The sequence below is a fragment of the Bos indicus x Bos taurus genome, chromosome 5, assembly GCF_003369695.1.
Source record: "Bos indicus x Bos taurus breed Angus x Brahman F1 hybrid chromosome 5, Bos_hybrid_MaternalHap_v2.0, whole genome shotgun sequence".
Lineage (NCBI taxonomy): Eukaryota > Metazoa > Chordata > Mammalia > Artiodactyla > Bovidae > Bos > Bos indicus x Bos taurus.
The window spans coordinates 95,057,899-95,202,077 of NC_040080.1; the positions used below are offsets into that span (position 1 = coordinate 95,057,899).

General features: G+C 38.4%; 2 protein-coding genes and 2 pseudogenes across 3 annotated transcripts; 1 reads left to right on the forward strand and 3 right to left on the reverse strand.

Moving 5' to 3' along the window:
• The first annotated feature begins 46,888 nt into the window (after window positions 1-46,888).
• USP44 (ubiquitin specific peptidase 44) lies at window positions 46,889-73,827 on the forward strand. The gene is made up of 6 exons (XM_027543121.1): window positions 46,889-46,971; window positions 60,133-61,621; window positions 64,196-64,391; window positions 67,414-67,522; window positions 70,424-70,629; window positions 71,422-73,827. The coding sequence occupies exons 2-6, from the start codon at window positions 60,203-60,205 to the stop codon at window positions 71,619-71,621; spliced, it is 2,130 nt and encodes a 709-aa protein (XP_027398922.1). The 5' UTR covers window positions 46,889-46,971; window positions 60,133-60,202; the 3' UTR covers window positions 71,622-73,827.
• Window positions 53,697-54,511, reverse strand: LOC113893259 (annotated as a pseudogene). The gene has a single exon (XR_003511265.1). The product of XR_003511265.1 is annotated as a male-enhanced antigen 1 pseudogene (transcript).
• A 1,081-nt stretch (window positions 73,828-74,908) lies between the features above and the next one.
• METAP2 (methionyl aminopeptidase 2) lies at window positions 74,909-105,660 on the reverse strand. The gene is made up of 11 exons (XM_027543122.1): window positions 105,425-105,660; window positions 101,907-102,011; window positions 93,189-93,254; window positions 89,580-89,682; window positions 83,149-83,310; window positions 82,250-82,431; window positions 81,392-81,486; window positions 81,051-81,147; window positions 76,892-76,995; window positions 76,271-76,386; window positions 74,909-75,588 (listed from the first exon to the last, which is right to left on the reverse strand). The coding sequence occupies exons 1-11, from the start codon at window positions 105,573-105,575 to the stop codon at window positions 75,336-75,338; spliced, it is 1,434 nt and encodes a 477-aa protein (XP_027398923.1). The 5' UTR covers window positions 105,576-105,660; the 3' UTR covers window positions 74,909-75,335.
• Window positions 105,661-115,754: 10,094 nt separating this feature from the next.
• LOC113893790 lies at window positions 115,755-116,236 on the reverse strand (annotated as a pseudogene).
• Window positions 116,237-144,179: the final 27,943 nt, after the last annotated feature.

The window sequence follows — 144,179 nt, forward strand, 5'->3', positions numbered from 1 at the left end:
GAGAAGGGAATGGCAAACCACTTCAGCAATCTTGCCTTGAGAATCCCATGAACAGTATGAAAAGGCAAAAAGGTAGAACACTGAAAGATGAATTCCCCAGGCCAGTAGGTCCCCAATATGCTACCGGAGAAGAGCAGAGAAATAGCCCCAGAAGGAATGAAAAGGCTGAGTCAAAGCAGAAACAACGCCCAGTTGTGAATGTGTCTGGTGGTGAAAGTAAAGTCCAACACTGTAAAGAACAGTATTACATAGGAAACTGGAATGTTAGGCCGATGAATCAAGGTAAATTGGAAGTGGTCAAACAGGATATGGCAAGAGTAAACATTGACATTTTAGGAATCACTAAGTTAAAAGGAGGGGAAATGGACGAATTTAATTCAGATAACCATTATAGTTACTACTGTGGGCAAGAATCCCTCAGAAGAAATAGAGTAGCCATCATAGTCAACAAAAGAGTCCAAAATACAGTACTTGGGTGCAATCTCAAAAACGACAGAATGATCTCAGTTTGTTTCCAAGGCAAACCATTCAATATCACAGTAATCCAAGTCTATGCCCCAACCACTAATGCCAAAGAAGCTGAATGGTTCTATAAAGGCCTATAAAACCTTCTAGAACTAACACCAAAAAAAGGTGTCCAAATATCCTGGGTCCTAATTCCTTTGCTGCCCCCTGACTAGATGTTTGACCTTAATCAAACCTCAGTTTCATTATCTGTAAAAGAGATAATAACAGTATCTACCACAGAAGACTGATATATTATAGGAAATAATGCAGGTAAAATATCTAGAAGTGTACTCAGTAAGTGTTAGCTTCTTTTTTTCCCCCTGGTTAACAGATACTTTTCATCAGCACAGTAGTCAAATGTACAAAACCAAAAGTCAGTGGCATTAACCAATAGTCTCACATGACTCTTTTTTCCTAGAGCATAAGCCAACTTTTCATTTATTGCTGTGATTTATGATGGGATTACATAGGTGTAAGAAATGACTTTACAATCTGGGCCTAACTTTTTTCTTAATAAACCAGGAAAGAAAATTTCTTAGGAATCATTGAATGACACTGAATTACATCTTATAAAATCAAAAGGGAAGAATAGCACTCCCTTTGTCACATGAAAGGGATTAGCATTCATACCACAGGAAAACAACTTAAAATTTGAAACTTTTTCAGGATAAACTTAATATAAGGTATGCTCAACAGAAATGTTATAATTTTCCTTTCCACTTGTACCAGCTCTTCTCCATGCTTAAAAGCACAGCCTGGGAAACAACACTTTTTTTCCAAGACATCTGCCACCTAGATGAGAATAATAACAATGGTATTAATAATTATGATAATGAAAGCACTTAAGAAGCATCATAAGTATTTCACATGACTTATCTTATTGAATTACCATACTGATATGATTATGTAATACAATTACATACAAAAAAGACACATAAATGGTTTTGAGAAGTTGATCCCAAGAATAAGAAGAGGGCATTGTGCTGTGCCACCCAGATTCTTCTTCTTGATGAACTTGTTGCCCCAGCTAGGAGTACTGTTGGCAGACAGTCTTGCCCATGTTAATACCTTTCAGGAATTACCTCAGTCAGGCTTCTGCTGTCAGCCCATTCCAGGATTGCCTCAGAAGCAAAGAGCTTTGCCTAAAACCATTCCCCTTCCAGCGTGGCGCCTATACAATGGCTGGCTGATATAGGAGTATAAAGACTTAGCTATCAAGGGCCAACTTAGGACAACCCCAAATGGCCATGACTAGCTACTGAGCTCTTTGTGGGGTCAGCTAAGACTGTGGTTGGTGTACACAGCTGGATTTATCCCTCTGCTTCCTTCCCCATGTTTTGACAAGTTTTAATCCCAAGGGCACTGCTTAATAAACATCCTGCATGCTGAGCTGTGTCTCAGAGTCTGCTGCCTGGGAAGCCCAACTTGCAACACTGCAAGTACACTACCAAAAAATACCATTTTTACTCACACAAAATATCTCACATCTTTAATAATCTATCTTACTAAATGTAGTTACTGGGGGAAAAAAAGGAATCTCAAACAAGTTGCATTATTCTTAGTCTTATTCCACACACTTGTACAGCCAGCAGACTGGAGGGAGATGGTCATGGTGCAGCTGTGCTGTGACACACTTAGCACGAGTCCCAGCATATAGTCGTAGGTGATGCTGAGGAACAAGATCTGTCAGTCCGATAACTGGTCCTCTTAACTAAAATAAAATCTACAGAAAGAAAGTAGAATCTTCTTCTGGAATAAAATAAAAATGTAAGAAATATATTCTGATTGGGTAAATTTCAATTACAGAAATTTTATAAGACTGAAAAGGAATGATCCACCTCTTTCCTTACCTGAACACCTGTCCCATTCCCCAGAGGTAATTGCTGTTGGTTTGATATGCGTTATTTCCAGAACTTTTTTCCATGACCACTAATTTATAAGTGTTTGAATATGAATTTTTAATAAAAATGGAATTTACTCTATGTGCTGCTCAGCAACTCACATTATAGAAGATAATCTGCTCTATTCAAAATACTGATTTAAATGCTGCTGCTGCTAAGTCACTTCAGTTGTGTCCAACTCTGTGCAACCCCATAGACGGCAGCCCACCAGGCTCCCCCGTCCCTGGGATTCTCCAGGCAAGAACACTGGAGTGGGTTGCCATTTCCTTCTCCAATGCATGAAAGTGAAAAGTGAAAGTGAAGTCGCTCAGTCGTGTCCGACCCTCAGTGACCCCATGGATTGCAGCCTTCCAGGCTCCTCCATCCATGGGATTTTCCAGGCAAGAGTACTGGAGTGGGGTGCCTTCACAACAACATCTAAACTGACACTTAAATGAAACATCTGGGCACCACAGACTAGCTAAGTTGATACATAAAATGTATCATCACAAGTATACCCCTTGTCAATTTGGCACTCTTTAAACCATACTTTATACCTAAATAAAGATAATAACAAGTGTCTTAGTTCAGGCTATTATAGCAAAGTACCATAGACTGGGAGGCTCATAAACAACAGAAATGTATTTCCCACAGTTCTAAAGTTTGGAAGTCTGAGGTCTGGGCACCAGCATGGTCAAGTTCTGGTGAGACTGCTCTTTTAGCTATTCTTCCAGTTACTGACCACTGATTTCTTGTATCCTCACATGGCAGAAAGCAGAAATGGATAGAAGTTCTCTTGCAAATCAAAAGAACCATAATCCCATTCCTGAGAGCTTTATCATCCTGACCCCATCTAATCCTAATCCCAAGAATCCTACCTCTTAATATTATCACACTGATGGGTGAGGTTTCAATTTATTAATTTTGGAGGGACACAAACATTCTGTCCATAACACTAAGGTTATACTTCCACACAATATGGTACAAGTATCCTTTGTTCAACTGAAAAAGTACTAAATCTTTCTCCAAATCTTTCTCCAAAAGAAGATGCAAAGTTCTTGGGTGGTGTTCACTCTTCTTGATACCATGCAACTTAAATATTATAATGTAAAAAACAATACATCTTACGTTATATAAGAGGATAAAAGAGAGAAGAAAACAAAGATACTTGCTAAGAATACACACAAAGAGATATTCATAACAAAATAAGGAAGAAATACTCATGACAATTACAGTTGTTATTACTACTGTCCATGTGTCACAGCTGGTATTTAGAATACATTCTTTCACTCCCTATTCTGTATTTCCCCTTTTCCTCCGTAACCACCTCAACTGGTTGTGGTTCTTTACCATGTAGACAACTCAAACTCATTCATAAAAGGTCTGGGTCATTACTAGTCCTGTCTGAACTGGGTTGTTGTAACCATTGGGAAGCGTAGTGCAAAACAGCTGTAAAAGGAGAAAGTCCTTGGGAAAATGGTGAAGGGCCAGAAGTACTCGGCTTTGCACTGTGGACAGAAAAACATCTCCTGCCTTTAGTTATGCTTGGCGCCAAGAGTTAATAATGAATAGGGATGTTACATGTGAGAGCGGGTTGTGGGATAAGCCCATGAGTCATTTAGAGCGCGCTGTCCTTGAAATGTTTTTACTGATTATGTGTTAACTCCGCATGCGCTCTGCTGGCCATATACTTTAAGCTCTTTGTTCCTGCTTCTATAAAAAAGCTTGACTGCAGAAATAAACTTGTCAGTCCTTGCAAGAGACTGTCTGAGTGTCATTCTTTCAGGTTCGTCGTTTCCAAGTCCCAGGGAGAAAAACCCCAACAGTAACTTTCCATCGACTTTGAACACAGGGTGTGGTAATAATAAGAGACACCTTAAGAGATCTTCCGCATTCCAGACATACCCTTTCTTAACCGCACTGTGAAGCAGTAGCCCAGTTTCCCCTTGGTTATTAAGATCAATCACCCCAGCCAACATAGTAACTCTCTTCTTTGTCCATTTAGAGGTATGAGGAGCCCAAGGTAGCCAGGTAACAGTCTTAACTTACAGTCCATTTTGTGTCTCCTGGTAAAAGCATTCTTCCATTTAAAACTAAGATACAAATAAGTTCACATTTTTCACTCATTCAGAGAGATCTATCCATATATTTCTTTCCCAAATTTGTTACCAGTTTTCCAGTCATACTCCTTCCAAATCTCTGACCATCCAGCCAAACAATTGGCCACAGGCCATGAATTAGTTTATAATCACATATCTGGTCATTTTTCCTTCCAAGAAAAATGAGTGAATCCTCTTGCACTGTTGGTGGGAATGTAAATTGATACAGCCACTATGGAAGACAGTATGGAGATTCCTTAAAAAACTAGGAATAGAACCACCATATGACCCAGCAATCCCACTTCTAGGCATATACCCTGAGGAAACCAAAATTGAAAGAGACACATGTATCCCATTATTCATTGCAGCACTATTTAAATAGCTAGAACATGAAAGCAACCTAGATGTCCCGTGACAGATGAATGGATAAAGAAGTTGTGGTACATATACACAATGGAATATTACTCAGCCATAAAAAGGAATGCATTTGAGTCAGTTCTAATGAGGTGGATGAACGTAGAATCTATTATACAGAGTGAAGTGAGTCAGAAAGAGAAAGATAAATACCATATTCTAACCCATATATGTGGAATCCAGGAAAATGGTACTGAAGAATTTATTTACAGGGAGCAATGGAGAAACAGACATAGAGAATACACTTATGGACATGGGGAGAGGGGAGGAGAGGGTGAGTTGTATGGAAAGAGTAATATGGAAACTTACATTACCATAGGTAAAATAGATAGCCAATGGGAATTTTCTGTATGGCTCAGGAAACTCAAACGGGCTCTGTATCAACCTAGACAGGTGGGATGAGGAGGGAGATGGGAAGGAGGTTCAAAAGGGAGAGGATATATGTATACCTATGGCTGATTCATGCTGAGGTTTGATAGAAAACAACAAAATTCTGTAAAGCAATTATCCTTCAATTAAAAAAAAAAAAACTGAGCAAGCAGGTGTGCTGCTTGATATTCTGCCCACTGGGAGGATTTCCTTTTACCACCATCCTTCAGGGGATGTCCCAGAAAGGGTTTGTAGTACTATAGCTGTCCATTTTCAAGCAGTGCCTGCATGTTCCACAGAATCATCTATAAACCAGGCCTTAGATTTCTCTTCCCCTTCAACTGATTGTAGGCAACTCCTGATGAGGCCAGGCTGGAAGAAGGTAATGTCGCAGGAGCAGGAATCCTTTTACATTTACACTATAAATCTAGCTCTTTCATTTTATCATTGTATCCCATTTTATCACCGCACCATAATACAGCCATCCCACCATAATGAGCTTTTAGTTTGTCTTCAATTTTTTTCCCTTTAAAATGTTCCAGGGAATTTAATAGGAACTGCATTGAATCTATAGATTACCTTAAGTAGTACTGTCATTTTTACAATATTGATTCTTCCAATCCAAGAACATGGTGTATCCTTTCATCTGTTTGTGTCATCTTCAATTTCTTTTATCAGCATCTTATAGTTTTCAAAGTACAGGTTTTTGGCCTCCTTAGGTAGGTTTATTCCTAGGTGAAAGTGAAAGTGAAAGTGAAAGTGAAGTCGTGTCCGACTCTTAGCGACCCCATGGACTACAGCCCACCAGGCCCTCCGGCCATGGGATTTTCCAGGCAAGAGTACTGGAGTGGGGTGCCATTGCCTTCTCCGTATTCCTAGGCAGTTTATTCTTTTTTTTTTTGGCTGCACTAGGCCTTTGTTGCTATGCGCAGGCTTTCTCTAGTTTGGTGAGCAGGGGCTGCTCACTAGTTACGGGGCACAGGTTTCTCATCGCAGTGGCTTCTCCTGTTGCAGCGCATGGGTCTAGAGTGTGTGAGCTTCAGTAGTTGTAGCACTGGGGTTTGTTGCCATGTGGCGTGTGGAATCTTCCCAGACCAGAATCAAACCCATGCCCCTGCAGTGGCAGGTGGATTCTTAACCACTGGACTACCAAGGAAGTCAGGTATTTTACTCTTTTTTATGCAATGGTAAATGGAATTTCTTTCTGATCTTTCATTGTTAGTGTAAAGACATGCAAATACCATATGATATTATTTTTCTGTGGAATCTAAAAAAATGATACTAATGAACTTATTTACAAAACAGAAAGAGATTCACTGATATAGAAAACAAACTTATGGTTACCAAAGGGGAAAGGGTGGGGGAAGGATAAATTATGAGCTTGGGGTTAACAGATATTCTATGTATAAAATAATCAATAAGGACTTACTGTATAGCACGGGGAACTCTACTCAATATTCTGCAATAAGCTATATGGGAAAAGAATCTGAAAAAGAATAAATTTATGTATAACTGAATCACTTCATTGTACACCTGAAACTAACACAACATTGTAAATCAACTACACTCTAAGATAAAAATTAAATTAAAAAAAATGTTCTGGGGGAGAATATATATATCCTTGTGCACCTGTGAGATTTTCATAGAAAATAAAAGAAGTATAAAATAAATTATCAACCATGACAACTAGATTGGCTACTCTGAAACACACAAGGATGCATTAGGATACTTAACCACTTTGAAATCTATTACAGGTATCCCTGACCACTCAGAATGGAAACTAATGAAATTATCAAGAGACTGTGTGTGCGTTAGTGTGTGTAGATGCTTCAACATCACACTCTCCGAGCACTAGAAAAGCCACATATAAATTATAATAAGCCCTCAATATTCTGAGTTTCTCTGTATCCCTGGTTCAGCAACCCTGGCGTCAACTAATCTTCAGTCATGTAATATTATATTATTAACACTATTGAAAAAAATCCACAGATAAGTGGACCCGCGCAGTTCAAACCCATTGCTGTTCATGGGTCAACTGTACTTTACTGTTTATATTATTGAGTTAACATTTAAACCAATACAGGAGTATTTTTACCTACAATTTTGAGGTGGATTAGCAATTATTGCCACTCAACAAATTTGGGGTATTCAACAGTTAGAATATAGTCCAACTTATTTAAATTCTTCTGTTCATTGCAAGTACAGCTCCACAAATTACCTACTCAATCAGTTAGGTATTTAGCACTCTCCGATGATTGCTTCTATCTCATGAGATGATCAAGTCTTGGGGATAATTATTTAAAGAATGGGTTTTATATTCAATAGAAGTCTTATACTAATGCATAACAATGTATCTTTTATAACTTTGCCAAATTAGTGATCTTAATCATTTATACTTTATAAATCAAAAAGATTCATTCCACTGTAGCCAGGAGTATAATTTTTCAGTTTCTTTTATGAAGGATATATAAGTTTCATACTTTGGTGGCTGGTTATATTTCATTTCACTGAACTAAAACTAAAGCCATCTCATACATGAACAACCAAAATGCATTATCTCTATTTACAAATCATTGAGTTAGTAGAGATTTCACCTCTTATAGAGCAAAAACTTCAGGTAAAGTGCTTTAAATCTTTGCCAATTTCAAAAGAAACCAACTGCACAGGGCTCTCTTCTTTGGTGGGTCTTCTGCAAGCAGAGGCTGACTGTTACTCATAAAACCTTAAAAGTGAGTCCAGTTGTGAAAAATTGCTCCATATTTTTTTTTAAAGTTGCTTAAATTCCACTATCTGAGATTTTATTAGAAGTCTTTAAAACCTTTCAGTCTTCTAGGAAAAAAAATCTCTTATAATACAAATTCCTGGGAGAGTTAATCCCTTAAGTCAAGAGAGCAGTTATCATCTTCATTAAATAACTTAGAAATGAGATGAAAGGAGCTGGCCAAAGAGCCAAAGAAAATTTTTGGCCTATTCTACAATTTTACCAATAATCTACTCTCAAAAGATTTCAGGTAAAATAAGCCCATAGTAACTTAAGATAGGTTTGGATGTGAATTTATTTTCTAAGATATTTCAGAATTTTGATCTGATAACTCTAGATGATACCTTATTATAGATAGCTCTTCTCTTAGACACAATTTCTTTTCAATTCATAAACTTTCTATACCTTGTTCCTTCTAGAAATTATCTATACTTGCTAACTCTAGAGAATGGATCTTCTGTTACTCTCCCATCCCCCTAGAGTTAACCATTATCTTTATTTTTTATCATAGTCATGTCCTTTCTTCCTTTAGTTTCACCACCCATATATGTATCCTTTAACAATACAATTTACTTTGCTATTTTTGAATTTTATAGAAGTTGAATCATACTACATATATTCTCTTTTGCTCCACGTTGTTGCTTATAGCTCTATTTGTTCATTTTCATTTCTGCCTAATTTTCCATTTTAAAATATCCTTTTATTTCTCCATTGTACAGCTAATAGACATTTATGATGTTTCAATTTGGGGACTACTGGGGACAAAGCTGCTATGAAAATTGTTAAACATGAACTGTGATGAACGTAAGCACACAGTATATTTCTCAGACTGGAATTCTTATGTCATAGGACATGAGTATCCTTACCTGATGATGCACACCATTAATTTCCAAAGCAGTTGTGCCCATTTACACTGCTACTAGAAATCTATGAGAGCTCCAGCTACTTCTTATCCTGGCCAACCCCTGATATTGTCAGATGTACTAATTTTTGCAACTCTGCTGGGTGTGTAAAGGTATCCCACTAATCTACACAGCCCTGGTTAGAAAGAAGGTTGCTAACCTTTTTCATAAATTTCACCAGCCATCTGGATATCCTTTATTGTGAAATGATGAAATGTCCGTTACATGTTTTGGTCTTTTTCTATAGGCTTGTCTTTTTTTTTTTTTTAAAGGAGTTCTTTATTCTGGGTACTAATAAATACTTGACTGGTCCTACAGGTTGCAAAAATCTTCCATTCTGTGTGGTGTCTTTTCTGTCTTTTTAAGTTCTCTTTTGACAAAGTTTAATGTAGTCCATTTTTCCATTATGTTTAGTGACTTTTGCTGCTTGTTTAATGTCATTTGGGGGCTTCCCTGGTAGCTCAGCTAGTAAAGAACCCACCTGCAAAGCAGGAGGCCTGGGTTCGATCCCTGGTTGGGAAGATCCCCTGGAAAAGGGAACGGCTACCCACTCCAGTATTCTGGCCTGGAGAATTCAGGACTCATGCTGAAGCTGAAGTTCTAATACTTTGGCCACCTGATGCGAAGAACTGACTCACTGGAAAAGACCCTGATGCTGGGAAAATTGAAGGCAAGAGGAGAAAGGGACGACCGAGGATGAGATAGTTGGATGGCATCACTGACTCAATGGACCTGAGTTTGAGCAAGCTCCAGGAGCTCCATTGGTGATGGACAGGGAAGCCTGGCATCCTGCAGTCCATGGGGTCACTAACAGCTGGACGTGACTGAGCGACTTTCACTTCATTTAAAGCTTAAGGTATTCTCCTATATTTCTCCTAATACCTTTATAGTTTTGACTTTCATATTTCAGTCATAAATCTACTTGGTATTGATTTTTGTCTAGGTGTGAGGTAGAAGTCAATTTTTTTCCCATAGAGATACTCAATTGTTCCAACACTGACGTTCTAGAACAAGAAGTAAGTTGTTTTTCTTCTGAGTTGTTTTTCTTTTAATCCAAGTGTAGGAAACCTCTAGACCTTGACATCTGTTTCCATCTTACAGAGTAGGTAACAAGAAGGGGTTCAACTTATTACAATAGTTGTTAAAACTCAAAAGAGTTTTCTTTATATTGTTACTTGTAATCATTTAAGAGAGGCTAAATGTGGAAATAAGATTTCCTACCTAAAACTGAGATCTAGCATGCCTATTTTATAGTATAGAAAATAGGCTCAACTATATTTAGAATGAAAAAATGGATAAAATATTTATGGGCTTATAACATTTAACCTAATTCAACTCAACAAACACTTGAGAAGTAAATAAAATATTTTATAATATTTGTTTTGGGACTTTCCTGGTAGTCCAGTGGACTAAAACTCTGTGCTCCCAATGCAGGGGGCCCGGGTTTGATCCTGGTCAGGGAGCTAGATCCCAAATGCTGCAACTAAAAGATCCCACATGCCACAATGAAGAGTAGAAGATCCTGCATGCCACAAGTGGGACTCGCTGCAGCCAAATAAATACATAAAATGAATATTTTTTGAAAAATTGCATTGAGCTTAAAAAAACACATTTGTTTTATACCTAAAGATTATGCATGTTTAATTCTTGCTTACTCCAGTCAGAATGGCTAAGATCCAAAAGTCTACAAATAATAAATGTTGGAGAGGGTGTGGAGAAAAGGGAACCCTCTTACACTGTTGGTGGGAATGCAAACTAGTACAGCCACTATGGAGAACAGTGTGGAGATTCCTTAAAAAACTGGAAATAGAACTGCCTTATGATCCAGCAATCCCACTGCTGGGCATACACACTGAGGAAACCAGAAGGGAAAGAGACACGTGTACCCCAATGTTCATCGCAGCACTGTTTATAATAGCCAGGACATGGAAGCAACCTAGATGTCCATCAGCAGATTAATGGATAAGAAAGCTGTGGTACATATACACAATGGAGTATTACTCAGCCATTAAAAAGAATTCATTTGAATCAGTTCTAATGAGGTGGATGAAACTGGAGCCTATTATACAGAGTGAAGTAAGCCAGAAGGAAAAACACCAATACAGTATACTAACGCATATATATGGAATTTAGAAAGATGATAACAATAACCCTGTGTATGAGACAGCAAAAGAGACACTGATGTATGGAACAGTCTTATGGACTCTGTGGGAGAGGGAGAGGGTGCGAAGATTTGGGAGAATGGCATTGAAACATGTAAAATATCATGTATGAAACGAGATGCCAGTCCAGGTTCGATGCACGATACTGGATGCTTGGGGCTAGTGCACTGGGACAACCCAGAGGGATGGTATGGGGAGGGAGGAGGGAGGAGGGTTCAGGATGGGGAGCATATGTATACCTGTGATGGATTCATTTTGATATTTGGCAAAACTAATACAATTATGTAAAGTTTAAAAATAAAATAAAATTAAAAAAAAAAGAAAGACAAGGGAGTACAAACAGAAAAAAAAAATTCTTGCTTACTTATTTTCACAATCTTTGCAAATAATTGAGTTTTGAGGGTTTTTTCTGTCAAGATTCTGGCATAATTGAGGCTAAATCTCTATCTCATAAGCTTTATCCTATCAGTATGGCATCTTTATATTAAAATCTTCTCTACAACGTACTGCCCAATAGCCAACTATTTGAAGAGCTCACTACTAAACCAAAATATGATGTTTTTTTTTCATTCACTAAACAAAATTCAACTTGGAGGGTCCTTCCAGAAGAAGCCTGATCCTTCTTCACCCTCTTGACTCTTCTAGTCTTGCCTTCTTCAGATGAAACAACACTAAGATTCCTTCATTCTTCCTTGATGTCTTAATGTCATATTCCCTGAGCACCCTAGCTCTTCTGAAGGAAGGGGCTGATCATAAAACTGACTAGCAGCCTAAAACTCTCACCTTCTTTACTTCACATATAATACCTTCCTTAATACGTTTCCTTTTTTCAAGCCATTTTCCACTGCTGTTTGTAATGCCATGTATAACTAGCCATAATAATAAAATTAAATGCTTATTTCTTAACACTATCAAATAGCATTTTGTTCCTATTTAATAAGTGACTGGGACATCCCTGGAGGTCCAGTGGTTAAGACTCCGTGCTTCCACTGCAGAGGACACATATTCAATCCCTGGACAGAGAAGTAAGATCCCATATGCCACATGGTGGGGCTAAAATAAATAAATAAATAGACAAAAAATTTTAAAGTGACTGAGTCTACTATTTCTACATTTCTCTCATTCTTAAAAAATAACCTCAATTATGTTGCTTATACACTTATGTGTGTGTGCGCGCTAAGTCGCTTCAGTCATGTCTGACTCTTTGAGACCCCATGGACTATAGTCCTCCAGGTTCCTCTGTCTATGGGATTCTCCAGACAAGAATACTAGAGTGAACTGCCATTTCCTCCTCCAGGGTATCTGCCCAACCCAGGGATTGAACCTGCATCTCTTACGTCTCCTGCATTGGCAGGTGGGTTCTTTATCACCAGAGCCATCTGGGAAGCCACTTATGTACTTAGATGATCACAAATGGTTTAAAACACATACACACTTCTTGAGAAGAAACAGAACTCTTTCTAAGAGACTTTTATATTTCACTTTTTATGTAAAAGTAAAGATTTTTTGGTCACTTTATTTTCTTCACTATTCTTTTCTTTTTTTAAAAAATAGAACAAGGACAATTTTGTTTTTCTGCTTATTCATAGTTCTTAGCATGTGAATACCCCCTTAGAAAGTTTTTTTCTAGTACAGTCAACTATAATTTTGAAGTCTTTCCTTTATTCAATCATACAGGTTTTTTTCTTTTTGGAGAATTATGACTGATGATCAAAAAAACTCAATCATGCTTAGCAAAATTCCATCATCTAATTTTCCAAGGGCTACTAGTGAGCCCTGCCTCACCATCCAGAATACACAAGAACTCTGTTTTAAAGCAGCTCCACATGATTCCCCTGTTTCTCCCTTGTGTTCTCCATGGCTGGGAATTACCTCTTTGAAAAACACAATGCCATGCTGAATGTGCATTTTTCATTAAAATGTGGCCTGTTACCAAGCTGGTATCTGAGCTCCACATTCAAGTAACTAAACCTTTGGCCAAATCCACACCCACACATCTTGGACATTCTTTTGGTCTAAAGCTGCCCCCAGAGCATCTGTCCTGTGCAAAATGATTGATGGGGAAAAAAATGTGTGTGCAGGTCAGGAGTCAGTTTAGTGACTGCACATCCCCTTTTGATGCTTTACCAGTCCACAAAATGTGTGAGGAAACTATCAGCCATGTGGGGTCTATGGCTTATTTTAAAATCTTAAAACTTTAAAATTTCACATCTTAAACAGATGGCAAAGCAGCAAGAAAAAAACACGTAGAGAACATTTTCTCTCTTTGTTTTAGTTCTTTGACATTTGATAACCTCTTAGGGTTTCTCATACTAGACTCTTAAAGAAAGCCTTTTCCTTAGGATATTCTATTACAATCAAGAATCTAAAAAAAGTTAGGAGTTTTCCCCACAAGTGGAAAGAACAAGGAAAATACTATTTTAAATTTTAAGGAAGAAAAAAGTTTATATACATTTTCCTTTACCTAGAACTCTTTCTTTCCCTCATTTCTCTATATCACCTCTAGGGGAAAAAAAAAAGCATAAAGGTAACCAAATCTCAGAAGTGGAACCCAACATATATTTAAGAAAAATGTATTTTTAAAATATGGATGCTGATATGGATATATCTTTTTTTAAAAAATTAATTCCATGCTCAAAGAGGACACTAAAGACTGATGAATAGACATTATTCTAAAAATTCCCCAAGTTGGATTGGCATATATACATTACTATGTATAAAATAGATAACTAATGAGAACTGACTGCACAGCATAAGGAACTCTACTCAATGTTCCGTGGTGAACTAAATGGAAAAGAAATCCAAGGAAGAGGGAATATATGTATACATGTGGCTGATTCATTTGGCTGTACAGCAGAAACTATATATTGTAAAGTAACTATTCTCCAATTTAAAAAAAACCTCCCAAGGTATACTAGATAAACCCTCAGCCTCTATATACATTTCCCTATTCTATACAGAGATGACTAAAGAAGCCTTACCAAGTTACACCTGAGGAGATGGGTTTAGGGAATATATAGAGAGAATTACTCTTTTATAAGAAAAAGGTATAACATTTCTCTCTATCCCTCTGCTATATCCAGAGCTCTTTGCCACTCAGGCCATAAGGAGCCAGCACCTTCAGACATCCTGTGGTAGAACCTAGTGAGTTCTTTTGACCAAAACAATGAAGATTCTCTGTTCTGGCCATCAGATGTTGTAGCCATCTCCCTGAAAGTCCTGCTAGTGACCCTGACTAGTAAGCTGTCCTTCACAGCATTCTGTGCTTAGAATAGCTACTATGATTGCCTCTCATTTTCCCTTCCAGGCTATAAGAACAGAATCAAGTTTCCTCCTCACTGTGTCACCTCCCACACTCAGGAAGGCAAGAACAGACCCTCAGGACTGGTCAATAAATGTCGCAGAAGTTAACAGAAGAGGTTACAGAAACACTGACAGAACTTCAGAAGAAAGTAGTTTCGACTATACTGTGTCCCCACAGCATTGGCCAGAGACATAGTGAAAATAACACCACAAAAAAGAACCAAAAGAAAAGAGGAAACAGTTCTCAAGATAAGGCTTTAGTTCCCAAGCCAGTAGAATTTGAGTGCAATTTTGGCTTACTGTAATTGTTATTTCTTTAAAAAAGAAACAAGGGTACACACAAAATGACACTGGTTATCTTACAGAGTTTTTACTATCTTTTCATTGTTCTAATTTAAACTGACACCTTTCAAAGGTTAGTGAGTCTAGATCTCACTGATGCTTTCTCACAAACCTACACATTTATTTTTCTTCAGGTAACCAAGTAGAAAAGACGAGGCTTTGCTGAACAATATTATCCCAGAGCACCCCCTTATGGCTAACTGCACTAAGGAAAGGACTTCCACGGGAAAAGTCAAGTGCTTCAAATCTTCAGTATAAAGAGGTAGATACTGCTTTTCCACTCATGACTTTTTCCCCTTTTTCAATGGGAAATTAGAAATCACGTTGACACTCAAAAGAATAGTCTCAGTTTACTTTATAAGTAGATTCATATATAGTTTCAAAATTAATTTTTTTCATGCTAGAAGAACACAGAAGCCTATACTTTATAGATTCATTCAATCGTGGCAAACCTAAATGAACCATTTTCCTACTCCTGATGAGCTTAATTCCTAGATGGAGTCTTATACCACCAGCTAGACTTGAAGTATTCTGTGATATGTCAACTTTCATTAAACCATTCATACCCACTAATCTCTGAACTCCTCGTGGATGCCAACTTCAAAGCCCATTTATGTTATTAATACCCTCTGACCTGTCATTTACTGAAGAGGATCACTGATCCTTATTGTTAAGATCATGAATGACTACAGCTATAAACATGGTTCTCTGGAAGGTTCTTGCTGCAGCTGGAAAGACAAGAGATGAATTAATAAATTCTGAACCAAGCAGGCAAATGTTTGTAATAATTTAGCACGACATGTAACTTCTGTCTCCTGTTATTTTTTAACCCATTATTTAGACTTTTCAAATGTTCTGTATGTTAGGAATAAATCTCTATGGTTTTTATGTTAAACATTAGAAAAAGGCATTCGGATTTAAACATATGATAAAAGTTTGGTTTAATAGTATTTTTGAATGCTAATCAAGAGAATAGTAGATATTAAGTTTTTGTATTCCAGGTGGCTCAGTGGTAAAAAAAAAATCCACCTGCAATGCAGGAGATGCAGGTTCGATCCCTGGGTCAGGAAGATTCCATGAGGAGGAACTGGCAACCCACTCCGGTATTCTTGCCTGAAAAATCCCATGGACAGAGGAGCCTGAGAGGCTCCAATCCACGGGGTCGCAGAGTCAGACATGACTGAGCAACTGAGTGCACATGCACACCTACAATCATGTCATACTGGAGACACAACATATATCCCATTATACAGGGTTCCCAAAAGGTCAGACCTAACTAAAGAAGCCTGAGACCTGCAGAGTTAGATGAGATCTAGGTGTTAAACACGGGACCAAAGCCAGGAGTCTGTGACTTGAGAAACAGGCTCACAGGTTCAAGACTAAATACCAGGTTAGAAGCGGCAAAGGCAGGGGATTATTAATAGACAAAAGGCCCAAACCAAATGTCCAAACCAGCTGTTCCCACCATGAGTGGCTCAGCTGCTGCCAGGGTTTGGGTCCTTGTGAACAGAGTTGAGGCAGCATAACCTCCCCAGAGCAAGCAGAAGTGAGCATATCCTGAGAAGTCAATCCAGTAAACACTCTTAAGGAGTTTCAAAAAGCAAAGCAGATAACCAAGGTCAAGCAGGTCCAGTGGGCAGGAAACATGATCTAAAGCATGACCCTAAAGTGGCCAGAGTGGATCCTGGGCACTGACTGTGAACAGAGTGTGCCTTGTTCTGGTGGTTGAGTAAGGATGGATAAAAGGTACAGACTGAGGGTGAGAGAGACAGAGACTGGGAAATTGAGAAACTATTTAGCCCTGAGCTGGAACTTTTAAAATGTTTGTTTCCTTCTCTTCCTCCTACCAACATGTCCCACCACTCAAAATAGAACATAACATGTGGAATACTTACTTCCTCTGTTTGTCTACAAAGCCCATTATGACTTTAAATCCCTCTCCCTGTTTATTATTTCAAAGAGAAAGCTTTTTTTTTTTCTTCTAAAATCAATCCAGTGGGTTGGTCATAACCTAATCTTTGGTCCTTTAGAGAAATGTTTCTTCCAAGGGACTCAAGGTCTCTTGAAGTTCCTTTTAACCAGTGATGAAACTTGGTTCATTCAAATGTACCTCCCTCACCTGCCCCAGCCTCGGCCTTGAAGATGTCTGTATATCCAAGTGAACTTCAAGCACTACATAGCTCAATAGCTGCTCTAATTTCAGTGGTCTGTCCCTCCAGGAACAGTGATGGCTCCTTATTCCAGGATGTCCCAGAAACCACCATAGAAGTCTACTAGAGGTCACCTTACTGCCACATGCAAAGGATGGAGAAATTTCAGAGCTTCATTTCCCCCAAAAAGGTTATGAAACAGTGTTGGTACTGAAGTTGCTAAAAATATATAATAACAAATTGGAAATAAATTATCTCTCCCATGGTGGTTCAGATAGAGTAAAAAACCTGCCTGCAATGCAGGAGACCTGGGTTCGTTCCCTGGGTCTGGAAGACTTCCTGGAGAAGAGAATGGCTACCCTCTCCAGTATGCTTGCCTGGAAAATTCCATGGACAGAGGAGCCCGGCAGGCTATAGTACAGGGGGTCGCAAAGAGTCAAACAGGGCTGAGCGACTAAACACTACACTAAAAAATGCCAGAGTACACAGTGCTCCCAGAATTTCAAAAATGAAGTTAAAAATGCTCATGGAAATTATGGGAAAGTGAGAGGAAATCAGCTTACTGCTTCTCAAAAGCCACATTCACTACTTATTCCTTCATGTTAGATCAGAACATGTAAGACTCTAGAAGGACACCAGTGCAGACAGGGTTCCTAACTTGGAGGTGGTACATTCATGGGTATCAGGAAGTCTGTAAATTTCTATAACTGCATTTTTCTGAGGACGGAAAGATTCTCAAAGAGGTTTAAGAGATGAGAGAGAGAGATTCAAAACCACTGAAAAATTATGCTTTTCCCACTCTTTCCTGACACCAAAAAAATTCAAGGAGACATCTGGACTCAGAAACCCCCTCCAGCTCTAACTACTTTAGCCAGAGATAGATCACGGAATTGATGTTTGAGATCCTCTTCTTTAGAAAAAGCCTGAATGTCAGAACTGAAAGGCTAGCAAAGCCTCAGCATTCACCACCAAACTAAAAGGTACCGAATAAATGATAATTGTCGGTGGTTAAGGCAGAATGCAGGTCAAAAACAAAAAGAAGATAAATGAGAATGGCTCACCAGGACCTGTAACCCCAGACCCTGGGGACAAATGGTGATCACTGACATAGAAAAAGGGGTGGAAATCCCCAGTGTGATGCAGATTTGTTTGAAGCTGAGTGCCCAGCTCCTAGAGATGGGCGTCCTCACAGGCCAGCTCATCCCTCCCCCACAGACCTTGTGAGCTCACAATACCTAGCCTTCTGATGGCAGTTGCCTTAGGGATTTAAACTGATCAAAATGGAAAGCTTTGGATGAGTGGAACCGGAGTCAGCTATTAGTGTGAAGTCAGAATTCAGAAGGCTCTGAAGTGTGGACAGGTGAGGCTGATGGGAAAGAGAATTCAGGGAACTCTGATTTATTTCTGTTCCTTTAGGGATTGAAGTTTTGGGCCTTGATGTTTACTTAAACTGTATTTGTGGCATTTGGAGTTTAGGATGTATTAGAAAATAAAGGCCTTTGGTTTTTCTTGACCTTTTCTATCTATCAACTAAATTTGACTTATTAACAATATCTAGCAAAAGGTGGCCAGCATACACAAAAGAACTATACAAAAAATATCTTCATGACCCAGATAACCATGATGGTGTGATCACTTGCTGAGCGCCAGACACCCTGGAATGTGAAGTCAAGTGGGCCTTAGGAAGCATCACTACGGACAAAGATAGAGGAGGTGATGGAATGCCAGTTGAGCTATTTCAAATCCTGAAAGATGATGCTCTGAAAGTGCTGCACTCAATATACTTGCAAATTTGGAAAACTCAGTGATGGCCAGAGGACTGGAAAAGGTCAGTTTTCATTCCAATCCCAAAGAAGGGCAATGCCAAAGAATGTTCAAAGTACCGCACAATTGCACTCATCTCACATGCTAGCAAAGTAATGCTCAAAATTCTCCAAGCCAGGCTTCAACAGTATGTGAACTGTGAATTTCCAGATGTTCAAGCTGGATTCAGAAAAGGCAGAGGAACCAGAGTTCAAATTGCCAACATCCAGTGGATCATCAAAAAAGCAAGAGAGTTCCAGAAAAACATCTACTGTTGCTTTATTAAATACACCAAAGCCATTTAATGTCTATATTGCAACAAACTGTGGAAAATTCTTAAAGAGATGGGAATACCAGACCACCTGAACTGCCTCCTGAAAAATCTGTATGCAGGTCAAGAAGCAACAGTTAGAACTGGACATGGAACAACAGACTGGTTCCAAATCGGGAAAGGAGTACATCAAGGCTGTATATTGTCACCCTCCTTATTTAACTTAAATGCAGAGTTCAGTTCAGTTCAATTCAGTCGCTCAGTCATGTCTGACTCTTTGTGACCCTATGAACTGCAGCATCCCAGGCCTCCCTGTCCATCACCAGCTCCCAGAGTTTACCCTAACTTATGTCCATTGAGTCAGTGATGCCATCCAACCATCTCATCCTCTGTCGTCCCCTTCTCCTCCTGCCCTCAATCTTTCCCAGCATCAGGGTCTTTCCAAATGAGTCAGTTCTTCACATCAGGTGGCAAAAGTATTGGAGTTTCAGCTTCTACATCAGTCCTTCCAATGAACACTCAGGAGTGATCTCCTTTAGGATGGACTGGTTGGATCTCCTTGCAGTCCAAGGGACTCTAAGAGTCTTCTCCAACACCACAGTTCAAAAGCATCAATTCTTTGGTGCTCAACTTTCTTTATAGTACAACTCTCACATTCATACACAACTACTGGAAAAACCATAGCCTTGACTAGATGGACCTTTGTTGACAAAGTAATGTCTCTGTCTTTTTAATATGCGGTCATAACTTTCCTTCCAAGGAGTGTCTTTTAATTTCATGGCTGCAGTCACCATCTGCAGTGATTTTGGAGCCCAAAATAAAGTCGGCCACTGTTTCCCTATCTATTTGCCATGAAGTTATGGGATTGCATGCCATTACCTTAGTTTTCTGAATGTTGAACTTTATGCCAACTTTTTCACTCTTCTCTTTCACTTTCATCAAGAGGCTCTTCAGTTCCTCTTTACTTTCTGCCATAAGGGTGGTGTCATCTGCATATCTGAGGTTATTGTTATTTCTCCCGGCAATCCTGATTCCAGCTTGTGCTTCTTCCAGCCCAGCGTTTCTCATGATGTACTCTGCATATAAGTTCAATAAGCAGGGTGACAATATACAGCCTTGATGTACTCCTTGTGAAATGCCAGGCTGGATGAAGCATAAGCTGGAATCAAGACTGCCAGGAGAAATATCAATAACCTCAGATACACAGATGGCACCACCCTTATGGCAGAAAGTGAAGAGGAACTCAAAAGCCTCTTGATGAAAGTGAAAGAAGAGAGTGAAAAAGTTGGCTTAAAACTCAACATTCAGAAAACTAAGATCATGGCATCCAGTCCCACCACTTCATGGCAAATTGTGGGGAAACGATGGAGACAGTGGCAGACTTTATTTTCTTGGCCTCCAAGACCACTGCAGATGGTGACTGGAGCCATGAAATTAAAAGACGCTTGCTCCTTGGAAGAAAAGCTATGACCAACCTAGACAGTATATTAAAAAGCAGAGACATTACTTTGCCAACAAAGGTCCATCTAGTCAAGGCTATGGTTTTTCCAGTAGTCATGTATGGATGTGAGAGTTGGACTATAAAGAAAGCTGAGCACCAAAGAATTGATGCTTTTGAACTAAGGTGTTGGAGAAGACTCTTGAGAGTCTCTTGGACTGCAAGGAGATCCAACCAGTCAATCCTAAAGGAAATCAGTCCTGAATATTCATTGGAAGGACTGATGCTGAAGCTTAAACTCCAATACTTTGGCCACCTGATGCAAAGAACTGACTCATTGGAAAAGACCCTGATGCTGGGAAAGATTGAGAGCAGGAGGAGAAGGGGACAACAGAGGATGAGATAATTGGATGGCATTACCGACTCTATGGACATGAGTTTGAGTAAGCTCTAGGAGTTGGTGATGGACAGGGAAGCCTGGCGTGCAGCAGTCCATGGGTTCAAAAAGAGTTGGCCAGGACTGAGTGACTGAACTGAACTGAGCAAAAACCCTGTCTATTTGAAGACACGATTATGTATCCTTGAACCTAGCTAGCTACTCTCCCTAATCCTTTGGGGAAAAGACCATATTCTGTTGTTTTAGCACCAAGCTCCATTAGAACTGGCCAGGCAAAGGAAAGAACTGGGTTTTATACTATGTCTTAAAAGCAGGTAAACTAGGATCCCTAGAGTGGAATCATCTCCAACTAAGAGGCATAGTAGTATGGAGCAGTATTTCATCCATATACTCATAAAGATACCAACCAGTTCTTTTAAAATTAAAGGATCAAATGGGCATGACTGTCTGCAAGCCTTTTGAGGAAAATGAGTCAAATTTATACTTTCAAGCTAGTGACATCTGGTAGACTACAAAAAGCACCAGAAACAAGACCAAAAACTGCAAGACTGATTCCAGCTCCAAAACAAGTTCTGTAACTTTATCTACTCTTTACCACAGATAATCCATTTGACCTGACATTCAGCATACTACAGTGAAAAAGAGCAAAGATCTAAAGCCCAGACATTTATCCTTTGGAAACTGAGTCCTAAATGCCCATGCAGTCACATTTTAGTTGGATGATTTTGAAGTTATTTAACCTAACTTTTCTCGTCTGTAAAATGGGAATAATAAAGGTTTTGTGTGTGTGTGTGTGTGAGTATGTAAACTATCTCCCTCTCAGATAAGAGGGAAAGACAAAATACAATGTGTTACACAGAAAGCACTTTCAAAAAATGAAAGTACTACATAAAGTAGTACTCTCAATAATGTAAGGATTACTGAGGGCATACTTCTGCCATCACACACAACAGAAGTAGATTAAGACTTGTTTCTATCTATTCAAGTGGCTCTTTCAATCACTTGTAGGATAAACAAGAAGCCACCAGAAGACTAATTCTCATTCAACATCAGGGAAAGTTAACAACAGTGGTCCTAAAACAGCCTGCTTCTGGAGACTGTGAGTTCTTTGTTACTAGTAGCAGGACCTTAGGAAGGGGAATAAGATCAGAGGGAAATAAGCAAGGGACTCAAGGACATCCCCATCATCTACTGGGCTGTACTGTATGAGGTATTTTTCAAACCTAAAAACTCTTCGCTGGAGAAATTACAGAAGGAATTTCTACATGAAAGCTATGCTCTTGACATAGGCTTCCCTGGTAGCTCAGTTGGTAAACAATCTGCCTACAGTGCAGACCAGGGTTGTATCTCTGGGTCAGGAAGATCCCCTGGAAAAGGAAATGGCAACCCATTCTAGTACTCTCAACTGGAAAATCCTACAGAGGAGCCTGGTGGGCTACAGTCCATGGGGTCATAAGAGTCGGACATGACTTAGCGACTAAACCAACCACTTGCTTGATTCCCAATCAGTATCTTTCCTACACACTTTTGCACTAAAGAAAAAAAATGTCATTTCTTACTGCTTTCCAAGTATTCTAAAAACACTCAAGCATAGGGACTAAAAACCTAGCTCCATGAGACAGGGTTTAAAAAGCAAAAGCTACATTAGTGACATAACACAGGATTTTGCAATATTACTCACATTTGTCAAAAACAAATCTTTATGTGTATATCTGAATTCAATTCTCCAGTTTATCTTCTTAATAAAATAGTTGCCTTTTCATAAGAATTTTAAGAAAAACAACAACAACAAAAATTTCTTATAAGAGCATCTGAAAGCCTATTTACATTGTTTTTTTAAATAGTCTAGAAGCCACCAAACAGAACTTCTGTGTGATATACATAAAAGTAGACCCAAGGCAGAGCATCTCCTTTGTCTGAGTGTGTGTAGAGATCAGGACACTGTAACACAGTATAAATATGCATAGGAATCTCTGCTGTCAAACTTCCTAGATTCACTTTCTGGTATTGCCATCTGCTAGCTACATGACCTAAAATAAGTTATTTGATCTCTCTTATCCCAGTGATATCATCTTTTAAATTGGAATAACACTCTACTTCATGGACTTATTGAGAGAATTAAATGACAAAACATTGATAAAACTGCTTGCATAATCCACAGACATGTAAGTGAGTGCTTATAAAATAATAGCAACTATTAACACAGTGGCTCCATCTGGACGGATGAGTGAAAACAGACCTTCTGAAATATTTTAGAAATGAAAATTTTATTATAGAAATAACACGTTTAGTGTAAAATGTAGAAACGACTACAAAGAATTTTAAAAGAACAATAAAATCCCCCTGATTCTACCAATTAGAGAAAAGGTCATTTAACAGTTGGTGTATGTCTTCTGTTTTTCCTTGCAACTTTTTCCTAGTTGGTGATCATATGTACACAGTTTGACAGAATGAAGACTAGGGTTTGGAACCTGGACTGTGAAATTACGTTGCACTTCCAAATTTGATGCATGCAGCAGGGCACCTAAAGCCCCTGCCCTGGAACAACCCAGAGGGATAGGGTGAGGAGGGAGGTGGGAGGAGGGTTCAAAATGGGGGGACACATGTATACACATGGATGATTCAGGTTGATGTATGGCAAAAACCATCACAGAATTGTAATTATCCTCCAATTAAAATAAATTTAAAAAACCCAATTCACTGCCTATAAAACTGCCATTGTATAAAGCCAATACATGTTTGAAGTGAAGTGAACTGAAAGTCACTCAGCCGTGTCCAACTCTTTGCAACCCCATGGACTAAACAGTGAATGGAATTCTCCAGGCCAGACTACTGAAGTGGGTAGCCTTGACCTTCTCCAGGGGATCTTCCCAACCCAGGGATCGAACCCAGGTCTCCTGCATTGCCAGCAGATTCTTTACCAGCTGAGCCACAAGGCAAGCCCAAGAATACTGGAGTGGGTAGCCTATTCCTTCTCCAGGGGATCTTCCTAACCCAGGAATCAAACCAGGGTCTCCCACATTGCAGGCAGATTCTTTACCAACTGAGCTATCAGGAAGCCCAATAAATGTTTAGTTTTTTTAACACTAAAAAAAGAAAAAGGAAACTTTATTGCACTTCCTTCTTCAGTGTCAGAGGTAAGCTACTCCCAGAGACATCACCTTGAAAACCCTGTTTTTATTTTCCTATTCTTTTTCCCCAGGAATATGCTATCTACCTTACCTAGAAAGAATATGGGCTTCCCTTGTGGCTCAGCTGGTAAAGAATCTGCCCGCAATGCGGGAGACCTGGGTTCAATCCCTGGGTTGGGAAGATCCCCTGGAGAAGGGAAAGGCTACTCACTCCAGTATTCTGACCTGGAGAATTCCATGGACTGTATAATCCATGGGATCACAAAGAGTCGGACACGACTGAGCAACTTTGACTTCACTAGTAAGGACATAGCCCTGTGATCCTTGGCTTCTTAATGAAAAATTTCTCACTTTCAAATGTGTATCTCTTTCCTGAAGACTCTCTAGAGACCCTCTCCTTATATAATTTACAACTTCTCTTTCCCCTTTCTCTTCAACACCCAAACTCCAGACTCAGCGAAGCTCAAAGCCTGGCCCTGCAGAATTTCTCCCCGCTCCCCACCCCCATTGCTGTGGAGGATGATAGAGATAAAGCATCTTCCCACAACAATTTCCTTCAACATGCTTAAATATACAAATTACATAAAACTTCATAGATATAATTACCCCTTTATCTTTGTATTAGATGTATGACAAACATAGCTTTAATCTGGATAGTCAAGATAATTGATTGTTCCCCACTCTGTAATAAGGCACAGTGGTTGGCAGAGTCAGGGATCATCAGCTGCTACCATCTAATCCAGCATTTCAAACAAAAAAAGTTTTATTCATTTATTTATTTTTGGCTGTTGCTGCACAGAATTTTCTCTAGTTGCAGAGACCAGGGACTACTCTCCAGTTGCAGTGCACAGGCTTCTCATTTCAATGGATTTATCTTGTTGCCGAGCACAGGCTCTAGAGTACGTGGGCTTCAGTAGTTGTGGCTCCTGGGCTCTTGAGCACAGGCTCAGCAGTTGTGGCGCACCAGGCTTAGTTGCTCTGTGGCTTGTGGGTCTTCCTGGATCAGAGATCAAACCCATGCCTAATGCATTAACAGGCATATTCTTTACCACTGATCCACCAGGGAAGCCCCTAATTTAGCACTTTAAACTATAGTTCCCTCTGATTGTAGCTACTGCAATTTTCAGCAATAAAATATGTCACCATAATCACAAGGTACTATCCCTACCATCAGCAACAGCCTTCCATTCATCATAGGCCTGAATAGTATATCTATTACTTTTTACATATATTATCTCACTCAATACTCAAAACAATCTATGAGATCACATTTTGTAGGTGAAGAAAAATTCGAATCAAGGTCTGTTTTAAATCCAAATCCACTGAAATTTTATTCTAATTAATACCTTGAAAACCTTCTCTGAACCACTCATAATTCTGGAACTTGAGCTCAATGGTGTTTCATGATACTCTAAAAAAATCTTTTAGATTTATGCAGGAATATGAGAGCTGAGAGAGAAAGACATTAAAACACACACACACACACACACACACACACACACACACACCCCTACCTGTGTCTGGGAAGGCAGTCCTCTTTGAAAGAGCATGGTTTCTGGAGGAAAACACATGAAGTAGGGAGACCCAGAGAAGATGCCTGTCCAACCAGCCAAATTGACTAAATCAATCTCGGAGTCAGCTATCACCTCCAGCACAACCATGGCCTCACAAAAGTAGGCTGGTAATAACATATGCAGGTAACCAAATCCCCTGGAGAGAGGGCAAGACAGTTCAGTGTCATGTCATCAAGTACTTCTGCTCTTTGGCTGACAGAATAGAGGTTTTAAGGTTATATCTTTCTTCAGTTCAGTTCAGTTCAGTCGCTCAGCCGTGTCAGACTCTTTGCGACCCCATGAATCACAGCACGCCAGGCCTCCCTGTTCATCACCAACTCCCAGAGTTCACTCAGACTCAGGTCCATTGAGTCAGTCATGCCATCCAGCCATCTCATCCTCTGTCATCCCCTTCTCCTCCTGCCCCCAATCCCTCCCAGCATCAGAGTCTTTTCCAATGAGTCAACTCTTTGCATGAGGTGGCCAAAGTACTGGAGTTTCAGCTTTAGCATCAGTCCTTCCAAAGAAATCCCAGGGCTGATCTCCTTTAGGATGGACTGGTTGGGTCTCCTTGCAGTCCAAGGGACTCTCAAGAGTCTTCACCAACACCACAGTTCAAAAGCATCAATTCTTCGGCACTCAGCTTTCTTCACAGTCCAACTCTCACATCCATACATGACCACTGGAAAAACCATAGCCTTGACTAGATGGACCTTTGTTGGCAAAGTAATGTCTCTGCTTTTCAATATGCTATCTAGGTTGGTCATAACTTTCCTTCCAAGGAGGAAGCGTCTTTTAATTTCATGGCTGCAGTCACCATCTGTAGTGATTTTGGAGCCCAGAAAAATAAAGTCTGACACTGTTTCCACTGTTTCCCCATCTATTTCCCATGAAGTGATGGGACTGGATGCCATGATCTTCGTTTTCTGAATGTTGAGCTTTAAGCCAACTTTTTCACTCTCCACTTTCACTTTCATCAAGAGGCTTTTTAGTTCCTCGTCACTTTCTGCCATAAGGGTGGTGTCATCTGCATATCTGAGGTTATTGATATTTCTCCCGGCAATCTTGATTCCAGTTTGTGTTTCTTCCAGTCCAGCGTTTCTCATGATGTACTCTGTATATAAGTTAAATAAGCAGGGTGACAATATCCAGCCTTGACATACTCCTTTTCCTATTTGGAACCAGTCTGTTGTTCCATGTCCAGTTCTAACTGTTGCTTCCTGACCTGCATACAGATTTCTCAAGAGGCAGGTCAGGTGGTCTGGTATTCCCATCTTTTTCAGAATTTTCCACAGTTCATTGTGACCCATATGACAATTATTCTATCACTTGGTGAATTATTTTTCAGTCGAAACCCCATAACCTGTAGAAACAGCGTAATCTGTGTATTTTCTTCTGAGGACTAAAAATAAAAGTTCAATTTTCCAAAATGCTCTTGAAGAAGATGCCTTTTAATCCATTTCCCTGCCTCTCTGTGACAGGTCCTTTACCTGGCCAATGGCAGTGAGAGTAGCAAAGGACCCAGGTAGAACAGGCTGCCACTGTGCTTCAATTTTCAAGCCTCTCAAAATGAACAGAAAACAAGCTCAAAAATGTAATACCTGTCATCCTGCCTACAATATCCATTGCTGGCCCTGCCCTACATTCACCCTCATTAACTGGCTTGTCTGGAGCTTCCCGCTGGCCTTTGCTATAGTTGTTAAGTTATGTCTGACTTTCTGCGACCCCATGAACTGTAGCCCACCAGGCTCCCCTGTCCATAGAATTCTTCAGGCAACAATACTGGAGTGGGTTACTATCTCCTTTTCCAGGGGATCTTCTCAACCCAGGGATCAAACCTGTATCTGCTGCACTGCAGGTGGATTCTTTACTACTGAGCAACTTGGGAAACCCTCTGGCTGATTCCTCATAAAAGGAACTTCATCGTTACTGATCTGACTAATGATGGCTCACAGAGAGCCAGGTTGAAGAGCACATGTAGCATACATATGTACTTCATGCATGTGTACACACATGTACACAAAAGACGGCCAGCATCACACATACACAAAGGATATGCAGAAACAGCTGTACCACACAATTTAAGTAGCACTATGCTAGAGCATAAGCAAAGAGCTGCATTAAGAGTTGAAAGGAAACATAAATGAACATCCATAATCAAATGAACTTATGTAGGAAAATTTAATCTTGAGAGTTTAACTGAATGGAGGTATAAGACCAGTGCTTATTCAATGACACATATAGAAAAAGTTTAAAAAGGCTTCAAGGCATACTATTGATGTTAATATCTTGATTGTTGCTCCATGATTTACCAAGGGCTGTCAGCCATTCTTTCATTAGATCCTGACCATAGTTTAGGAAGGTAAAACCAAGACATTGTTTTTGTTTATATTCAATTCCTTCCTTCCTTTCTTCCATAAAACATAGAATGCCTAACATGTGCCAAATTGTTTCTGAGGTACTGAAAATTCAGCAGTGAACAAGACAGATAAAAGAGTTGCTGTTCTCATTATAATTTATGTTCTAGTAGGAGAGAGACAATGTACAATTTGCTCATATACATATATAATAAACAAATCATTTAGAATATAATATTAGAATGATGAAGTAATTTAAAAAGTATAAAATACTATGGAAAAATAAATACGGATATTGGGAAGTGCTAGGGGGAGGACTTCAATTTTAAACAGCAGTGTCAAGACAGGTGTTATATGAAAGAGTATATCTGGGAGGAGAATGGTCTAATCAGAGGGTCTAATCAGTCTGTATAAAAGTCCAGGGGCAGGAGCTTGCCTGAAAATGAAGTCACTCAGTCGTGTCCGACTCTTTGCGACCCCATGGACTGTAGCCTACCAGGCTCCTCAGTCCATGGAATTTTCCAGGCAAGAATACTGGAGTGGGCTGCCATTTCCTTCTCCAGAGGATCTGTTCTAAAGTGCAACAAAAAGACCACTGTGATAAGGAAAATGATAAGAGATGAAAACACAATGGAGAAGGGGCGGAACCAGATCCTTTAGGACCTTAAAGATCTTTAGCTTTTACTCTAAGAGCGTGAAGCCATTTGGTTGTTTTGATGAGAAAAGACTATAGGGTAACAAGAGTAGAAGCAGGGAGACTATCTAGAATGCTATTACAATAACCCAAGCAAGAGATGACTGTAGCTTGGTCCATGGTTATAGCAGTGGAGCTAGTGAGAAATGGATTCTGTATACAATTTGAAAGTAGAAGAAATCTCTTGATGAAGAATGTGGGTAGCAAAGATACATGGTGCCAAGGAAGCTGCTAACATTTTTGGTCTATGCCACTGAAAGGACAGAAATGCTGCTTATTGAAATGAGGAAAAATGGGGCAGATTTGATGATGCTGTTAAAGTGCATCACTCAATAAATCAGCAAATTTGGAAAACTTGCCAGTGGCCACAGGACTGAGTTAAGTTTTCATTTCAATCCTAAAGAAGGGCACTGACAAAGAATGTTTAAGCTACCATACAACTGAGCTCATTTCACATGCTAGCAAGGTTATGCTCAAAATCCTTCAAGCTAGGCTTCAGCAGTACATGAACCAAGAACTTCCAGATGTACAAGCTGGGTTTAGAAAAAAGCCAGAGGAACCAGAGACCAAATTACCAACATTTGTTGGATCACAGAGAAAGCAAGCGAATTCCAGAAAAACATCCATTTCCGCTTCATTGACTAGGCTAAAGCCTTTGACTGTGTGGATAACAATAAACTGTGGAAAATTCTTAAAGAGATGGAGATACCAGACCACCTTACCTGTCTTCTGAGAAACCTGTATGCAGGTCAAGAAGCAACAGTTAGAAGCAGACATGGAACAACTGAGGGTTCAAAATTGGGAAAAGAGTATAACAAGGCTGTATATTGTTACCTTGGTTATTTAACTTCTATACAGAGTACATCATATGAAATACCAGGCTGGATGAATCACAAATTGGAATCAAGACTGCCAGGAGAAATATTAACAACCTCAGATATGCAGATAATACCACTCTAATGGCAGAAAGTGAAGAAGAACTAAAGAGCCTCTTGATGAGGGTGAAAAGGAGAGTGAAAAGGCTGGCTTGAAACTCAACATTTAAAAAACTAAGATCATGGCATCTGGTCCCATCACTTCATGAAAAATAGATGGAGAAAAAGTGGAAACAGTGGCAGATTTTTATTTTCCTGGGCTCTAAAATCACTATGGGTGGTGACTGTAGCCATGAAATTAAAAGATGCTTGCTCCTTGGAAGAAAAGCTATGACAAACCTAGACAGCATATTAAAAAGCAAAGACATGACTTTGCTGACAAAGGTCTGTCTAGTCAAAGCTATGGTTTCTCCAGTAGTCCTGTCTGGATGTGAGAGTCGGACCATAAAGAAGGCTGAGCACTTAAGAATTAATTGATGCACTCAAATTGTGCTGCCAGAGAAGACTTTTGAGAGTCCCTTGGACTGCAAGAAGATCAACCAGTTAACCCTGAATATTCACTGCAGTCGAAGCTCTAATACTTTGGCCACCTGATGTGGGAAAGACCCTGATGCTAGGAAAGACTGAGGGCAGGAGGAGAAGAGGGAACAGAGGATAAGATGGTTGGATGGTATCACTGACTCAATGGACATGAATTTGAGCAAACTCTGGGAGATAGTGGAGGACAGAGAGGTCTGGTGTGCTGCAGTCCATTGGGTTGCAAAGACTCAGATACGACTTAGTGACTGAACAATAGCAGAGCAGATTTGAAGACTTTGAATTCAGTTTTGCAAATGTCAAGTTTTGTTATCTATTCAATCTTTCCACTAGGATGTTGAATTCAGATAGATATATAGGGTTAGAAGTTAACAGGAGAAGTCTGGGTTGGAAAATATGGGAATTGTCTTCATTTAGTTGACATTTCCCTGGAGAAGGGAAAGGCTACTAACTCCAGTATTATGGCCTGGAGAATTCCATGGACTATACAGAATTCCATGGGTCACAAAGAGTCAGACACGACTGAGCAACTTTCACTTTCATAGGTGACATTTAACACAAGCACAGATGGAATCACCAAGTGAGAAAGAGGTAAAGACCAACGAATGGTGCTCTCCAATGTAAAAGGTGGGGAAAGGAGAAGGATTCAGCACAGGAGCCTAAAAAGGAACAACTAGTGAGGGAGGAGAAAAACTAGGAGTGTGTGGAATTCTTGGGAGGCAAAAAGAAGATAGTATTTCTAGGAAGAAGAAGTGATCAATTGTACTGATGGCCCTAATGATGAAAATTAACTGACCACTGTATTTAACAGTGTGGAAGCTGCTGTTATCAGAAGCTCAACAAAGAGTTGCTTCTATGGAATGACGGAGATGAGAGCCTGATTGGGATGAGTTTAAAAGATAATGGGAAGAAAGGACCTTTGCTACTAAGAGAACAGAGGAATGGTTAGTGAAGAGATGGTATTTTTAAAATGGGAGAAATAATGGCATGTTTCTATGGTATTAGCAATAATCCATCAAAGAAGAAAATTGATCATGTAGAAGAAAGGGAAAGGATTACAGTGTACTTGAATAGAGTGGACATGCAATCTCATTCACAAACCAAGACACAGAAAAGTGATGTATTCATGATTATATAACCAATAAATGATAACAGCCTGGATATGAACCCAAGCCCCATAGTCAACATTCTCTAACACACCATGATGGAGGAGGCCTATGTCACCTACTATAGTATGCTTGGCAAATGGTCATCAACCTTTGCCTAATAACATTATTTCAGAGCATATGATTTCATAAGTAGTTAATTTCAACATATTGCATGTTTAACGTGTGTCAGTCACTAGGTTGATGGGGAATGAGGAAAGAATATAAAGGTGAATGACACACTTTCTCTAAGGAAATTTACAATCTGGTGAACCTTAAACAATAACCAAGACAAGACAAAATAAATTAGTGTATTGATGGACAGTTCTAATGATGACAGTATTCCCTTACACTGAGGCACATTCTACCTCTAGGCAATGTCTCCCAATTTGCTTCTAAGTCTGCCCTCTCCAGCAATGACAATATCTATTCTTTAGGGTATGTAGATGAATCACAAGTTCTGTCTCACTGGTAGAAAATTATTCCAACTGGATCTGGGGATAAACAATAGATCATAAGCCTAAAAGCATATACTTTAAGGTAAAAGTAATGAAACCACCAACGTGAACCTATTTTATATCTTTATTTCAACCCCATCTTTTGTAGAATGAAAGACAATTCACACTTAAGGTATTAAGCTCAACAGTGGAACTATTACAGGGCTTCACCATATGGAGATAGCTTATATTACAGAAAATACTCAAACTTCTTCAATTCTCTCAACATACACATTAAATATTTCAGAAGAATAATGCTTTCTGAGTATGAAAACATGAGTTCAATCCCTTAGCAAAATACCTTATATGTGTATGTGTGTGATTTCTTCAGGTTATTATAATAACCTTGTCGATTCTTTTTATTAAAACAGGTATAAACTCCTCATTTAGAAGTCCTATGGGCTTACAGAGAACAAAATTCTGTGGTCTTTAAGTATCTTTTTCTTTCTATCTAATAACTAAGAACATTTGCATGAAAAAAGGCATCATCTTCTATCTAGGGTATTCTTTTTTTTAGCCACAAGGCTTGTGGGATCATAGTTGACTGACTAGGGGTTGAACCTGTGCCTTCAGCAGTGAAACAATGGAGTCCTAACCACTGGACCTCCAAGGAATTCCTTACTTAGGGTGTTCTTTTATAAGAAACCAAATCATCAGTGTACTGCATATGCAACAACTGTGATGATAACTAGAGAAGAGTTAATATTTTGATGAAGAAAAACATTAGGAGCAGGCAGATATAAGAAACCAAGATCTATTCCCTTGGCCTGGAATTCCCATATGCACTCCTCCTAGCAAACACCTATTCAGTCTTTTAAGAGCCTCTACAAATGTCAACTTGTAAAATCTTCCCCTCCTCATCCTTATCCCCACTTTGTACTCTCTTTGCTGTACTCTCACAGAATTTTTGTAAACAACTCTATTGTGAAACTACATTGAATTTACTGTCTCCAATTTACTTCCTTTAATTTATGTGTATTCCAAGTCTGTGAGCTTCTTGAGGGAAGAGGGTTACTGTATCTTTTCTTTGTGTTCCCAGTGTACCACACAGTGTCTGGAACCTGGAAGGTATTCAATAAATGCTGATGGAGTGAAGCGATGATGAATGAGTCAGTGAATGAATGAAACAAATGGAAAAGCAAAAACAGAACTAAAGGTTAGGGGAAAATGAACAATGAGTTTTGATAACTAAGAGGTTCACTAATTTAGTCATACCCCCTTCATTTTACAGACCGGGAAACTTAAACTTGTATTAGTTAAATGACTTGTCTACACTAGTCACTGTCTATAGCAAGGCTACGGAGCAACAGGAGTTTGAACCTCAACAAAGCCCCTGACCTTTTTTCATTATTATAACACTGACCACATTGTATTGTCAGTCTTCCCTATCACATCTAGTTCCTTGAAGACAGTAATGATGTTTTATCTATCTCTAATCTATCCTTTGATTATAATGACGAAGCTAATATTGCTCATGGTGCCATAGAAATAACCTCAAAATTAGACATGTGGACTTGCAATCCCCTTTAAGATGACTTGTCTAATTTCCAGACATTCAAAGACATCTGAGTGTGCTTTAGTGAAATAGCTATTGATTCTGAGCTTCAGAATCAAATGCAGTTCAGTTCAGTTCAGTCATTCAGTCATGTCCGACTCTTTGTGACCCCATGGACTGCAGCACACCAGGCCTCCCTGTCCATCAGCAACTCCCAGAGATTACTCAAACCCATCTTCATTGAGGCAGTGATGCCATCCAACCTTCTTATCCCCTTCTCCTCCTGCTTTCAATCTTTCCCAGAATCAGGGTCTTTTCAAATGAGTCAGGTATTCACATCAGGTGGCCAAAGTATTGGAGTTTCAGCTTCAACAACAGTCCTTCCAATGAATATTCAGGAGTGATCTCCTTTAGGATGGACTGGTTGGATCTCCTTGCAGTCCAAGGGACTCTCAGGAGTCTTCTCCAACACCACAATTCAAAAGCATCAATTCTTTGGTGCTCAGCTTTCTTTATAGTCTAACTCTCACATCCATAGATGACCACTGGAAAAACCATAGCCTTGACTAGATGGACCTTTGTTGGCAAAGTAATGTCTCTGCTTTTTAATATGCTGTCTAGATTGATCTAGATTGATAACTTTCCAAGGAGTAAGCGTCTTTTAATTTCATGGCTGCAGTCACCATGTGCAGAGATTTTGGAGCCCCACAAAATAAAGTCAGCCACTGTTTCCCCATCTATTTGCCATGAAGTGATGGGACTGGATGCCATGATCTTAGTTTTCTGAACGCTGGGCTTTAAACCAACTTTTTCACTCTCCTCTTTCACTTTCATCAAGAGGCTCTTTAGTTCTTCTTCGCTTTCGGGCAGTGTCATCTGCATGTTTGAGGTTATTGATATTTCCCCCAGTAATTTTGATTCCAGCTTGTGCTTCCTCCAGCCCAGCATTTCTCATGATATACTGCTTATTTAACATATAAGTTAAATAAGCAGGGTGACAATATACAGCCTTGACGTACTCTTTTTCCTACTTGTAACCAGTCTGTTGTTCCATGTCCAGTTCTAACTGTTGCTTTCTGACCTGCATACAGATTTCTCAAAAGGCAGGTCAGGTGGTCTGGTATTGCCATCTCTTTCAGAATTTTCCACAGTTTGTTGTGATCCACATAGTCAAAGGCTCTGGCATGGTCAATAAAGCAGAATTAGATGTGTTTCTGGAACTCTCTTGCTTTTCGATGATCCAACAGATGTTGGCAATTCGATCTCTGGTTCCTCTGCTTTAGTGAAATAGTGTAACAACCCTGAACTTCAGAATCAAACACACCTAAGTTTAAATCCTAGACCAGGTGATGCAGTGGTAAAGAACCTGCCTGCCAGTGCAGAAGATGCAAGAGTCGTGGGTTTGATCCCTGGGTCAGGAAGATCCCCTGGAGGAGAAAATGGCAACACACTCTAGTATTCTTGCCTGGAAAATTCCATGGACAAAGGAGTCTGGTGGGCTACTGTCCATGGGGTCACAAAGAATCAGATGCAACTTAGCATGCACACATGCATTAGGGGTATTATTTAAAATTTCTGAACTAAGGTGCTTCATCTGCAACCCAGATCAGAAACAGGTGGGTTTGTATGGGGGGATTCAAAGATAATTCTAAGTTATTGAAAATAAATGGTTGATTAGATTATGATTCTAAAAAATAGGAAGTAAAAGAAAAAAAGAGGAGATTGGGGACTGGGAGGAAGGGAAGGACAAAAGATATTTAAGACGTTAAAGCCTTTGCAAGTAACCACAAGTGGGCGTTAAAAAGACAGGGGGAAAAATCTAAGATATTAAAAATTCTTGGTTGGATATATTTCAAAGCCACTTCTGACCCTAAACTGTACAAGACATAAAAGAGACTGGGGTGGGAGTAGAGGATATGGAGAAAACAGTTCATTCAGTGAGGCCCTAAAGGGCAGAAACAGGATCACAGAATAAATGTTATAAGTAAATTTTGATTTGCCCCAAGAAAGAATTTTATAATAGCAAGAGGACCTGGTTATGGAGTCACTAAGTCTGAGAGGCAATAGCTTTGCTTTGGAATCCCGGAAGCTTAAGTATCCCACTGTATGACTTTAGACCAGTCATTTTACCCCCAACTTAGCTGTCTCATCTGCAAAATTCAGACCAAAGGTTTTATCCTTTCTGTTTGGATGCTGGTGCTTATTAAGACACTTCCTACATCCCTGAATGTATCAGAAGAAACTGATTTGTGACCATCAATGCATTTCCCAACCAAATGTAGATAAGTAAATGAGGATATAACTCACATCAGGAAGAGGAGGTAAACTTTGTGTATGAATCATCTGATCCTCATACTCACCATTTTAATGAGTAACATAGAGAACACATGCATTTCTGTTTCTGCTTTGAGACCTCTTGTATCCGTTTTTCTGTTTACTCTTTCAAAGGTCATAAGTTTACCTCTGGGTGAATACATTATGGTAGAAGAGCTTTTATAAATTATAATATAATGACTTTTAAATTGATTTGGACACCTTGAAATGTATGTGAAATTAGCTTGGCAAGGCAGCCATCTAACAGAAGATAAGCTGCAGGTTAAATTCTCTAAACTGTGTTTTCTGATTGTATCTATACAAATTCTGTCTGGACATGGAAACTGTAAGTATCAATTCACTATGAAATAACAAATCTAAGAAAAGACACTAAATCTTAAACATAAGTTTCCCACAGTTTAGATAATATTTTTCTTAAGAGAGTAGGGCACACTGCTAAAATTCTATTCAGAAAATGTGAATAGATTAAAAATGAGTTTGATAAATACAGTAAAATACAAGAAAATAAGATGTCTTGTGGTCTGTATAACATTTGAGAATGTGTTCTGAAGAAAAATTGTTGTCCCTTTGATGTAACTTTGAAGAACTGAGCTAAGGGATGGGGGTATAACTTTGAAACTGAAAGAACCACTGTGCTAAATCAGAGGAAAATAAATCATAATTTAACATTTTTCAATTAAAAAAAATCTGTTCAGAGGTTCCAAAACACTATTCTGTTTGGTTTAGGCAATCAGATTTAAATTCATCTTTTTTTCACAAGTTGAGAGGGGAAAAAGTTTTAGTAACTATTACTCAAATCATCTCTATGGTATGTATAAGGTACACAATAAAGAGAAATGGCTGGTCATAAGAAGACTTGTTTTCTAATCTTAGGGCAAGTTGCTGTGTGGCTTCAGATAAGTCCCTTATTACCTTAATTTCTTCAGCTATATACTTCTTAGTATGAAGGAGAAGGTAAATGAAAATCCTTTGAGAGGTATAAATTGTTCTGCAGTGAAGATTATTAATGCATAATTCTTTTCCTCATTCTATTAATGTTGAAATGTCCTTAATATATCTTTCGGATAACTCATAATTCTTTCTTCCCTCCACCAGATTTGTTAATTAAATGATGGAAGGCATTTTGGTAAGATAGGTAAAAGATTTAGTGAAAAAACCTGCTAAAGAAATAAAGCCAAATGCCTCTGAAAAATGAAAGGGTACATTAAATGAAAAAAGCAAAGATCTACATTTAATGTGTTCATAAGACAGATACTGTGTCTTTGTTTTATTTTTCAAATTTGTCAGTTAAAAACAAAAGTAGTGGTGTAATATACTCAAGAGGTTTAATGTTACATTAATCAGAGCTGACAACCATGAAAACTATTTATTGTTGTATTTGAACCACTAATTTCAGATGAAATCTAAAACACTCAAGCTCCAATTGTTAGCACTGACATGCCAACAAAAACCTTAAGGAAATCTTTTGTAGCTAGATCACACTGTTGTTATGCACTCACTTGAGAAAACAAAATATGTATGTAACTAAATCCTACCGTATGTCTACAGTGGTTTCGATAAACAGACCCAGTCAAAAGTTGAGTAAATTATACTATAAAGGTTAATTTAAAATCTATGTTGTCATTCACTGACTTCTGATAACTATACTTTTCGATTTAGTGTATGTAGTTAGAGCACTGTCTAGCCTAAATGAATCTGAGGTTCCATTTCTATTTCTACAGGAGTCAGTTAACTCGAAAAAGAAGAAAAAAATGGACTAAGATAAATTGCGTATGGACAACTTGGGCAAAAAAACTACTTGAAAAGCCATCTTCGCAAATGAAGTACAGTAATGCTCCAAACTATAGATAAATAGGAAAAGAAATGAATAAGTTACTTAATCTAAATATAGAAACATAGGGCATGCAGTGATCCAGTTAGGAAAAGGCTTTCTTCTCTATTGCTAAACCTAATACTTCCCAGAGCAGATCTTGTTCTGTTGTGTGAATTTGAGCAAGTTGATTAAATTCTGAGCTTATTTCCTCAGCTGTAAAATGAGGATAATAACTGATCTCCATAGGAAAGTTATGAGAATTACAGTAAACAGGGACTATAAACTACATTTTTGGGAGTGAGCACACTGTGTAGGGCTTAGAGACTAGAAGCAGAAATATGTGGTACACATCAAACGCACATAATGTTATAAGCAAAATTCCCTCAGTAAAAAATAAATCTAAAATTTTAAAGGAGAGAAAAATAGTGAATATAAGCTAACTACTAAGTAAAAGCAGCAGTAGCAGGAATAGCAGCAGCAAACTGTTCTCACTCTGTCCTGATGCCTGCATAGGTCTTCAGAATAAAAACTAAGAGTGCATTACCAAGCAAAGGGTGATCGACTTTAGCCAGTGGTGAAGGAATATCATTGGCTTTTGAATTTGACAAAAAATACCCTGTTTTAAGGGAACATTTTCAAAGCAGAAAGGTGGGAAGCCTGATCATAAGTGGCTAACAAAAACAAATAAAAATGGAGATGGCAGGATTGAGAAAAATATGACTGAGACTGTCTTGCTCCATGGGTTCTAACTCACAAACACGAAAAATGTTCCATTAGTGCTTGACAATATATAAAGCTATTACGATTTCTACAGAGCTCTTTGGTGATGAATTAAAAATTGGTAAGTAAAGTGGGCATGGGAAGGTGAGCCATATCTCTAAGTAGATATGGAGAATGAATTTTTAGTGATTGTAATTAAATGTAGTCTCATGTGAACTAGATTATTTCTATGCCATTGAGATCTACTGATAAAAGCTTCTCATTGATGATGTAAAGGAGAAGAGAAACAAAGTGGCTGAGACAAGAAGCAATAGGACAGGCAATTTCTTTCAAGCTGTAAAAAACTGCACGTTTTAAGGCAGATGGTAAAGACCAAGGGAAAGGGAAGAGAACGCAAGATACAGAACAAGAAAAGCTTAGCAACAAAGTACCTCACATATTGGGGCTTCCCAGGTGGCTCAGTGGTGAAAAAAAAAATCCACCTGCCATTGCAGGAGAGTCAGGGTTCGATCCATGGGTCGAGAAGATCCCCTGGAATAGCAAATGGAAACCTGCAACCCACTCCAGTATTCTTGCCTGAAGTTTCCACTGACAGAGGAGCCTGGCAGGCTTCAGTCCATGTAACCGCAAAGAGCTAGACATGACTGAACACACACAAACATCCCCCTCACATATTAGGATAAGATTCAATAATATTAGCACCTAACATCTGTTGGGAACTATTATCATTTAAAAACTGTTATATTTATCATTTAAAAATTGTCATTTTTAAATTATCATTTAAAATGATATCTATTATTTAAAAATGATATCTATTACCATTTAAAAATTGTTATAAAACAATTTACATCTGATTTTTATTGACGTCAATATAAATTATAAATTAAGTAGAAACATTATTTATCCTCCTTTCAGACTTATAATCTACCTTGAATTCATGTAGATTCATAGCTTACAAAAGCTTTCACATAATCCTCCCAAAACAAAGTGAATGTGCCATCAGTTTTGTAATTCTTATTTTCAGGTAGAGAGATTGAAGGCATGAAGGTTAAATGACTTGCAAAGGAGGTTTTTTTAAAAATTTTTCTTAAGTATAAAGTTGATTATGAAGAGTTATTTTTCCTAGAGAATTTTTGGGGTTTGGGTAGGTTTTTAAGGGGTTGGACTTCATGACTAGCACTTAGTCTTCCACAAAAAGTTTTGCATGCGTTCAGATTCCCTCTTTCTGTTTCCCCAAGACCTGGGTCTTGATGCTGCTCCACTTTTGATCAGGCCTCCCAGAGGCCCTCCCAGAGTCAACATAATATCCATGCACAGTTCTCATTTTCCCTCCTTATTCCCCAAATTTAACAACTTATTTCTCATTATTTTCAGAGCAATCTTAACTTCTCTAATTCATTAAGTTACACTAATATATCAGAACTAGTAACAGTTTAACAAATTACTTCCTCCCAGATTTGCATTTTAACCTGGGGCCTCTTAAACTGTTTAATAATGTGGGCATTTCTGACTCTGAGAACCAAGTCAAAGAAGCTTGGTCTTTTCTGGCATCCCATCACACCAACACAGCAAAAGCATCCTTTATAGGCCTTTTTGTAGGAATAATCCTAACCTTTATTTCATGTGCGTGCATGCGTGCTTAGTCACTCAGTCATGTCTGACTCTTGCGACCCCACAGACTGCAGCCCGCCAGGCTCCTCTGTCCATGGAATTTTCTAGGCAAAAATACTGGAGTGGGTTGCAGTTTCCTACTCCATGATCTTCCCAACCCAGGGATCAAACCGGCATCTCCTATGTTTCCTGCATTAGCAGGCAGATTCTTTACCACAGAGCCATCCGGGAAGCCCTTTATTTCATGTAGGTTATATTAAACAAAATAATATGGGGAAAATATTCACAGTAAGACTAGTTAAAATTATAATTATTTTGTACAATTTAACTTTGTGATTGGCTAATAAATGACCCAGGGGTTGAACCTAGGTCTCCTGTATTGCAGGCAGATTCTTTACCATCTGAGCCACCAGGGAAGCCCCATAAGTGATAATATTAAAACCAGATTTCATCTTAATTCAATAAAATGTTATGGGCGTAAGCAAGTAAGTTATATGTGTAGGTCATCCTTTAATACTATGACTATCACTGATTTTTAAAAGGCTTCCCTGGTAGCCCAGCTGGTAAAGAATCTGCCTGCAATGCAGGAGACCCCGGTTCCATTCCTGGGGTGGGAAGATCCCTTGGAAAAGGCATAAGCTATCCACTCCAGTATTCTTGGGCTTCCATGGTGGCTTAGCTGGTAAAGAATCTGCCCACAATGCAGGAGACCTGGGTTCAATCCCTGGGTTGGGAAGATTCCCTGGAGAAGGGAACAGCTACCCGATCCAGTATTATGGCCTGAAGAATTCCATGGACTGTATAGTCCATGGGGTTGCAAAGAGTCAGGCACAACTGAGCGACTTCCACTTCACTTCACTTCTGATTTTTAAGAAGAGAAGAGATAATTTCATAATGGTGAATTTATACTAATTTCCTATGATCACTCCTGAGGTATTTTAGAGTTTTCATACAAATAGACAAAAAAAGAAAACTTTATATATATTAAAAAAAAAAACCAAAACCATTCATGTCACTTTTTTTTTTCTGATTGATTCATCTGTCATTATTTTTTCTAAAGATCAGGAGCCACATATTTAGTTTTGAAAATTAAGAAATCTGTTTCAAGTGTCATTCTGCTTAGTTCTGTAAGTACTAGTTCCAGGATCAAAGATAAAATGAAGTAGATGGGCTATCCACTTCACATACAATCTCCTTGTGCCTTAAATATACTATGGAAATGTGGTTTTCTAAGACTTCATTAAGCTCTGGTTTAATATAACCTACATGAAATAAGGGGCTTCCCAGATGGCTCTGTGGTAAAGAATCTGTCTGCCAATGCAGGAAACATAGGAGATGCCGGTTTGATCCCTGGGTTGGGAAGATCATGGAGTAGGAATTGGAAAGCTCTGGTTAGCTGAGGGAAGGGAAGCTTATAGACACTGCTTACAGATGGCTGAACCAGCGGTTATTACCAAGAGGAACTCTGACCTGAAAGGAAGCAATCTTAAGATGGCAGAGAAAAGCAGGGTGATCATCCTAGCTCTTGCAGGTGAAGAACTGTTTGTTTTTTTAACTGCATACATACATCCTGAATCTACAGTTCATGGTTTCCTTTATATGATGAAGTTACCCACTGCCTTGACTGCTGTTTTCTATTCAGCTTTCTTGTTTTTAACAACCCAGGAGCAACAATGAAGGATTTCAATTTCCAAATGATTTGGGAAGATATAAGTAATAACACAAACAGCTATGGTTAACCACCTATGCTTTCCTTATTCTACTTTTTTTTTTTAAAGATGTGAACCTAAAGGTATGTATAGGATATAAAGTAAAACTGAGGTACCTCAATAATCTTCCTTCAAGAACGATTACTAGTATCTTTTGGCACAGTTTACTAAAACTTTAAAAGGTAAAATGTCCACCCCTAACATTTTCCCTTTCATTTCTCTCTCACTCTCCTTTTCTAGACCCTCTTCACTTTCTGTAAGAAAGGGGGACTAAAACATTGTCTGCATGTTTCTCAGAATACTGTAATGATTTTGAAACCTCATAGTATTTATCCTCCGACTGTCACTTTAGTACAGAAGCAAAACTCAATTTAGAGGATTATAAATACGAACAAAACTCAGTTCTTGATCTCAAGGAACTTTCTAGGGTAGTAATAATCCTAAAAGAAATATTAATAAAATGATAAATACATTTACTTTTCTCTTTACACTTAAGGAAGGGTTACACATGCAAAACTTCATCTGATACTTTAAAATATCCTTGTAAGGAAGATGGGACAAATACTATTTTCCCAACATTACAGAGGAGATAGAGATAAAACATGCAACATATTTAAAGCCATAAAAATAACTAGATAAACTTATGTTGTGATTATAACTAAATAAACATGTTATAGTTATCTATGTGTTGACCTTTGAACAACACAAGTGTGAACCACACAGGTCCACTTACACACGGATTTTTATCAATAAATAAATAATATTGTACCATAGGAACTGCAGTTGGTTAAATCTGATGATGCAGAGGAACTACAGGATATGGAACACTGACTGTAAACATATACTTGGATTTCTGACTTGGAGGAGAGGTTGCCACTCCTAAACCCCATGTTTTTTCAAGGGTCAACTGTATACACACACACACACAGAGCTTATCACCCTGGAAATGTGTCTTGGCTTAAGAAAATATCTATCACACTAATCTGCTATAATGCTTAAAATTTCATTTTAGAAAGTCCATGTGTCTGCGTGTGTGCTCAGTCGCGTCCAACTCTTTGTGATCCCATGGACAGAAGCCCACTAGGCTTCTCTGTCTATGGAATTTCCCAGGCAAGAATACTGGAGTAGGTTACCATTTCCTCCTCCGGGAAATCTTCCCAGCCCCCCGCCATTTCCTCCTCCAGGAAGTCTTTCCAACCCAGGGGTCGAACCTGTGTCTCTTTCATCTCTTGCATTGGCAGGCAGATTCTTTACCTCTGCGCCACCTGGGAAGCCCTAGCAAGTCCATACTCTACGAGTATCTACAAGAAGTTCCATTAGAGCATAGGCCTAAATAGAGAGAAATGCAAAAAAGATTACTGGATGCTATTACAAGTGGGTCAGTTTAGTACATGGTAATTGGGTTCCTTAGAAAAATGGAAGGTTGGGAATACTTTTTGTCCTAGAACAAAATGGGAAAAGTTTGATGGGAGGAAAGACAAAAAGGTCTTGATAGGCGGAGGTAAAGCCCTGGGCACAAGCAGCCTGAGGATTTGTAAGAAACTGAATAGGGTAGAGGCAGTGAGGATGTTAAAAGAAGAACTTCTTGCTGCAAGTTACTCAAACTAGGTTTGAGTTCTTCAGTATTCTTGCCCACTTCCTCCATTTAATCCATGGTACCAGGCTCATAGGTACTCAAAAAATATTTGTCATAACTTTAATTAATAACTTTATATAACTTTAGATATGAAGATTCAGTATGTAAAACTCTGGAAATCCTTGGAAGTAGTTTCCTCAAAGTTAACAAGCTCATAAATTCATTCATGAAAGACTGGACTAGAAAATTCTACAAATCAAAGCATAAAAAGAAACTCTAATGTTTGCAAAATTTGCAGTCTATTTTGTATTCAATTCGTTCATATCCTCTTCTCAGGATATAGAAACGTTTGTGTTGCACCCATTTCAGAAGATGTATATGGCCTCAGAATTGAGTATTAGAGTCATTAAATTTTAATCTTGTTTAGGAAACTGTCTGCTTATCTTGGGAAAAAGGCAAGTTGCCATTTTTCCCCCATATGGAGACTGTGGAGACAAGGGAAACCCCTCCACATTTTTCCCACAATTTCATATTATGCTAGAGAATTTCTGATTTTGTTAATCCATTAAACTTTTTAAGAGTATTTTTGGTTAGCACTGTACTGAGTGAGGTATATGAATGGAGTCAAGTGCACAGTCCTTGCCCCTGAAGAAGTTACAATGCAGAGAGACAGAACCAGGCGTGGAACAAAAGCTGTGACTGCATAATAATATACTAGTGTGGGTTGGGGGATGGGGAATCTGGAAGTCCCGTTGTTACTAGGAAAGTGGTTTCCAAGAGGTGAGAGCTTTTAGGCAGGCTCCCAAAGAGGTTGATTTTAATGATTTGCAGGAGTGAAAGTTAAAGGGCTTTCTATTTGGGAGATAAACATCTGCCATGATTTAAATATGGGAAGAGCCTGAAGTGTGGGAGACTTAAGGAGATTGACTTCCTGGCAGTCAAAAGGCAGATTTGGGAAAGGATTTGAGAATACAACTGATAAGTTTGGGGAAGTCAGTTGATAAAGATGGGAAGGGACAGAGATTTTTGTTGTGGTTGTTATTAAAAGTTTAGATTTGATGTGGTAGGTAAACAATAAATAGAGAAATTACATGAGAAGAATGATTTTTATGATGTAACAATGAGATTGCAATAGAGAGGTCCTGATGCTCAGGAAACAAGCTAGATATACCATATTTTAGGACTAGGTTAGTAAGACCTGAAAGAAAATGGTAGCTGAAGAAATTTCAAAGTTGAATAGATAGTAATAATAAGGAAAAGGCTATGTTATAAACTATCCCATTACTATTCTTTAATTATTAACCCAATTAACAATGATTTCCAGATAATTTATCTCCAGTCCCCCTCTCCCTAGTTTACACCTTTGTATCAAAGAGATTTTATTCAGGACATCCTTTTCAGTACTCTCCACCTATGCCTTACTCAGCTTGCCTTTGCTTCATCTTCTTCCCATTTTACCTCCTGCTGTTCATTTAATCAAATCATCAAATTATTTTAGTCCTTACAAGACCTTAAAGGCATTTATGATCTCAGAAAATTCTGAAATTCTGGCTGCTAGGGACTTTAACCACATAACAACAACATAGGACTTATTTTCAAAATTAGAATTTTTGATTACTGATGGTACTCATTCTAAGTGTTTAAAAATGATCGTTGTAAAAACAAAAATTACTTGTAATCTCGCCACCACTATTGAAATGCTGATTTATTCCTTCCAAATGTTAAATGTGAATAATTTTCACATATTTTAAAATGCAGTATATATCTTTTAATTTATTTTTAATGGGAGGATAATTGCTTTAAACTGTTGTGTTGGTTTCTATCATACACAACATGAATCAGCCATAGGTATACATATGTCCCATTCCCTCTCAGTACATCTTTGCATCTCGCTTTTAGTTTTTACTTTCATATGGTTATTTTGGAGGCTCCTAGAATTCAAGCAGTTCTACTCAGAATTTTGCTAAGACCCCTGCTACTGCTACCTCCCTATAATTCAGTCTCTACTCCCTATATCCTCTGATTATTCATAACTTTAGCTCCTTTGTGGTTCTTGCTGCCTGGCATCTATCACTTGCCTACTCAATGCACCTTTAAACCATCATTCAATCCACCTCAGTCCCTCCTTCTCCTTGCACGGTGTTTGTGGAGAGCTTCACAAGCTTCCTACAGAACTACTGCCCTTGGGTCTAGTGTCCATCCCAATCCACAAACTGCTGCAAAGAGGGAGAAGAGATCATGTCGCACCAGAAGAGAATTTATGAAGGAACCTCTTAGAGGAATGGGAATGACAGACACAGCTGTCTTGATCTATATTCCTTCATTTCTTACTTTCTGAAAATAAGATTTTTGGTGACTATATAATATTCTGTCCTGTGAATATTCCAGATGTACCTAACTGTTCCAACAATGATCAACAGTTAACATGTCTTTGATCTTCACTATTCTAAATAACAGTGAGGTGAGAAGCCTTCTAAGTTGCCTGAATCTCAGGTAAAAACTTTTTGGATTTCTGAAAGTTGAATTACTACAAAGGTGGCAATCTTGATAGAGTCTGCCAAATGAACTTTCAGAAAGGGTTTTATGACTTTAAAATAGGAGCAAGGATTTTAACTTGTTATAGTTAGCTTACTAGGAACCACAGGGAAATCTATACCATATGCTAGAAATACTTATAGGAAATATATGCTTTTAAGAGATGCTCTCACATAATGAATTCAGTGCATTTTACAAATGAAGATAATAGGGAACATTACAAGACAGCAGTGTGTATTTTGAGTGGGAGGAATACACTAGGGGGACAGACTTGAATTGGAAAGATAATGCATTTAAGTATATAGAAAAAGGAATGAAAGGCATATTAAGCTATACAAATCCATTCCTTATCTTTAGCCTTTAGTGAATATTACATTTTATGCAGTTGAACCTTTATGTACATATTTGGTATCTTTCAACTATTAATTGATAAAGCTACTACCATTTTGTGATCTGCAGAATAATTCCCGAGGCCAGTATCCTAGATGTTAGACTTTTCCCTTTGGTTAGAATTTTTTTCCCTTCAAATCTTTGTTGTTGGGACAGTTTTGGATAATACCCTATGAATACCTTTGTGTGCTCATTTTAAAAAAGTCATACCATTGAAAGATATTTCCCAAAATGGAACTGTTGATTAAAAGATATGAACAACAGTATTGCTTGCTTATATACTGCAAGATACTGTACCCCACTAACATATTATTAAATTTGCACGTTTGTATCGCTGGTTATCGCGTCTTTCCATTTTCCATCCTCTCCACGAGGTAGCGAAGCACAAATGGCTGTGAGCCCAGCGCAAAGTATAATAAAAGCTCAATAAATACTACTGGATTAATCTTTCCGTACCTGTCGGCTTGATTTTTCTCCAGATTTTTCTCCCTCAGTCTCTCCGCTTCGATTTTTTCGGAAACTAATTCATTACCTTCAATCGGCAATTTCAGGTAAAGTCATTTTGGACAGAGGCAACATTTTACTTCCCATTCTGGAAACTTATTTGCCCAACTGCCGTCTGAGGAAGCCAAATTCAAAGCAGTCACTGCCAGCTGAGCTCACACCCGGCTGCCTCCTCGGGAAGGAAACGTTTTCTTGAAAACTTTCTAAGCCAGTCAACGTGGGCAGATTCCGAAACGAGATGGCCGCGCGTTTCTGTCAACCAATTCGACGCTGAGTAACAGAAATTCTATGAAGGAGTAAATGTCCCGGGAATATTTTGCATCTCAGTAGCTTGGGGTTGCATCTTGGAGTTGATGCCTTCTCCCAGGCCCCGACGGCTACGACAGGTGCGAAGCCCGCCCGGGAGGAGCTTCTGCCTTCCGAGCTGAGCCACAGGTCGCGCAGGGGAACGTCTATTCCGGGATGCCTAGTTGGCGCCTAGGCGCCGGGTTCCCGCACACCTCAGTCCGCCAACCCGCGGGCCCGCAGTCGCCGCGCCGAGGCCGGGAGGCGGCTGGGGGCGGGGTCGGCCGCGGCGTCACCACTGACGTAGCCGCCCCACCGGGCCGCCGCCGCCGCCGCCGCTGCACCGGGGAGCGGGGAGCTGGGAGCGGGGCGCGGGAGACGAGCGCTAAGATGGCCGCTCGGGCTGGGGCTGGTGAGTGTGCGTGAGGGGCGCGCGGCTGCGGCGGTTGGCGGGCTGAGGCTCCCTGTGGGAGCGGAGGTCCGACGGGAGCCCCCAGGGCCGGGAGGCACCTGGCGGTGTTTTCCCGCCGCGCCGGGCGCAGTGGAGTTCCTGAGGGAGGGAGACAGGGTTGCGGACAGACTCAGGGGGGCTGGCCGAGGGGCGCGTGGAGGAGGAGGTGGCTGCAGCAGCGGCGGCAGGTCCGGCGAATTTAGAATTGGCGCCTCTGGAAAGTTAAGGTGGGTCGAGCGATGCCCAGGCCGGTGCCGACCACCTCAGGAGTGCTCCGAGACGCTGCTAGCAGCGGCGTCCCCTGTGACCAGGGATGCCGCGTAGCCACTCTGTGCTTTGCTGGGGGCGGAGAGCGAGTTGGGAGAAAGGGCGAAACTGGGAGACGCAGACGGGGAGTTGTGCCCTGATCTGCGTTGCGGAGCGTGGAGAAGATGTAATCGCAAATGATCGCGTCTCTGATGTGGGCCGGGGCGCTCTGCGGAGCTGGCGCTGTCGAGATAAAGCCACATCTTGCTCCTGGCTCTGCCGCCAAGTGATGCCCGAAGCGCCTCTGGGATGCTTTGGAAGGGCGGTTCTAGTCTTCCTTTTATAAGAAATGTCTTGCCTTCCCTTCATTGATCGGGTCCGGGCACTGCCAGCACCTGCTGCCACTTAGACAGACTTTTGAATACCAGCTTCCTAAACCATTCCCGCTGGCTGCTAATAGGCTAACCTTCCTTGGGGCGCGTAAGAAAACAGGTCAGCATACATAAGCAGAAAAAAACGACTCAAGTTTAAGAGATGGGACTCGCCCTCTCCCTCCACCTCCGCAATAAAAAAAGAAAGTGAAACATTGTAATTGTTTAAACTGCAAATTTGAGCTGTTGTAAATGCTGGTAACTGGATAATTTTTTGCAGTTTTAATTTTGGAAGTTAAAAAAATAAACACGTCTTGAAAGAGCCTCTTCATCCTCTATCCCTGTTCCCCATTTTTAAGCCTTAATTGTCAAGCCCTGCGAATTAGGGGCTTGTAAAATTAGCATAGAAATACGACTTTCAGGCCGTGCACTTGAATTCCTTATTATCTCTTAAGTAGCTGCCTGTGGGGTAAAAGTAGAGAGGTGGTAACGTTGGGCCTAGAATTCCACTTGGAGTTGTCTTTAAAACCAGCTTTAGGTGTAAACAAGGAAAAAGAATTGACTGTTCCCTGTGTTCAAATTCTGAAAGCCAACCATAAGTTAAGCACCTATTTATAGAATATTTCATAATCACTGTGAGATTCAATACTCAATTGTCTTGAAAGAAATGAACAGTTTGTATTCTTGGAACCCTAATCTTTTTATCCTGAGTTTAGTGTCTCGGGACCTTTGAAAAAGACTTAATACATTTTGGTTCATTTAGCCTCTCTCCCCCACACTGCAGTCTTTCTAGCTTTTTTGTTATACTAGCTTATTATTTTTGCAATGGGTAGCAGATTTTTCAATCCAGCATTTATCATTGTAGACTATTCATGTTGAAATGTAAAGACAGTCTGATATTGAACAAGTAGTTCAATACATATATTGCAGAAAGTTAAAATGTCTGGGGGCTGATTTGGTTGTGCATGCCTTATTTTTCATTCAAAATATTGATTGTCCCAAGTTTTTTAGCTTAAAAACTTTTTAATGATTGGTGAATTTGCATTTAGCATCGAGGGAGGAAAGGAACAGGCCGAGCTGACTCCATCTTGAAAAAGAAGGAAACTCCGTCTTGCACTTTCAGTGAGCTTTGGACCATGTGCCTGGTAGCCATGGGGATAACATACCTATACTGAACTGGCCTCCTGGACTGATAAACACCAGATTCCATACCAAGATTTCCCCTGGCCAAAAAGAATGTGATAATCCCCTATGTAGTCAATCACCTTTGTAATCTTTATGGCACCCATTGGTGTAGGCTACAATGTATAACCAGCTGACCCTTCTCATTATGAATCATGGCTGTAACCTGATTGTATCTCCCTTTTACACTTTCCAGGCTAGGTTTAAGGAATTTGGGGATGTGGGCTTGAGCAGTACACTTAAGGTATTTAAGATTTTCACAAAAGTTGGTCGGGGTCCTTGGCTAAGAGGAGAGTCTGCCTTGGGTCTGCCTGTGTAATAAACTGCACTCCACTATCTGCATTGTCCTTCTGAGTGAGTTTGTTTCCCGAAAGGCATGGCTACAACAGTATAAGAACACAATAATAAAACATTTGGAATATTTAAAATGGAAAATCCGTTGATGATTTGGGTTAAAGGTTTGGTAGAAATGTGTTTGTTTATTTGAAATTTAAATTACACTGGTGATCCTGTATTTGATCTAGCCATCCTGCTGCTGCTGCTGCTGCAAAGTCGCTTCAGTCGTGTCCGACTCTGTGCAGCCCCATAGATGGCAGCCCACCAGGCTCCCGTGTCCCTGGGATTCTCCAGGCAAGAACACTGGAGTGGGTTGCCATTTCCTTCTCCAATGCATGAAAGTGAAAAGTGAAAGTGAAGTCGTTCAGTCGTGTCTGACTCTTAGCGACCCCATGGACTGTAGCCCACCAGGCTCCTCCATCCAGGGGATTTTCCAGGCAAGAGTACTGGAGTAGGGTGCCATTGCCTTCTCCATGGGTTAAAGGTTTGAAGTATATTATTCTTACCAAATTGTCTTTACTCCTCTTTTTCACAGATTTTTTTTTTTTTTAGTTATAAAAAGGAATAAGGTATTATGTATACCCTCTGCCAAACTTTACACCCTTGAATCTTACTGAGTATTATTGATAGCATTTGTGGTTCACAAGAGGATTTCCTGCTTGTTGGATTACTTGAGGGCAGTCTCTGATTATATTTTATTTGTATCCATAGCACCTGACTTAACTGCTTTAACATGAAGAAAAAACCTTTGTAAATGTTGCTGAATTGGGTTTTTGATTGATAGAAGTACAGTGAAAGGCAACATGTTGGCATTACCAAGAAAGCAGGGAAAAAAATGTGCTTTGAAGTTTTTCTCCTTTCTACAATGTTTGTGGGAAGACACATTGCCCTGTCCTAACAGAGTTTTCTGGTTGAGGGAGAAGAGAGGCTGGAGCACGGGCTTAGGAGTCTAATCAAGATAGGAAATGTATGTTCAGTCATTTTCTGGATTCAGTAATGGGGACAGTTTTGCCATTAGGCCCAACCCAGGCTCCTCTATCCATGAGATTCTCCAGGCAAGAATACTGGAGTGGGTTGCCATTTCCTTCTCCAGGGGATCTTCCCAACCCAGGAATTCAACCCAGGTCTCCTGCACTGCAGGCAGATTCTTTACCTACTGAACTATGACTAGGTTAAAATATAAAAGGATTCTACCAATACTGACTTCTGGCAAAGATTACTGTAAGAAGTATAATTGATTTTTCATAGCACTTTCAGACATCATAAAATTTTTGTTATAAAGAATTCATTTTACATGGAGTTGTATGTGCCATAGAAAATTAACTTATAGTTCAAGAATATACGTTGTTAGACTAGATCATAGATGTGCTAGAATAGTAGTCTGGCATTTTACACAAAGTATTTGAACTCAATTTATGACCCATAGTAGAATGCTCAAGTCTTTTTTATGAATGTTTCCCCTATTGTTACTAAGTTAGCTGCAGTAGGTTGGTATAATGATAAATATTTTGGAACAAAATTGCCTATGAAGGAAATACTTGTAAGTTGTGGTGGGTGAGGAAATCAAATAATCTGGCAGCAGAACTTGCTTTTCAGGAGTTTTTTCATATGTCATCAACTAGTTTCAGTCTCTGTGCCTCAGGAGAGGCGTGCTAGAGACTAGAAGGCCCAGGGAAAGAGTCTCCTTTATTGTTTAATAAGGAGTTTCAAGCGAGATCAGGGTAATTACAGATTCTAGATCTCTAAGGGAAGAAAGAATAACCAGAGTCTTTCTAAAGAAAAAGGAAAGGAAATAATGTCATGATTGACAAGGAGACATGCCAAAATACAAAACAGGCATAATAGCTTACCTAAGACAAGCAGGGAGAGTTTGAGAGCCCATTGTATTTATTTGTTCAATAATTAGTTCATTCAGAAATATTGAATCCCTTTCTATGTACCATTTTATAAACATCTCTTGAGAGGGTACTATGGCAGTGAAATAAATGGAAAGTTGAAAACTGCCTATAAGAAGTGGATACGCTTTACTCTAACATGGTGGATGTGCCTTGCTGTGATTAGTCACTCAGTCGTGTCTGACTCTGCAACCCCATGGACTGTAGCCTGCCGGGCTCCTCTGTGCATGGGGATTCTCCAATCGAGAATACTGGAATGGGTTGCCATGCCCTCCTCCAGGGGATCTTTCAAACCCAGGGATCAAACCCAGGTCTCCCACATTGCAGGCGGGAATTTAAGCCACCAGGGAAGCAATATTGTGGATCATTATTTTCATTCTTATCCAAATGCATGTAAAGATTGTGGTAGGTAGTAACTCCTAAGACTGACTTATTGAAATTCGCATTTCCTCATATCTTTTATTATGGAAAATAACAAATCTTCCTACTTTTAAGAGCTTTTAGAGGATCTGTTTAGCGTATTTGGTACTTTTAAAAGAAAAATCAGTCTTGTTACAAAAAGTATTGGCTCTTTAATATCCATCTCTCTTGGGAAGTCTCAGGAGAATTTTTTTAATGAGATAAAGATGATTACTGTGACAATTTTATTTAAATATTCTACTTTACTCCCAGTGATACATTTTTTTTCTTTAGTAAGAATAGAATTTATATAAAATGTATATACCCATTTCCTACAAAACAATAGTTTGTATCCCAGTTATGAAAGTTTAAAAAATTAAGCTTATTCACATGTGGTCATTTGTATATAAATATATTTTAACAAAAGATGTGTGTGAAATAGTTAATCATGGATCAGAGTAGAAAGGTACATATTGTGGCACAATTTGAAAACTCTTACAGGTCATGTTAAAGGAGCTTAGATTTATCATATGGGTATATCTTTGATTTTCTCTTTTTCCTTTTGTTTCTCTTCTTTTCCCAGCTATTTGTAAGGCCTCTTCAGACAACCATTTTGCCTTTTTTGCATTTCTTTTTCTTGGGGATGGTCTTGATCACTGCCTCCTGTAGAATGTCACAAAACCTCTGTCCGTAGTTCTGGGTGGTAGGTATAAGCAATTTTGTGCTGGTGAACTATAACAAGTTGAATATTTTACCTATAATCTGATGTGGACGTGAGTTAAACCCTTGACTAACAATACCATATCTAACAAAATTTTGTTTTATTTCTCTTCTAGTCATTTTAGCTTTCTATTTTATAATTGCTTTAATGGTATGCTGCTGCTGCTGCTGCTGCTAAGTCACTAGAGTCGTGTCCGACTCTGTGCGACCCCATAGATGGCAGCCCACCAGGCTCCCCCGTCCCTGGGATTCTCCAGGCTAATTCTAAAATAATTAGCTTTCAACAAGTCAAATTATTTTGTAAACTTCAAAGATTTGCTAAAGGAGATTTTAAAAATAAAGGTGCTTGTTCATTGATATGGTATGAAAAGTTTGAATAGCTTGGTTTTCTTTGAACAAATTAAAATTTTTGTTGTCTTTAAGCAGTGAAGAGTGACAGAGAAGCTTTCAGAATATTTATAAACCCATCTGTAGTTAAAATAAAGATAGCATATTTGGTTTAAAAAAAGCCTTTTCACAGCTGTTATTTGGAATTTCAAGTGTGAAACTTTTTAAAAAAATGTATGAGAAATGATATAGATAGTTTTAATCTTTACATACAGATTTCATTCAGAACATCTTGACTATTTGTATGTTGCTATTATATATAGGTACAGGTAATATTTTACCAGAATCTATATGGGGAATGCAAAAATGTTTTGTCAATTCTTTGTGAGATGAATATACTGCCAAAAATTACTTGTGCTATCTGCTGGAGCCAGTTAATACACAGCCTCTCAGCAGTGGATTAGCAAATGAAAAGAAGTGCTCTGAACCCAGGAGAAGATAAGCGTCAAGAAATACTCCCACCCCCCTTTCTTCTCTTCCAAGCTTTTAGATCTTTGTGTGATGAGGCTCCTCTGGGGATACCCTAGTAACTGTCTCTGAGCTGTGGCTCCCGGCAGCAGAGCAAACTGGAGATCCCTGGAGGCTGCAGCCTGGCTCTCTAGTTGCTGCTTTCTTCCCTGCCCTTGCCTTGGTTGTCCACCCCCTACTGGTTTCTTTCATAAATAGACTGGGTGAATGGGCCCCCTACTCTAAAATATTAATCTCGTGGTCTGTCATTCCACTATTCTGATTTCACTTCTTTGGATTTTTAAAAAGATTTTTTTCTGAAAGATCCCCTTTTAAAATGCAAATACCCCTGGGAGAGGTCAGACCTTAGTCCTCAGCTAACAAACATCTCAATTGTCAGTTAGCACCTAAATTCACCTTAGTACACATTTGCCTGAGAAGAACCCTGGCTAAAAGTGATAAAACTAGTGGGAAGCTAGCATTTATAATAATAGTAGTAGTAGTAATATTATTATTATTATTGGGAGGTAAGATGTACCTAAGAGCCAAATTGTTAGCAGCCAAGAATTGTTGGAAGTGCTTTACAAATATAAATTTCCCTATTTCCCTCATCAACCTGTTGCTATTATTACCACTGTTATTTTACAGATAAGAAAACAGGTATGTGGAACGTAAACGCTTGTGTTAAACTCAGGCATTTGGATTTCTTTTTTTTTTTGGCTGTGTACATAGGGTGCTTTATTCTCCACAAAGTGATACATGCTACGGTGGGTTGGGCTTGGGCCGATGTCCCCATATGTACAGAACTGAATAAAGTGGGTCTCTGAGAAGAAGTCTGATTTGCCTTGATGTGGCGGGGAGCTGGGGAGGATGGAGATGAATGTGACACCAGGATATGTTCAGTCCTGTGCTGGTTCTGGCCTGGAATGCAGGGAGTTAGGGCAGCTCTCAGGGTGGTCACTTCCAGGCAGGGGCGGCCTGCCGGGCTTGGAGGGCCTTCTGTACCACATCTTCCCACTGGGCATCTGATATCTCGCGAGCCCAGGCAGGAACCCCTGGTGCAGGCAGGCTTATACCAGCCATTGTCCTTTTCACCAGCTCTACATGTTCTGGGTCCATGGGAATAGAGCTGTGGTGGTTCAATGCTGTAGCTCCCTGCTCATCTTCGTCCTCACTTTCTAGTGGTGGGTCCGGCAAATGAAGCCCCAGGGCCTGGATCCGATCCTTGATATCAGCAACTACATCTTCTCCATCCCCCACTGGTGCCAGTTCCACCTCCTCTTGTTTAGGATCTTGGTTCAGGGGCTGGTAGGAGTAGCCAGCTGGTCCTGCCCCTGTTTCCTCTTGTTCTTCCTCTGGTTCCTCACTGCTCCAATCCCCAGTGCCTTCCGTGGGGCCCTGATGTGGCCCCAGTTCCTCAGTCTGATTGGGGAAGATACGTTCAGGACCCATGGTGTCACCCCCTAGAACTACTGTTGCCATAGGGCAGGGGCCGCTCAGAGCCCGCGACCCAACCCCGAGGCATTTGGATTTCTTAGGGCTCTCTGCTTTGCTGTGAGACCTTCCCTGCTATATAGCCTCTCAGAGAGGTGGCATCTGATCAACATTTCACCATTTTGACAATTTTGCATCAAATGCAATCATGCTGTTTGATTATTGGCAACTTCCTGTTGAAGGTCAGGGGCTTTGCCATCATCTAAATAGATTTTTTAGTAACAACTGTAATGAAATTGATAAATTCCTTGTTAACTAAGAGAATGTATTTGCAAGATATAGAGGAGAAGGAAGTAAAGAGACTAGTTTATAATTTAGCACTATCTTTCCTACTTAAAATGTATACAAGTAACACATTATTTTGAGGAATGTAAAATATGGATTAATAAAATAATTTACAGTAATTTATCTCAGGGTCCGAGACAACCCAAAAGTGAATGAATGAATATATGTGTGTATATATACATATATTTTCTTCTCTAGGCTTTTTTTTTTTTTTTGAGCCTTATTTTCTGAATGTTCTGCAAGATATCAACTCATACCACCTCTTTAAAATTTCAGAATGAGGGACTTCCCTGGTGGTCCACTGGTTAAGACTCCGCACTTCCAATTCAGGGGATGTGGGTTCAGTCCTTGGTCAGGGAGTTAAGATCCTATATGCCGCATGTGTGGCAAAATAAAAAATAAATATATAAAGTAATAGTTTAAGAATGAAGAAATTTTCTTTGAGTGTAAACAGCATTTCCCACTTCATCTCTGCAAGAAGTTGAACTGATAATTATTGTCTGTGACTTGCCAGAAATGTGTTTAACAAAATTTTCTCTGTGTTCTTTTTGTGATCCCTTTCAAATAAAAAATAACCCTAGGTTCTTCTCTTGACCTCCATATTGAGTCAGTTCTTTCAACCAATGTTTGATCTGCACTGATCTACCTCTGCTTCCATCTTGGCTTCAACAGTGCTACATCTTTAATATCCTTGTAATATCTGGAATAGAAGTCTCCTTTAATCGTACTCATCCTTCCTCTAGATCTGCCATTCAGATCCCTGTGTACCTACGTATCTGATGGTGTCATTGTTCTTTATAGAATTCTAGAGTGGCTTCTCACTGCCCCTTGTAGACCATGGAAGCAGGCTTTGGGAATGATTCAGGCAGAGAATTCTCCAGGTCCCAAGTAGCAGTTAAAAGGGAAGTTTGGAATGTATTCTTGTTCCAGATGGCCACATCCTCTTTACTCTGCTGACTGCACATAATGAGGAACAGTCAGGAGAGCCCCCTAAAGTGTCATGGGCCCCCATTGTTTGGGTCTAAAGATAAAGTGTGCTGCTGCTCTGTGCAGAGTATACTTTCAGTGGCAGCAAGTTTCAAAAATGGGAGACCACTAGGAGCCTAACTGCAGTAATCCACTTGACTTTGGCTTTGTCCAGAGTGGTAGTGGCGGTGGTGGTGTTCAGTCACTAGTTGTGACTAATTCTTTGAGACCCCATGGACTACAGCATGCCAGACTCTTCTGTCCTCCATTGTCTCCTGGAGTTTGCTCAGATTCCTGTCTGTTGAGTCAGTGATGCTATCTAACCATCTCGTCCTCTGCTGCCCCATTCTCCTTTGCCTCTCATCTTTCCCAGCATCAGAGTTTTCTCCAGGTGGAAAAGGTGAGTTGGCTCTTTGCACCAGATGGCCAAAGTATTGGAGCTTCAGCATCAGTTCTTCCAATGAATATTCAGGATTCATTTCCTTTCTGATTGACTGTTTGATCTCCTTGCAGTCCAGAGGACTCTAAAGAGTCTTTTCCAGCACAGCAGTTCAGAAGTATCACTTCTTCAGCACTCAGCCTTCTTTATGGTCCAACTCTCATATGCATACGTGACTACTGGAAAAACCATAGCTTTGACTATATGGACTTTTGTTGGCAAAGTGATGTCTCTGCTTTTTAATATACGGTCTAGGTTTGTCATAGCTTTCCTTCGAAGGAGCAAGCATCTTTTAATTTCATGGCTGCAGTCGCTGTCCATAGTGATTTCAGAGCCCAAAAAACTAAAATCTGTCACTGCTCCCACTTTGATTTCCCCTTTGATTTGCCTTGAAGTATTAGGACTGGATGCCATGATCCTAGTTTTTTGAATGTTGAGTTTTAAGCCAGCTTTTTCACTCTCCTCTTCATCAAGAAGCTCTTTAGTTCCTTTTCACTTTCTGTTGTTAGAGTCTGCATATCATCTGCATATCGGAAGTTGTTGATATTTCTCCCAGCCATCTTGATTCCGGCTTGTGATTCATCCAGACTGGCATTTTACATATTGTACTCTGCATGTAAGTTTAATAGGGTAACAATATACAGCCTTGTCATACTCCTTTCTCAATTTTGAACCAGTCACTTGTTCCATGTCTGGTTCTAACTGATGCTTTTTGACCCACATACAAGTTTCTCTGAAGACAGGTAAGGTGGTCTGGTATTCCCATCTCTTTAAGAATTTTCCACAGTTTGTTATGATCCACAGTCAGAAGCTTTAGCATAGTCAATGAAGCAGAAGTAGATGTTTTTCTGGAACTCTTGCTTTCTCCATGATCCCATGAATGTTGGCAGTTTGATCTCTGGTTCCTCTATCTCTTCAAAACCCAGCTTATACATCTGGAATTTCTCAGTTCATGTACTGCTGAAGCTTAGCTTGAAGGATTTTGAGCATACCTTGCCAGCATGTGAAATGAAAGCAATCATATGGTAATTTGAACATTGTTTGGCCTTGCCCTTCTTTGGGATTGAAATGAAAACTGACCTTTTTCAGTCCTGTGGCCACTGCTGAATTTTCCAAATTTCCTGACATACTGAGTGCAGCACTTTAATAGCATTATCTTTTAGGATTTTAAATAACTCAGATAGAATTACATCACTTCCACTAGCTTTGTTCATAGTAATACTCTCTAAGGCCCACTTGCTCACATTCCAGGATGTCTGGCTCTAGGTGAGTGACCACACCATTGTGGTTTTCCAGGTCATTAAGACCTGTTTCGTATAGTTCTTCTGTGTATTCTTGCCACCTCTTCTTAATCTCTTCTGCTTCTGTTAGGTCCTTGATGATTTCTGTCGTTTATCATGCCCATCCTTGCATGAAATGTTCCCTTGGTATCTCCAGTTTTTGTAAAGAAATCTCTAGTCTTTCCCATTCTGTTGTTTTCTTCTGTTTCTTCACATTTTTCATTTAAGAAGGGTTTCTTATCTCTCCTTGCTGTTCTCTGGAACTCTGCATTCATTTGAGTATATCTTTCCCTTTTTCCCTTGCCTTTCACTTTTCTTCTTTCCTCAGCCATTTGTATAGTCTCCTCAAGCAACTACTTTGCCTTCTTGCATATTTTTCTTAGGAATGGTTTTGATCACCACTACCTGTACAAGGTTATAAACCTCCATCCATAATTCTTCAGGCAGATTCTTCAGATCTGTCTACCAGATCTAATCCCTTGAATCTATTTGTCACCTCCACTGTATAATCGTAAGTGGTTTGATTTAGGTCATACCTGAACGGCCTAGTGGTTTTCCCTTTCTTCAATTTAAGCCTGAATTTTGCAGTAAGGAGCTGATGATCTGAACTATGGTCAGCTCCAGATCTTCTTTTTGCTGACTGTGTAAGGATTCAGGGTGAAACATAGAGATAATAAGTACTCAGATTCTAGATATATTTTGACAGTAGAACCAAATATTTTTACTTAAGGATTGGTGTGTGGGGAGAGAGAGAGATTGGAGACAAGTATGATCTCAGGATTATTAACCTCAGGACCTAGAAGGATTTAGGATGATGGAGCGTATTAATCACCGATGTCTTACTTTTGCCAATAGCAACTATTGTTGTTTGCTTACTCAAATAAAATACTATATTTGAACGGATTTTGGACCTCAGGAAATCTGGAGCGCACATGTGAGGTCTGGGGTTGGTCATTTTAAATCTATGCTTGACATACCCTGTATCTAAAAGTGAAGAAATTGTGGTAGGTAGGAGTATCTGATTGCTAAGACATTTTACAAGCAAAGAGGTGGAAAGAAACCAAAAGTCAGCTTTTCCTTTGCAATTTTCTTAGGACCTGGAGGTGGCATCTGCAAGTACTGTTGAAATTCATGCTGCTGTCCTAAAAAATCCAAAACATTGATCATGCTGCACACAATGTTCTGAGTATTCTATATCTAGATCCCCAACTGCAGCCCAAAGTTCGTGTTCAATTTATGTTTAAATCAGTGAAGAAAACATTTCATGATGTCCTACTTTTTAACTAGATTTTGTTTTATTGTTTTTAGGTACAGGTGGCAGATATGTTCCTTTAATTGATAAAGGAACAAGTTTGATCAAGATCAGATTTGTTTTATTATATTGGGGTTTTGGGATTGTGGGTTTGTTTTTTGGAGTAAGCCTCTAATTTCATATAATGTTTAGGCATGCAAGAATGTAAAAGATCGTTATATTGCCACTGATTTCTTATTTTTCCTTTTTTTCTTGTTATTTCCTTATACATCCTTGCACATTCCTCAGAGTCTAGTCAAACACAAAAGACAGAAGGGGAGAATACTTTTCTCTTTTCTTAAGTCTTTTTTCTCTTTTCTTAAGTCTATCAAATCAGAGTATGTTACAGAGCCATGAATTAAATAAAGGTCATTATGGGTATACTACTGGAAAGCCAAATTTTAAATAGTATTTAAAATTAGAATATTTAATATTATTTAAATAAACAGTGTAATATTGATTTATTCACTATAGATGTGTGTCAATATTAATTGTTTACTGAACATTTGCTATGTGCCAGATATTTGGTTATCTCAGTCCTTTAACAATTCAGTGAAGGTGGTATGATTTTCCCTGTTTCACAGATGAAGTTTAGAGAAGTTAAACTGTTTGCTCAAGTCAGATATAAAGCAGTATGTGACAGAGGTAACATTCAAACGTAAGTTTTTCTACTTCAGACCCCATGCTTATAACTATGATTATATTTTAGTAACTCCACTTAGGGCTCTTGAAATGTAGATATTAGTAAGATGTATTTAGGTCTTGCCAGTCCCAATTTTTAAGAAAAAGGAATGACAGTTGGTAAATGGAATGTGGAAAGTGGTCACTACCCATTCTTTACCAGTAGATGGTAGCATAAAATTGAAAACAATGTTTTTGAAAAGGAACCGTCAGAGCAAGTAATGTATGTGTTCTTTCAGAGCAAGGTGGATGAGAGATTAGTGAAGTCCAGTACTCTTGCCTGGAAAATCCCATGGGCAGAAGAGCCTGGTAGGCTGCAGTCCATGGGGTCGCTAAGAGTCGGACACGACTGAGCAACTTCACTTTCAGTTTTCACTTTCATGCATTGGAGAAGGAAATGGCAACCCACTCCAGTGTTCTTGCCTGGAGAATCCCAGGGACAGGGGAGCCTGGTGGGCTGCCGTCTATGGGGTCGCACAGAGTTGGACATGACTGAAGTGACTTAGCAGCAGCAGCAGCAGTGTAAATTAAAAGTGAGAATTGCCTTTGGTATTATGACAGGCAGCCCAGATATTAGGACCAGTGAGAGCAAATTAACAAAATTATTCCTGGAAAAATAAAATAATTCCTGGAAAAATACCTTGTAAAAAGAAAAATATTGGCTTTTTGTTTTTCTTTTATTAAAAATTGACATTGTTCTTAGTTTTCAGATGCTTCAAGTGTTGTCAACAGAGAGTTGTTTGGATTATGTATTCCTCAGCTAGACTAAATAAATGCTAACAATGGATAAGTGCCAACACATTGGGCAGTTGCGGCTTGCTCAGGACCATTCCATCCTCAACCCGCAGAAATGGCATTGTGTGGACTGCAATACAACTGAGTCGATTTGGGCTTGCCTTAGCTGTTCTCATGTTGCCTGTGGAAGATATATCGAAGAACATGCACTCGGGCACTTTCAAGAAAGCAGTCATCCTGTTGCATTGGAGGTGAATGAGATGTATGTTTTTTGTTACCTTTGTGATGATTATGTTCTTAATGATAATGCAACTGGAGACCTAAAGTTACTACGAAGTACATTAAGTGCAATCAAAAATCAAAATTATCACTGTACCACTCGTAGTGGAAGGGTTTTACGGTCTATGGGTACAAGTGATGATTCCTATTTCTTACATGATGGCACCCAATCTCTGCTTCAACATGAAGATCAAATGTATACTGCTCTTTGGCACAGGAGAAGGATACTCATGGGTAAAATCTTTCGAACTTGGTTTGAGCAGTCACCCATTGGAAGAAAAAGGCAAGAACAATTTCAGGAGAAATTAGCAAAAAGAGAGGAGAAGAAAAGACGACAAGAACTATTAGAACATCAAGCTAAAGCAGAATTGGAAAGTATGCCTCCCAGAAAGAGTTTACGTTTACAAGCTCTAGCTCAGTCCACCACAGTAGAAATAGTTCCTGTACAACTGCAAACCTCAGCACTGCCAGCAAAAGATAAAGTAGTATCTACCTCAGAAGATGTAAGATTGAAAAAAGCTAGTGACTCCTCTGTTAAACAAAGGCCAACAGTAACTCCTGGTGTAACAGGACTGAGAAATTTGGGAAATACTTGCTATATGAATTCTGTTCTCCAAGTATTGAGTCATTTACTTATTTTTCGCCAATGTTTTTTAAAACTTGATCTGAACCAATGGCTGGCTGTGACAGCTAGTGATAAAACAAGATCATCTTATAAGCATCCTCCAGTTACAGATACAGTGTATCAAATGAATGAATGTCAAGAAAAAGAGCCCTACTCTGTGTGCTTCAGACATCCAAGTTTATCATCAGGACTAAGTGGCGGAGCACCAACGAGTAGCAAGATGGAACTTATTCAGCCAAGGGAGCCAAGTTCACAATACATTTCTCTTTGTCATGAATTGCATACTTTGTTCCAAGTCATGTGGTCTGGAAAGTGGGCCTTGGTCTCACCGTTTGCTATGCTACACTCAGTATGGAGATTAATTCCTGCTTTTCGTGGTTATGGCCAACAAGATGCTCAGGAATTTCTTTGTGAGCTTTTGGATAAAATACAACATGAACTAGAGACAACTGGGACCAGGTCACCAGCTCTTATCCCTACTTCTCAAAGGAAACTTATCAAGCAGGTTCTGAATGTTGTGAATAACATTTTTCATGGACAGCTTCTTAGTCAGGTATGGATTTTTAAAAAGTCTTATTGTCATCTTGGGGAATTCATAAAGTGAAGCCTAAAAAATGCATATGCTCTGTATAGCTAATATGTTAGCGTTAGTACTGTTCTCAGGTCACATTAGATCACTTTTACAAGTATGTATGAAGACGTCAGTTCACTCCAACAGTTGTTTCACCTTCATGAGTCATTGGAAGTAGTATTAAAGCTTTATGATGGGGGTGGGGCGAGAATTAGGAAACAGAGCTTCTTAGGTTAATAATATTGCTTTCATTCTCTGAGGGTTGAGATGAGGAGTTTAATTACACAAGGAACAGATTTGGAGATACTTTTGTACCAGGAATGGTTTCAGTGCACACTTGAGTAGTTTCAGGAACCAAGAAAGTAGCCCTAGAAGATTTCCTATAAAACCAAAGGGAGCAAGGACTGAAAACTTGAACGGGTAGATAGGGAAGTTTTAAGGTAAATAGATGTTGTTTTATTTAGAAAGATCCTAAATGGTTTTCCTTTATTTTAATTACAGCTGTAAAAATTTCCCTTTGTGACAGTCACAGAACCAGAATCTTCCATCTAATGATTCTCTAGAATGAGTAGACTCTTGGGACATTACTAGACATCAGCTCTCTACTTTTCTAGAGCATAGAACTTTAAAAAATGTGTGTGTTGTTATTTTTTAACTGAGGCAGTTGAGTCACTATACACGTATTCAGTTGAATAGTTTATATATTTCTATGAAGTTTATTTCACTTCATGTTTCAGAATTGTCTAGATTCTACATTGTGTGACTTAGCAAATATGAGTTGTGGTTTTGGGGGTTGCATGCAATATTATTTTCCTATCATCTTTCTCTGTCATTTTTAACTTTTTATGCAAAAGTTTAAAATACACAATTATAAATATAGTGATATATACCATATGGAAAACCTATATAGTACAGTAAATCTGTGTAGAAGAAAAGAAGAAAATCATACATTAGTCCCAGAACTCCACACAACCCACACATAAAACTATGACTATTTTGGTATATTTCCTTCTGGTTTTTTCCTGAATATTTATATATATTTTTGCCCTAATTATATGGTCATGTTGAATTTACCTGCTTCTTTTTCCACTTTATTTAATAATTAAGGATTTTTCATAGTCATTAAAATATTTGGTCATTTTTTTCACATTTCAGTGTCCAGCAAATGTATATACCATAATTTTTTTAACCATTCCCCTATTGTTGACTTCTAAACTATTTCCAATTTTTCCATTATTATAATGTCACGATCAATTACTACAGTTTTTCTAATGATTTCCTTAAGACAGAGGAATTACTTTGTCAAAGGGTAGTACTTTTGATATGTGGTTGCAGATTCCTTTCCAGAAAGTTACCATTTCATGTTTTGAACAATGTGAGAGTGTATGTACTTGTTTTTTTCCTTTATGGATGAATTTTAAATTTAATAAAAGTTGTTATACCAGCACTTTGCTCTCTTCCTTTCTAATGTGTAATAAATACTTAGAAAATTGGTCATTTCAGAAGATTCAGAGGTTGGTTGCTGGAATGGCTTTTTTAACCTGCCATATTCAAGAAACTGTTCTCAAAAGGTCAAACCTTGGTCCTAGTGAGTCCCCAGACTATTAACACTAGGGGTATTCTTCTTTTCTTTGTGTCAGTGTATTTAATTTAAAATGTAAATTACAATTGGCTTTTTTATTTTGTTGTGTGTTCCAGGAATATAGCTTTTGTGAAAGAGTTTAGTAGTATTTCATATCATGTGGATTATTAGATCTTTAAAGTCTATCTTCAGTTATGGGCAGTGTTGGCATTAAATCCTGCTGAATGCTTTACCAAAGTTATTCTTTCCTTTTCCAGTTACTATATTTCCTATGTCAGAAAGGCCTCCTGTTCTTTGAAGTTCCTATATTTTGATTAGGATTTTAATGTAGTGCTGTTTGCTTTAAGTAGAAATATTTATATGTATTTTATATATACTATCTTTTGAAATTATTAGTTGGTAGGGCTTCAAAATCTGTATATGCTAATGTACTAATATAAAAGTATGCTGTATTTTTAAATTTGCATATAAAAATATACTAATAGCATTTTACTTGCATTATGGTTAAGAAGTTATGGGGATTTGGGAAGAGAAAACCCATCAGTGAAAGATGAGAAAGGAAAAGGGCAAAGAAACTCAAGTCTAATAATCTAAGCACATTAAATGTATATAAATATATATTATATGTATAGACACACACACACACATATATATACACACAGTGTGTATCTAATTAAGTGAGCCCATAGTTTGTTTGTTTGTTTTTTTTTTTTACTAAATTCAGACTTGACTGAACTTAGTTAAAAAAAGCCCTTAGAGCTTTTTGAATGCCTCATAGTTAAAGCCCATCAATGCATAGTGTATTTATGGAAGAAAAATATTATTCCCTGAAAATAATATAAAGCAGATCATTCAGAATTCTGATAGTACATTTTCAGAAGAAAAGCTTATTTACAGGTAATGACTTCTAGTGAAAGGAGTAAATATTTTGACAGAAGGATTGTAATCTGAGAAACTAATATTTTTATTTGCAGGTTACATGTCTTGCATGTGACAGCAAGTCAAATACCATAGAACCTTTCTGGGACTTGTCACTGGAATTCCCAGAAAGATACCAATGCAGTGGAAAAGATAGTGCTTCCCAGCCGTGTCTGGTTACTGAAATGTTGGCTAAGTTCACAGAAACCGAAGCTTTAGAAGGAAAAATCTACGTGTGTGACCAGTGTAATTGTAAGTAGAGGCTGTATATTCTCTTTGTTTTTCTAAGGTTAGCAAAGAGAAACACCAATGAGGGGAAACTGGAAGAAATTCCGTAAGTAGCAGGTATAGAAATAAACTGTTTATCAAAAGAAACTTGGGCTACATATTTCTTTTTAATTGATGTTTGTGAACTACATGTTTGTTTTGCCTTATTGATGACATTAAAATATTTTTGATCCTATAGTAAGTTGTAGAAAGGATTCATAAGATAAAATTTAATATGTGAGTAGAATAAAGCCAGAGAAGGCGATGGCACCCCACTCCAGTACTCTTGCCTGGAAAATCCCACGGACGGAGGAGCCTGGTAGGCTGCAGTCCATGGGGTCGTGAAGAGTTGGACACGACTGAAGCAACTTAGCAGCAGCAGCAGCAGAATAAAGTAGTGAAGGGGAATAGTAAAAGGTATTTAGTACTGAATGAAATGATTGCTTTATGAGTCTTTTTGGTGCACATCAAAACATTGATACATAGATAACATATGTATATGTGTGTGTATACATACTTATAAAATAGGAAATAATATACATTGCTGGACTGCTGTGATGGACATTGGTTTCATAAAAACAAAGATTTATTAAAAAACCATCCATTGACTGCCTCTTCTATAATTAGTCATTGTTCTAGTCATTGTGGAAAGAGGAAAGACACTTTCAAGATGCTCACATACCTAATGGAGAAAACAGATAGACAAGGTCTACTGTGATAAGCTCTCTAATGAAAGTGAGCATAGGAACCCAGCACTGGGGGATGAAACAGCCATTTCAATTAAACAGAAGCATCCTCCTCCAGAGAAATGGTAGATAAAACCACATCAGATCTGCTACATCTTCTTCCGGTTTCTTTATCAGTGTGTAGTACATGGCATTTTAAATGTTTATACTATATATTTGCAGATATTCTCCTTAATCTCCATGTCTGGAAAAAAAATGACTCTAGACTCTAGGGGGTTAGAGGGAGAAGGCAATGGCACCCCACTCCAGTACTCTTGCCTGGAATATCCCATGGACAGAGGAGCCTGGTGGGCTGCAGTCTATGGGGTCGCTAAGAGTCGGACGCGACTGAGCGACTTTACTTTCACTTTTCACTTTCATGCATTGGAGGAAGAAATGGCAACCCACTCCAGTGTTCTTGCCTGGAGAACCCCAGGGATGGCGGGGCCTGGTGGGCTGCCGTCTATGGGGTTGCACAGAGTCGGACACGACTGAAGCAACTTAGCAGCAGCAGGGGGTTAGATAATAAACTCCTAAGGTAACATAAAAGAAACAGTGGCTGTTCCAGCATTGAAAGAATGGCATATAAGTTGATGATGTTCCAAAACAACTTATACCAACATTGTCTTCTGAGTGCTGCCTATTATGAAATCTGTTGTAAAGAAGAGCCTAATATTTATAAGATTAGAAGAAAATAAACCTTTATTGATAAAGTGTGTATAGTGTTTATTTTCTTGAACATAAATGTGAACGGTCCTAGATGTTTTCTTCACCAAATCTGGGAGTAGAAAGATATGAAAATAAATGCAGAAAATTATAACATGTTTATATCTGCTGGGTCCACCAAATAAAGGCCTAAAAGAGCTGCTTGAATTTAATCTATAATGGCAAATGTTTAAAACTATAATTCAAGGAGTTAACATGCTTTGTCTAGCTATACTTGTACCATATATTCTGGGAGACAACCCAAAGTTAAGTCCCTAAGATCCTGCAACAGTCTGATACCTGGATCTCCAGAGCATAGACCTGGAGGAAAGACTTCTGGTGGAAAGAGGAGTTGGGTTAGAGGACAGCCTCATGGTGGACGGATTCCACTTCCTATAAGAAGCAGCTTCTCCTGTGGCTGGAGTTGTGGTTGATGTACAAGTTGAAGGATAGCTCCTGGACATCAGGAGCAAACTTTGGTAGGCAATGGCCTAGAGAGAAGCTGCAGCACAAGGTCCATAGGACGACCTCTAGAGATAGTAGAGGGTAAAAAGAATCCTCAGTTCCCCTTGTTTGAGATCTGGTACTAGAATAGCAAGACACTGAGGGAGATCTCAGCTAATCAAGGCTTGCTTTCTCAGGCGGTGCTGGGTTGGATCTCCAGGAAGCAGGGAGGGGTGCTCTGGGCAGGAAGGTTCCATGTTCATGGGATCCTGATTAGCCTCAAGAAGTAAACTGACCATGATTGATTAGACTTTGGTAAGAGTACATTAAAGTATGTGTTTAGGGAGTAATTTTCCTTTTAGTTGGCATAACCAAATCCATTTAAAAATATTATAGCACTATATCTTTCTGTTGCCTTATTTTAGGACCACATTAAATCGTGTACAGTGTATGTGGGGGATTGGTTCTAGGCACACCCGGTTATCCTAAAATCTGCCAATCTGCCAAACCATCCCTGAAGATTTCACATCTACAGATTGAACCAACCCAATCCATGATTCGTTGAATCTGTGTGTGCGAAACATACAGTCAACTGTGTCAACTGTGATTTAAAAAACTAAAAATCTGCATGTTAGTGGACCCATGTAGTCCAAGCCTTTGTTGTTCAAGGGTCAACTGTACTTGTTTACCTGTCTGCCTTGACTAGCTCATAAGTTTTGTGTGTGTGGTTTACATGATTGTGGGATTCCCCGGTGTTTCAGATGGTAAAGAATCTGCCTGCAGTGTGGGAGACCTGAGTTTGATTCCTGGGTCGGGATGATCCCCTGGAGAAGGAAATGGCAACCCACTCCAGTATTCTTGCCTGGAGAATCCCATGGACAAAGGACCTGTCCATGGGGGCTACAGTTCATGGGGTCACAAAGAGTTGGATATGACTGAGCGACTTCATTTTTGCTTTCTTTTACATGATTGTGAGTGTCTTGAGCAAGGCCATGCCTTTATATTTAGCCCTATATAATGCCTATAACTCAGTAGATGTTTAATGGATAATACAAGCTTGGATTATTTTGAGTTTACTCAAGCATTTCATTGTATCCTTAAATTTGCATCTCATTCTGTCTTTGATATCATAGCAAAACGTAGAAGGTTTTCCTCAAAACCAGTTCTACTCACAGAAGCACAAAAACAGCTTATGATTTGCCACCTACCTCAGGTTCTCAGACTCCATCTCAAACGATTCAGGTTAGTAGTAGAATAAAGTTTAATACTTGACTGGGAGACTTATCTACGTCTGCTTTTTTTTTTTTTTTTTAAGGAGAAAAAATTCTGTCATTATCTCTAGCCCTAATCATAGACAACATGTTCAGTAACTATTCTTCTGATACTGTTATCTTCCCTTGTAGAATACATTGCTGATAGCAGACTCCTTGCATTTTGGTTTGCACAGTAGATTATTCTCCTAGTCTCTGCTTATAGTGTTTAATATTCAGCATGTTTTAGGTACAAAATTTTAAAATTAAAATCTATAGCTTGAGAGTATTTGACCCAATTGCTTCATGCTTGGAAAATGCCTGATGTTGTTCCATATTTTGGGGGAATATAAGGTAGAATTTTTTCCTCAAGATTATAGTCAAGCATTCACAGAAATAATGATGAAGTAGAAATACTAAGTACCACAAACTACATAAAAATGAATTTATCAGAGCCCTAGAGGAAGGCATTAGCTGATATCTAAACATTCCCAAAGCTTCCCTAATGGCACAGGGGACTTCATGTAATTTAAATCTCAGTTCATATGTCATCTCAGGACTTTCCTGACCATCCTGTTTAAAAGTAGCACCACCAACTCTTAAGTGTCACATTACCTACCCTATTTTTGCTTCTTGGCAAAACTATCTGCAATAGTTGATTTATTAATACCTGTTTCTCTCCCCCTAAACAGAAGTTCAGTAATGACAGTGGTCATTTCATTCCTGTATTCCAAAATCCAGAACTGAGCTCAGTACATAGTACAAAATACTAAGTGAATGAATTGGGTGTATGCAGGAGGAGGAACACTTTAGCCTGAGAACAACATGAACAAAGGTATGAAGGAACAGGAAAGGGTACACAACAAAAGGTTCAGTGAAGAGTCTGGGTGAGACCTGCCAGGGTGTGTGAAATCAAGTGGAATGAAAACAAGAAAATTGTTATGTCCAGGGGCTTCCCAGGTGGTGCTAGTGGTAAAGAACCTGCCTGCAAGTGCAGGAGACATAAGAGACACAGGTTCGATCCCTGGGTCGGGAAGATCCCCTTGGAGGAGGGCATGGCAACCCACTCCAGTATTCTTGCCTGGAGAATCCCATGGACAGAGGAGCCTGGTGGGCTACATACAGTTCATAGGGTCGCAAGGAGTTGAACACAACTGAAGCGACTTAGCACGCACAGCATTGTCCAGGGCCAGGTAGCAAGGCCAGGGAGCATGGAGAGGTCAGACCATATATGAGATTCTATAGATAGAATTAAAAGGGTTTAAATTTCTGGTATTTAATTGGCTACTATAAATCATTGAAGAACTTTCTGTTTTTCATAATTGCCTCTTTAGTCTGCCATTTGAAGCTCACCTTAATTTAAACCTATTTGCCTCCCTTCCATCTTCTGCTGAAAATATTTGTGATGCTTCCATGCCATATTCTGATTCAGGGACCATTTTTATGCTGCTTTACCACCACATTTATCTTTTTCCTTTCTCTTCATCTATTAAAAATGTACTGTTATATTTGCCAGTATATAAAATATATAGGGCATATAAAAGGGAGAGTGGGATTGGGGAGGGGCACACAAGAGCTTTAGAAGAAACATAAGAAACAGAACATTTCTAATACCTTACAAGCTCCCCATGTATGCCTCCTAGTCCTATTCCCTCTCTCAGAAATAAAGCATGACTTTTGGTGTAGTGTTATCTTGTTCTTTTATCATTTTACTGTATTTTTATCAGCACACAAAAAGATCCTGCTTGTCAATGGAAATAAATTATTTTCTAATTAGACAACTGACAAGTATTTAGCATCATTCAGTAAATTAAGATTTGAATTTTATGGTATGATAAAAGAGATAAAGTGAGAATGATAGGAACTTAGGCTAAGCAAGTTCCATTATTTTACATGCTTCGTACTAAGATTAAAGGGGCACTGGATGCAGGACTCTATACACTTAGTAGGGAAAGACTGGGACATGACTTTGAGCGTGGCAGGTGACAGAATTTGCAAGTCTCACCTTTAGTTCCATACAATTTTACATCCTACTAATTAAGCATTTCATTTTTTTTTCTTCCTAAAACCTATTTGCCTTTCTCCTTACTTAACCTGCTACTGTCTTAACTGCATGTTTTAATACATTGATACTACATTTTCAGCTGTTTTTTGTCATTGTACCATAGCACTCGAAGCTGGACTATAATCTCTTGTAAGAACTACCATTGATTACATTATTTTTCCCCTGTAGCACCAATTCATGCTATTTGATGATAAAAGCATTGCTTTACATGCATAGATCCAGTACTGGGAAGCATGACCAACAGACTGAGAAATTGACAGTATAGGGACGATATCTGAGTTTTGTCACTATTGGGTATTATACTGACTTACACACAGGAAGGGTCAGTTTGTTTTTTTTTAAGTATGAAGAGCTCTTAAAGTGTTTTGAGCAATTAGAGATCCCTGTTTTGTTTGGGTTTGTTTTTTTCCCCATACCTGGCCAAGAAAAATCCAGATTATGTCTCCCAGGAACAAATTCTAGGTCCTGGGATATCCTCCTCAAAGTATTGACAAGACAGTAAAGAATTAAAAACCCTTTGGTGCCTTGAATTTCTCACTTCAAAGGGGGAATATGCCATAAGGCTGTATTTTTTCTGAAAGTTAATTTTCTTCCTATACTATCCTGTAACTACAGAAGCCAAATAATTTATTTTAGAACCTCACTGTACTTGTTTGGTAAATAAGCCTAAATTCCTCTATTATAGCCCACTTCAGTATTGAAAGGATTTACTATTTACTTTTTATATAGGATTGTACTCTATGCTGTCTGAGGTTTTCTATGAGTTTGGACCGGGTACGTGGTTATGGTCCCTTGACTTGGTTGATAATTTTACCGATTTGTTTGCAGATGGTCAGGACGTAATAACCGAGAGAAGATTGGTGTTCATGTTGGCTTTGAAGAAATCTTAAACATGGAGCCCTATTGCTGCAGGGAATCCCTGAAGTCCCTCAGACCAGAATGTTTTCTGTATGACTTATCTGCTGTGGTAATGCACCACGGGAAAGGATTTGGCTCAGGACACTACACTGCCTACTGTTACAATTCTGAAGGAGGTATAGATAAAAAAAAGTATTTTACCTTGGGGTAGGCTTTTGGAAGCCAGGGTTCAGTCTTCACAGATTTCTAAACTAGACACTAAGTTAATCTTAAGAAAAGCCACTTGATTTGTTTTCTTTCAAGAAGGAAAAAAAATGGGGGTTTTGTGCAGAAAATAGGGTATTCTATGATGCAGGACTGTGGTAGTTTTGTCTTGTAAGGGCTGAAGGGATAAAATAGTAAGGATGGTCTCATTAGTTACAAGTCAGAAAGTGCGAAAGGCACACTTCCAAGAGTAGGTCCTCTGTTTTCTGGTTGAATTCAGTTAGTTTTGTTAAAGAACAGAGCACCTAATGAACTGGGGAATCACAGATATTTGGAACAACTTTGATTTCAAGTTCTAACTTGAAACTTTTGCTTACTGCTTCCATGAACCTTAAAAAAAGAGGTATGGACAAAAAGTCCATATAACCCAGGAAGGCAATTAACATTACCATGAGTTGTACACAATTTGCTTTATAATTTAACTGGTAAGATTATACCAGGAATTAAAGGTAGTGTCGAGTGAACAAATCAGATTCTATAACTTCAAATTACTTCTAGGACAAAGGTAGGTGATTCGAGTAACATACTGCCCAAGCTGTATTTCTAATTTAAAGAACTAAATTGGCTAGACAATTATTTTTCCTTCAAAAAAAGAAAAACCCTCAACTCTCACTGAAACTCTTTAAATCCATGTTTTCACTTATACTAGAAATTTCTAAAGTTCCTTTGTAAACATTAAGATATATTTTTGTGCTTCACTCTAGGGTTCTGGGTACACTGCAATGATTCCAAGCTGAGCATGTGCACTATGGATGAAGTATGCAAGGCCCAAGCTTATATCTTGTTTTATACCCAGCGAGTTACTGAGAATGGACATTCTAAACTCCTGCCTCCAGAATTCCTGTCTGGTAGCCAGCATCCCAGTGAAGAAGCTGAGACCTCTTCTAATGAAATCCTTAGCTGATCCAAAGACAGTGGGGGCCTTCTTCTTGTGATTTGTATATATACTTTTTAAAAGGGCTGACTTGACAATTTGGGGCTTCACTGTTTTTATTTTTACTTACTAATCAGTGCACAGTGTTTACACATTTTGTATCTGACTGCAACAGATCTTTTTACAGAGATGAAGTTAGCTTAAGTATATGTGTATCAATGTCAGCAGGTAATTTTTGTTAAATACTTGGGAGTTTTAAACTTTTAGTGTTTACCTCAGACTGGTGTTACCTCTTGTGTTTTGATGTCTTAATTGGCTCAGATCATGAATTTGTGCAATCTTCTACTGAAGAAGTTCAGGTGGCATCATTTTATAACTTATTTTTTATAGTTATTTTCTATACAAATTCTTATCAGATTAAACTTGCTTCACTAAGTCTCACCAGAAAAGGGACATTTTTTTCAGATTTGTGTATCAAATGCCCCCAAAGGAAGTTCAACTACTACAAAGTGAAATATTACTTACTCATTATCATTCAATACCCCTGAGGCTTTGTGTGACAGGACTCAGAATAGACTTTACTTTGGTAAACAGAACTTCCTTTTTTTCAAGTTTGTTGTAAAAATTATTCTTTACTTGGCATAGTCAAACTGTATTATACAAATGAAGATGACAGCTTTATAAACAGCATGTTTAAATGGCTTCAGTACTATGGACATGAAAATAATGATGGCTGAGACTTCTATTAATAATAGTGATTTGTCTGGCAGCAAACGTTTGTCCAGATTCTAATAAAGCAGTCATTAAAAAAAAAAAAAAAAAGAATGTAGCAAACAGTATATTATGGTGTAATACAAGTACAGTTCAGCTTGGATATGAGTTCATTTTATATATTTAACATTAGATCTAGTTTTGTACTATTGTATCTTGAGATTTTTGGTTTAAAGGGATAGAAATCAGTCTTAAAGAGAAAAAACTGCATAGGACATAGAACTGTTCAAAATTGGCATCTGAGCAAAATGTTCAGCATCTCACTTAGAATAAGTAACTAAAGCCGGATTAAAATGCTCTTGCTAGTATTATGTGACTACTAAAAGCCTGTTAGATATTTAAACATTGGGCCCTTTTTGAAATTAAAATTACACTTGCATTTTATTAAAAATATAGTATGAAATACTCATTGCTCTTCCCTAACAACCTTATTAGAAATCTTTAAAGTCCTACTGCTGCTAACTTTATTCGGAAAGAAGAGAATCCACTAACCTCTATAGATTTGTTAAGATCTTAGCTCGATGTTAACTACTAGAAAATCATTTATCTTTTTTCTCAAGTAGGTTTGCTTACAGTTTGAAATCATCAGGGGCAGCTGATCATGAAGTGCAATGAGAATTTACCACTTCACAGACAAATCATTCATGCCAAAACTACAGCTTGAGTTTAAATGGCTAAGGTTTAAAATTATTCATCTATTAAATACCTATGCAAGTTGTTACCTCAACTGTTAATGTAATTATACCTCATTAAAGATTTTTTGTGGTCAAGATACTTGAGTCTAGCCTTTTTTAACATCAAGGATTACTTTAAACTATACCTTATAGTGTACCTAATTTTAGTGCAACAGTTTAAAAACAACTCTGGAAGCTATGTTGTTTATAGTGGTAGAGTCACTAGCCCTTTACTTTTTAAACCCTTAAAACTAAAACCGATGGGGGAGGCTGTTTGTGTGAAGTCAAGGAAAGGGGACTATGGGAACTCTGTACTTTATGCTCAGTTTTGCTAAGAACCTAAAACTGCTCTAAAAAAAAAAAATTAAGGCTATTTAACAAAACTAAAACCAAGTCAAGATTTCTTACAGTATATCTCAATGTGGATTTCTACATTCTGTTAAATTTATCTAACAAAAAAACAACGTATTTTGGTTGTAAAATAATTTACTAAAGGCACTATTGTTAAACATCAAACTAATACTTTGTTACCAATAAGGTACATCATTGTAAACATGACAAAATGATTTTCAAGAGATACATCGCTACCAGGTAAACAATACAATTTTTTTTTTTTTAAGTAACAGCTTTCCTATTTACAAGATCATATCCCTTCCAGCCATTTCAGGGGCATGCAGTAAAGCCATTGCTCCCAACTTGGGAAGGGAGCTTGGAGCTTACAATTAGAGGGCCACTACTGCTAGAGATCTTGTTTGACTCAGTTCTAAAGTTCTTGGGTTTAGAAATAAAAATACTTTATACTTCCCACCAAAGCCCCAAAAGAGCTAGCTGGAGGGTCCAAGCCCTGTAACATGTCCAGGCGTGAATTGGTGAGCTCTGCCACTTGCCCATCATCACAGGAAATGGAAAAAAATTATTCAAAGGTAGCTATTGAACATTAGCACCATAACAAACATGGCTCATATAGCTAAAACCTAGGCTGTGTATCCCACAAGGTAACATTCATTTGTAGCTCAAATATGAAAGAGCAGCTTTTTAAATGTATAGTAAATGATTTAGTACAGAAGTCAGGTTTCTCCTATGAGAAAAACGTTAAACACAACACAAACTAAACAGCATCCCCAAGGCAATCTGTGCTACAGCATATACAAATTAAGGCTTTACCCTGGTACACAACAATTTTGAAATTATGTGGGAACATTCCCAACAAATCATTCACACAGAATTCAAGCAATCTGTTTAAGAACTGTGGGGTTCAGTTCAAATATTTGGCATCTTACATTCAACTTATGTACTTAGCTATGAGTGTCACTGTAACTTCACTTCCTGCAAGTGAAATACCACCCATGATGTTATGAATTCAAGCCAGTCCAGGGGCAGGGTGCTAGAAAATCTGGTTCATAATGAAAAAGCATAGTAACCGAAATAACTAGAATGAGATCTAAACATGGAAAGTACTGTTTTTCTTTGTGTGGTTTTAAGTGCCCCTTTGGCTTACTGAGTAAGCGAAATATTTTTCAATAACTACTACCACTGGACAAAGGATCTAAATGTTGAGATGCTAGTAAATCAAGGTTTTAAGTTGGCACAATGTTCCTACTAAGTTATGTTTTAATTATATCTTTCTAATATCAAGGGGTTAAATGAAAGACAAGCATTAATACTGTCCTAAAAAAAGTAAAGGCAAAATATTCCTAGAGCTGTATATTAACTTATGAAAATTGTCCTCCCACTTTATGTATGTATAGTTCTTGTTTTAGCCACTCAGTCAGAATAAAACTTTCAGTGTGAGGGTCAAAAGGCTCTACGTTTTCCTACATTATACTATGCTAAACTATTTCCTATACAGAATTACAACCACAGACATTGAAATATAGCTCTCAGATCTGAAAATGTCTTTATTTTTTAGAAAATGGATTCCAGGAAGGTTAAAAAGCAATACCAGAGGGTATATAGGCGCAGAACTGGATGTAGTAATTCAAAGCATTCAATTAAGAATATGGCAATATAAATATCTGAAAAGCATCTCTTAGGTGTTTGAAACAAAATGTAGAAGTCATTCCTAACTATTTGGAGCTTTACAGACAGAAAATGGTTAACATTTCAAAGTCCTGGAAGCTTTTTCCTTGGTTAATGGCATTAAATGGTTTGCCTTTGATCAAATTCCTTCCTTTTTAAACATGGATAAAAGTATTACATAAGTCCACTGTTAAGACAACATGTTGCAAATTAAATCTGGTATAATGTATTCCAACAAAGCTTAGAAAATAAAAGGTGTTGCGGTGGCTTTGGACTAAGTTTAATAGTCATCTCCTCGGCTGACAACTTCTTTACATGTTGGACGCAAAAGTATGGTGTGTTCAAACTGTGCTGTATATGATCCTTTAATGTCACATAATGGTGGATATGGGTCTACAATGCCCAAGTCACACAGATTCTTCAGAGCCATCAAGTATTTACTTTCTCCCAAACGATCCAGCCATCTGCGGCAGAAGGCAAGAGTGCCAAAGTTTTCATTGATGACATTTAACAAGTGTTTTGTTCTTGGAAGCCTAAGAGAAAAGTGAAAGATTAATAGTTGGCTAATAAGTTACCAACTCATTTCCCCCATTAAGGAAAACTCAGAACTATGACTTTACTTAGTAATTAAAGTTCAAAAAACTCTCTCTGCTGCCTCTTTCAACTTCCAAAAACCAGACTGTAGAATACTCAATTACAGATGGCAGATGGAGAGGAGACCAGATGAAGGTTATCTTATATTTATATGTCTATGTATGCAGTGTTAAATTTCAAGTACAAACTTATCAATAATATTAAGGTGGGAATTCCCCTTTTGGGGGGAATTTCAGCATCAAACTGAAAAAGATCTGATCATAAAGAAGATGCTTCAATCATATCCAAAAGTTTTTAAAAAGTAAATAAAAATACAAAGTTTACCAACGGCAAAAACAGTAACAAAAACCTAGGAATGCCAGCAAAATAATAATCTGTAATTATTACAATTATTGGAAACAAGATATGAAGAGAATACTTAGATCATTTCATCTCAGTTAACATTTCTAATAGGGCTTCTTTTTTTTTTTTGCTGAATTATAGAAATTGTTTACAGACTATTGTTAGGCTACAGAACTGTGCATTTATGAATGTACCACTGTGGATGTCCATCACACATTTTAAAATGCTGTTAACTGGGAAGAGAAACTCATCAATCTTATAAAACGAATAGCCTCTCACCTTATTGGCACATGTCCAACATCAAAATTTTTCATGTAATGTGAACATTCCATATCATCATGAACCACACCTTTTCCTGTGCTACCAAAGGTTTCAATGGCATATACTTCTCCTTCCTAAAAATATATGAGTAAAGGGAAACAAAGAAAAATTGAGAATGAATTAAAATTCCCATCTTAACTTCAGGCTGAGGTATTCCCCAGTTAGTGTAAGAAATCACACACCTGGCAGTCCTTATCTGCCTTTTCCTGATTTACCTCCTTAGCACTTTTGATCTCTGTGTTGTCTATTAGAACGTAGATTTTACATGAGCAGGAAATTTTGCTCACTACTATTATACATCTCAGTGCCTACTAAAGAGACTGGTACCAACAAGATGCTCAATAAATAATCAAGTATCGACTAAACCTCTGACATGCCTCACTTGCACAGCAAATTGAGCCCCAGTGTGACCAGACACAACCTGCACACTCACACAGCCCAATTCCTGTTGGGGTTAGTATCAGTGGCAAGTTAATTTTGCTCAACTACTATATACTCAACTACTACTAGCTTCATAGTTCAGAAGAAAAAGAAAAGTCAAAATGCTTGACAGAAGAATAGTGCTAATGGCATACGTACCTCCATTCTTGTTGCCTCTCCTCCTTTCACAATGGGCACTGTTTTCCCAGCATGTATTCTATATGGCCCAATTGAATGTCCATTTAGATTACGGATTGGTTTCACTGGCATAATAGAAAAAAAATGTATTCAGGGTTTCAAGGCACAAACAGATCTCTTGGCCTTTGGTATAGAGTTCAAGCATTTACTTAAAAATCAGGTTTGGTGCTACTAAATAACCCCACGTTAGTGGTCTGGTGGTTTAGTCGCTAAGTTGTGTCCAACTCTTGTGACCCCATGAACTGTAGCCTACCAGGCTCCTCTGTCCATGGGATTTTCCAAGCAAGAATACTGGGAGTGGGTTGCCATATCCTTCTCCAGGGCATCTTCCCAACCCAGGGATCAAACCTGGGTCTCCTGCGTTGCAGGTGGATTCTTTACCAGCTGAGCTACCAGAAAGCCCAACCCCACATTAAGATAGTTAAATACAAACTGGAAAACTAGAGGGTTATCAAGTTATTTATTGCAATGTTACAGATTAAAAACCAGGAGTAGGGAAAATAATGGAAAAAGAATAAATTATGTGATGAGGACATAATGGGGGTCTATCTATGGACCATCTACAATCCATCTAGGCATATGATATCATGTATATAAGCATTACAAACAAGAAAAATATGTATTATTATGGTTATGAACCAAAAGGTAATTTGAAAATGAGGATTGTGTCAAAACGACAGTATTAAGAAACCCTAAATTTTATTATTACATCAACATTTCAAGTGGTAAAAAAGAAAATCGACACAACCCAAAGTCCTAGAATCAATGACAGAATAAACAAACTGTGAGTATCTTTACACAGTGGAACACTTATTCAACAATAAAAATGAAAAGCTAGGGATATACTGACCTGAGATACAACCAAATGAACAAAAGGCACAATTATATAGATATGGTGCAATCCTATAGATATACACGTACACATAACAATTCAAAATTAAGCATAATATACTAAATGTTTAGGGATGCATAATTAGGTAAAGATAAAAGGAAATGCAAATCTTTAGACAATGGCTTATTTGAAGAAGTCTTATGTAACCAAGAAGGGGTATATAAAGCTGGGGGGCTTCTGTAACGGCAATATTCTATTTCTCAAGGGGTGAGGTAACATAACTTTTACAATTGTTTAATTCAAGTTTTTAAATTGTGTGTATTTTCAGTTTTTGTTATATTCCACAATAGAAACTTTAAAAAAAAATCTAGTTCTACAGTATTAGAATTTTCTACAGAATCCAGTGTGAGTTACCTTTCTTCTAGGGCAGAACTAGGTAGCAAGAGTTTGTTATTTTTCCCCCAAATTTTTAGCAATGATAAGCATATTACAAATTTAGGGGTGGTGCAGAAAAATAAGACTCTCAGTTGGCTTTTTAAAAAAGTCTTCCTTATAAAAATGACAAGCTAAATGTGCTTTAAAATTCAGCAAGCATTACTATTCCCCAAGACCAAACAAACTGACCCCCTAGACCAACCAAAAACACATTTAAAAACATTTCTTAGCTATCCCAACCTAACACATATAACCAAGTTACACAGAAGAAGCAGGGCTCAAGGTATACAGGCTGTGGACAGTGGCAGGCTGATTCTGGAATCAACAGCTATCACGGTTATTTTCTAATTCTATAGTTTCCACTCCCTTGATGGCCTAGCCTGGTTCTGTTACGTGGTTTAGGGAAATTGCTTCTTAAAGTTCAGCCTGTAGTCCATTTCTTCATGTTCTAAATGTCATGATCTGTCTATACTCTTTCTGCTTAAATTAGTAAAAATGAATTCTGCTACCCTCAACTAAGAACCAGAGAAGGCAGTGGTAACCCACTCCAGTACTCTTGCCTGGAAAATCCCATGGATGGAGGAGCCTGGTAGGCTATGGTCCATGGGGTCGCTAAGAGTCAGAAAAGACTGAGCGACTTCACTTTCACTTTTCACTTTCATGCACTGGAGAAGGAAATGGCAACCCACTCCAGTGTTCTTGCCTGGAGAGTCCCAGTGATGGGGGAGCCTGGTGGGCTGCCATCTATGGGGTTGCACAGAGTCGGAGACAACTGAAGCAACTTAGCAGCAGCAGCAGCTAAGAACCCTGATCAATACAATAACTGACAAAAGAAAAAAAAAAAGCAGATGCTGAAAGAATAGAACCTAAAATGCTGTACCGGCTTAGTGGAAGAGGTAAGAATGTAGATATTAAAGATTTCAACATTTCACCCTGGAAACTGTTATGTGGTGACTAAACCTTAAGTCAAACTGTCACCTACTGTGCCTTGAAAGGCAGACCACATTCCAACCAAGGTTGTAGAATAAGGAGAAAATGGAAGGGAAAGATAATGTGAGAGAAACTTAAGTATTATTTGTTGCGGGACCAATCCCAAAACTGGGGGTGGGAAACAACAACTATTTTTTAAATACTAATAAATTCCAGGCATGTCGTAAGATTAACATTTCTCAAAAACAAAACAAAAAACATGGTATCATGAATACTATTACAGTCAAAGTTATAGATGTTATCTAAAGATGGTACTGATGAGCCTAACTGCAGAGCAGCAATGGAGACACAGACACAGAGAACACTTACGGACACAGCTGCAGGGGGGAGGAAGGAGAGGGTGAGATGGATGAAGAGAGTAACATGGAAACATATATTACCATATGTAAAACAGACAGCCAGTGGGAATTTGCTGTATGAGTCAGGGAACTCAAACCAGGGCTAGATAACAACCTAGAAGGGTAGGGTGAAGGGGGTAGGAGGGATGTTCAAGTAGGAGCGGAAATGGGTAAACCTATGGCTGATTCATGTTGATGTTTGGTAGAAACCAACACAATACTGTAAAGCAATTAATCCCTCAATTAAAAATAAATACATTAAAAAAATTTTTTAACCAAAAAATAAAAAGAAGTTATCTAAGCTCAAAGATAGACTTGCCTAACTCCAAAGCAAGTTTTCTTCATTAGCTCTTAACACCTCTCATCCATGTGTGAGAAGCCTTAAGAATTTTTCATGTGGGACCTCCCTGGTGGTGCAGTGGGTAAGAATCCTCCTGCCAATGCAAGGGACATGGGTTCTATCTCTGGGCCAGGAAGATTCCACATGCCATGGAGCAGTTAAGCCCGAGAGTCACAAATACTGAAGCCTGCACGCCTAGAGCCTGTGCTGCGTAACAAGAGAAGCCACCACAATGAGAAGCCAGTATACCGCAATAAAGCTTGCAGGCAGCAACGAAAACTCACTGCAACCAAAAAAAAACAAGTAAAAATTAATAAAAATTAAAAAAAAAGTTTTTTAAAGAATTTGTTATTTGTACAGATGTTCATAGGTTTAAGGATCTGCAAGAGAGCAACAAGGACAGGCACCATCAAGCCTTACAGGAAAGAAACACTGGGCGGTTGGGAGAGACACCCCAGTCCAAAAGTATCAGCAGGGGAATGCAAAGGACACTGAATGATATGAGTTTCCTGAGGGGCAAGGAGCATGAGAGTCTCCATGCTTCCTCAGACTACAAGGAAGAGTAGCGATTTGGTTAAAGGAAATGTAGGAAATATTCCACAGGGAAGTTCTTAAGAGACACAGAGAGCAATGAGCATAGATTAGGAAGGAGAATGGTGGCTGGAAAGTGGTTGGATAGACCCTGGGAAGTGGAGAAAGGCTAGACTGACAACACCAGAATGCACAATGACTCTGGGATTGTGTAGATTGGCAATGGCTGTGAAAGACTAGACAGCAAAGGGAATAAACATTAAAGGAAGGGATTAACACAAGGAATTAATTGGTCTCTAAATTTTGAATTCAACATAAAAATAGAGGGGAGGAGTCATCAATGGAAACGGCCTCTTACTTCTGCCTGAGCCTTGTAACTAGTCACAGAAAATCTAGCCTACGTCTGGTCACCCTGGGATAAATCCTCCCTTGTCTTAACAGCAACCAGAGTAGACTAACAGTTCCCAGCAACTAGCTACCACAGAACTCCTACCACGAACAGGCCATTTCCCTTGTTTCCCCTCTTTATATTCTCAATTTCCAAGAGAGAAAGATACAGCAGCTGACCCAAAGAAAGCACTCAACACCATCTTGCAAAATTATTTCTGCCAAATTAAGACATTTCAAAATAAGATGCATTTTTAGATAACATACCTTGATATGTCTTCCCATCTATTTCAACTTCATAGGATTCCATAACTTCTTGGATAGCCTCACCAACATCACAGAGACGAACATCAATTCCGGCACACTAAGAATAGAATCACATATACTCTGTTACTCAAGGTAGAGAATTTTACAGGAACTTTCTAATATCTTAAAATAAGGGACAATCAGAAATAACTTCACCTATAAAAGCCTTCCATACACTGTACTACAATAACTCACTTAAAACCCTAGGGGTGGTACACCAGTCTTACATAACCCGAAGTCCTTAAACAGGCTATAAAGTGCTCAAAATATATTAAATGAGATGGTGCTTACAGTTCACATACCTTTATTCCAGTGTTAGTGGCATCTTTGACAGCTTTTAATAATGTATCATATTTGGGATTAAAAGTGACAGTAAAAGCACAATCGATAATCCTACCTGAAAGAGAAAATTTGTGTTTAATTATCAGTTAGTCATATTACCTACTTTATAGCATCTACATTATTAATTAACCTTGCTAATTAACAGAAAAACAAAATGATGGGCTCTAATGAAAGCAGAACTTCAAGTCCCTAGACAGCATTCATAATCAATGTTTCAAAATGACAAAATTAATTCCAGGGTTACTTCAAGAAAGCACCAATTCAGTACTCACCAGGCAGTTATACAAAAATAAAAACAAATCAAACTGAGAAAGCCTGGAGAACTAAGTAGCACAAGTGGGCAGAGAAAATGTACAGGTCCATAGAACACTAACCACCAATCCAGCTTCTCCAGCTTAGGAAGACCTCAAGTGTTTAAATCTAAGCTTTGCTTTCTCACCTGTTAAGTGAAAGTAAAAGGTACTTACCTAACAAGGGTGTGTAGGAAAGAATTGAGAAAAACTAACAATTATGTACAAAGGTTGGTAAACTCAAAGGTTCTGAGTAAATGTTTACTGTTATTATATGAATAAAAAAGTTTGAAAGACCTGAATGAAGATGTAAGATTCTATTTTTCAATCCTTGCTATAATAGGTAACAAACCTAAATTACCCAACAGTTTTCACTGAATTCCATTAAGTAGTATGCTTTGACATAAATCTCAAAATCTGCCTCAACGTATTAATAACTCGACTGAAAAGTGAGACATCAAAAAGGGAAAATGTTCAAAGAGTTCAATATCTACAGCCCTACCCAAGGAATTATTTCTAAGAACTCACCACTTATATGTGTTCCAAAGTCTATCTTACAGATGTCATCATACTGTAATACTGTTGTGTCACCAGCATTGGGAGTATAATGGGCAGCACAGTTATTCAGAGAACACCCAGTAGGAAATGCCAGGCCTGCGTTTAATCCATTCTCTTTTATTAACTTTCGTGAACAGTCTTCCAACTTCTCACTAAAAAAAGAGAAAGGAACTTCTTTACTTTTACATTCTTACCCTTGATGTACCTTACAGCTCATCAAGTTCAGAAAGCTGACTGAAACTCTTACTTTCTGGGAGTGATCTGAGCACCTTCTGGATGCAACTAAGTAACAGTTCTCCAACTAAATAACTACTATGAAAACAGTTCATCTCTAAAAAAATACAGAGAATTTAATCCACTAGAAAAACATGATCCACTTTCAACTTAATTTATCAGGAAATATGACTCCTGACTTAGACTAAAGGCTGATTACATTTTTCTCAATGTTGCAAGTTTTAAAAATTCTTAAGATCAGAGAATTAAGTTGCCCTACAGCTAATTATTTCTCAAGGGGAAAACTGGAGAAATAATCACTTTCTTCATTGCATTATAAAGGTTTTGTGTCCCAGGATTTTAATTTACCATCACTTGTTGGCTAGCAAAATAACAGGTTTTCAAACAGAAAATAAGAGCCAGGAATGTGTGCACTTGTACATATGAGAACACGAGTACAGAACAGGGTGGATGAGACACAAACACCCTCTACGGTTTCCTCAGTACATCAGCACTATAAGGATTACACAAGGTATTTCTAGAACCTTCACTTTAAGATCTTTGGCAAGGCAGTAATGAAAGACAAACATAAACTTGAAGAGTTAGAGCTAAAAAAACTTTTTTATCACATTCTTACAAAAACATATTCCTTTTACCAGATTTCTATCATTGTCATCCCAGGCTTGATCCAGCTCATAACATATTTTCTAACTTGTCGATGTGCTTCTGCAGCTTCTCGAAAATCATTCCAAATCTCTTCACTAGCTTGATCTAATGCTTTCTTTTCTTCACTTGTAGTTCTCCAAGCAGCTGTTCGCCTTTATAGTATGCATAGTATAGCATTAGTTATTTAAGAAACAGCAAAATAAGCATAATAGCTGAGCGATAAAATACACTAAGATATTCCAGGCAAAAAATTACATACTCAGATTTTTATTAAAAGTCAGCAAAGTTTCTGAAATACAAGTACCCACACAGTTACAACCAAGCCAAATCAAGTTAAACCTTCTGTAAGACTCTTAGAAAAAAAGTCATTCTTTCACTCCAGGTATTATGAATTTTAAAGGTGAACCAAATATTAGCATTTAACTTCACCAACAGGGCATGCACTAAACCCAAAGACTTGACTTGGCAATCTGCATATACCTTCCTCAAAACATAAATTATATGCTTTTGTAGGATTTTTCTAACTTTATACATACATAAAACATCTTCCTCGAAGGAGATGGCTCATATTCTAAAACTGCTAGGGTAACTGATTTTTATATTCAGTATTTGGGAATGAAGAGATCTACTGACTCCCTTTTTAAGTAGTACATTTCAAAAACAGTAACTTTTCAAATAAAAGTCTTTTGTTTTTATAGTTTTCACAGATTCTTAACCAATACTGAATACAGAATTCACAAGTCAGTGATCACTGAAGTAAACATTATACTTAGTATAAGAGTGATGCCTTCAAGACATAATTTTTATTTGCCTCAAAGTTAGTGGTCAGCAAACTACAGCCTGCAGGCAAATCCAGCCTGGCACCTATTTTGTAAATAAAACCGTTCTGTGACACAGCTATGCCCATTTATTTACATATCATCCATAGCTACTTTCATGCTCAACAGCAATGAATTAATACTCAAGACCTAAAATATTTTCAATCTGAGTCTCTGTAAGAGCTTACCCAACTGCTTTAAACTGCCGCCCGCTAAAATAGTGACTCAAAATGCTTTGAGTTTTTTTACGTGTCAACATCAAGTTCACTATGATTACTTCCTATTGCAGCAGCAGCTACCTGTGCCAACATCTACTACCTCTGATTTGCTACACAGGCCCAAAGGAGCTGTCCTATGTGAAACCTGGAGTATTTAAGAATCACCGAGGCTTCTTTAGCTGTTTACTGTTTGGAAATACATTTTGGATCTATGTACTGATATTTTCAGAAAACTGAAATATTACAGTACCACCAGTTTAAGGTCAGTTTTAAACCCATTACATACTTAATCAGTCTAGCCTTTTCTCTCCCACAAGTCCAAATCTCTTCCCTGAAAACCAGGAACCCAAATGTTCTAAGAATAAATCATTCTTAGGCACAAGAGTACTGGCTTTATTTTCAGATAATTCTGGCACATACAGCTACAGCCATACCTGGCAGCAAAGGCTGAAGCATCTTTTGCTTCAAAAGCCAAAGATTTTAAGGAAAGCAAAAGTATGAGCTACTATTTACTCTACAGTGGTAAGACAAAAGGCTACATCCACAGGGAACTGATGGATATCATGTATTCAGGGCAATGAAAACAGAATTGGTCATTATGAATTCCCAATTTCTTCTCAATCCAACTGTTAAGATTCTTCAAAGTGATTTCTTACAGGTTAAAACATAAGTTTAATTAAATTTCAAAAGATATTTGACATTTTACAATTAGAACATGATACAATAAGATCCCCAATATGGAAGTCAACAGATCTCGAGACTATCTTACACTTCTGAAAGGCTGCATGGCTGACTCTTGAAGCAGTGGATTCTTCACAAGATTATGTAATGTTCTGCATTGTTAGTAAAGAACTATTGATCAAAAACTGAATTTAAATAAACTATTTTGCTAAGTCTTGAGTTCAAGATGAAAGTCATTAGAGATATCAGAGAACCTACTGTCAGGGTCTATAATTTTAATTCAAGGTCCAAGTGAAAGAGAAAATATGAAGGAGTCTCCCTTTTCTTAAATTTGATTTTTTGACATTCAGTTTACTTAACAAAAACTTATAAATAAAATTAAAATATCATTCTAAGTCATAACAAATATTTTAGAAAGGAATTAATTAAACTGACAGATGACATATGCTTTTTCACAAAATTATGTCTGCAAAACAAAACTATCAAAACAGTTGCTTGCCAGACAATCTTTACAGGAAATGTTTATAGAATATGTAAATTCTTCACACCTCTTTGATTTCGGAGTCTTATTTTATCATTTTTATTAGTGGATTGTTAAAAGCAGAAAAAATAGAAGATCAAAAGACACAAAGGTATCTGAAAGGCTCCTCTATCCATGGGATCCTCCACGCAAGAATACTGGAGTGGGTTGCCATTCCCTTCTCCAGGGGATCTTCCTGACCCAGGGACTGAACTCAGGTCTCCCGCATTGCAGACAGATTCTTTACCATCTGAGCCACTATTTGCATTTTAAGGTACTACATGCCACATTTACCAAAACCATTTAAAAATGCGTATCTTTTTAAAACACATGTCGTTAGCCCAGAAAAAATTAAGCACTCATGCTGAGATCAACTCCTTCCTGTGAAAAGTGGTATTTAATGAGAAAAAGAGGAAATTCCCTGGTAGGCCAGTGTTTAGAACTCTCCGCTCTCCACTGCCAAGGGCCTGGGTTCATTCCCTGGTCAGGGAACTAAGATTCCACAAGCCATACAGCTTGGCAGGAAAAAAAAAAAAAAGCGTGTTTACACTGCCTATGAGAAGAGAGTACAGTTGGTTCCTAACTATAGTTAGTAAAGGAAAATTCTTCTTCAGAATAATGTCAACAAATAAGTGTAGAAAGAATGTCAGAATTAGACATTCACCATTCTGAAGTCCTCATAAAATAACTGACAAAGCAAGGATCATCAACAGATATTAAAATAATTAAGATTGTTTAAAAAAAAAGAATATTCTAACAGTACCCTACAGATTACTTAGAAACTGCAAAAAGAATTTTAAATAAGAAACAGCTGGCTATAACCACATTAACCAAGTGATCAAATAAGGTAAAACTCATAGCAGACAGTAAACTGATTTTAATTCACAGGCAGATTTATGAAAATTTTTATTTTCTTTTTTGCTTATCTATATTTCCTAATTGTACGACAATGAATATGTATTGCTTGGATAATTAACAAATGTCCCAAAAAACTGCCTACTGAATTTAGAAATATAAATCAAGAATTTCAAATAATTCTTTGTTCCATTTCTAGTGATCCAGAATGAGAAAAATCAGATTCCATTAACATACGAAGATGTTCACAGTAATTTTTCTAGTGGTTGGTTTCAAAAAATTTTAATAACACAGAAAATGCACATAAAATGTTAAAAAAAATTTAAGAGCAACAACCATCCTGGTAAAAACTGATTTCCAAAATCATGAATTTCTACATGTAAGGAAGATGTTCCTAAGGAATGAGATGTTTACATTCTCAAAGTAACTTCCCTAAAATTACCAATTACAAGAGGGAAAAGAATAATGATACACCAAAAGAAACTGAATAATATCTTACCTAAGTGAAAGAAACTGACATCAGGAGCCTGAATATGTGACAACCATGAAAAGGACACAATATCTACTTAATGTAGTAACCCACCCAAAAATGTACAACTCTCAAATACTTCAGAAAAATGGTACATGTATTACTCCAAGAGATATTATAATATAGAATACCTTCCTGTATTATTTGAAAAACAGAAGCTACTTTACTTACACAATGTTTAATTTGCATCAGAAAATGACAGCAAAAAAGAAAGGGTAGTTTCTAAGATATACAAAATTTCAATTTTTTCCTTGTATTAAACATTACTTCCAGTTTCCTATTAACAGTGTATTAACAAGTACAGGAAATCAATGGCTTTCTTGTCCTTCAGCAATTAGAAAACAGAAATGGAATTAAAAATATCCCGTTCATATCAGTAACAGAATAAAACCTTTACAAACAAATATAACAAAAAAAGAGGATGTACGTTAAAAAAAAAAAATCAGAATGGGTTGGAAAATATATAATGACATTGGATACTATAATACAACTGTCAATTTTCTGAAACAAATACATAATTATGATGGGATTCCAGTAAGAAGGGCATTTTTCTGTGCATATGTGTGTTAAAACTAAAAATATGACCAAAAGTACCTAAGAAAACTATAAGAATTATGTTTGGTTGGGCTGTATGGCAGAGAAGCACATTCACTCATCAAATTATCAAAATAAATAGTATAGAAATAGACAAAGAGATGAGTGGAACAGAATAAATAATACAGAAATTGGTTCCATTATGCAAGAGAATAGAGTTCCATTACATGAGAGTAGTAGACGGCAAAAGTGCTCATTCAATTAAATAGAACGAAACTACTAAACAAACAACTCTAACACAACTGACTACCCGTTTAAAACAAAATAAAATTAGCACTCCCGACCTTAGACAAAAAAGTCCAGACCAATTCAAGATGTAATAAAACAAAAAAAATAGTTTTGAGAAAATAAGAGACTGCTAAGAACACAAAAGTACAAAATATGAATATATACTGTTATTTAAAATCTTTAAATTTCCGTAAGAGCAAAAGAATAAAACCAATAATCAAAAGACGCTCAAAATCACTAGCAATGTGGGAATCATAAAATACTAATATATTAATTTGGCAATTCCACTCCTGAAGAGCTATCACGTAATAAAACTGCCAGTATATATGGAGATATATATGTGTCTATCCAAACACATATATGTATATATACATATATATGCATAAGTATATGCACATGCCTTATTGCAAATGGTTTATAATGGCAAAAAAAAAAAAAAAACCTGGAGGCAAAGTGAATGCTCAACAATTAAAATGGTGGAATAAAGCACTGTATGATCACACCACAGAATATTATGCAGCCATTCAAAAGAATAACAGAACTTAATAATCAATATTTTGATTGACTTGGAGGGACTTCCAAGATGCAGCCCTGATGAGAAAAGCACAGAGGAGAAAAAAGTGTACCTACAATTCTACTTTTGTACACCAAATAATGACCAAAACACTCTCCTTACACAAGTAGAGAGAGATATACACATACATGAACATAGAAAAACACGGAAGGCTACCTGCTAGGTGGTTACATGGGTCTGGAAGAAAGGGAAGGAAGAGGAAACAAGCAAGCAAAAAAAATAAAAAATAAAAAAGATTATATTAAAAAATAAGTGTGATCACATTGTATGCAACATGAAAATTTAGGTAATTAATACAAAACTCCATGTTTATGACATTCTAAAATGCTTAAGATAGGGCCAGTAACTGATGTATTCAAATTCAAAGAAAAAATGCCCATGCCATAAAACATAACATCATGTTCCTTTCTAACTTTAAAGAAAAACAATGATGTCTTTATATAGGTCAAGGAAACAATGGGACAGTAGAAGCTTTCTTAACCAACTATTGCAACCACTGGATTAACCAATGCTCCTGATTATCCCTATAAATTATATGGACCAATGCCCACTATATTCTGAGTATTAGTGACTGGGTTTCTATTCTGAATAACAGTAGCTAACACTTACTTAATGCTTACTATATGTCTATCACTCTACTAAATAAATACACTAAATATTATTCCTCTCAACAACGCTATGAAGTGCCCATGTTATGGATTAGGATATGAAAGCACAACATGATAAATTACTTGCCCAAGTCACAAACCTAATAAGTGTTAGAACTGGGATTCAAATGTAGATAGTTTGGTCCCAGCATCCAGACTCTTAACTAGTCTGCTAACCAGAAAAAATTTACTCTTTCAGAACACTTCCAAAAATCAAGTGATCTGTGCCCAAACCAGTATAAATCATCTGTACTTGTTACTGCAATGACACAATTTAATTATACATTACTAAAAAGAATTGTTTCTATGAAAACTAAATTGACTACTCAGAGAAGTTTTCAAAAAATACTTCTGTCAAATGGAAATGATTTCAGAAAAAAGATGTAAAGATACAGCCATCAGTCCTCAGATTACTTAATTTTTGCTGTCCACAGAAACTCAAAATGAAATGGACTCACTGCATTATGGATATAGATCACAGGAAAAAAAAAAGTGGAGTCCAATGCAATCTACACTTAAGGATCAACAATGATGAAAAACCAATGCTTGTTTTAAGTTAACTCTTATCAGTAACGATTAACCAACTACTGGTCCCAATCATTTTGGATAAGAGGGCTTCTACTGTATTTTCTCTGAAACAAATTCCTAAGTTTTTTTATTTAGGTAGTAGAGCAAAGTTCCAAGAAAAATTAAATCTGCTTTATTGCTAAGCTACAATTTTTGAAGGTCATACTGGAAGTTATTTTGTGATCCTTACCCATCTTGTGTGGGTGGGTATTCGCATTCTTGTCCTTTGGGAAATACACCATTAGGATACAGGTCACATATTGGAACTGAGGGAGGGTCTGTTTGAACTTTTGCTGTGAGATACAAATAAAGCATTAACTTCTGTAGTTAAAAACAAAATTAAGCAGTTATCATTACAGTTTTTCTCAGTTCCTAATTGGTATTACATGTCCTGACTAAGGAACCTCCTTGTTATCACTTTTACAGTCAAAAACAGAAGATATTTCACCACAGTGGCCACCTTCTCTTATTTACAGTTATTTGGGAATAAAAATATTCAACTCCTCATAATTCCATTATGTATTTAAACAGTATATGCTTTGGCACAAAGAACACTTCTAATGTTTTTGTCTTCATTTACTATACTGGAAATGGAATAGCATACAGAAGAAGCCTTCACAAATAAAAATCAAAGAAGCGACAAGAAAATAAGAAAGAAATCCTACAGCAATAAAATAAAATATAAAGCCATTATGTATTAATAAAACAGGTAAAAAAATTCTTAGAAGGGTATATTACATATAAAAGTTAAAGAATATACATTCTCAGTGCTAAAAGACTTTAGGAACCACATACAAATTTCCAAATACTTGGAAAGTTTCAGTACTTAGCATATTTTTTAAGGATACGTTATTTCCCAAACTATATTCTAAGACACCACTGTTTCAAAATGCTTTTTAAAAAATGTTTAGAGATGTGTCTTCTAAAAGTCTGCATAAGACCTAGTTATATACTTCTTACTCTATGAAGAACAATGCTGTATCCAAGGAATGTCAGGAAGTTAAGTGATTTATACAATAATACATGGCTTTCAATGTATACCTGCAGCATTTACCAACTACCAAGTTGAAGTGTATGGTTATCTTTTGATTATAACCTGACTTATGTTACAGGTTTTTAATCTGAAATTTTAACACATATTTTATGACAATTGAGCCAAATCATTTATCTACAGAACCACTTTTTGGTTCCTTCTTTTAATGGAATACTCAGTATTTCACAAACACTATTTTCCTCTTTTTGAGTAATGTTTAGAATTGTTCTATGGGCAAGTAAACTTGGGAAACACCATTTTAGGTTCCTCCTAAGAGGGAACATTTAGAATTTTGAAATAAAAATGACCTTAGATGTCACCTAATTAAGCTTCACATTCAAATCCAGGAATCCTCTAACATCCCTGACAGATGGTACTACATGCCTGACAATGAAGGCAGTCATTATCTCCCCAGCTAAAATCCATTCATTCTGGGAGAACTGTAGCTGCTATAAAGTAATATCCCCATTACTTTCATCTGTTAGCTCTACTTTACTCTTCTTTTCTACTGCTTCCTTCCTCTCTATGACGAGAAGGCACTTTAAGGGATACGGTTCTTAACACTTGCACTCATACTCACCAGCCTTCTCAGTGTTTAATCTGGTACTAGATTTTACTTCTACTAATAGTTCAAATAAGGTATAATCAGTATAAGACTACACTTGATTCTAAAAATCCTGCTGCTACTGAAAGGTCTGGATTCCTAGCATTTTCCTTCACATTGTACAAGCATCCAAAATCCTTAGGATCCTAACTAACACCTTATACTAATTTTATATATGTCTATTTAAATTTCAGATTGTTAATAATTCAGTTTCCTTTTGAAATCTTGTTTTTTTGTCAATCAAAGGATTATCTCATAATCCTGAAATTTATTTCATCTACAAATCTAATAAAGATGCCTTTTATATTGTCCACAAATTACTAAGACAAGATAAAGGACTCAAAGAGATCATCAGAGAAAAAGCAAAGAATTTGTAATCAAAATAAATTGAAGCCTAACCTTTACCACTTATTAGCTGTGACTTGGACAAATGGCTAAATGTGCTAAGCCTCAGATTCCTCATCTACAAAACGAAGAACTAGATGAAATCTTGGATAACCTTTGAAAATTATAATCTACTATGTCCAAGTTATTATCTAAAACTATGAACAATTTTAAGTATCTGTACTGCACTTAATTATTAACTATCACTTACAAATTCTCTCACTTTATAGATGAGGAACATGAAGGCAGTAAACTGCTCCTGATTATATTATTTGGATTATTTCAGAAGTGATTTATGACACAAACAAGACATATTCAAAGCAAATTAGAAAGCAACAAATCAAAACACAGAGAGAACCTAAAATAGAACCTGAAATAAGGCCAATACAAAACTAGCTTTGGCCCTAAATCCTCTAGCAGTCAATAAAAAACAAAAAGGGGCGGGGGGGTTTAGATTATTTGCATAGTTCATATTTCTGCAACAAAACACATTAACTACTCAGGAAAAGCACAATTATTCTTGATACTAAGATCAGACAAAGAGAGGTCTTTCAAGAGTGCTCATAAAGAAATATAACAAACAGCAAGTTCAACAACCTCCTTAGAGGAGGCACAATAAGCGCTGATGGTATCATACTAAAATGCCCTCAGTGGAAGAGTCTACCAAGGGCAAATACAAAGCAGCCTCTAACACTCCTCCCTGCTTATCTACCTTCATTAGGAAGCAATTTTAGAGTATCTGGAGAAATTGATCTCTCTCAAGCCATTTTCAGGTAACATTATGTCTTAAAAGCACTCTATGAACAATTTTTGAATGGAAGGAATATGACATTATAATTCCTAGAGATTCCTAGAAAGCAAGTAACCTATGCTCATTAAATACAGATTATGCTAGAGGCAGAAATGATATCCTGAGTAGAAGGATCTAACCAGAATAGATTCCTGACAAGAAAGAAAGCAATCCCATCTACCCCTGAAATGTATCAGGGAAATATCTAGCAGAGCTGACAGCTTTAAAAAAATAATAATTTGAGTATTTTCAACACAGAGATAAAAATGAAAGTCAAACCCTCAATATTCTCATTCATAAAATTTTATCCTGAAGATTTAGCCAGACAATCAATGGTCCCTGATGCCAAAGGGCATCCAAGATTAGAACTCATTCTGATTCCCAACCCAATCTTTGTTCCCCAATACCACACAGTCACCCTTTATTCTCCCTAAGAGTTTCAGGTCCCTTAAGATGTTTGGCTGTATTATTTATAGAAACAAAATACAAGTAGGATTATATTTTAAGTGAATCTGAAATAGCACAATACAAATATTACTAATAAAAATTCACCATATTCACAAATTTTAAATAATGGGATTCCTCATTAAATATGTCAAGAATCTCTTTAATATCAAAACTGGTAGGTGAACTGCAAACTGTTTATTCTATTACCACATGGTGGCATTATTTAAGTCATCACTGACAAAATTATCTGAATTATTCAAATTTTAAATTATAAAGTTTTTTATGAATTCATCCCTAACTTGCAGTAAAATGCAACAAACTTATTATTAATATCCTTTGACTAAATAACAACTGAATAAAATAAAATAATAAGACTGCAAAAACTACTTGCCAAATACTAGTAAGTTTCACTAAATTCTATTAGGCCATCATTTATTTCCCTAACATACCAGGATCCTAAGCAACCTCTAACCTACTCTTCAAGCCTGCTGATTAATAACCACTTGTAATTTGGCAAGTAGAATCAACTAAAGACACTAACGTCCTCTCTTCTTCTTCTTCTTTTTCTTCTTCTTTCCAGTTGCTCCATCTCCGTCACCATCTCCATCTAAGAGAAGACATGTCAAATTCATTTAAATCTCATAAGCAGAGCGACAAAACAAGCACACAAGTACATAGAGTGCATCTTAAATAGCGTATGACAAAGTTGATCCAATACTCTTAGAATTTTGTATATTGTTAGCTTCAAGTATCAGAATTTGACTTGTGCAATCAAAGGCACTAATAAACTTTACTTTGATTTATTCTAAATACAAGAATTGTTGAATAAGATACTTTAAGAATAAACAATGTATTAAATAACATTTTTTTAAAGCTAAGAAAAGTAACTAGTGTTACTTAAATACTAGTATAATAATGACTATATGACTTCATCTGAAAGGATACTAGTCTCAAGTTGATGTATGCTTTGCAGTTAAACACTTGTATTTCACAACCTCATGTGACTCTCAAAACAATCTTGAACAAGAAATGTTTAAGGGACATGCCCAAGATAATCCTAATAGGTAAATAGTAGAATTGGACCAAGAATATCACTTGATTCCTAATCCAGTGAGAGGTAATTGGGGTCTCGTATTTTAAAATACCTTTTCCTACCTAGTTGTTATCAAAGAGTTCTCTTTATGCATCAAATTGTATACAAAAAAAAAAATCTTACTTTTCCTAGGTTCATAGTTCTCAGATTCTCAAAAGAACCTGATGACCAAAACTGAGAACTATTTCCAAAAACAGTTGGCAAAAGACTATCCAAAACAGACACAATCTGCTTGTCAGTTTTTATGACAACTTTCTATGCAACCCAATGCCCATAAACTCAGAGAAAAAAATAAAGAATATAATTATGACCAAGATTAAATAGGGGGTTAAAGTATTTTAAATAAAGGTATCAAAAACAGACCTAAGTGTTTGAATTTCTAAAAATGCTGCTCAATACATTTTAACAACCATTTCTAAAGTATGCTATTCTACCCACAAATAACATAACTATGAAAAAGGGATGAATGGGACACTGTTCCCGATAATTAGAAGTTGATAGTTTAATAGTATGCCTAGCATATAGTATTTTTTTAAATGTTTCACCTAGTGGTAGTAACTCCTGGCTGTATTAATAACATTAATAATTTTAGTAAAATCCACGCTCACCAAAAAATGTCAAATGAGTGCTTACATTTTCTGTTCAAAGTGCTCCCTTTTAACTGCTAGACTGATACAAGCCATAAAAGAAATCTTACCACACTAACTACATATTCTAATTATCACTCAATCACTGATTTATACTGACCTCTACTTGTCTGTGAGCTCCTTAAGGATTAGACACCATTAAGCACAGTGCCAAGCATGTGATAAATATTCAATCTATTCAAAATGAGCGTTTAGTTTATCCTGCTTATATTTATTTTCACCCAATTGAGAAATAGGAAACAGCAGCTTAGCAAGGAGGGAGGTAACATAATCTAAGGCCTTAATGGGCTGAGTGATAGGAAACTACAACTGTTTGACAATTTTTGACCAACAAAATTACATTTCTTATATTCAATCTTATAATAGCAACAGAAACACAGTAGAGAAAACAACTACTACTGATTTACTCATTAGTGGTTTCTCAAGTCAAAGCTTTAACAAAAACAACACTAAAAATTTTGGAAAACACAACTTTCAACATCCTCGTGTGTCATATAATCTAATTCGCATATTGTACTTCACAGTTTTAACAGCAGCCTTCTTCATTCATCCAATAAATGTTTGCTAAGTTCTTCAGTGACAGGCAGCAGAGACAGAACAGTAAATATGACAGTCTTTGTTCTGGACAAATATTCAACATAGCACACTGCAATTTACCTTAGACAGAACCTGAAACACATGCTTCATGATGTGTAACGAGTTTTAAACACATTCAAAATCCTACCAGTGCTGTGACCTTGAGCAAGTTAATTAGCCTCCACCACCATGGTATCTTCATCTTTAAAATGGGTAAGATGAAGCTCCTCCTCAGATACTTGATCATCCTTCTAAGGTTAATTATTTTATCCAACGTCCAAGGTTGCTATTCAGCACAGAAAAATGGCCACTTGTGCTAGAATGATGGATCTAAATTTTAATACCATATGCTCATGCTTTCGCCTATCATACCATGCTACAATTTATATTTTTACATGTCTGTCTTTCAGAGCATCTCAGGATACTCTAAATAGACAGAGACCGTTCTTTTCTGCATTAGCACTATGCCCAAACCAATACTTGATATGACAACTGGACATCTATATGCCAAAAAAAAAAACCCACAAAAACTCAATCCTTACAACTTGCACTACATATAAAAATTAATTCTAAATGGACATAGACCAAAGCATATAAAACATTTATTATATATATAAAGCAGTTCTTCCTTTTAACATTTATGACACAAATAAAACTTACTGAAAAGAAGACAAGAGAAAAATCTTCATGACTTTAAAGACATCAATTATTTAACTTTTGGACAGGACACAAAAAATATGACCCAAAAAGGAAAAAAGCTGATAAACTGGACTTCATCAAAATTAAAATCTTTTCTGCTACACACAATACAAGCATGTGGGAAAAGAGCTATAAAATATGTTTAACCTCATAAGAAACTTACCAAGCTGTTTTGCTTGATGAAGAACTGATGAAGAACTTGCACAAAGAACTACTTACACCTCAGTAAGACAACAAATACCCCAAATGAAAAATAGACAAATGGTATTGAACATACGCTTCAAAGATAAATGAAAGACAAATAAAGATATGAAAAGATGACATACCACTATACACCTACTGGGCTAAAATTAAATAGTACCAGCGCTTATGAGGATACAAAGGGACCAGAACTTTCAAACACTCCTGACAGGAATGCAAAACAGCTTGATAAGTTTCTTGTGAGGTTCAACATACACTTACCACATTACCAGCAACTATACTCTTAGGTATTTACTCAGAAGAAACGAAAACATAAGCCTACACATATGCAAATGATCACAGTAACTTTATCCATAAGAGACAAAATCTGCAAACAATCCAAATAGTCATTAACTAGTAAATGGACAAACAAATTTGGAATATTCCTGAGCAATAAAAAGTAATGAACTACTGATACATATGCAACTGGATAACTCTCAAAAATATTATGCTAAGTGAAACAAGCCAAACACCAAAACAGCTGCATACTATAAAAATTCCATTCATACAGTATTGTAGAAAAAACTATAGGAACAGAAAATATATCAAACGTTACCAAAAGAAAATATACCAAAAGTTACCAGGAGTCAGCAAATAGAGCAAGAGAACTGAGTACAAAAGGGCAAAGGGAACATTTTTTGTGGGCATGAAATGTTAAATGGATACAGTCTATATGTTGGGTGTGGTGCTCAGTTGTGTCAGACTATTTGAGACCCCACAGACTGTAGCCTGCCAGGCTTCTCTCTCCAGGGAGTTTCCCAGCCAAGAATACTGGAGCGGATCTTCCTCACCCAGGGATCAAACCCTAGTCTCCTGCACTGCAGGCAGATTCTTTATCGTCTGAGCCACCAGGGTTAGCACATCACCAAACACCCACAGGATTAACTTTCCACATCAATACCCCCATTTGCAAATAAACAAATCTAAAATTAAACTCAGCGTAACCTTTTTGGCCTGTAGCACCCCCTTCTAATTTTTTATCCAAATTTCCCTCTTTACCTCACTATTTCAATCAACGGTACCAACATCCTGTCACCCAAATTCGAAACCTAGACCCTATAGTCTGCTAGTTTGTCCTCTCTTGTCTCCAGATTTTGTTGCTGTTTAGTCATTAAGTTGTGTCGATTCTTTCATGACCCCATGGAAAGCCCTCTATCCAGACTGAAAGCCTCTAAATCCTCTGAATTTTGCTTCCTCGATCACTGTTCCAGTGGACCCTTCCTTTCCATTCTCATTACCACATGCCTGAGGCTACTGTCAACTGGCCGCCAAAATGATCTCCATGCCTCTATTTCCTCGTTTCTAACAACCCTGCTTGTACATGAAGACTATATTATCTTTCCATAACATTTTTCTTTTAAGAATGCTCAAACTCATAGAAAGAGAGATCAGATTTGAGGTTACCAGAGACGGGGTGGGCAGATGAAGGTGGTCAAAAAGTACAACTTCCAGTTAGGAGATAAATTACTACAAGGGCTTCCCTGGTGGCTCAGACAGTAAAGAACTTGCCTGCAATGCGGGGGATCCAGGTTTGATCCCTGGGTCAGGAAGATCCCTGGAGAAGGGAATGGCAACCAATTCCAGTATTCCTGCCTGGAGAATTCCATGGACAGAGAGCCTGGCAGGCTCTGTGGGGTTGCAAAGAGTCAGACACAACTGAGTGAATCTCTGTCTTTGAGAGATGTTAAGGTACATGATTAACATAATTGATATTGCTTTATGTTATATATGAAAATTCTTAAAATAGTAAATCCTAAGAGTTCTCACAAGAAAAAAAATTTTTTTCTTTTATTTTGTATCTATATGAGGGATATTCACAAAGCTTACATGGTAATCATTTTACGATGTACATAAGTCAAATCATTGTGCTGTATACCTTAAACATACACAGAACTGTATGCCAATTATAAACTGGGAGGAAAAAAGAATAAAGGAACTGCTCAAAGACTCCCTCAATGAATCACCTCATAATGAGGCCAGTATGCACTGTTTACTATACTTTAAATACTTTCTCAGCATTGTCCTGCCCCAAAATGGTCCTGTTTGCTTGGCTTTTATTTAAGTTCCATTCCTTCAAAGGAGCTTTCCTTCAGCATTCAGCTCACAATTCCACCTCCAAATTTCAGTAACTTTTACTGCACGCACCAGTATACCTTACCAGCTCTATGTTTTGTCCTCCACAATGATTAATTTTCCTTAAGAACAAAGATACTGAACCATTAGCTTTCCATCCACTCAGAGACTTCTCACAACAGTTAAACAGTATTGGCTGATCCTCATCATCAAAATGAATTAGGAATATGATGAACCAAACTGGAGAAAAATACTAATATTCCTAAAATCTTCTTTAATACATTAAAGATTTCCATTCTGAAAAGCAAAGTTTCCTCCTTCAATGTCTAGAGATTCACATAACTCTGTAGAAGTGCGATGAAACAAGCATTATCTTCAAAGCAGCTGATACTCTACACATAGTGAGTCAAGAGCAACCTGGAATTTACAATTACTGTTGTTAAGAGTTCAAAATATGTTCATAATCTGAAGTATAAACCAAGGCAGAATGAACAAGAGGTCTACTTAAAGAAAACAAAAATCTAACTATTTTCCTTTTCATTGAGTCTGAAACCAAGCAGGACTCTGTGGGACAGATCCTGCCTCTTGGTGGTAAAAGAGCTTTAAACTCTTGGGCTTTCCCTGAGTTCCAAAGAACAAATTTAATTAGAGACATGAGAAAAATCCAGAAACAAAGGAAAACAGTCCAACAACACAAAATCATAACAGTTTAGCCATGCAGAGTAAAGGACCTTTAGTTTCTCCTCAAGGGCTATAGATAATACCGAGCCACATTCTTGAGTCGGTTTGCAGATACTAAACCCCCTACCAGGCAGAAAAGTTAGCTGTATGTTGACCACCAGACTGTAGGCTGACTCCAGATAAGTTGAAACCAGAAAACTGATAACTGAGATTCCCAAAAAGTCACCCTGATAGTGCACAACCACCCGATCAGAAGATGTCCACCAGCTGATCAGACACATGGCAACCCTCACCCCTAATGCTGCCTTTAAAAATCCTTTCCTAAAAGCCTTGTTTTAGAAGTTCCAAAGAATAGCAAGGAAAAAAAGAAAACCTTAAGAGAACAATGAAAAGGAAAACAATAGAATGGGAAAGACTAGCGATCTCTTCAAGAAAATTAGATACCAAGGGAACATTTCATGCAAAGATGGGCTCAATAAAGGACAGAAATAGTATGGACCTAACAGAAGCAGAAGATATTAAGAACAGGTGGGAAGAATACACAGAAGAATTGCACAAAAAGATCTTAATGACCCAGATAACCACAATGCTGTCACCACTCACCTAGACCCATACATCCTGGAGTGTAAAGTCAAGTGGGCCTTAGGAAGCATCACTACGAACAAAGCTAGTGGAGGTGATGGAATTCCAGCTGAGCTACTTCAAATCCTAAATGATGCTGTGAAAGTGCTGCATTCAATATGCCAGCAAATTTGGAAAACTCAGCAGTGGCCACAGGACTGGAAATGGTCAGTTTTCATTTCAATCCCAAAGAAGGGCAATGCCAAAAAGTGTTCAAACTACAATACAATTACACTCATTTCACATGCTAGTGAAGTAATGTTCAAAATCCTTCAAGCTAGGCTTCAGCAGTATGTGAACCGAGAACTTCTAGATGTACAAGCTGGATTAGAAAATGCAGAGGAACCAGAGATCAAATTGCCAACATCCGGTGGATCATAGAAAAGGCATAGGAATTCCAGAAAAACATGTACTTCTGCTTCACTGACTACACTAAAGCCTTTGACTGTGTAGATCACAACAAACTGGGAAAATTCTTTAAGAGGGGAATACCTGACCACCTTACCTGCCTCCTGAGAAACCTGTATGCTGGTCAAGAAGCAACAGTTAGAAACGGACATGCAACAACAAACTGGTTCCAAATTGGGAAAGGAGAACGTCAAGGCTGTATACTGTCACCCTGCTTATTTAACTTATATGCAAAGTACATCATGTGAAATGCCAGGCTGGATGAAGCACAGACTGGAATCAAGACTGCCGGGAGAAATATCAATATCCTCAGCTACACAGATGACACTACTCTAATGGCAGAAAATGAAGAGGAACTAAAAAGCTTCTTGATGAAGGTGAAAGAAGAGAGTGAAAAAGCTGGCTTAAAACTCAGCATTCAAAAAATCAACATCATGGCATCCAGTCCCATCACTTCATGGCAAATAGATGGGGGAAAAAATGGCAACAGTGACAGACTTTATTTTCTTGGGCTCCAAAATCACTGCAGATGGTGACTGCAGCCATGAAATTAAAAGATGCTTGCTCCTTAGAAAAGCAAAAACACCATTTTGCCGACAAAGGTCTGTACAGTCAAAGTTATGGTTTTTCCAATAGTCATGCACAGCCATAAAGAAGGCTGTGTGCCAAAGAATTGATGCTTTCAAATTGTGGTTCTGGAGAAGACTCTTGAGGGTCCCATGAACAGAAAGGAAATCAAACCAGTCAATCCTAAAGGAAATCATTCCTGATTATTATACTGGAAGGATTGATGCTGAAACTGAAGCTTCAATACTTTGGCCACCTGATGGGAAGAGCCGACTTACTGGAAAAGACCCTGATGCTGGGAAAGACTGAGGTAGGAGGGGAAGGGGGTTACGGAGGATGAGATGGTTGGATGGCATCACTGACTCAATAACATGAGTTTGAGCAAATGCCAAGACATAGTAAAGGAAAGGGAAGCCTGGAGTGCCGCAAGCCACGTGGTTGCAAGGAGGCAGACATGATTGAGTGACTGAACAACAAAAAGCCTTCAGGGCTTTTGAGCATGAGATGCCCATTCTCCCTGCTTGGTATTTTGCAATTAAGCACTGTACTTTCCTTTGCTAAAACCCAGTGTCCATGTTCAGTATCAATTCTTGGCATTTTTTTTTTTTACTAAATTTGACCATAATCTCCTTGAAGGCTTACAGAACTTATCTTCCTAAAGGAAGTACAACTGCTTTGCATTATCCTAATACAAGAAGAGTACAGCAGGTATTTGTTGCTAAAGATTGGAAGGCATAAGCCCTAGCTGGCAGTGCTTGAGGAAGAAGAGCTCACAGCAGTATATAATTAAGAATGGGAAGCCCCATCTCCTCTTCTGCCTAAAGAGGCTACAGAATAATAGTTCTCCCAACTAATCACTCCCTCCACTGTCTTATTGATAGCATCAACCCCTACAATTCCAAGAAATGTTGTCTTTATAGAAACCTTTGGCAAAAGCTCCAAAATATAAGGATTTGGGGCCAGTGAATTCATAGTAGGATTTAGAAGCACTCCAACGTGCTCCTTTGAAAATAAATAAAAGTACCTTTGATAGAGTACAAGGAACAGACTTGGAATCAGGAAGATCCCCTGGAGGAGGGCATGGCAACTCACTCCAGTATTCTTGCCTGGAGAACCCTATGGACAGAGGAGACTGGCAAATTACGGTCCATATGGTCACAGAGAGTCAGACATGATTGAAGTGACTTAACATGCACAGGTGCTAGATTTGAAACTGACTTTATTTACACATACTAGCTGTGTCAGATTGGGCAAATCACATAACTGTCATTTCCTGTTTGCTAGGTTTTTGTGAGGGTAAAATAAAAATGGACGGAAGTATCCTAAGATAGTGCCTAGTACATATTAGTTGTTCAATAAAAGTAAGATCAACATTCATTCAATTTTATCTTATTAATACTCATCTACTATTCGGCTTTCTGCCAAATATGTTTTAAAAAGCTGAGATCTGTGTTACTTCAGCATTCAACATATCCAACTTTTTAAAGAGTTATTAATAAATACCTTTTTGTTTTTACCTGTGACATTGAGGCTTTAACATGAATTAAGTAAAATATCACAGAATATTGGATTATATTGACAAATAAGCAGCTTTGGTTAAAGAATGTCATATTTTCTTGCCCACCTAACCATAAAATTAAAATTAACAATTTACCTTCATCATCATCATCTTTTTCTTTCTCTTCCAATGCTTGTCTTTCCAATTGTCTTGCCACCTCATCAACTGAGGCTCCTGCTTCTTTATCAGGTTCCTGTTGCCCTGTTGATCAAATGTAACAACTAAATCAAATCTGACAAATGTATCTTCCCACTACAATATGTTCTAAGGATCCTAAAAAACACATAACTCTTCCTGACAAGGCTCAGGAAACAAAAACAGAAACATTGTAAGGAGAATCAGTTCAGTTCAGTCACTCAGTCCTGTCCCACTCTTTGCGGCCCCATGAATTGCAGCACGCTAGGCCTCCCTGTCCATCACCAACTCCTGGAGTTCACTGAGACTCACGTCCATTGAGTCAGTGATGCCATCCAGCCATCTCATCCTCTGTCGGCCCTTTCTCCTCCTGCCCCCAATCCCTCCCAGCATCAGAGTCTTTTCCAATGAGTCAACTCTTCACATGAGGTGGCCAAAGTACTGAAGTTTCAGCTTTAGCATCATTCCTTCCAAAGAAATCCCAGGGCTGATCTCCTTCAGAATGGACTGGTTGGATCTCCTTGCAGTCCAAGGGACTCTCAAGAGTCTTCTCCAACACCACAGTAAGGAGAATAGAATTTATGTGATGACAGAAAAATCTTCCATATCTAAGTGGTACTGCCCATTTAAAAGACACTCATTTAGGCATTCTCTGCTAGGAGCTAAATGGTTAGTTGGTCCCTACCCTTAAGTAGCTTAACTTTCTAAAGTATTTAACAATTAATCTACAGCAAATACTTTATTAACCAAGCAGGAACTTAAGATGGGCAATAAATGCTGAAGGCCTTAGTAAGAAGATGTCTGTTGGAAATCCTGGAAGTTTCAGGGGTTCAGATAGAAAGAACCTGTCAAGCCGAGCAGGGTAAAATCAAAATATATAGGAAAAGTTATTCCATTACTAAAAAACAAAATTTCCCAACAGCTAAACACAAGACCAGGCCCTGCTCTAGAAGGGATTACAATCTAGCTGTGTTCCTGATGTTCAAGCTGGTTTTAGAAAAGGCAGAGGAACTAGAGATCAAATTGCCAACATCCGCTGAATCATGGAAAAAGCAAGAGAGTTCCAGAAAAACATCTATTTTTGCTTTATTGACCATGCCAAAGCCTTTGCCTGTGTGGATCACAATAAACTGTGGAAAATTCTGAAAGAGATGGCAATACCAGACCACCTGACCTGCCTCTTGAGAAATTTGTATGCAGATCAGGAAGCAACAGTTAGAACTGGACATAGAACAACAGACTGGTTCCAAATAGGAAAAGGAGTTTGTCAAGGAGGTATATTGTCACTCTGTTTATTTAACTTCTATGCAGAGTACATCATGAGAAACGCTGGACTGGAAGAAACACAAGCTGGAATCAAGATTGCCGGGAGAAATATCAATAACCTCAGATATGCAGATGACACCACCCTTATGGCAGAAAGTGAAGAGGAACTCAATAGCCTCTTGATGAAAGTGAAAGTGGAGAGTGAAAAAGTTGGCTTAAAGCTCAGCATTCAGAAAACGAAGATCATGGAATCCGGTCCCACCACTTCATGGGAAATAGATGGGGAAACAGTGGAAACAGTGTCAGACTTTATTTTTCTGGGCTCCAAAATCACTACAGATGGTGACTGCAGCCATGAAATTAAAAGACGCTTACTCCTTGGAAGGAAAGTTATGACCAACCTAGACAGCATATTGAAAAGCAGAGACATTACTTTGCCAACAAAGATCCGGCTAGTCAAGGCTATGGTTTTTCCTGTGGTCACGTATGGATGTGAGAGCTGGACTGTGAAGAAGGCTGAGCACCGAAGAATTGGTGCTTTTGAACTGTGGTGTTGGAGAAGACTCTTGAGAGTCCCTTGGACTGTAAGGAGATCCAACCAGTCCATTCTGAAGGAGATCAGCCCTGGGATTTCTTTGGAAGGAATGATGCTAAAGCTGAAACTTCAGTACTTTGGCCACCTCATGTGAAGAGTTGACTCATTGGAAAAGACTCTGATGCTGGGAGGGATTGGGGGCAGGAGGAGAAGGGGCCGACAGAGGATGAGATGGCTGGATGGCATCACGGACTCGATGGGTGTGAGTCTGAGTGAACTCCGGGAGTTGGTGCTAGACAGGGAGGCCTAGCGTGCTGCGATTCATTGGTCGAAAAGAGTTGGACACGACTGAGCGACTGATCTGATCTGATCTGATAGGAGTAATATGTAAAAAGAGGTAGTATTACCAAGTAGTACATAATGAGGTGACATGCTAGCTACCGTAGAGAATTCATACTGAAATACACAACTGTTAAAAACATATTAGGGTCGGTCTGCTAAACAACTTAAAGGACAAACTGAAGAGTTTGGTTTTCATCTGAAAGCCAGAACAGCCACCAGAGTATGTCCTGAAATTAAATTTTGCTTTGAAAGTGTCCCAGCACCTACAACTCTCCTTCTTCAACTCTCAAATAATCAAAATTTCAGAAAGATACAGGTTAACCCTCTTCAACCTCTCTCAATTCCACTTCATCACTTCTGGCCTCTCCATTTTTCTCTCATTCTTTCTGCGGCTGACTTTAACAGTACAAATAATTTTCCTAAAACGAAGGCCTTGATGCATCAAAAACAATGACTTCTCATATTCAAATATTTAAGTTTCTAACTTATAATCTAACTGTAAACTTTCAGCTGTTTTCTTTGCCTTACCAGTAGATTTAGAGTAGCTTCATTCGGACTCAAGAATATTCTACCCAGACTGCCTACAAGTGGCATCATAATTCAGGCCTAAAAGCCCCAAAGCTTGATGATACTGTAGGATTAGGCGGTGAGGATTCGCACCGCAGCCACACATCCTGCTATTACTACAAGAGCACATTCTCAGACACACACACGCCAAAAGTGCAGCGCGCCACAAAATCACACACACCCACACCTACCCACCCAAACAGTGACAAGAGCGCGTGGGCATTCTCTCACACACACACCCCAAACTCATACACACACCCAACCCCAAAGTGCAGCGCGCCACAAAAATCCCTCCGTAAACTAGGATGATAGGGGCTGGTGCGGTCCAGGCACTAAGACTTGCCCACTTCACCCCCACTCTCGACGAAAAGATGTCCCACGTCTCTCCAGCACAGAGGCGGCAGTGTGGTCAGAACCAGATTTTCAAGGAGGAGGCCAACCCGCAAGGTGGAAGGGCTGGGCCCCGTGCATGGCTTCAAGTCCGTCGCATCGTCTGCGTGGGAGCGAAGTTCCGGCAATTTAGAAGCTCTGCCCCAGCAACCGCACAGAAACCGTGGCACCCTCTTCTCCGCCATCCCACGCCCAGAAGACGCCTGGAAGAAGTCACCTCTTCCCGGGACTGGGAATCTGTAGCTCTCCCGGGACACACGTTCAGTCCTAGGAACCAGTCCAGGGTGCTCAGTCCCCGGGCCCTGTCACCAACGCCAAGCCCGAGTCGAGCGGTTCGGCCATCCCGGCGGAGACTAGGAAAACATAAAACTCCCCTTACCTGTGGCAGCCCCTTTACTCTTCTTCTTCTTCCGTTTTTTTTTCTTGGCCGCTTCCTCAGCCGTAGAGGCAGCTCCCTCCTCTCTTTCGTCTGGATCCAGGTCGCCATTCAGGTGGCTCCCGCAGGACGCTGCCTCCTCCACACCCGCCATGTTGCCCGAGAGAGCGCGAGGCACTGAAACAGAAGAGCGAGGGCCCGCTCCTTCTTCACCCACCTACACCAGCGACGCCGGAAGTTGCTCTCTATGGTAGAGGCGCGGGGAATGCTGGGACTACGGAGGACTCGACTGTAAGGGCAACCCGCGGGGAGGGGCCGGGCTCACCGCAAGCCGGCGCAAGCGGCAAGGAGACGCGGAACACCTGGCGAAACCAGACTTTTCCCTCTTCCCTCGCTTCGGGCAAACTTGCCTGCTTAGTGTCAGGTTGAAAGCCCGCGCCTGACTTGTGGACAGATATTCCTCCCGCGGGAGAGAGGCCCCTCGACTGAAACCGAAAACTTTTAGATTCGTGGTTTTATACTGCGCACCAGTCTTTTTTATAACTCGAAAGGACTGCGTTTTTATTCACTATTACAGCTCACGGCGAGGCTGTCCAGGTTGTTAAGAAGATGTACCTACAAAGGCCCTGACTGAAGCAGTCAGAGATAAGAAGACGTTTATTCACAGAGAAGCTAAAGGAAGACAGCGTCTCAAGGAGGGAGTGACTAACTGCGTTGAGTGCTGCTAAGAAGTAAGATCGTGAAAAACATCAGATGTATATAGTAGCGTGGTAGCCACTGGTAACCTTAGCAACAGCTATTTAGGTAGAGAGATGGAAGCCAGTCTAAAGAGAGTTGAGGAACGAGAGGAAAACAGAGAATCTCTTCATCCTTCAAGTTTCAAGCTTAAGTGCCATTCCCTCAGAGATCCCTCCTCAGCAATCTAAATCAGTCCGAGTTCAGTTCAGTCGCTCAGTCGTGTCCGACTCTTTGCGACCCCATGAATCGCAGCACGCCAGGCCTCCCTGTCCATCACCAACTCCCGGAGTTCACTCAGACTCAGGTCCATCGAGTCGGTGATGCCATCCGGCCATCTCATCCTCTGTCGTCCCCTTCTCCTCTTGCCCCCAATCCCTCCCAGCACCAGAGTCTTTTCCAATGAGTCAACTCTTCACATGAGGTGGCCAAAGTACTGGAGTTTCAGCTTTAGCATCATTCCTTCCAAAGAAATCCCAGGGCTGATCTCCTTCAGAATGGACTGGTTGGATCTCCTTGCAGTCCAAGGGACTCTCAAGAGTCTTCTCCAACACCACAGTTCAAAAGCATCAATTCTTCGGCGCTCGGCTTTCTTCACAGTCCAACTCTCACATCCATACATTACCACAGGAAAAACCATAGCCTTGACTAGCCGGATCTTTGTTGGCAAAGTAATGTCTCTGCTTTTCAATATGCTGTCTAGGTTGGTCATAACTTTCCTTCCAAGGAGTAAGCATCTTTTAATTTCATGGCTGCAGTCACCATCTGCAGTGATTTTAGAGCCCAGAAAAATAAAGTCTGACACTGTTTCCACTGTTTCCCCATCTATTTCCCATGAAGTGATGGGACCAGATGCCATGATCTTCGTTTTCTGAATGTTGAGCTTTAAGCCAACTTTTTCACTCTCCACTTTCACTTTCATCAAGAGGCTTTTTAGTTCCTCTTCACTTTCTGCCATAAGGGTGGTGTCATCTGCATATCTGATTCTTAACTTTGTTTCATGGCAGTTTGTAATTGCTTTATGTCATTATTTGTTTTTTGTGTGTCTCTCCAACTGTTTCAAACTCCGTGAAGACAAGAACATTGCCTGTTTTGTATTTTTCTTACCAGCACCTACCTCTAACTAAAGCATTGTAGGGACCCAGTAGACTCATTATATAAATAGCACTTAAGAAGTACCCTGTACTTTACATTCATTGTCTTACTTAATCCATTTTTGAGTTGGGGAAATACGAGCTATAGTTTTGGTAACTTGCACCAGGTCATACAGGAAGTAAATAGGCTTAGAATCCAAACCCAAGTTACTAAGCACCAGAAATTTAGTAATTCTGTATTCTAACTTTCCCATTGAAATTTCAAATCAGTCCAATAGATATGTATTGATTGTACATTAGCATTAATTTTTCTTGGTGGAAGCTACAAAGTGAAAATAAATACTCTCAATAAAGGTTTGCATTCAATGAGACAGACATATCAGTTCAGTTCAGTCGTCCAATCATGTCTAACTCTGTGACCCCATGGACAGCAGCACGCTGGCCTCCCTGTCCATCACCAGCTCCGGGAATGCACCCAAACTCGTGTCCATTGAGTCAGTGATACCATCCAACCATCTCATCCTCTGTCGTCCCCTTCTCCTCCCACCTTCAATCTTTCCCAGCATCAGGGTCTTTTCAAATGAGTTGATTCTTTGCATCAGGGATTCTTTGCAACACCAAAGGATTGGAGTTTCAGCTTTAACATCAGTCCTTCCGATGAATATTCAAGACTGATTTCCTTCAGGATGGACTGGTTGGATCTCCGTGCAGTCCAAGAGACTCTCAAGAGTCTTCTCTAATACCACAGTTCAAAAGCATCAATTCTTCGGAGCTCAGCTTTCTTTATAGTCCAACTCTCACATCCATACATGACCACTGGAAAAACCATAGCCTTGACTAGATATCCTTTGTTGGCAAAGTAATGTCTCTGCTTTCTACTATGCTGTCTAGATTGGTCATAACTTCTTCCAAGGAGCAAGTGTCTTAATTTCATGTCTACAGTCACCATCTGCAGTGATTTTGGAGCCCCCCAAAATAAAGTCTCTCACTGTTTCCATTGTTTCCCCATCTATTTGCCATGAAATGATGGCACCAGATGCCATGATCTTAGTTTTCTTAATGCTGAGCTTTAAGCCCACTTTTTCACTCTCCATTTTCACTTTCATCAAGTTGCTTTTTAGTTCCTCTTTGTTTTCTGCCATAAGGGCGGTGTCATCCACATATCTGAGGTTATTGATATTTCTCCCGGCAATCTTGATTCCAGCTTGTGTGTCATCTAGCCCAGTGTTTCTCATGATGTACTCTGCATGTAAGTTAAATAAGCATGGTGCCAATATATGGCCTTGACATACTCCTTTCTTTATCTGGAACCAGTCTGTTGTTTCATGTCCAGTTCTAACTGTTGCTTCCTGACCTGCATACAGATTTCTCAAGAGGCAGGTCAGGTGGTCTGGTATTCCCATCTCTTTCAGAATTTTCCACAGTTGGTTGTTATCCACACAGTCAAAGGTTTTGGCATAGTCAATAAAGCAGAAATAGATGTTTTTCTGGAACTCTCTTGCTTTTTTGATAATCCAACGGATGTTAGCAATTTGATCCCTGGTTCCTCTGCCTTTTCTAAAACAAGGTTGAACATCTGGAAGTTCATGGTTCACATACTGTTGAAGTCTGGCTTGGAGAATTTTGAGCACTACTTTACTAGCATGTGAGATGAGTGCAATTGTGCAGTAGTTTGATCATTCTTTGGCATTGCCTTTCTTTGGGATTGGAGTGAAAACTGACCTTTTCCAGTCCTGTGGCCACTGCTGAGTTTTCCAAATTTGCTGGCATACTGAGTGCAGCACTTTCACAGCATCATCTTTTAGGATTTGAAATAGCTCAACTGGAATTCCATCATCTCCATTAGCTTTGTTAGTAGTGATGCTTCCTAAGGCCCACTTGACTTCGCATTTCAGGATGTCTGGCTCTAGGTGAGTGATCATACCATCATGATTTTCTGGGTTGTGAAGATCTTTTATATATATATATGACTGATTCATAATGTATAACAGAAACGAACACAACATTGTAAGCAGTTATTCTCCAATTCTCTGATAGCTCAGTTGGTAAAAAATGCGCCTGCAATGCAGGAGACCCCAGTTCAATTCCTGGGTCTAGAAGCTCCCCTGGAAAAGGGATAAGCTACCCATTCCAGTTTTCTTGGGCTTCCCTTGTGGCTCAGCTGGTAAAGAATCTGCCTGCAATGTGGGAGACCTGGGTTCGATCCCTGGGTTGGGAAGATTCCCCTGGAGAAGGGAAAGGCTCTCCACTCCAGTATTCTGGCCTGGAGAATTCCATGGACGGCATAGCCCATGGGGTCCCAAAGAGTCAGATAGAACTGAGCAACTTTCACTTTCAGAAACTTAAAAAATGAAAAAGAACTTAAGAGCATTTGTAGGCGCTTCCCTGGCAGTCCAGTGGTTGACTTCACCTTCCAATGCAGGGGGTGTGGGTTTAATCCGTGGTCTGCAAGCTAAGGTCCCACATGCCTTGCAGTCAAGAAACCATCACATAAAACAGAAATGATATTGTAACAAATTTAGTAAAGACTTAAAAATAGTTCACATCAAAAAAAAATTCTTTAAAAAAGAGAAGAAACCAAAACTGTAGATCTCAAAACCAGCACAGACTAGGATATTTTTTTTAGCTAATTATTTGAAGTCATTTTGTCTCAGATGGTTAACTAGATAAGCAAGCAAAAATAAGATTTTTTCCCTTAGCGAGATACTTTCCCTACTGTAAAATCAATTTATTGCGATAAAATATTTATTATTTTGTCCAGAAAATGTATTTTTTGTGAGAAAACCTTATTCCAAAATGGAGGACATAATTAGCCCCCACCTTCTTTTCTTTGAAGTCATTGTTAATGATATGGCTTAGGACAAAAACTTGATCTCTCCAAATTTCAGTTTCCTTATTTGTAAAATGAGGGCAGGAATAGTGCCACATCATAGGATATGGAAATTAAATCTCAAAATAGAGAGAAAGCACTTATGATAGAATATCTGACACAACAGTGATATGTATTAGCCAAGGTTAATAAGCCATGGTCTTGAAACTTTTCTATTTGTATGGAATCCATGATGGCCTAAATATTTTCAGGCACACACATATTAGGTGACCTTTGGCAATGGGTTAATAAGAAATATATTAAGAAAAAAATGGGAAAGTTTGTTTGCTTGGTATTAAGGGAAATACTGAGGATTTTTTTCATATCTTCATGAAAAGTGCTTTATAAGTTTTTAAATATATAGATAATATGGTATAGATACAGATATAGTTATCAATTCAATCACATTTGGGAGTGGGGCTTCAACATGTGAATTGGAGGGAATATGATTCAGACCATATTGGAGAAGGAGAGCAGGCGGTAGGGAATTGCTTCTGACTGAGAGCCACTGGCATAAAGGCGTGAAAGAATGTGGTGAGAAATAAAATATTTCCTGCCATAAATAGGCAGTAAACAAAGGATGTCAAAGTTATCAGTGATTGTGATCACCCCTGATGGTGAGCTCTGAGGAATTCCTGCCATCTAGCAGCCATCAGACTGCAGTCACCCCTAACAACGCTAAGGACACTCCTGATGAGGAAACGCAAGATACGGGGCCCAGGTAGCTGCGGTGCATATCAAAGGAATGATTTCAGTGATCCCAGACTGTACATCGTCCAATACATAGAAAGGTGCTAAATTCCTTAACTTGGGATATCTAGTTTTCTTTTATTAATAGCAGCCTTCTATTCTGACTATGTGGTGGTGCTGCAGAAACCCCTATATCCTGGCTTCCCCCTCTTACTCTTTGGAACAGTTTTCTCAGTGTTTATATGAAAGGCTGTCTGCCAGGCTTGAAGTCCTAAATATATCTGCTGAATAAAATATAACTCTGTGCTTTTAGATTGTGCATTATTTTTCAGTTTACAGTGGCATGTTAAAGGGAAGTTCTTGCTGAGGGGTAGGTAAATTGAGACCATATCATAAATGGCTTTCTACCCTACCCTAAAGAGTATGGCTTTTATTGTAAGGCTTCAAGGTGATATGTGACATGGACTATTTAAAATTAATATTTTTTAAAATGCCTAAAATAAACTACCACAGGCATGTCCATAGCATGCAAACACAATGAACAATACTGTGTAGCTGGGACCTCCCTGGTGGCCCAGTGGTTAAGAATCCACCTTGCAATGCAGGGGACTTGGGTTCAAGCCCTGGTCAGGGAAATAAGATCCCACGTTTGGTAGGGCAATTAAGCCCGTGCCACAACTAGAAAGAAGTCCACGTGCCCGCCACAAGTCCAGTGTAGCACAAATAAGACCCATGCATGCATGCATGCTAAGTCACTTTGGTCATGTCTGACCCTGCGCAATCCTATGGACAGCAGCCCACCAGGCTCCTCTGTCCATGGGATTCTCTAGGCAAGAATACTGGAGTGGGTTGCCATTGCCTTCTCCACAACTAAGATCCAATACATCCCCCAAATAAATATTTTTAAAAAACTGTATAGCCATTAAAAGCCAGTAAAATGATATTCATATAGATGATGTGGATAAATGTATATATTTATGTAATACTTACAGATGTCTTCAACCTAGGAAAACATGGTCATTTGTAAAAGATCACTCTGATGGCAGTTTAGATTCTAGAGCAGTGATTCCCTTCAAGTAAATCCCTTCATTTTATTTAAAAATTCAAATACATTTAAAGAACTGTTTTCTGAGAGTATGCAGATTTTGAAGTTGGACAGTCTTCTAAAATTATTATTGTGAGCTAACAGAGTGGAGAGTGATTTCTTGTGCCCAGACAAAAATTTTTTTAAAGGCAGCCTTTACTATGTCAGTTCTCCAAACCATTTTTAAACTTTTATCAGTAGTGATATCTCTAAGTCTGATGGCTTATATTCTAAAGAAAGTATTGGAAATGGCATAGCCTGCTGGTTGGGGAGACTTGCTAAGATGTTATTGTTGATAACAATATTGATGAGAACTTATGTGAAGGCTTTTGGGGGACTAGAGAGAAGAGATTGGATTGCAGAAACATTTCTAATTTAAAATTCAGAGAACTTAATGGTCCATTATGATTCCCTAGTGGCTCAGTGGTAAAGAATCTGAGTGCAATACAGGAGCCACAGGAGACATGGATTCAATCCTCGGGTCCGGAAGATCCCCTGGAGGAGGGCATGGCAACCCACTCCCGTATTCTTGCCTGGAGAATCCCATGGACAGAGGAGCCTGGCTGGCCACGGTCCATAGGGTTGCAAAGAGTGGGACAAGACTGGAGCAACTTAGGATGCACACATGTAATGGTCCAGTATCTGTGAAGAGGGAGGAGTTGAAGATGACACTCCAAGCCAGCTTTCTGGCTTGGGTTTCTGGGTTGATAGTAGTACCACTCCCTGAGATAGCAAATAAAGGAGGAGGAAGAGGTCTTGGAGGAGGTGCAGGGGAAGATAAGCTTTGAGCATTTTAAGTCTGAGATGCCTACATGGCATCCAGGCAGAGATATCTAGTAGTAAGTTAGAAATATGGATCTGGAGATAGAGACATGAGAGTTATTAGGCTTGGGTGTGGTAGAGGCTAAGAATGAAGTAGTTGAGAGAAAAGTATTAAAAAAAAACTGAACACAACCTAGAGGGATACTAATATTTGGTGGTTTTGTTTATAACAAACAAGGGTGTTATAGGAAACAAGGGTTGGAAATTCTGTAAAGGAAACTACAAAAGAAAGATAGAATAAGGAGAAAATGCATTAGAAATAATCACATGGAAATAAGAAGAGAAGAAAGTGTTACAAAAGTTTGGTCAGGTATATGAAACTGCTGAATAAAGATCAAGGAGTACAAGGTCTTAAATTAGACCATTGATTTTAGCCATTGGTGACTTTAATGAAATCAGTATAATTAAAGCATATCAAAAAAATAATTCTCACAAGAAATTTTGATGCACTAGCCTAGACACTAGCTCATGGAGCAAAGGATCTTTTTATTTTAAACCTACTTCATCAGCAATCTTGCTACGCTCTCCTCTTTTGTTCTCTTGAAGAGTGCCTTTCTTGAAATTAAATGTGACTCTCTTGCCACATTCTCTTCTGTAATCCTTTACCTATTTTAGCTCTGTCCAACAACATCTTGTTACGTTTTATATTACAATATATTATTATCTCTTTTTATAACTGGAGAATCGTTAGATCCTTAATGATAGAACTTTACATTCTCCATAATTTCTATGTAGCATCCAAGTATTTAGGCTGAACTTTGGGAAAGATGTATACGGCTCTAAGCAATGTTCCCATAGGCAAGACATCAGGAGCATTATTGCCCACATGGAAGTTTCAACTGTTCATTGACCAGGGCTACATGGGAATCAGTATCCAGGGTTCACAAAAGAAAGATAAGAGCCACATAAAATACTGGAGGACAAATGACAGTTTTCTTCACGGCTCTATCTATCCATCTCTCCAATTAATGATTCCCACTCCTTATTGAAGAATGAAGGTTATTTTAGCGTTGAAGGCAGAGGTAGGTAGAGTTGAACTAGGATTGTTCTGTGGGTGAGATTTTAATATGGAAAAGGATTAGACAGAGGGTCTCAAACTTGTGGTCACAGGACCTTTTTTATAATTGAATATAGTTATATTGAAATAATATAACTGTATAATATTGTCCCCCTCCCAGACCAGGGGCCCAACGTGTGAAATAATAACTATATAATATAGTTATATTGAAAACTAATAGAGGACCCACAGATTTGATACACACACACACACACACACACACATATATATATAATTTAGCTTAGAAGACATTTGTTTCCCAACTTCATATGTTGGAACCTATATGATGGTATTTGCAGGCGGGGCTTCTGGGAGGTGATTTGGTTATGAGGGTTCTGCCCTCTTGAATGGGATTAGTACTTTTATGAGAGATCCCAGAGACCTCCTTTACCCGCTTCCACCACGGGGGGACACAAAGAGAAGCCCACTGTCTACGAACCAGGGAGCCAGACTTCACCAGGCATTGAATCAACTCAACATTGTCTCATAGTCACTGAGGCTTTGTTGATTCTGGTTTTATTTATTTTTAAAATAACTTTGTTTATTTATTTTTGTCTGTGCTCTGTCTTTGTTGTTGTATGGGCTTTTCTCTATTTGCGGTGAGTGGGGACTACTCTGCAGTTGTGGCCGGTGGGCTCAGTGGTTGCAATTCCCAGGCTGTAGAGCACAGGTTCAGCATTCGTGGTGCGCAGGCCTAGTTGCTCCTAGGCATGTGGGTCCTCCCAGACCAGGGGCCCAACGCGTGTCTCCTGCATTGGCAGGCTGACCCTTTATCACTGAGTCACCAGGGAAGCCCCTGGTTTTATTTTTTGTTTTTGCTTTTTTCTCTTTTGCTTCAGTTTGGATGGCTTCTGTTGCTTTGCCTTTAAGTTCACTTTTATTCTATAGTATCTAATTCTTGCCAAGCCCATCTGCTTAATGGATTTAAGATACTATATTTTTCAGTCCTAGATTTCCATTTGGTTCTTTTTATAGTTTCCATTTCTCTATTAAGATTTTCTGTTTATTCCCTTATTATATTTATATTTTCCTTTAAGTAACACATTTATAATAGCTGCTTGAAAAATTGTATCCCCTATTTCCATCATCTCTCTCATTTCTGAGTTCATAAGTTTTTTCTCCTGGTCAAGAGTAACATTTTCCAATTTTCCTCATGCCTAGTAATTTTTTTCTTATGCTGGATGCCATAGACTCTCCTTTGGGCAATTTTTGTTGTCTTTCTTAATAGAGTATTCTTAATAATTAACTTTTTAATAGTTGTTCAGGTAGTCAATTTACTTGCATTTCAGTGTGGTACTTTCAAGGTTTGTTTTTAAGCTCTTTTTTATACAGAACTAGAGTAACCTTTACTCTAAGGCACCACTGTCCTATATGAAATTCACTAGCTATGTTTAGCTGTTAAGCCCTTGAACTGTGACTAGTCCAAACGGAAGTGTGCTGTAAATGAAACACGAACACTGAATTTCAATGCTTAGTATGAAAAAACATAAAATATCTCATATTCTATGTTGGGTACATGTTAAAATGACAATATTTGGGATATTCTGGGTTAAGTAAAATATTTTATTAACAATTTTATCTGTTCATTTTTACTTTTTTCAAGAGGTTACTGCTGCTGTGGCTGCTGCTGCTAAGTCGCTTCAGTCGTGTCCGACTCTGTGCGACCCCATAGACGGCAGCCCACCAGGCTCCCCCGTACCCAGGATTCTCCAGGCAAGAACGCTGGGGTGGGTTGCCATTTCCTTCTCCAATGCATAAAAGTGAAAAGTGAAAGTGAAGTCGCTCAGTCGTATCAGACTCTAGAGACCCCATGGACTGCAGCCTACCAGGCTCCTCCGTCCATGGGATTTTCTAGGCAAAAGTACTGGAGTGGGGTGCCATTGCCTTCATTTTTACTTTTTTCAAGAGGTTACTAGGAAATTTTGTTTATCTACCTATCTGGGAAAATAATTTTGTTTGGGGCAGTGAGTAGGGATCCAGTCTTAGAACTTCTGGAACTGTTTCTTCGTGCCAGCAGTCTTGGTGACCTTGAGCACATTGAGGCTCACTGTCCCTTGCAAGTGCAAGGGACCCGCACTTGCCCACTGTGACAAAGTCCCCGATCCAGATGTCCCGGAAGCAGAGGGAAAGGTAGAGAGACATGTTCTGGTGGCATTTCTGGAAGCAGGTGTACTTTTGGATGCAGTGAAGGCAGTCTCCAGGTGACAATGGTCCCCTGTATCTTTATCTTGGTCACCATCCCAGACAGGATCTGCCCTTGGATGGAGACATTACCAGTTAAAGGGCGTTTCTTGTCAATGTAGGTGCCTTCGATAGCCTCCTTCAGTGTCTCAAAGCCCAAACCAACATTCTGGTAATATCACGGGACCTTCTCCTTGCCACTTTCTCCAAGCAGGACCCTCTTCTTATTTTGAAAGTTGGTAGGTTGCTTTTGGTAGGCACACTTTGTCTAAAGGTCCACCATGTTCCTGGTTACTTGGAAAAAAGGTAGAAATTTTATGTTTGTGATATCTTGTATTTCTGTTGAATAATGCCGCTATAGTGCTAGATTCTCCCTACTACTAAGACTCAGACTTTCTAGGGTGTCTACTAAATTATTGGGATGGTTAATGAGATTTCTACACTGTGGTTGGTTGAAACGCTAACATCTCCCATCCCTATGCAATCTCTGGTCATTGCTCAGATCATAGCTCCCTAGAAGTTCTCTAAAAGCTGTTCTTCGCCTAGTCTCCTGGAGTCCTTGCCTGTGCACAATTCTTTGTGCAGCTTTCTTCTCCCTGATATCTGATCTGCGTCACCTCAGCTCAGTGACACCACCATCCTTTGTTTGGCCTTTCCCTGTGCTGTAGTCTGAAAAGTGCGTACACACAGAAAGCTGTGGTGATCCTCAAGCTTGTTCATTTGTTTCCCTTTTATTAGGAATCAGAATCTATGTTTCCTATTGACCAGTATCTAAAAACAGTTATTATACTGTGGAAGGTCTTATGTTCAGTATCAGTTGTTATATCATGATTGAAACCAGAAATCTTTATCATGATCTTTCATTTCCATGTTTCAGATTTTCCCTAAATGTCTGATGAGCATTGCTTGCCAAGCCATAATTTCATACGTGGCAGTGTAAAAACTGACTGCAACTTTTGTGTCAATGGGTAGGGCTTTGTCAAACTGGAAAGTTTTACCTTAATGAGAATGCATGATAAGTGGATCATAGACGTTGTATCCCCATAATAGGCACTTTTGGATACCTATCCTGAATTCATTTTTAGTTTTTCTCTTGCTAACATAGGCCTGTTTAGGTCCAGGTGTTTACTCTTTTCTGCCTAACCATGTTCTAATCAGGTGAATCTGTCCTGAGTTCAAAGATGCATCCTGATTGAGCTAAGCTAAAACACAACAATTCCAGTCCCTCTTCCTATGACTTCTTAAGGCACAGAAATGTGTTGCAATTTTGATCAATGAGACGTGAAGAAAAGCCACTGAGAACTTCTGTAAAAGGTTCCTTAAATCTTAAAAAAAAAAAAGAAAAAGAAAGAAAGAAAAGAAAACATAGTTCCTCTTCTTTTAGATGTTCTCAAGTCTGAGAAAATGATCCCTGGGGATGAAATCTGGAGAAGAATGGAAAGATGCTGGCCCTTGACTGTATTATTCAGCCTCTGACTTGAAAAACCCTATGCTAGTCACTCTTCCTCCAAACATGTAAGATGTTACAACTCTATATTGTTAAAACAGATTTCTGGTACTTAAAAAGTCATTGTAACTGGTACAAATTCAGAATGTAAATGAGTTAACACTCAGTGGGGTATTCTAGATCTAGATTTTCCAAGCTTATATTTCCAGTGACTGAGGATTACTGAGATGAAAGACTTGAACGGAATCAACAGGTCTTAAAGTTCTGAATGGAACACTGGTATTAAGTTATTTTGGGGCTAGAATCAACAGCTCTCTAGTATTCTTTGAGTCTGAAAACTGGCAGCAGCTGGTGAGACAGAAAGTAGGTACTTTTTAAGGCATTCACATATTTTCAAGGACCTGATCTCTGGAAGTTGACATGTCTAGGTGGGAATGAGTTAAAGTAAGAACTGGCTGAAGCTCTTGGGTATCCCTTTTAAAAAATTTCAATAATTTACATGCCACAACATTCACCATTTTAAAGTGTACAGTTCTGTGGTTGTTAGTGTAAGTGTACCACTATCACCACTATCTAATTACACAACATTTTCCATTCATCAGTTGAAAGACATTCGGATTGTTTCTACTCTATAGCTATTGTGAATAATTGCTTTGGCAATTCTGGGTCTTTTGTGGTTTCATATAAATTTTAGGATTATTTAGTTCTGTGAAAGATGTCATGGGTGTTCTGATAGAGATTGCATTAAATCTGTAGATTGCTTTGAATAGTATACCCATTTTAACAATATTAATTCTTCTAATCCAAGAGCATGGGATAGCGTCCCATTTCTTTGAATAATTTTTAGTTTCCTTTATCAGTGCTTTACAGTTTTCAGTGCATAGGTCTTTCAGCCCCTTGGTTAAGTTTATTCCTAGGTATTTTATTTTTTTGACATGATTTTAAGCAGGATTTTAAAAAATTTTCTCTTTATGATGTTTCATCATTAATGTAAAGAAATGCAACATATTTCTGTATATTAATCCTGTATCCTCTCTCGGTGCTGACTTCATTTATTTGTTCTTACAGTTTTTGGTGGAAACTTTCGGGTTCTCTATACAGAGTGTCGTGTCATCTGCAAACAGTGACAGTTTGACCTCTTCCCTTCCAGTTTGTATACCTTTATTTCTTTTCTTGTCTGATTGTTGTGGCTAAGACTTCCAGCACTAAGCTGAATAGAAGAGGTAGGGTGGACATCTTTTGTTCCTGAACTTAGTAGGAAGGCTTTCAGCTTTTCACCATTGAGTATTATATTGGCTATGGGTTTGTTGTAAATGGCCTAAGTTGTTGTTCAGTCACCCAGTCATGTCCAACTGTTTGAGACTCCGTGTACTGTAGCACAATAGGCCTCCCTGGCCCTCAGCATCTCCAGAGTTTGCCCAAGTTCATGTCCATTGCATTGGTGATGCCATCCAGCTATCTCATCCTCTGATGCCCTCTTCTCCTTCTTCCCTCAGTCTTTCCCAGCATCAGGGTCTTTTCCAATGAGTCGGATGTTCACTGTTGATTATATTAAGTTCTCTATACTCATGTTGGTGAGAGTTTTTAATCATAAATGAATGTTGAATTTTGTCAAATGTTTTTCTCCACATCTTTTGAGATGACCATGTGGTTTTTGTCTTTCCTTTTGTTAATGTGATGTATCACATTGATTGATTTGCATATGTCAAACTATCCTTGTGACCGTGGAATGAGTCCAACTTGATCATGGTTTATGATCCTTTTTAAGCATTATTGGATTTGGTTTGCTAATATTTTGCTGAGGATTTTTGCATCTATATTCATGAAAGATATTGACCAATAGTTTTCATTTTTTGTATTGTTTTTTTCTGGTTTTGGTATTAAGGTGATGGTGGCCTCACAGAATGAGTTTAAGAGTTTTCCTTCCTCTTGAATTTTTGAAATAGTTTGAGAAGGATAGGTGTAAATTCTTCTTTGAAGTTTTGTAGAACTTTCCAGTGAAGCAATCCTGTCCTGGACTTTTGTTTGCATGGAATGTTTAAAATTACAGATTCTATGGCACTTCCAGTGATCTGTCCAAATTATGTTTCATCTTGACTCAATTTTGGTATGCTGAATGTTTTAGAATTTGTCCATTTCTTCTCAGTTGTCCAATTGGTTGTCATATAATTGTCCATATATTCTCTTATGAATTTTTTTGTATTTCTATAGTATCAGTTGTTATTTTTCCTGTTTCATTTTTTATTTTGTTTGTGTTTTCTCTCTTTTCTTAGTGAGCCAGGCTAGAGGTTTGTTGATTTGTTTATATTATCAAAAATTCAACTGTTAGTTTTATTGATTTTTTTTCTATTTTTAAAAAATGTTATTTATTTATTTCATTTTTGATTTTTATTGCTTCATTCCTTCTACTGACTTTGGGTTTTGTTTGCTCTTTTGCTAGTTCTTTTTTCTAAGTTAGGTTGTTTATTTGAGATTTTTCTTTTTGTTTTTCTTTTTTTTTCTGAGGAAGGCCTGTATTGTTATGAACTTCCCTCTTAGAACTACTTTTACTATAGATTTTGTAAAATTGTGTTTTCATTTTTCTTTTCCTCAAGGCATTTTCTAATTTCTTCTTTGATTTCATTGTTGGCCCATTGGTTTTTTAGTAGCATGTTGTTTAGTCTCCATCTGTTTGTTATTTTCCAATTTTTCTTTCTGTGGTAATTTCTAGTTCTATACCACTGTGGTCAGAAAAGATCCTTGAAGTAATTTCAGTCCTCTTGAATTTGTTGAGGCTTGTTTTGTGACTTAATGTGTGGTCTATCCTAGAGAATGCCCCATGCATTCTGGAAAAGAATGTGTATCTGAATTTTTTTGGATATAGTGTCCTATAGCTATCAATTAAATCCAACAGGTTTATTGTATCTAAATTGTGTCATTTAGGACCTCTGTTGCCTTTTTGATCTTCTGTCTGGATGAACTGTGCATTGATTACAGTGACCTGTTAAAGTCTCCTACTATTATTGTATTATTGTCAATTTCTCCCTTTGCGTCTTTTAGTTTTTGCTTTCTATATTTAGGTGCTCCTATATTGGGTGTGTATATGTTAACAAGTATAATATCCTCTCCTTGTGTTGATCCCTTTATCATTATGTAATGCCCGTCTTTGTCTCTCTTTGTGGCCTTTTATTTTTTATGATATGAGTGTTACTACCCCTGCCTTCTTGTTGTCTCCATTTACATGAAATATCTTTTTCCATTCCTCGTACCTTCAGTCTGTGTGTGTCTTTCACCCTGAAGTGAGTCTTTTATAGACAACACAGTACAGATTCATGTTTGTTTGTTTTTTAATCTAGTCTGCCACTCTGTGTCTTTTGATTGAAGCGTTTAGTCCATTGACACTTAAAGTAATTATCGATAGATGTGTACTTGCTGCTGCTGCTGCTGCTGCTGCTAAGTCACTTCAGTCATGTCCGACTCTGTGCGACCCCAGAGACGGAAGCCCACCAGGCTCCCCCGTCCCTGGGATTCTCCAGGCAAGAACACTGGAGTGGGTCGCCATTTCCTTCTCCAGTGGATGAAAGTGAAAAGGGAAAGTGAAGTCGCTCAGTCGAGTCCGACTCTTTGCGACCCCGTGGACTGCAGCCCACCAGGCTCCTCTGTCCATGGGATTTTCCAGGCGAGAGTACTGGAGTGGGCTGCCATGTGTACCTATTGCCATGTTAATCCTTACCTTCCAGTTGTTTCTGTAGTTCTTTTTTGTTTATTTCTACTTTTTGTTTCTCCTTTTATGGTTTGATGATTTTCTTTTGTAGTATGCTTGAGTTCCTTTCTTTTTATTTATTATTTTTTTGAATCTATTGTTTGTTTTTGACTTGTGCTTACTATGTAGTTCAAGTATATGGACCCATAACTATATTGATTTGCTTTAAACTAATAGATATACAAGTTCACACACATTCTAAAAGATCTACATTTTTATACTCCCCTTCCCCACATTTTCAATTTTGATGACTTGTTTTACATCTTCCTGCTTATCCTTTTACTGTTAATTGTAGTTATAATTGTTTTATAGTGTAGTTGTTTTTGATCCACATACTGTTTTATTTAAGTGGCCTTAAATCCTTACTATATACTTGCCTTTCCTATTGTGATTTTCCCTTCCCTATAGATTGAAGCTTTTAAATATCTTAATTTCTAAAATGCTATGTTCAATGTTTGCAGTTTTGTTTTTTCTAGTTTTGCTAAGAAACAGCAATAACAGCAGGATTGATTAAGAAAAATTAAGAAAAAAATCCTTAAAGAGAATACATGTGGAATAGGTGATGGCTGCGTTTTAGATATTGATACTGAGGACCATGGTTTCCATAACCACCACTTTATAGTTGCAGAAAGCCCGAAATGTAACATAGTGCAACCATTTTGAACTGTGGCTTTATTTTTGTGATGCCTGGTTTTTGTATCAGGGTAATGTTTGCTTTGTAGATTGAGTAGGGAAGGTTTTCTTTTTCTATTTTTTGATGAATGTAGGGTATTCTTAGTGCTTGAGTTTTTGATAGCTCCAACTTTCCTTTTGCTGTGTGTCTATGCTAGAACTGTTTGAAGTTCTTTAATGTTTGATGTTCTCAGAATCATCCTTTTACTGCCTTCTTTTGCTATACTTACCTCCTTGATTTCTTCAAGGCCTGCTCTCTGTTTCAAGCTGATAATGACCTCATATGAAACACTTTATATTTATTTTTAGCTTAAGCTATTTCTTCTCTCTTCCCAAAGAAACATTTTGTCTCTTTACCACAATTTCTGTTTCTATAATGCAAATTAGCTAATTATTGTTAAATAAGTGAATGATTTCAGTGTAAGTAGAAATTGTCATTCTCAATTTTCCATACCTGATTTTTCTAGTAAAGTAGGGGTCACAGAAGTAACAATTGGACAAGGAAAAGTCTTTGGTTCAGCTGCTGCATGGGCAAGAGCTCTTTCAACTCCTAAAAAATAAAAAAAAAAGCTAAAAATGAGTGCTAGTACTCAGGAATCATTTTCCAGAAGGGCACACCCCCAGACTTAGGGCTTTTAGATTCTGGCAGGTTTAATTTCTTTCTGTACCCAACTTAAAGTCAATCCCATTGGCAAGGTCTACTTCATCCACATTATTTCAGTACTCATAAATTTGCATTTCTACTCTGTCTATTTTAAATATCCCCTGAGGCATCTTCTGTCCACGGCTGCCTGCTTGGACTATTTAAGCTCTTTGTGTGGTGCCAATTACTGTTTTTCTTTTGTGCTTTGGTTCCAAAGTGGCATACATTTTAACTAGTGTGTCCTAATCTTATTTTTCTCATTAACCAAATTATTTTCAGTGCATAATTTTACAGAGCATGATGTTTTTCACAAATGTATATATCAGAGCATAAATACCTGTATTTACACTTTAACCAGGGATTTTGGAGATACAATTTATTCAATATGGAAACTTTAGCCATAGTGGCAAGACAATGAGCTAGAGATGTTTAATTAAACAGGAGCTTTTAGTGTACTTCAAGTCTCGTTTTAAACAGATTCTCAGCCTTGGAAAGAGTCAAGCCTGAGCCTTGAAAACATTTTCTTATTAATAATAGCTAATACTCCTCAGTCTACTGCATGTCCCAGTTCTTTGATGCTGTTGCACCTGCCCAGTCTTCTATTGTGTACTCATCTTCTTCATTGCAAACCCATGAGGGCAATTTAACAAGGTCCCAGGTGATGCTGATGCTGCTGGCCCAGGGACCACATTTTTTTAATTTTATTTATTTTTTATTTGGTGTAAAATTGCTTTCAATTTTGTGTTGGTTTCCACTTTATGAGAATATGAATCAGTCATAATTATACATATATCTGTATAATTATATATCCCTTCCCTCCTGAGCCTACCTCCCCTTTCCCGACCCACCCCTCTACATCATCACAGAGTGCCAGGCTGGACTCCCTGTGTTATTTAGCAACTTCCCATGTAATAGTGTATACAGGTCAATGCTGCTTTCTCAATTTGTCCCCTGCTGTGTCCACAAGTCCATTCTCTGCTAGATTCATCAGGACCATTTTTGTAGTGTCCATATGTATGCATTAACATGGGATACTTGTTTTTCTCTTTCTAACCTACTTTATTCTATATAAGAGGCTCTAGGTTCATCCACATCACTACAACTGACTCAAATTTATCCCTTTTATGACTGAGTAATATTACATTGTATATATGTACCACAACTTCTTTGTCCATTCATCTGTTGATGGACAACTAGGTTGCTTCCATGTCCTGGATATTGTAAATATTGCTGCATTGAACATTAGGGTACATGTGTCTTTTCGAATTGTGGTTTTTCTCAAGGTTTATGCCCCGTAATGGGATTGCTGGAATCTCATACTGTTTTCCATAATGGCTATATCAGTTTACATTCCCACTAACAGTGCAGGAGGGTTCCCTTTTCTCCACATCCTCTCCAGCGTTTATTATTTGTAGATTTTTTGATGATGGCCATTCTCACTGGTGTGAGGTAATACCTCATTGTAGTTTTGATTTGCATTTCTCTAATAATGAGCAATGCTGAGCATCTTTTCATATGTCTATTGGTCATCTTTGGAGAAATGTCTTTTAGGTCTTCTGCCCATTTTTGATTGGGTTTTTTGCTTTTCTGATATTGAGCTGTATGAGTTGCTTATATATTTTGGAGATTAACCCTTTGTCAGTTGCTTCATTTGCAGTAATTTTCTCCCATTCTGAGGGTTGTCTTTTCATCTTGTTTAGTTTCCTTTGCTGTGCAAAAGTGTTTAAGTTTTGTTAGGTCCCATTTGTTTATTTTTGTTTTTATTTCCGTCAAGCTGGAAGGTGGGTCAGAGAGAATCTTACTGCAATTTGTCAAAGATTGTACTGCCTATGTTTTCTTCGAAGAGCTTTATAGTGTCTGGCCTTACATTTAAGTCTTTAATCCATTTTGAGCTTATTTTTGCGTATGGTTTTAGGACGTGTTCTGTCATTCTTTTACACATAGCTGTCCAGTTTTCCCAGCACCACTTAGTGAAGAGGCTACCTTTTCTCCATTGTATATACTTGCCCCCTTTGTCAAAGATAAGGTGCCCATAGGTGTGCAGGGACACAGTTTGAGTTGCACTGTGCTGATGACCCTGCCATCAGTAGTATCACTCATCTTCATAGGCACCAGATCATTCCCTATCAAAACTTTCATCTCCTGGCCATTACACTAGCATAGTCATTCCCAATAAGAGGTAATTTTAATTCCCAGGAGACGTTTGGCAGTGTCAGGAGATACTTTTTGTTGTCTGAGTAAGAAGTTATGCTACTGGTGTCTGGTAGGTAGAGGCCAGAGATGCTGCTAAACATTCTACAGAGCACAAGGCAACACTTTACAGCAAAGAATTACCTGGCCTAAAATGTCAGTAGTATCAAGGTTGAGAAACTCAGTATTGACATGAGCATGAAATCCTGATTGCATCAATGTCAAGTCAATAGCCTATGAAATGAATGTAGAGGTAAAGGGAGGGTTGGGCCCCCCCCTTAATTTTTTTACACTTCATTGAAAATAAAATATTTAAATTTTAAAACCATCAAATGCTTTGAAATATTACCTACAGACATGATAACCTAACTTCAGAATTCTAGTTTCTCCTTCTTAGGTCTCCTGGTAGAATGGAAGACTTTACTGAAATTAAATTTTTGGACACTGGACCCATCTATTTTTTTGATCAGGTAATAATATAGCTCAGTTTTGTCAAATTATAGTTTACTTTCTTTAAAAGTAACTTACTTTTGACTGATATTTTTTGTCTTTTTTAATCAGAAAATTTTCTTTTCTTTTAGATAAAACCAAAAAGGAAAATATGGGAAAAGAGAAAATGTGAAGACCACTTCCCCCTTTTGGAGTGCACTGAAGGAGCTAACTATAAGTAAAACATATGGAATTTATTCTCTATTTGATAGGGTCACTTTACATTCTCAAAAGGTTATAAGGTGGTCAGGACCAGTCCTCCCCTGTTCCTTATCCCCCAAGAAACCACATCAAGGAATTGCCATTTCAAAGCTGATTATGAAGTCAATGGAGAACTTTATTTTGGCCAAATTATTGGTTGATTTAAGCAAAAGTGGTCAAATCAACCAGTCATCCGGATTTCCTTGCTATTTCACAACAAACCCAGCTCCACTTTTGCCTTAGGCAATTGGTTCTAGATGTTTCTTCAGCTTTATGCATTGTATACTCTATTTCCTTTAAGTCTTTATTTAAATATCACCTTTGTGGTAAGACTTTTCTTATTTGCCTTATTTCATACTTCCACCCTGTGCCCATTTTGGTATTATTTAGTCCCCTTCCTAACATTTTTGCTACTCTTAATACTTTCTAACTTTATAAATGATATTTCTATTTATTTGTTTGCCCTCTCTCTTCTCATCAAAGTGTTAAGTCTATACAGGTTAAGATAGTTTGCTTACTTAATCACTTCTCTATCACTTCTCTATCCCCCGTCCCAAAGATAATGCTTGACATATCAGATCAGATCAGTCGCTCAGTCGTGTCCAACTCTTTTCGACCCCATGAATCGCAGCACGCCAGGCCTCCCTGTCCATCACCAACTCCCAGAGTTCACTCAGACTCAGGTCCATTGAGTCAGTCATGCCATCCAGCCATCTCATCCTCTGTCTTCCCCTTCTCCTCCTGCCCCCAATCCCTCCCAGCATCAGAGTCTTTTCCAATGAGTCAACTCTTCACATGAGGTGGCCAAACTACTGGAGTTTCAGCTTTAGCATCATTCCTTCCAAAGAAATCCCAGGGCTGATCTCCTTCAGAATGGACTGGTTGGATCTCCTTGCAGTCCAAGGGACTCTCAAGAGTCTTCTCCAACACCACAGTTCAAAAGCATCAATTCTTCAGCGCTCAGCCTTCTTCACAGTCCAACTCTCACATCCATACATGACCACAGGAAAAACCATAGCCTTGACTAGACGAACCTTTGTTGGCAAAGTAATGTCTCTGCTTTTGAATATGCTATCTAGGTTGGTCATAACTTTCCTTCCAAGGAGTAAGCATCTTTTAATTTCATGGCTGAAGTCACCATCTGTAGTGATTTTGGAGCCCAGAAAAATAAAGTCTGACACTGTTTCCGCTGTTTCCCCATCTATTTCCCGTGAAGTGGTGGGACCGGATGCCACGATCTTCGTTTTCTGAATGCTGAGCTTTAAGCCAACTTTTTCACTCTCCGCTTTCACTTTCATCAAGAGGCTTTTGAGTTCCTCTTCACTTTCTGCCATAAGGGTGGTGTCATCTGCATATCTGAGGTTATTGATATTTCTCCCGGCAATCTTGATTCCAGCTTGTGCTTCTTCCAGTCCAGCATTTCTCAATGTACTCTGCATATAAGTTAAATAAACAGGGTGACAATATACAGCCTTGACATACTCCTTTTCCTATTTGGAACCAGTCTGTTGTTCCATGTCCAGTTCTAACTGTTGCTTCCTGACTTGCATACAGATTTCTCAATAGGCAGATCAGGTGGTCTGGTATTCCCATCTCTTTCAGAATTTTCCACAGTTTATTGTGATCCACACAGTCAAAGGCTTTGGCATAGTCAATAAAGCAGAAATAGATGTTTTCCTGGAACTCTCTTGCTTTTTCCATGATCCAGCAGATGTTGGCAATTTGATCTCTGGTTCCTCTGCCTTTTCTAAAACCAGCTTGAACATCAGGAAGTTCGCAGTTCACATATTGCTGAAGCCTGGCTTGGAGAATGTTGAGCATTACTTTACTAGCGTGTGAGATGAGTGCAATTGTGTGGTAGTTTGAGCATTCTTTGGCATTGCACTTCTTTGGGATTGGAATGAAAACTGACCTTTTCCAGTCCTGTGGCCACTGCTAAGTTTTCCAAATTTGCTGGCATATTGAGTGCAGCACTTTCACAGCATCATCTTTCAGGATTTGAAATAGCTCAACTGGAATTCCATCACCTCCACTAGCTTTGTTCATAGTGATGCTTCCTAAGGCCCACTTGACTTCACATTCCAGGATGTCTGGCTCTAGGTCAGTGATCACACCATCGTGATTATCTGGGTCGTGAAGATCTATTTCGTACAGTTCTTCTGTGTATTCTTGCCATCTCTTCTTAATATTTCTGCTTCTGTTAGGTCCATACCATCTCTGTCTTTTATTGAGCCCATCTTTGCATGAAATGTTCCTTTGGTATCTCTGATTTTCTTGAAGAGATCCCTAGTCTTTCCCATTCTGTTGTTTTCCTCTATTTCTTTGCATTGATCGCTGAAGAAGGCTTTCTTATCTCTTCTTGCTATTCTTTGGAACTCTGCATTCAGATGTTTATATCTTTCCTTTTCTCCTTTGCTTTTCGCTTCTCTTCTTTTCACAGCTATTTGTAAGGCCTCCCCAGACAGCCATTTTGCTTTTTTGCATTTCTTTTCTATGGGTATGGTCTTGATCCCTGTCTCCTGTACAATGTCACGAACCTCATTCCATAGTTCATCAGGAACTCTATCTATCAGATCTAGGTCCTTAAATCTATTTCTCACTTCTACTGTATAATCATAAGGGATTTGATTTAGGTCATACATGAATGGTCTAGTGGTTTTCCCTACTTTCTTCAATTTAAGTCTGAATTTGGCAATAAGGAGTTCATGGTCTGAGCCACAGTCAGCTCCTGGTCTTGTTTTTGCTGACTGTATAGAGCTTCTCCATCTTTGGCTACAAAGAATATAATCAATCTGATTTCGGTGTTGACCATCTGGTGATGTCAATGTATAGAGTCCTCTCTTGTGTTGTTGGAAGAAGGTGTTTGTTATGACCAGTGCATTTTCTTGGCAAAACTCTATTAGTTTTTGCCCTGCTTCATTTCGTATTCCAAGGCCAAATTTGCCTGTTACTCCAGGTGTTTCTTGACTTCCTACTTTTGCATTCCAGTCCCCTATAATGAAAAGGACATCTTTTTTGGGTGTTAGTTCTAAAAGGTCTTGTAGGTCTTCATAGAACCATTCAACTTCAGCTTCTTCAGCGTTACTGGTTGGGGCATAGACTTGGATTACTGTGATATTGAATGGTTTGCCTTGGAAACGAACAGAGATCATTCTGTCGTTTTTGAGATTGCATTCAGGTACTGCATTTTGGACTCTTTTGTTGACCATGATGGCCACTCCATTTCTTCTGAGGGATTCCTGCCCGCAGTAGTAGATACAATGATCATCTGAGTTAAATTCACCCATTCCAGTCCATTTCAGTTCGCTGATTCCTAGAATGTCAACATTCACTCTTGCCATCTCTTGTTTGACCACTTCCAAATTGCCTTGATTCATGGACCTGACATTCCAGGTTCCTATGCAATATTGCTCTTTACAGCATCGGACCTTGCTTCTATCACCAGTCACATCCACAGCTGGGTATTCTTTTTGCTTTGGCTCCATCCCTTCATTCTTTCTGGAGTTATTTCTCCACTGATCTCCAGTAGCATATTGGGCACCTACTGACCTGGGGAGTTTCTCTTTCAGTATCCTATCATTTTGCTTTTTCCTACTGTTCATGGGGTTCTCAAGGCAAGAATACTGAAGTGGTTTGCCATTCTCTTCTCCAGTGGACCACATTCTGTCATGTACTTAATAAGAGATTTGTGATTAACAACCATGAAATTGTGTCAAGCCCACAAAGATGAATGAAATAATGAAACTAGTCATTCCACAACACTTTTACCCTCTAATTACAATAATTTCTTAATTTGTGAAGTGGAAATTAAAATACTTCAACCTGTCTTAGAACATACATCACAAAGCTTAAAAGTTGTCAGCCTATGAGTTCTCAAGCAGGCACAGCACCCCCAGCCCATTCCAAACCAGGGACATTTGGAAACGTCTAAGGGCCTCCCTTGTGGCTCAGCTGGTAAAGAATCTGCCTGCAATGGGGGAGACCTGGGTTCAGTCCCTGGGTTGGGAAGATTCCCTGCAGAAGAGAAAGGCTACCCATTCCAGTACTGTGGCCTGGAGAATTCCATGGACTAGTCCATGGGGTTGCAAAGAGCTGGACACAACTGAGTGACTTTCACTTTCCCTTCACTTTCACTTTTCAAAGACATATTTGATTGTTAACAAGTAGGCAGTTGTGGCACTCTTGACAATCTGGTGTGTAGAGATGCTGCTAAATATCCTACAATGCACATAACAGCCAACAACAGAATCATCTGGTCAAAGATGTCAGTAATACCAGGGTTGAAAAGCCCCAGAAATATTAATCTGGTCTGGGGTTTTTTGAGCCTGCTATAACTTTTCTCAAGACCCCAGCAAGTTGCTGCTCTTTTTAGAAGTCTGTTGTCTCTTCATTTTCAACTCTTTCTGCTTAAATGCAGTTCAGCATAACTTGGTCAGTTTTCATCCACGATTGGTCTTATAATTGACACTCAGTGGATGAAATCAGATTGTCATGTAAGCATTAAGTAGGTCTATTTATATAAAGCTTCAGAGGTTTATTGGCTGCCCAGCTTTCTCATTTGATGTCTTCTCAGGGCATGGCTTAAGTTTTGCTTCTGTCAGCTCTGATTGGTAACACCCTCTTTCTTCTACTGGTTTTCCTACTGCAGCCATTGCACCAAGAATAAAATCCACACTTCTTATCATGAACTGCAGGCCTTTCTGTGATTTCCTTTCCTACTTGTCCTCTGACCACCTCACATACCACTCCATGACACCTACTATGCCCCAGCTGTTATGTGCTATGAATTCATTTAACAATCAAGCCATCCCTAAATTAAATTCTCTACATTTGCTATGCACTCTGCTTCAGATGTTTTTCTTCCATATAATTTTATGGTTGACTCTTCCTCATCATCGTCGGAATCTCAACCTGAATGTCACCTCCTCTGAAAAGATATCCCTGACCTCCCAATTCAAAGGAGCCAAACACACATACCCCATCATCACTCTTTTATACTGCTCTGTTTTAATTTTATCATTAGTTACCACTACCTGTAATTTCCTTTCTATTTCCTCTCTTCCTCCCTTCATTCTTTCCTTCCTCTCCTTCTCCAACTAGAATGTAAGGTCCATTAGGGCAGAGGTCAGTCCTCTTCACCCTGTCTTTTCAGCACCTAGAACTGTGCCTGTTGAATTTTGCTGAATGGTTTCTTCACATGTGCTGTACCTGGAGAAGCGGGGCTACTTTAAGACTGGGCCAGGTCCCATCCGCTTTATTGTTGACTATCTCTTGTCAAGATTATTAAATCCGGGGGCCTCCCTGTTGGTCCAGTGGTTGAGACTTTGTCTTCCAGTGCAGAGGGTGTGGGTTCAATCCCTGGTCAGGGAGCTGGGATCCCACGTGCCTCACAGCCTAGGGGCCAGGGCATGGAGTAGAGGTGATATTGTGGTGAATTCAGTGGAGACTTTGAAGAGGTCCACATCAAAGGAAAAACAAAGGATTGTTTAACCTCGTTTTGAACTCAACAGTCCATTATTTGAGCTTTTGTCTGAAAAGTAAACCAAACATATAAAGATTATTTTTTTCAAATGTACATTAAATTTCTTAACAACCCTATGAAGGAGCTATAATTATTGGCATCATTTTACATGTGATAAAATTGATTAACCTGGGCCCCCTGCATTGGGAGCACAGTCTTAGCTACTGGACCACCAGGGCATTAATAAATGATAGGTGTTACTATAATTACTGTAATAAGTACCGTCTCTATCATTTTATTTATTTATTTTAAATTGAAATATAGTTGATTTACAGTGTTTCACAGTAAACAGCAAAGTGATTCAGTTATAGGTATTTCCTTTGTCAGATTCTTTCCCATTACAAAGTGTTACAAGATATTGAATATAGTTCCCTGTGCTATACAGTAGGGTCTTTGTTGTTTATTTTATATATAGTAGTGTATATATTTTAATCCCAAACTCCTAGTTTATTCCTCCCCCACTTCCCCTTGGTAACCATAAGTTTGCTTTCTAAGTCTGTGAATCTATTTCTGTTTTGTAAATAAGTTAGTTTGTATCATTTTTTAGATTCCACACATAACTAGTATCATATGACATTTGTCTTTATCCAATCTCTATCATTTTATTTGAGCGATAGATAAATTTACCACTAATGCATATATATAGGATTTACAAAGAAAATAACATAAAATAGGGATAACACACTAGCTGACTCATAGGGTGAGTATTAGAAATTGACAAGATAATATTTATGAGAGTGATTTTTAAGCTCTAATGAATTTTTAAGCTTTAATGAATTATTACTATGAAAATATATTTACTGTTTTCAAAAATGGGCTTTCCAGCTTTTAAATATCAATGTAATAACATAACCAGTGCTCAGAGATAAAAAATTTAAGATCCACATTTAGAATTCTTTTATTGTTTGTTTTTTTGGCCATGCCATGCAGCTTGAGGGATCTTAATTCCACAACCAGGGATTAAACTAGGCTCCCACAATGAAAATGCCAAGATGTAACCGCTGGACCACCAGGGAATTCCCCACATTTAGAATTCTTTTCCACATCAAATACTTTTGATCTTAAAACAATGTTCCCTTTTATTTCACGCTAAACACTTATCTAGAAAACCTATGCCATTTTTTTCAAATTATGCTAATAGAACTACGATTTAGAAGAAAAATGCAAGTGGCTCCTTTGCGCTGTGGACCATTTTATAAAGACAGTATTCAAGTGAAACTCCATCAGTTGTTCCAAACTACATGGTTCCAAGCCACAGTAGTAAAGCAAATATCACAATAAAATGAGTCACACAAATTTTTTGGTTTCTCGGTACATATAAAAGTTGTATCAAACTAAATTGTAGTCTATTAAGTGTACAATAGCATCATGTCTAAAAACCAATGGTCACATCACACTTTAATTAAAAAATACTTTATTGCTGAAAAATGTTAACCATCATCTGAGCCTTCAGCAAGTTTTAATCTTTTTGCAGTAGTAACATTAAAGATCATGGATCACTATAACAAACATAATAATAATGAAAAAGTTTTAAATATTGCAAGAGTCACCAAAATATCACACTACTATATTTGAAATGAAAACCAACAAGGACCTACTATATAGCACATGGAACTTTGCTCAATGTTATGTGGCAACCTGGATGAGAAGGGAGTTTGGGAAAGAACAGATATATGTATGTGTATGACTGAGTCCCTTTGCTGTTCACCTGAAACTATCACAGCATAGTTAATTGGTTATACCCCATTACAAAATAAAAAGGTTTTTTTAATAAATAAATAAATACCTCAGCTCTCTTTAAAAAAAAAAAGAAAGAAAGAAAAATTGTTTTTAAAAATAATTTGAGGGCTAAGATGAAATTATCTTTTTCTGAAGGAGATTTACATTTGTTTGTGTCAGAGGCTTGAAGAAACAGCCAGGAGTACCTTAATTCAGTTTCAGAGAATGCAGTGATTTGAAGCTGTCTTTGAATGTGCTGGTCTAGGTCTACTTTTGGGACAACTCTTACTCCTAGGATGCAGCCTCCCATTGGAAAGCCTGGACTCCAAAACCCTTAGCCTCCACAAAACTATAAAAAGCCCTGATCAGCCCTGATCAGCAGCTGCTGCTGCTGCTAAGCCTCTCAAATTCCTCTTTGGATTTCCATCTCTCTAGGGTATCCCATGGGCAGAGGAACCTGGTAGGCTGCAGTCCATGGGGTCATGAAGAGTCGGACATGACTGAGTGACTTCACTTTCACTTTTCACTTTCATGCATTGGAGAAGGAAATGGCAACCCACTCCAGTGTTCTTGCCTGGAGAATCCTAGGGACGGGGGAGCCTGGTGGGCTGTCGTCTATGGGGTCGCACAGAGTTGGACACGACTGAAGTGACTTAGCAGCAGCAGCAGCAGGGTATTGATAGTAGCCCTTCACTATCTTGTTAGTTCTCCGTTGCCTTTAACAAGAATTTTTTTTTTTTGTATTCTGTTCAGCTCCTCTAGTTGTCTTCCAAAGTCAGGGTGGGGTAATTTGGATTACCCAGATGCTATTACCAAAAGGGGAAGACCACTTGGAAGTTTTAAACGTTGTATGCCTAGTTTTTATAAACTGTGGCTTATAAAATTCCAATATCTGAAATGCCGAGTCTTCTGTGAGTCTATTTTTGCTGTCCACTTTAGAATTTTAGCGTACTATAGTAACATCTAATAGGAGTGTGGAGAGTAGGCTACAGGAACACAGAAAATGTAGACTAAGAAATTCAGGGAAGGGTTTCTGGAAGAAGTGATCTCTGTCTTATCTTATAATAAAACAATTGAATAAACACATATTGGTTTTTATCTTCTGTGTATAAACATAATAAATGTTCATGTAGAAAAGTATAAAAAGAGAAAATAAAAGTTGACTTCTATAATCTCACAATGTTTGCTTTTGGGTCGGCATTTGCTTAGTCCTTTTAATGCCAGATATATTATATATATACATAAATAATACATTTGAGATCTTTCTACATATGCAATTATGTATACTTTTATATAATATTATAATATAAACATTTCCCGAAGTTATTAAGAGCAATTTTCCAAACAATTTTTATGGCTACCTATTGTATGCTGCTGCTGCTGCTAAGTCGCTTCAGTCATGTCCGACTCTGTGCGACCCAGAGACGGCAGCCCACAAGGCTCCCTCGTCCCTGGGATTCTCCAGGCAAGAACACTGGAGTGGGTTGCCATTTCCTTCTTCAATGCATGAAAGTGAAAAGTGAAAGTGAAGTCGCTCAGTCGTGTCCGACTCTTTGTGACCCCATGGACTACAGCCTACCAGGCTCTTCCGTCCATGGGATTTTCCAGGCAAGAGTACTGGAGTGGGGTGCCATTGCCTTCTCCGACCTATTGTATGAGTATGGCATTATTTACTTAACTATATCTCTATAAGGCCTTTGATTCTTTTCCATTTTTTTCTAATATCAAAAATAATGCTGTAGTTAGCATTTTATGCACAGATGTTATAGTTTTTTATTATACCGTAAGATGGATTTCTAGAAGTCAAATTACTAGATTAAAAAGTATAAAATATCTTTAAAGTTCATATTTGTTTTTTACAGTCCTACAAGGAGTATATTTAAAGAACTAGAGAAAGCAAAACTTTCTACAGTAGCTGAATCCGGGGAGAAAGATGAGTTCATCTCATTTGGTGTCTCACAAACATCTAGTGTTTCTATGTTATCTACTAATTTAAAATTTTCCAAACTACAACTGCAAAAGTCTCTGTTTGAAGAATACAAACTCACTGCTGCTGAAATACTGTATGAACTTGAGGAGGTATTACAGAAATATGCTGTGTATAACATTACTTTCCCTGTGGGAATTGTAAATCTTGTGGATTACAGTTGGCACGATCTTACTTCAGATGCTTATAAGTATGCAACCAAAAATCCTATGTTGAAGAAATGTAGTGCCTTAAAAGATGATACCAGTATCATGACTATGATCGACTTAAAGGGATACAAAATCAACAGCTGCTCAAGAGAAGAATGTCATAAGAGGAACTGCCTGGTGAAAGTAAAAGAAGACCATCACGATGCAGCAAGTAAACCTGTGGTAAAAACATGTAAGTAGAAGTTACTAGTTAGACTTATAAATAATCCTCCAGTTTTAAAAATAAAAATGAAAATGGCAAGTAAGATATTGAAAAAACATTATATTAATGATATTTGGTTTGTATTAATCATTTTAATACATTATTAGTGAAGATCAGGGATAAGATACAAAAATTTAAATTGCTTTCAGTTAAATAAAGCATCTATTATGCTTCATATTCATGTGATATTAAGTCTCCACCTCAGAAGATCCTACAGATTCTCGTACAGCAGCTTAGTCCAGCAAAAGTAGGATGCTAGCCACATATGTAATCTTCAAAATTATACTTTTTGTTTTATGAAAATTATAGACCCACATGTGTAAGAATTAATACAAAGGGATCCCATATACTGTTTACTTATTTTCTCCATATGACAACATCTTGGAAAACGTCACAACCAGAATATGGACATTAACACAGTCAAGCTTCAAAACATTCCACCACAGCAAGGATCACTTATGTTGTCCTTCTGTAATCCCACCCACATCCCTCCTGTCCCCACACCCTCTTTAACCCTGGCAACCACCAATGTGTTCTACATTTCTGTATTTTGGTTTATTTTTTTATTTGTTGCACTGGGTCTTCATCACTATGTGCGGGCTTTCTCTAGTGGCGAGTGGGGACTACTCTTTGGTTAGGTAGGCGGGCTTCTCATTGCAGTGGATTCTCTTGCTGCTGAACACAGGCTCTAGGCACATGGGCTTCAGTAGTTGTGGTGCATAGGCTTAGATACTCCATGGCATATGGAATCTCCCAGATCCATGGATCAAACCCTTGTCCTCTGCACTGGCAGGCAAATTCTTTTCCACTGTACCACCAGGGAAGTCCTATGTATATTTGTCATCTTAAGAATGTATAAATGAAATCCTACAACGTTTAATTTTTGGTGATTGTCTTTCTTCAGTTCAGTTCAGTTCAGTTCAGTCACTCAGTCGTGTCCTACTCTTGGCGACCCCATGAATCGCAGCACACCAGGCCTCCCTCTCCATCACCAACTCCCGGAGTTCACTCAAACTCATGTCCATCGAGTCAGTGATGCCATCCAGCCATCTCATCCTCTGTCGTCCCCTTCTCCTCCTGCCCTGTCAACTTAATTCTCTGGAGATTCATCTAGGTTGTGTGTCTCAGTAGTTTGTCCCTTTTTATTGCTCGGCAGTGTGCATTCCATGGTATGGATGTCCCACAGTTTAACCATTCCCTCCTTCAGTGGGTGGGGGTTTTTTCCCCCAGTTTTTGAATATTATGAAAGCTGCTCAAACATTTGTGTACAGATTTTTGTGTAAATATAAGTTTTGATTTCTCTTTGATAAGTGCCCAGAAGTACAACGCTGGACTATGAGGTATTTGCATGTTTCCTTCTATATGGAACTGCCAGATTGTTTTCTAGAATGGCTGTGCCATTTTATAATACATTTCTACCAGCAGTTTTGAGTGGCCACCTTCCTCCACGTTCTCACCAGTATTTGGATATTGTAACTGTGTTTTATAATAGCCATTCTTGGCGATGTGTAGTGACATCTCATTGGGGTTTTCATTTGCATTTCTCTCATGGCTAATGATGCTGAATGTTTGCCGTCTGTATGTCCTCTTCAGTGAAATGTCTTTCATGTCTTTAACTGATTTTCTAATTGGATAATATATATTTTTTACTGTTGAGTTTTGCGAATTCTTTATATATTCTGATATTGGTCCTTTGTTATATACGTGCTATACAAATATTTTTCCCAGTGTCTCCTCATTCTTTTACTTGGGTCTTTTGCAGAGAAAAAGTTTTAAATGTTGAAGACATAAAATGTATCAGTTTTTTAATAAATAGTGCCTTTGGTATCAAGACTGTGAACTCTTTGCCTTGCCCTAGATCCTGAAGTTTTTCTCTTTTTTTTTTCCTAAAAGTTTTATAACTTTACGTTTTATATTTAAACCCATTACCCATTTTAGGTTAACTTTTGTATACATCTTAGACCAACTTGAGGTTCATTTTTTGGGTTATGGATCTCCAGTTGCTTCAGCTTATTTGTTGAAAATACTGTCTTTCCTCCTTTGAGTTGCTTTTGCATCTTTGTCAAAAGTCGAATGGGCGTAGGTATTTAAATCTATTTCTGGGTTCTGCTTTTGTTTCTGCTGGTTCTCATTCATGTTCTCTTGACTCCCTGTGAATATGATTATTTTTTATTTTCTGCCAGACATTGTGTTTGAAAAATTGTTTTTAAAAATATTTGAGGCCTAGGATAAGGTTATCTTCAACTGGAAGTGATCGTAAGTGGGAACTCAAACAGGTTTGTGTACAACCATTGCTCAGAGCAGCACTATTCATAGTAACCAAAATGTGGAAACAGCCCAAATGTCCATCAACAGATGAAGAGATAAACAAAATGTGGTATGTATATACAGTGGGATATCATTTAACCTTGAAAAGGGGTGAAATTCTGATACATGGTACAGCATGGATGAACCTTGAAGGCATTTTAATCTGGAAACAAAACAACAAATATAGTGTACTCTGTAAACAACAAACAGAGTATGAGGTACCTCGAGTAGTCAGATACATAGAGACAGAATGTAGGATGGTGGTTGCCAGGGACTGGGAAGTAGGGGCGGGGGGTGGGTAATTAGGGAGTTTAAGGTTAATGGGTACAGAGTTTAGTTAAGGATGATGAAAAATTTCTGAAGCTCGATGGTGATGATGGTTGTACAGTAATGTGAATGAACTTAATGCTACAGAACTGTACACTTAAGACCTGGTAAAGTGATCAATTTTAAGTTATGCATATTCAACCACAATAAAATATTTTACTGGTTAAAAATGGTAATTTCGTTATGTATATTCTATCACAGTGGGAAAAAGGGATAACCAAGTCAATGTGGATAATTAAGCTTTACTTTTTATAAGGGGGTAAATAAAAGGAATTGAGTGGAAGGACGGGTGTATCCAAGGTCATAAAGAGCATTTAATTAATTTCAGAGGTGAGTAAAAACTTGACTCTGTAAGCCTAGAATTAGGAACCTGTGGTAATGTGATATATATGTGAAATAGCACAAACTGGCCCGTTTTAAAGGCACTTGGGTCAGTGCTGTTTCCACAGCCCATTTCTTTCCCCACTGAAGAAGAAGCGCTTATGTTCCCTCACTCCCTAGACTACATTATGACTTTTGTGGGTTCTGGGCACTTTTGCCTTCGTGAGTCCCTACCTCCATAAAGTTACTAAAAATAACTTCTTATGACTGTATTGTTATGAAGACAAATATAATTCCGTTACACTTGTATATTCATTGTTGTCATATTCAGGTTTTCTCTGTTTGAGAAGAAATTAAAATTAACACATTTTCTAGGTTCCTGGAAGGGTTGCGTGCCTAACAGAGAGATCAGTCCTGCTGCCTTCTTCCTTCACTTCTGAGGTACCACTCACCTCTCTCAGAATGTTGCTTCATCCCACCACTTACTCTTAGTCTCCATGGTTTTCACAGCTAAAATGAAGTTTACTATTTTATATCCAAGAAATTGATGCTATTCTCAGATGCTGAAACATTTGCAAGCCTAGAAATGTTTTTTTTAAAGAAGCTTAGGGATCTGAAGTCATTGCTGATAAAAATTTCAGAAAGCTTGATAGGGAAATATGAATAACTAGCATAGTCATGCAATTCAAAAAGGATGAACATCTTCATCAGAGGTTAGCACTGCACAGTGAAGAGTATTGGTAGACCCTGTTCTGACTCCTACTAGACTGAAACTTTATGTTTAGAACCTTAATAGTTCCCATTTCACCCTCTATTGTGTTGAATATATATAAGTAGATTTAGATGTAGCAAAAAGAGCTATTTAAAAAAAATAAAAATCATATTAGTTTATAGCATTTTACAGATCATAGAAATTGCCAACATCTCTTGGATCATAGAAAAAGCAAGGGAATTCCAGAAAAACATCTACTTCTGCTTCATTGACTATGCTAAAGCCTTTGACCATGTGGATCACAACAAGCTGTGGAAAATTCTTAAAGAGATGGGAATACCAGACCACCTTACCTGCCTCCTGAGAAACCTGTATGCAGGTCAAGAAGCAACAGTTAGTACTGAACATGGAGCAAAGAACTCATTCAAAATTGGGAAAGGAGTATGTCAAGGCTGTATAGTGTCACCCTGCTTATTTAACTTATATGCAGACTACATCATGTGAAATGCCAGGCTAGATGAGGCTCAAGCTGGAATCAAAATTGCCAGAAAATATATCAATAACTTCAGATAGACAGATGAGACCACCAGGGAAGAAGAATTAAAGAGCCTCTTGATGAAGGTGAAAGAAGAGAGTCAAAAACCTGGCTTAAAACTCAACATTCAAAAAATGAAGATCATGGCATCCAGTCCCATCACTTCAGGGCAAATAGATGGGGGAAGAAAAGGAAACAGTGACAGACTTTACTATTTTGGGCTCCAAAATCACAGTGGATGATGACTGCAGCCATGAAATTAAAAGATGCTAGCTCCTTGGAAGAAAAGCTATGGTGAACCTAGAAAGCATATTAAAAAGCAAAGATATCACTTTGCTGACACAGGTCTGTACAGTCAAAGCTATGGTTTTTCCAGTAGTCACACACAGATGTGAGAGTTGGACCATCAAGAAGGCTGTGCACCAAAGAATTGCTGCTTTCAAATTGCGGTGCTGGAGAAGACTCTTGAGTGTCCCTTGAACTGCAAGGAGATTCAACCAGTTAATCCTAAGGAAAATCAACCCTGAATATTCATTGGAAGGACTGATGCTGAAGCTCCAATACTTTAGCTCCCAGATGTGAATAGCTGATTCATTGGAAAAGACCCTGATGCTGGGAAAGATTGAGGGCAGAAGAAGGGGACTACAGAGGATGAGATGATTGGATGGCATCATTGACTCAATGGATATGAGTTTGAGCAAACTCCAGGAGATAGTGAAGGACAGGGAAACCTGGCATGCTGCAATCCATGGAGTGGCAAAGAGCCAGACATGACTTAGTGACTCAACAACAACAGATCATAGGGAACTTTCTAACCATTGTCTAATTTAGTTGTCCTGATATTCCTTTGGGATAGCTGATAGGGTTTCTGTTTCACTAAGGGCTGAGTAACTTGCCCAGAGTCACACAATTTCTGATAGATCTGTGACCCCCAACCCTGGTCTTCTGACTCCCAGTATATTGTTCTTTATACTACTTTAGCCCTAACTCCCATTCTTCTATCATAATAATGATAATGATTTGACAATAAGACTAAATAGTAGTTGTAGCTATCCCTACAACAACCCCTTTGAAGTAGAGAAGTAACCTAGCTGTAGAGGTTACACTTTTGCTCTCAGGATTGTCGTTCAATTGCTAAGTCATGTCTGACTTTGCAACCTCATGGGCTGCAACATGCCAGACTCCTCTGTCCTCCACTATCTCTCAGAGTTTGCTCAAATTCATGTTTGTTGAGTCAGTGATACTATCTAACCATCTCTTCCTCTGCCACCCCCTTCTCTTTTTGCCTTCAATCTTCCAGGTTCAGGGTCTTTTCCAGTAAGTCAGCTCTTTCCCATCAGGTGGTCAAAGTATTGGAGCTTCAGCAATAGTCCTTCCAATGAATATTCAGGGCTGATTTCTTTTAAGATTGACTGGTTGGATCTCCTTGCAGTCCAAGAGACTGCAAGGAGAAGACTCTCTTTGAGTCTTTCAGGCCTTATCCTAGACTTATTTGATTTCCTCATTATAAAATGAGAGGGAGAGGAATTAATGGTATAACTTTGTTGAGAGAATTATATAATATAATGATTTTAATGTACTTAGCCTAGTGCTCAATAGATGTAACTCATGGTTATTGTGCAATTTCTTACCTATAGCCTTATTTCTTTTGCTTTTTTTTATCATTGTGATTTTCTCATCTTATTTATTTCTGCATCTGATACAGCCTCTTTGTGATGGGATCCTGGACTTACAAACCTCCTAATTTACATATAAAATTTAAGAAGCTCCCATGAGTTTTGCTTTCTTTTCAAAATATAACCAAATTTTGTATTTAGTTCAGTTCAGTTCAGTCGCTCAGTCATGTCTGACTCTTTTCCACCCCATGAACCACAACACTCCAGGCCTCCCTGTCCATCATCAACTCCTGCAGTTTACCCAGACTCATGTCCATTGAGTCAGTGATGCCATCCAACCATCTCATCCTCTGTCGTCCCCTTCTCTTCCGGCCCTCAATCTTTCCCAGCGTCAGGGTCCTTTCCGATGAGTCAGCTCTTTGCATCAGGTGGCCAAAGTATTGGAGTTTCAGCTTTAGCATCAGGCCTTCCAATGAACACCCGGGACTGATTTCTTTTAGGATGGACTGGTTGGATCTCCTTGCAGTCCAAGGGACTCTCAAGAGTCTTCTCCAACACCACAGTTCAAAAGCATCAGTTCTTCTGTGCTTTGTATTTAGACAGCTTTTAAAATGTATATGTTTTCTCTGTGGGATGAATTCATTACACTTCATAGATTAATAAATTTATTGTCTTAGATGTGTATTTTAGCCCAAAACGTAATGATACTGAAAGGCTTTGTGTCCTTGTAGCCTTTTTTTAAAATTGAAGTATAGTTGATTTACAGCGTTGTGTTAGTTTCTGGTGTACAGCAGAATGATTCAGTTATACACCCCATATGGTTCATTACAGGATATTAAATATAGTTCCAAGCGCCATACAGTATGATGGTACTTTTTATTGGTCTATCATATATATAGTAGTTTGAATCTGCTGATCCCAAACTCTTAGTTTATCCCTCTCCCACCTCCTTTCCTCTTGTAGTAACCATAAGTTTGTTTTCTATGTCTGTGAGTCTGTTTTTGTTTCATAATAAGTTCATTTGTGTCATATTTTAGATTCCACATATAAGTGATACCATTTGGTATTTGTCTTTCTGTTTCTGACTTACTTCACCTAGTATGATAATCTCAGTCCATCTACGTTGCTGTAGATGACATCATTTCATTCTTTTTATGGCTGAGTAGTATTTCATTGTGTATATATACACCTCTTCTTTATCCATTCATCTGTCAATGGACATTTAGGTTTTTTCTATGTTTGGCTATTGTAATAGTGCTACTATGAACATAGGGGTGCATGTATCTTTTCAAATTATACTTTTCTCTGGATGTATGCCTGGGAGTGGGATTGTTGTCTCATATGGCAACTCTATTTTCAGGGTTTGGCTTTTTTTTTTTTTTTTTTTTCAGTTTTTTAAGGAACTTCCTTATTGGCTGCAGCAATTTACTTTTCTACCAACTTCCATATTGGCTGCAGCAATTTACTTTTCTACCAGTCTGCAGGAGAGTTTCCTTTTCTCCACACCTCTGCTGCTGCTGCTAAGTCGCTTCAGTCGTGTCCGACTCTGTGCGACCCCATAGATGGCAGCCCACCAGGCTCCCCCGTCCCTGGGATTCTCCAGGCAAGAACACTGGAGTGGGTTGCCATTTCCTCCTCCAATGCATGAAAGTGAAAAGTGAAAGTGAAGTTGCTGAGTCGTGTCTGACTCTTAGCGACCGAATGGACTGTAGCCCACCAGGCTCCTCTGTCCATGGGATTTTCCAGGCAAGAGTACTGGAGTGGGGTGCCATTGCCTTCTCTGACACCACCTCTAAGCATATGTTTGTGGACTTTTTAATAATGATCATTCTGACCAGTGTGAGGTGGTACCTCACTAGATTTGATCTGCATTTCTCTAATAATTACCATTGTTGAGCATGCCTTTTTTTTTAACCAACAAAAGGCTGCTGTTATCCAGTTACTAAAAGAAGAAATTAAAATAAAACATGAATCTTTTCTCAGTAGTTCTAATGTGAAAAGGCAATTCTTGAAAGCATAAACACAGTCCCCTAATAAATTAAGAAATTATGCAGAGGAAATTTCTATTTTTTTTTTTTGAGAATAAATCTATGCTCATTAAAATTTTTTAATTGATTTATTTATTTAGCTTTGGCTCTGCTGGTCTTTGTTGCTGCACGTGGGCTTTCACTAGTTGCCGTGATTAGGGGCTTCTCTTGTTGTAGCAGGGACTTAGTAGTTGTGGTGCCTGGGCTTAGTTGCTTTGCAGCATGTGGGATCTTCCCCAACCAGGGATTGAACCCATGTCCCCTTCATTGGCAGGCAGATCTTAAACACTGGACTGCCAGGGAAGTCTGGAATTTTCAGTTTGAAAGACTGACTCCAGAACTAATGAAAATATTTTATGGGTAATTGTGGGTGCTTATGGAAAATTTTAATTCCCTGGTAAGAATATTAAAATATTGACAATTGGATTTTCTGTTGATGATGATCTGGCAAAATGCTTTCTTTTTCTCTTCCTTCCCCTCTCCCTGCTCACATTCCTCCTGCTTCCTTCTTTCCTAGCTCTTGTCGACCAACAGCAGTGTTCCCAGATCTCCCAGGATAGCAGTTTACCTGTTGTCACCCACTTCTCACTGACATCCAAGATCTGTTTAGAAAATGGTAAGATCCCCTTATCCATCCAGTGAGCAACCAGAGTGAGAATCACTTCCATTCCCTGAATTTGGAAACTTTCTCCCAGCCATCCTCTTGGTATAACCCCAATAAGAGTCAGACATTTAAGTTTATGGATTCCAAGTCAAACTTTTCAAAGGCATCCCCCTCTAATCCACCCACCTCTGGTTTCTCCACTCTAGTACCCTGGGAACTGATTTCTGAGAAATCAGCTTGGGTAACAAGGGTGTTGGAGTCCATGCTTCAGGGACTCTCCTTCCAACTCTGGCTGAATTCTACAGTTAGACTCATTTCATACAGTAAAGAAGATGTCACCCCCAGCCCTAAATTCACATGTTCCCTGACTAGGAAGAAAGTGCTTCTTCTCCTCCAATGTCCAGATAATCTCAAGATATCGGGATTGACTCTGATTTGTCAAGGCAGTGACTCTGATGAGCTCTACTTCAGTTAGGTACCCACCTAATGGCCCAATGATGGTTGCCTCGGAATTGGAGTAATACTGTTGGTCAAACCTGGGTCTTTGGCTCATGTGAATTACATGTAATTTACAGTAAAGAACTGTCATTGTCAGCCCAACTTGAGCTGCATGGGATGGGGGTGGCATGATGCCTCAAAGAAAGGGAAGTCAAGTAGTTCCATAATTTGGGAAGAGAAGGTTAAGCCTGTCCTTAATCTTGTGTTAAGGTGGGGATTAGAGGTGAACAAAGTGGGAAGGAGCCAGAAAGCTCTGA

What these genes read in the sequence shown, in the direction of transcription:
- METAP2 (XM_027543122.1), bottom strand. Translation starts at nt 105,575, where the DNA reads ATGGCGGGTGTGGAGGAGGCAGCGTCCTGCGGGAGCCACCTGAATGGC. An exon ending in GAAGAAGAAGAAGAGAGGAC is followed by an intron (nt 89,683 to 93,188) that starts GTTAGTGTCTTT and finishes TGTATCTCACAG; the next exon opens with CAAAAGTTCAAACAGACCCT. An exon ending in CTTTGGAACACATATAAGTG is followed by an intron (nt 81,487 to 82,249) that starts GTGAGTTCTTAG and finishes TTTCTCTTTCAG; the next exon opens with GTAGGATTATCGATTGTGCT.
- USP44 (XM_027543121.1), top strand. Translation starts at nt 60,203, where the DNA reads ATGCTAACAATGGATAAGTGCCAACACATTGGGCAGTTGCGGCTTGCT. An exon ending in ATGGACAGCTTCTTAGTCAG is followed by an intron (nt 61,622 to 64,195) that starts GTATGGATTTTT and finishes TTTTATTTGCAG; the next exon opens with GTTACATGTCTTGCATGTGA. An exon ending in CGTGTGTGACCAGTGTAATT is followed by an intron (nt 64,392 to 67,413) that starts GTAAGTAGAGGC and finishes TTGATATCATAG; the next exon opens with CAAAACGTAGAAGGTTTTCC.